This window comes from Salmo trutta, chromosome 13 (genome assembly GCF_901001165.1).
Source record: "Salmo trutta chromosome 13, fSalTru1.1, whole genome shotgun sequence".
Lineage (NCBI taxonomy): Eukaryota > Metazoa > Chordata > Actinopteri > Salmoniformes > Salmonidae > Salmo > Salmo trutta.
In genome coordinates, this window is record NC_042969.1 from 22364797 (window position 1) to 22501421 (window position 136625).

Here is a 136625-nt window from a genome sequence, read left to right on the forward strand (position 1 = left end):
ACCAACCTACCTCCTCATGTCATTCATCAGCTGAAATGCCTTTCTCATATGGGTGTGGTTGAAGGTGTGCATCCCCACATCCATGGCATCTTCCTCGGGGTCACAGGTCGGCTGCTGGTCATTAGATTCTCGACTGGTCAAGGATAATAAACTGGGCATTAATATGCCTACCCAAGATAACTCAAGATCATTAACCTCAGTCACAATAACCCCAGCCCTTTGATTTGTACAAAAATGGTATTAACAAAATCCCACTGTCATTCCAAAGACAATGCTAGAGATAAGTTAGTGTTGCTCAAAATAACTGAACAACATGCATTTTAAATTACAATAAAGTATTGTAATGTATGTTTCAACAGTAGCTATAGTTGTTAGCTGGCTAACACAGTAATTTAGCAGCTGATGTTCGTAGCTAGTAATTTGGCAGCTCTTTCGCTAGCTAGTAACGTTACTTGGTTACTAGAACCACGTTACAATGTTCCACTCTTATTAACGAACGTACTAACAAAGTACGTTAACATACAGTTGTCTTGGGCTACCTTTTGCTCACGCTGTTCGCTTAGATCGCTAATACTAGAACTACATTGACAAACCAACGAGGCAGTGCAGTACAGTAACGTTAGTTAGCTAAGCTAGCAAGTCATCCAGCTATCATAGAAAATGACAAATCTTTCTAAATTATGATAGCAAGTAATCCGACAACAGCTGTACTGAATTCATCGGAAGCGTCCACTTACCCCGAGGTTATACAATCCATGATATCAGATGTGCGGCATAAGTACAGGGGCTGGCTACGGGCCCATGCACAAAATGTATCGTCCAAACTAAGTCCAACACAGCACTAGCATGAAATTGCTTATAATCGGAAATGTACTCATTCATTAGCTGACAAATAAACCTAGCTAATAATAAGCAAGCATCTTCCCATGGTTACTGCTTCTTTCCTTTTTACCTTAAACTATTACAACATGTATTTTCTGAGAACTGATTAAGGAAGGGCAGAGAATGTTTTTCCCAGTCACCACTGCTGCTTCACCCGGACCCATTTCAATCCGCAAGCTTTGTTCCACGGAGAGACTACATCTTGGATCCACTTGCACCCGCGTTGCTAGGTTACGGAGTGTCGGGGTGAGGAAAAGAAGATTCCACCCAAGAGACTTGGTTGGGACAGTGGGTTACAAAGTAGCCATTCATGAGGTAACTTTATAGCTAATAATATCAATATTCATCATATCAACTTTCGAATATTGATATACAGTGCATTCTGAAAGTATTCAGACCCCTTGACTTTTTCCACATTTTGTTACCTACAGCCTTATTCTAAAATGGATCAAGTTTTTTCCCCCTCATCAATCTACATACAATACATGACAAAGCAAAAGCAGGTTTTTAGAAATGTTTGCACATTTATTAAAAATAAAAACCGGAAATATCACATTTACCTAAGAATTCAGACCCCTTACTCAGTACTCTGTTGAAGCACCTTGGCAGAGATTACAGCCTCAAGGCTTCTTGGGTGTGAAGCTACAAGCTTGGCACACCTGTATTTGGGGAGTTCCTCCCATTATTCTCTGCAGATCCTCTCAAGCTCTGTCAGGTTGGATGGGGAGCGTCGCTGCACAGCTATTTTTAGGACTCTTCAGAGATGTTCGACCGGGTTCAAGTCCGGGCTCTGGCTGGGCCACTCAAGGACATTCAGAGACTTGTCCCGAAGTCACTCCTGCATTGTCTTGGCTGTGTGCTTAGGGTCATTGCCCTGTTGGAAGATTAACCTTTGCCCCAGTTTGAGGTCCTGAGCGCTTTGGAGCAGGTTTTCATCAAGGATCTCTCTGTACTTTGCTTCGTTCATCTTTCCCTCGATCCGGACAAGTCTCCCAGTCCCTGCCGCTGAAAAACATCCCCACAGCATGATGCTGCCACCACCATACTTCACTGTAGAGATGGTGTCAGGTTTCCTCCAGACGTGACACGGCATTCAGGCCAAAGAGTTCGATCTTGGTTTCATCAGACCAGAGAATCTTGTTTCTCATGGTCTGAGAGTCCTTTAGGTGCCTTTTGGCAAACTCCAAGTGGGCTGTCGTGTGCCTTTTACTGAGGAGTGGCTTCCGTTTGGCCACTCTACCATGAAGGCCTGATTGGTTGAGTGCTGCAGAAATGGTTGTCCTTCTGGAAGGTTCTCCCATCTACACAGAGGAACTCTGGAGCTCTGTCAGAGTGACCATCGGGTTCTTGGTCACCTCTCTGACCAAGGCCCTTCTCCCCGACTGCTCAGCTTGGCCGGGCGGCCAGCTCTAGGTAGAGTCTTGGTGGTTCCAAACTTCTTCCATTTAAGAATTATGGAGGCCACTGTGTTCTTGGGGACCTTCAATGCTGCAGACATTTTTTGGTACCCTTCCCCAGATTTGTGCCTCGGCACAATACTGTCTCCGAGCTCTACGGACAATTAATTCGACCTCATGGTTTGGTTTTTGCTCTGACTGCGAGACATTATATAGACAGGTGTGTGCCTTTCCAAATCATGTCCAATTAATATAATTTACCACAGGTGGACTCCCAAGTTGTAGAAACATCTCAATGATGATCAATGGAAACAGGATGTACCTGAGCTCAATTTTGAGTCTCATAGCAAAGGGTCTGAATACTTTTATAAATAAGATTAGTTTTTTGTTTTTTATACATTTGCAAAAATGTCTCAAAACCTGTTCTCGCTTTGTCATTTTGGAGTATTGTATGTAGATTTATGTGGATTTATTTTATCAATTTTAGAATAAGGCTGTAACGTAACAAAATGTGGAAAAAGTCAAGGGGTCTGAATACTTGTATAAACTAAACAACTTGACTTTATTTGAGTGAACTATTGTGAATAACCTAACTATCTCACTCACTCAGCAAAATAGCATAGAAGCTATAGGGCTAGCCTGAGGGTCAGCAAACTTGAAATGTGATTATGTGTTTCACTTTGTTTACAAGACATGGTTCAAGGTGGCTTACAGAATAAAACAGCATGCATCTAAAATGACATAAAAAAGGAGCTTAGAACACTGACAATAAGCACCACTTAACATTTTAGAAGAATTATCAATGTATAAGTTTTAAAAATATTGATATTTATTGAATTGACTAATAACCATTACATTACAGTACAAGCAGTGCAATTGATTCCACATACTGGAATACAAAACAAGGATACACATCTGAATGATTCAGTGAACATTTCAACCTTCCCAACAGATGGATATTAGGTCCTTCAAAAAACCTGCATCTTTCACAGGCATCTTTTTTCATCCTGTGATGACAGGGCCACAAGAGCTGGATCAGCACAGTCTTGGGTCACACCTGTCAAAATACATTGGAATTTGATAACCATTAAAACAATTATAAAACCCATGTAGAACCCAGTTAGCTATCCATTGGCACTTTAACCAAAATAGTAATTAACCCTTTATGAGCAAAGAAATGCTGCCCTCCTTAGGCTAAAGACAAAAAACATAAGGAAGTTCCTTTGACTTAAATGAAGCACTGTGAATCAACGAAAATGTGTAGGCCATATCAAAGTACATGTATGTAAACAAAATGCATCTGTAATAAGAAAATTTGTAAACTCACCTTAGTCGTCCCGATGCAATAGTTTTCCTCCTTATAGGAACTTGTCCTCATCTTGGTCCAATCAATCCCTGGCGATCCTCATTAACCAGCAGGACATAGGAAGAATGTGTCATAATCTATCCATTTTGACAACTCTGTGGAAAGTAAGAGAACATTTTTGAAATTGTCATCCAGACGGATAAAAAATATGTTTCCCAGTGAAGTGGAATAGGCCCAGGACTATTTCAATGATGCATGTATTGTAACAAACCCGATATCCTATGGAAGCATATCCTATGGACTTTCAGCTGGAATTCTAGAGCTCGGAATACCCTGGAGATTCCCATGACATAGAAGACACAGCTAAGGTATCCAGCCTATTTGTTCTCCAAGGGCCCGATTCCAACCCAAGTTAAGCGTGCCTAAATGGAACATAATTCCCTTTTTATACACTTCTCTCTATGCGTATTCTGACCTTGAATTTAAGCATGAGAATAGTATTCTATTCACCTGCTATTTGTTTGGGGTGGAGATCTAATAAATGAAGGTGTGGCGGAGGTGTCAACAGATACACTGTATTCTGACCTTTATTCTACCACCTTTACGTGTGAGGAAACCATGAATAAGGTCTAGCAAACCTACAGGTTTCAATTGGAAAAAGCATCCACTTAATTTTTTTATTAGAAATAACATTGACAGTAATTTACAACTTAAGAGGTAGGTAAATGAGTAATCCGTTTGGATAAGGGAATTGTAAATATAAATGACACTCGGTTTAGATGTATTTTACCTTATAGTCGCTGGAGACAAATGTAAAACCAGTCATATGGCAGCAAACTGAAGCATATTAACTTTCCTTCTGTAAAGTTTATAAAATGATGTGCCATTATGCAGAATTTAAATTGTACGGCCTTTTGACTTGCAGGAATGGCCACTTAAATATAGGCTACCCCAACTTTCTCAGTTTCCTACTTCTATCATGTTAAATATTAGTCACTATTAGTATCGATTGTCAGTAGGCCTAATAACACATTCAACTGCCAATTTACTGTTAGTTCCCTTCAGTTGGTATAACCTACATTATCATTCCATTTAATGACGTTGTTTCGTTTACCTTCATTTGCTTCCTCTGTAAACGCCGTCATGACCATGTGGTTGTTGCTGAGGATCATTAGTAACAGTTGATTATATACACTACATGACCAAAAGCAAGTGGACACCTGCTCATTGAACATCTCATTCTAAAATCATGGGCATAAATATGGAGTTGGTCCCCCCCTTTGCTGGCTTTCCACTTGATGTTGGAACATTGCTGCGGAGACTTGCTTCCATTCAGCCACAAGAACATTAGTGAGGTCGGACACTGATGTAGGGCGATTTGGACTGACTCGCAGTCGGCGTTCCAATTCATCCCAAAGGTGTTCGATGGGGTTGAGGTCAGGGCTCTGTGCAAGCCAGTCAAGTTCTTCCACACCAATCTTGACAAACATTTCTGTATGGACCTCACTTTGTGCACGGTGGAATTGTCATGAAGGAAAGGGCATTCCCCAAACTGTTGCCCCAAAGTTGGAAGCACAGAATCGACGAGAATGTCATTATATGCTTTAGCGTTAAGATTTCACTTCACTGGAACTAAGGGGCCTAGTTCGAACCATGAAAAACAGCCCCAGACCATTATTCCTCCTCCACCAAACTTTACAGTTGACCCTATGCATTCGGGCAGGTAACGTTCTCCTGGCATCCGCCAAACCCAGATTCGTCCGTCGGACTGCTAGATGGTGAAGCGTGATTCATCACTCCAGAGAACACGTTTCCACTGCTCCAGAGTCCAATGGCGGCGAGCTTTACACAACTCCAGACAACGCTTGGCATTGTGCATGGTGATCTTACTCTTGTGTGCAGCTGCTCGGCCATGGAAAACCATTTCATGAAGCTCCCAACGAACAGTTATTGTGCTGATGTTGCTTCTAGAAGCAGTTTGGAACTCGGTAGTGAGTGTTGCAACAGAAGACAGAGTATTTTTATGCGTGACGCGGTTCAGCACTCAGCGGTCCTATTCTGTGAGCTTGTGCGGCCTACCACTTCGCGGCTGAGCCGTTGTTGCTCCTAGACGTTTCCACTTCACAATAACAGCACTTACAGATGACCGGGGCAGCTATAGCAGGGCAGAAATTTGACAAACTGACTTGTTGGAAAGGTGGCATCCTATGACGCTGCCACGTTGAAAGTCACTGAGCTCTACAGTAAGGCCATTCTATTGCCAATATTTGTCTATGGCTGTGTGCTCAATTTTATACACCTGCAAGCAACGGGTGTGGTTGAAATAGCCGAAACCACTAATTTGAAGGGGTGTCCACATACTTTTGTGTGTATACATACAGTTGAAGTCGGAAGTTTACATACACTTTGGTTGGAGTCATTAAAACTCGTTTTTCAACCCCTACACAAATGTCTTGTTAACAAACTATAGTTTTGGCAAGTCGGTTAGGACATCTACAAGTCGGTTAGGACATCTACATCTACTACAAAGATCGTACTTTTTGGAGAGATGTCCTCTGGTCTGATTAAACAAAAATAGAACCGTTTAGCCATAATGACCATCGTTATGTTTGGAGGAAAAAGGGGGAGGCTTGCAAGCCGAAGAACCCCATCCCAACCGTGCAGCACAGGGGCGGCAGCATCATGTTGTGGGGGTGCTTTGCTGCAGGAGGGTCTGGTGCACTTCACAAAATAGATGGCATCATGAGGGAGGAAAATTATGTGGATATATTGAAGCAACATCTCATGAGATCAGTCAGCGAGTTAAAGCTTGGTCACAAATGGGTCTTCCAAATTATACAATGAACCCAAGCATACTTCCAAAGTTGTGGCAAAATGGCTTAAGGACAACAAAGTAATGGTATTGGAGTGGCCATCACAAAGCCCTGACCTCAATCCTATAGAAAATGTGTGGGCAGAACTGAAAAAGAGTGTGCGAGCAAGGAGGCCTACAAACCTGACTCAGTTACACCAGCTCTATCAGGAGAAATGGGCCAAAATTCACCCAACTTATTGTGGGAAGCTTGTGGATGGCTACCTGAAACATTTGATCAAAGTTAAACAATTTAAAGGCAATGCTACCAAATACTAATTGAGTGTATGTAAACTTCTGACCCACTGGGAATGTGATGAAAGAAATAAACGCTGAAATAAATAATTCTCTCTACTATTATTCTGACATTTCACATTCTTAAAATAATGTGGTGATCCTAACTGACCTAAGACAGGGAATTTTTACTATGATTAAATGTCAGGAATTGTGAAAAACTGAGTTTAAATGTATGTAAACTTCCAACTTCAACTGTATATATAACATGTAGGCTATTTAAATCGTTATGGAGCAGAGCGCAGACCAAGCCATAACCGTTTCAACCCAACAAATGGCGGAACACTTGGCTGTATCACAGTTCAATGGTTAGTGCAGGCAATCGATAAGGGTATAACCTACTATTGTACACTATTCTCCCTATTATAATGTGCTTGAATTAAATGTATTAGGAACCACACCTGCAAAGCCTGTTGCACACCTTCATAAGGTAAGTCTGAATACCAGCTACTGAGAAGTGCGTAGGAAAGTCGTGTGTAAGAAAGGCGTCATTTCCTAAGTCGGAATCAGGCCCGTAGAGCTTTGGCGCAGAGCTCTAGCATTAATTTCATGGAGGAATAAAGACATTCTGAATGTAATACATATATGTTCAAAGACAGAAATATAGTCTATTCATTACTCTACCAAATCTGATTGATTGAATATATTTTTGGGGGCCTAAGAGCTACTTGAATATCAAAACATGAGTGGCTAGCAAATCTAATTAGTATGACGAATACATTCATCAAAATCTAGGAATGAATTTTAAGGTGCTTAAAGAACAAACCCTGATAACATTTTCTGTACCACAGCAGGTTACTTACTGTTGTTTCATACCCTAAGTTTTACCTGATTTAATTCAAAGTACTTAAGGTCTAATTCATTTCTATATAGTAGGGTTTATTAAATGGATATATTACACACAGTTTACTGAAAAACAATAATAAGTTTAACTCTGTTCACCAAAAATACACAAGACAGAAGCATAAAGATATATCCTTGTTACTGAAGTCTTTGTGGTTCTACTGTAAAATAGAAAAACTGGAAAGCTTAGGTAACATCTGTTTACAGAATTTGAAGTAGTTGAAGTGAGAATATGTTAATGGTTAACAACTATAACATAGTGATCATAGTAATGTTACAATTATTTTATATTCAAACTAAATGGGAATCACAAATCAAACACTACAACAAATAGCCTATATTTCAGTAACAGCAGTGAACCTTGAATACTTAAAAAGCGTGACCTAGTCCTTATAGTCCAAAATAAATACTGTGTGGAGATTTCCCTTTGAAACCAAATGGTATTGGGCAGATATGTCATATACTTTGGTATAGTGCAGGGGCAAGTAAGAAATGTATGGGTAAAATAACTTAAGTTACCTTTAAAGAAAAGGACGCCATCAAATTCACTGCAATTGACTACATGGCTAAGTCAAACAAGGGGTCCCAAATTAATAACACTCCAACTTAAATACAAATATTTTAAAACAAAATGTAATTTAGTTACAACACATTAAAGCAAATATAACAGATCTACGATAACAAGCAGAGACGTATTAACTTAATTTTAACAGCATCTTGGCAAAATACAGTGGTCCACTGCTCAAAATAAAAGAATCCAAAGGAGTAGTCGTATTACTTGTGGTGGATGGACAATGGCCATTTAGAGCTAAGTTATTTGAGAACTTTGGAGTGATGACATCTGCCTCCTAGAGCTCAGTAGTTGCTATGGGGTGAAGACATCTGCCTTCTAGAGAGAGATCTGTAGCTGCTATGGAGGTGAAGACAGCTGTCTCCTAGAGAAATGTTGTTGCTATGAAGGTGGAGACATCTGCAGTTGCTATGAAGGTGGAGACATCTGCCCCCAAGATAATCTGTAGTTAGTTGCTAGATGGCCCTAACGTTGCCTATTTGGGTCAGCCTTGAATAGAGAATACTGTAGTAACTTTCCTGTCTGAACCACTTGGGTTCAGTGTTCAGTCACTCTCGTACCATTATAGAATGCTTGGTGGGAACTATGTTATGAAGGTGTAATAATTTTTGCTAAGGGAACGAGGCTGCTTTGAGTAAGATTTGCTGGGGCTCTAGTATGCGCCATCGTACCCCCCCCTGCCGTAACCACCACCACCTCGGGTGTAAGGTGCGCTGCTTCTGCCCGAGTAATTACCTTTCATGGGGCCATAATTAGACGACTGCTCGCTATAGCCACCTCCAAAATCACTGTAGCCGTTCCCACCATAGCCACCCATTTGGTCACCATAGCTTCCCCCGTAGCCTCCACTGTACCCCACGCCGTATCCACCGTCACTGCCTCCATAACCTCCTCCATAGCCACCACCGTATCCATTTTGAAACCTTCCTCCCCTCCCGCCACGGGTGCCAGCAGCCTGCATTTCTTGCTTGGTGAGGGCTTTTTTCACCTCTACTTTATGGCCATTTATATGGTGGAACTTCAGTACCACCGCTTTGTCGGCAGAATCATAATCTTCGAAATAAACAAAACCAAACCCCCTCTTCTTACCAGTTTGATTATCGCTAATAACCTCGGCCTTCTCGATAGTACCGAACTGAGAGAAGTACTCGCTCAGATGTTCATCCTCTATGTCTTCTTTCAGACCCCCGATAAATATTTTCTTAACCTTGGCCAGAGCCTCAGGTTTTCCCGCATCTTCACGTGCCACTGCTCTTTTCAGTTCAACATTGTTGCCATCCAGGGCATGAGGCCGCGCGGACATTGCAGCGTCTGCCTCATCAGCAGTAGCATAGGTAACAAAACCAAAACAGCGAGAGCGCTGTAGTTGCTGGTTCTGAACAACTACGCAGTCGGTCAGCTGGCCATACTGTTCAAAGTGTTTACGAAGACCGCCGTCAGTGGTGTGAACATTTAGTCCACCAATAAAGAGCTTGCAGAGTTGATTTTCCATCTCGCTTTGATGCAATTTATCTGGTTATATATCAACGCATAGACTTGATAGTGCTTCTCTTGGTGTCTAAAATGGCGGATGCAGACAAATGGTTGGCGTCGACGTAATGCTTACACGTCTACGAGCCTCCTAGGGGCGAGCTATAGTAAATTGTAGTTCTATTGGAGTTATTATAGCAAAAAAGTTAGCCATTTTGCAGCTATCCATAATCATAAGGACCTAATGATTGGGCACATTGGAATAAAATTTGAACAGGACAAACTAGAATACAATCGTATGGCCTAGTTTACGTTTGGCAAGGTATGCAGCAAGAAAAAAAAGGTGTTGATAGGTTTTATAAACCGGGTGGTTCAAGCCCTGACTGGCTGACAGCCATGGTATATCAGACAACGCAGAGTGCCTGGATACAGCCCTTTGTCACGGTATATTGGCCATATACCACACCCCTTCATGCCTTATTAAGTACATCCAATGTACATGAGAAAAATAACAATCCTCACTGCGATCCAAACAAATGTGTCAGACAACCAAAAATTCCACATTGATTCAGACAGACTTAGTATTAGAAAAGTCACCCTTTGGTAGTGTAAGGGTCTTGCCTCCAATCATGTTTGTCACGCCTCCAAGGAAGACTGGTTGTAGACAACATAACATAGGAAATTCTGGAAGGTCTGAAAAATTACCAAAAAAATGTAATGCATGAATGTAGGCCAGTTTCACCTATTCCTGAACAGGAAAGTGACCAGTTATGGTGTTTCATTCTGTAGGGTGTGCAACTGCTTCATGATATAACCGATCCTGAATAACCCTTTTGAAACAAAATGCCATATGGTTAAATTGACAACATTAAAAACTTTATTACAGGCAAAGGAGTGAGACTCAAGAGTCAACTAATTCAGGATTTTAGTAACATTCCACAACTGCATTGATTTACAAGGTATTGAACAGCACATATTGGACGGAGAAAAGCATTAGGAGGTAACCATTAAAAACAATAACCATAGTTCTTTAAATTCCTCAACACTGTCACGAAATTTTATGATCTTAAACCACTCAAGCATTCATGAAGACTGCTTTCAACTCCATTAATACCCCTGAGTTTCATGTTGCAAAGCAATTTGACTTGTTATTAACCTTGCTGGTACTAAGGACAGAGCACAGGTGTCAAACTCATTCCACAGAAGGCCGAGTTTCTTCGCTCCTCCCTTGTACTTGATGAATTAAGGTCACTAATTAGTAAAGGAACGCCCCACACTGAAGCCTAGGGCTTAATTGAAAGAAAAAAAGCTGCAAACACTAGGCCCTCCATGGAACGAGTTTGACACCCCTGACATACAGTATCATAGGAAAGTCTTGAAGCAGGGACGTTAACTACAATTTAATACAAAAAAAAAAGTTTAAAGAATCACGAAACTACATCGACAAGTCAGAAAGTTGAACTGGTAACAAAGTCCATAATGTCTTTAGTAACGCCGCCTAGGGACAATGGTGTAGTCCAGATGGAGGGAGTAGGATAGGGGTTAAATCAGGGTGGGTGAGGGGCGCGAGTCCTTTTAAATTGGAGCAACAAAGAAATAGGGCACTCTGGCCCGTGTGTGTAAATTCAGTTCATTGAATCAGAAATTATGAACATTTCAAATTAGGGTTGAGAGGTCAACGGTGTCTAATAACCACCATACCCACCCCTGCCATAGCCACCGGCACCTCCACGGGAGTACGGTGCAGCGCTCCTGCCTGAATAGCTACCCCCCTTCATTGCACCATAACCGGAAGACTGCTGACCATAATCTCCGCCAAAGTCATTGTAACCGTTCCCACCATAACTGCCCCCCATTTGATCGCCATAACCGCCTCCGTATCCCCCTTGGTTACCGTAACCACCTCCGTTGCCGTATCCTCCACCGTAGCCGCCATCGTTTCCTCCATAGCCACCGCCATAGCTGCCGTAGCCGCCACCTCTTCCGCCGTCGTAGCCATTTTGAGACCCCCTCATTCCTCTCCCACCCCGGCCACCACGACCACCGGCTGACTGCATCTCTTGTTTGGTGAGGGCCTTCTTCACCTCCACTTTGTGTCCATTGATGGTGTGGAACTTCAGCACTACCGCTTTGTCGGCAGAGTCATTATCTTCGAAGTAGACAAAGCCGAATCCCCTTTTTTTGAAAGTCTCTTTGTCGCTGATGACTTCGGCCTTCTCAATTGCACCGAACTGAGAGAAATAATCATTCAGATGTTCGTCTTCAATGTCGTCTTTCAGCCCACCAATAAATATTTTCTTTACTTTGGCGAGTGCCTCTGGCCTACCAGCATCTTCCCGTGCAACCGCCCTTTTTAACTCCACGTTGGTACCATCGACGACATGTGGCCTGGCGGCCATGGCTGCGTCGGCCTCCTCCGCACTTGAGTAGGTTACAAAGCCGAAACAGCGGGACCTTTGTAGCTGCTGGTTCTGGACCACTACGCAGTCGGTTAACTGGCCGTACTGCTCGAAATGTTGACGAAGGCCATCGTCTGTAGTCTCGACGTTTAAGCCACCGACAAACAGTTTGCAAAGTTGGTTCGTCATGATTACTAGCAGAGTTGTTTTACAGCAAATAAAATGTAACCTGACAAAATCGCATCGCTTTAAAAGAAGCTACCGGCGACGCAATGACGTCTGGCGTAGGTTTGGAAATACGTCAACAGTTCTGATTGGTTGTTCCACTCAAATCCCACCTCATTTTATTCAAATTGCCGTTCTCATAATTTGTAAATTCATCCTTCTCGTTTCATACAATCTCCTCTTCATATGTAATGATCTGAATATCCATTATCTACTTAGCTTTCACTAATCCAGGTCTTTATTCACATCAGTACTCTGGTCATTCCAGTGTCCATTCATGTCAATTATGTTCTAGCACATCATGACACTGCTGTGCGCATTCAAAGCAGTATTGATGCCAATGATTTTTGGTTGATGCTCATTTGTGGACCTTTCATTCCGAACTACATCTGTTACTCCTTTGTTCCCCCTAACCATTAAAAAAAAGACTGGCATTGAACATTCAAGTGTAAAAAAAAAAATAGGCAACTTGAATACATTAATTCAGCAGACACCCTTAGCTACAGTAAGCAGTAAGTAATAGCATACATTTTTTATACTGGTCCACTGTAGGAATTGAACCCAAAACCCTGCCTGTTGGAAGCACCATGCTCTACCAACTGAGCCACACGGGATTGTGTGTGAAGATGTGAATACATTACAGGACGTGCCTATTATCCGGGCAGTGCTCAGCAGGCCACAATGCTGTTGAATTTGCATATAGATATTTATCTTTTGCTAAAAATGTACTGTATGGTGTCCATCTTTCCTATTCATTCAGGATTGAGGCATAACACCACAGATGCTATGCAGTATGGACCCATTTCAACATTAATTGGCTTTTGAGATCTGAAAACATCTGCCAAATTTAATTTGAATTATCAGTAATAGTAATAGTAAATGTGCATCAATGACTGCATGAAGACAGGCAGCCCAATTCAGATCATTCACTTTGACCTGCATCTTTGGAGCTCAGAGGTTAAAATTCACTGTACCTGGCACATGTGACTATTAAACTAAGCTCTGACTGCTCAAAATAGCAAATTAGTGGACTAATAGAATTGGGCTGCATGTCCAAAGTTCAGTAAATGTAACTTCAACATTCAAAGAGTTATGGAGTGCAAGCCGAAGGCAAAAACTACCATGCAACAATATTCCCCTTCAAACCCATTCCATGTGTCCCAATAAAACAATGTAAGTCTTTAAAAAAATAGCTTTATTTCAATTGCAGCAAATTAAAAGCATAGCACACCAAGGCCATCATTGGTGTCTATTTTTCCATAGTATGCAATGATCTAACATTTATGACCAACTTCCCTACAATGGGTAAGAACAGAATAAGTAGTCAATTACATCACCCTCCTAGATTGCCAGTGGGTTTATTCTAGTCAATCATTGCAACCTGGTAAATACAATACAGATTTTAATGCACACATTAGGCAGAATGTCCAGGGGTTCCAAATCACCCATGGCAGTAGGACAGCCTTAACTGCAATCCCCCAGTCCTGAAGGAAACCAAGGCTTGCCAGATTGGTGTCCTGGCAGTCAGGTCACCATGGCTACCTGGAGGAGAGAGGAAAAGGGTAAAGAATGAGACAGTGCATATAAATATATCAAGCCAAGTCAGGAGGTAACACCATGTGCCATTCCATATATTTGCATTAATGTAGGAAGTGCACTTAGTCTCCTCAGACCATTATTTTAGATTATTTAGGACCAAGTAAGTACAGTAAAATCCCCTCTTAAAAGATGCATAAGGCCAAAGACCAACTACTGATAAATGCAAAAAACGATCAATAAATTAATCCTAATCAGTACAGTTGAGTACCATTTCAAATCCATATCTTTAATACTTGACCAACACATAGTGAAGACAGTTTGATTTACATACCTAGTTTGCTGATGTGATCCTAAAGAGATATTTCAGAGTCCTATGACAATCGACCCCAGGTATAGAACAGGGTCCCTGTATAAAGTCAAACTGCTACTGCTATGTTGACGTACTTGGATAACAGTATGAACACCTAAATGTAGGAATCAAAGATAAATATGAGAGCCCTCAGGTCCACAAGTTAAAAGCCAGTTAACTTTATGGAACATTGCCAACCAACAAAGCCTCCATGCATTGGTCATGGGCAAACTTAACTGCAATCCATTCTTCACCCCCTTAGCTGGGAAGAGCAATGGAAGAAATGCCATGAAGCTAATATTAAATATATTAAAATAAGTCACATAATATAACCAATCAGAAGTAGACTTAGAGGGATAGTTCGGGATTTTGACGAGGCCCATTACTTCCCCAGGAAGATGCACTTGTAGATACCATTTATATGCACCTGTGTGCAGTTTGAAGGAAGTATTGACGCTCGAAAGTACTAACTTCCTTCATACTGGACGCTGATGATTACAAAATGGTATACATTGATTTGACTTTGGGGAAGTATATAAAGCTATGTCAAAATCCCGAACTATTCATTTAAGACATCCTGGTAAAATGAGTAAAATAACTAAGTTTGTTTAACTTTTTATTTAAAATGAACATACATATGCATACCAATGCTTAACAATTGTAGTTTGATCTTCAGACAGATTATACAATATACATGAGATATTGCTGAAGTAAATGAAAGGAACATTAAGCTGATAGCGGACGCTATGTGTGTTGGGAAATTACTGTGACGTACTTCGTTGATTTACAAAACATTGTCAAGAATGAAACGTTTAAACTGGATCCGTCCCACCACCTAAGCGTCACCTAAAACTTATAGGCTAGTAGTGGATAGAATACAAATTTATATCAGAGTCATAGCTAATAAATACAACTCCATAGCACATGCGTCCCATTACCCAAACATTGAAAAAAAGATTAGATCCCAGGGAAATTCGGAACTAATTGCTTAAAATGTAGATAAGAGAAAATATAGTATCAAACAAAACAATCCTTGACTAAACTCAAAAACGAAAGTACGCAAAACTAAAAAAAAAAAAAAAAAAGCAAGCCAACTAACGACAGCTACACGCCCTCAACTTGGAACAAATGATAAATGGGTTTTGCAATCGAACTTTTCCTACAGCAAGAGCTGGTCGTGCTAATCAGGTTCTGGGTCGGAAGTCATCTTCCTACCTGTTTGGTTTTTGAGGTCTTCTTAATGATTAGGTTTCACAGTGTCGGCATTTTGCCAGTACTTTATGGCAGATGCCCGATGACAGAATTTTTTTTAGTTCGGTTTGAGGTCGTCCGATCCGACGGTTGAGGGTGTAAAAGACATTTCTTTGCAAATAGTCTGTCGTAGCCACGGGTTTAGTAGCCGCCATAAGCCCCTCTGTTGTAGCCACCCGCACCGCCTCTGGGGGCGTATGGAGCGGGGCTCCTACCGGCGTAGTTGTTGCCGCCTTTCATGGGCCCATACCCGGAGGACTGCTGGCTGTACCCACTGCCAAAGTCACTGTAGCCATTGCCGCCACCATAACCCCCCATCTGGTCGCCGTAGCCACCTCCGTAGCTTGCGCCTCCATAACCACCGCCATAGCCTCCACTTCCGTAGCCGCCGCCATAACCGCCGCTATTGCCTCCGTAGCCCCCACCGAAACCGCCCCCGTAGCTGTCGTAACCACCTCTGCCGCCGCCGAAGCCATTTTGTCCTCCTCTCATGCCTCTCCCCCCTCTTCCACCCCTGCCGCCACCACCAGCTTGCATCTCCTGCTTTGTGAGGGCTTTCTTCACTTCCACCTTGTGCCCATTGATGGTGTGGAACTTTACAACCACTGCCTTGTCGGCCGAATCGTTATCGGTGAAGTGAACAAAGCCGAACCCCCTTTTCTTTCCGGTTTCCTTCTCCGCGATAACTTCGGCCTTCTCGATCTCGCCGAACTGGGAAAAATAATCATTCAGATGTTCATCTTCGATGTCGTCTTTCAGTCCACCGATGAATATTTTCTTGACCTTGGCGAGTGCCTCGGGTTTTCCGGCATCTTCACGAGCGACCGCTCTTTTCAACTCCACGTTGGTGCCATCAACGACATGTGGCCTAGCCGCCATTGCTGCATCGGCCTCCTCCCCGCTCGAGTAGGTAACAAAGCCGAAGCAGCGGGACCTCTGTAGTTGCTTATTCACAACCACAACGCAGTCGGTCAGTTGACCATACTGCTCAAAATGCTTGCGGAGCCCGTCATCGTCGGTATCTACGTTCAATCCACCGACAAAAAGTTTGCAAAGTTGATTTGCGGCGTCCATTTCTTGACAGAAAATACTGCGTAGCTAGCTCGACAGAAAACCTGTATCAGCAAAGCTTGGAGGTGGGGAAATGGCGTCCAGGCCGTATTTATAACAAAGTTATAGTGACGTCAGACTACAGCAACATCACCGTTACGCCCCTGACATTGGGGTTGTTCAGTAGGGTAAGGTTGAAGCAAAACGCTGCGCAGATTTTCGGATCTGTAGATCACCTCAACTTCCAAAGTACTCCTTTCAATGTAATTCATATACAGGGTGGATTAGCGAATTTACGCAGCCCGTAGTCACCCGTTGATCGCCGTGAATAAACTGATAATCTTTTGTTCTTTTGAGGGTTGGAAAGTCATTTTGGAAATAACATTTATTTTAATTGTATAATTAGTATCTTATTTATATCTGTAGAACTTGACTGTTGTGATATTTTTTATTTTATTTAACCTTTATTTAACTAGGCAAGTCAGTTAAGAACAAATTCTTATTTACAATGACAAGGCTCCTGTGGGGACAGGGGCCTAGGATTAAAATAAATAAATACAATATTAATATAGGACAAAACACACATCACAACAAGAGAGACAACACAACACTACATAAAAAGAGACCTAAGACAACAACATAGCAAGGCAGCAACACATGACAACACAGCATGGTAGCAACCCAACATGGTACAAACATTATTGGGCACAGTCAACAGAAAGGCCAAAGAAGGTAGAGACAACAATACATCACACAAAGCAGTGAATTTCGACCACCCATTCACAACTTTAAGCAAATTCCCCTCCTTGTATAACCCTACTATAACCCTATGTACAAATGACCTGACTAACAGGTACCGGTACCCCCTGTATATAGCCTCGTTATTGTTATTTTATTGTGTTACTTTTTTATTAGTATTTTATCTTTTACTTTAGTTTATTTAGTAAATATTTTGTTAGCTCTATTTCTTGAACTGCATTGTTGGTTAAGGGCTTGTAAGTTAGCATTTCACGGTAAGGTCTAAACCTGTTGAATTCAGCCCATGTGACAAATAAAAATTACTTTTGTCTTCTTTTTTATCCCTTCAAATTGCTTATATAAATTGCAGTGTAAAATTATACCCCAAGCCAGCTTCCAACCAGCTATTGTATAGTGAAAGACTAGAGTGCCTTGATGTCTGCTTCAGACTTAACATTTGAGAGAGAAAAAAACAATAACAGACATTTAAGCTTAATATTTTTCCTATGAAGTTAGTGAAAAACATTAGCCTTTAACTTTGACATAATCTAAACTGCATTTGGGAAAAATGAAGAAAAAAAGTAAAAGGCAACAAACTATTTATTTTCAAGGTGCACTATGGAGCTAGTGCATAAAACAAAAGTCATAATTCAATAGCATATAACCTTTACATAATCTAAAATTGAAATGATGCTGTTCCTGATGTAAATAGTTAGACTGATTGGATGTATTTGCACAACAACAGAGGTAGCGTCTGTGGTCAGCTCCTCAGACAATGGCATGGTATGCCGCTGCTCATTTGTGTTTGAATGGGGAGGCCCCTATTCTCTGGAGATGCGAAATCGAGGCTTTTGGTGCCACCAGTGTTCAAACTATTCTTTTCACTGATGAGCAGCCTTCATCATGTGCATCGTCTTCCTCAGGTTGATTTAAGTACTCTGTCTCTCTGAATATTCCTGTTTTATGAGCTGATGGGTTAGAGACTGTTCAGTGCTCTATATATTATACACAGTGCACAATCTGGAACTATGTGATGTTAAATATTGCTATATATATTTTTTTAATTTAACCTTTATTTAACTAGGCAAGTCAGTTAAGAACAAAATCTTATTTACAATGATGGCCTACTGGGGAACAGTGGATTAACTGCCCTGTTCAGGAGTACCTTGTCAGCTCAGGGATTCAATCCAGCACCCTTTCGGTTACTGGTCCAATGCTCTAACCACTAGGCTACCTGCCGATATTCAGTTTATTCAGCAATATCTCCTTGTCAAACAATTATTTTAAGACTACATGAGTTAGATCCAGGCTAAATGGTAAGATATACCTATTTCTTTCAGTTTATGGTTAGAATATAAAAAGCAAGCAGAATATCAAAGAGTAGTAATACTTCCCTCTAGTGGAACACATTTGGCAACTCTGCAACACTAAGGGGTAGTACAAATGAGATAATAGTATATCCGATCTGCTAAACCTACTAAATAAGTATAATAGTAAGCCTTCATGATGAGATTATTAAATTATTTTGGAGTAATTACATGTAGCTAAAACCAGTTGACCAAGTGGCACAGGGTTAACATCGGTTTTGTTGTTATATGAGGTTTGTGTGCTACTTTGATTTAATTTTTGTGTTTTAGTGTTTGGTCTTGTAGTCACTATAGTCTGAGTTTTAGTGGATTGCAATAGTTTGGAAGATTGGACATGGTTTCAGTGTGAGGTGAGAGACTGCATATTCCGTTTAATTTCCACCACAACAGGGGATGAATCACTGGACATGTTTCACAAAGATTATGTCACACCCAGAGATGCATGTGAAAGTGTCTGGTGATCAAACCATCTCAAGCACCAAATCAATAGGCATAGCCTACATTGTTTACCATGTCTGTTTGGCTCAATGACTTTATCCAAATGCCTAGAATAAAACAATATGTTAGAAAGACAATGTAAGTATTGTAATAGTGTTCATATTAAATAAAACATGTTTTTTTTAAACCAAGAAAATGGCATTGACACACCTGGGAGAATAACATCTGATTATGGGATAATATAATCATAGCAATAAACATGGTGGACTGTATTATATGTTCATAACATTTTCAAACACACGTTGTGCATTATTGACATAAAGTATTCATCCTTGTAAAAAGGCAGAGCAACAGACGTATCATTATCTGTCGCGATATTTGGCTTGTAGCTGGCGCTGGATCAGAATTCAAATCGTGTTTCGTAAATGGTGGAAAACCTAATAATATTTGAGGTGTGGTGGTTCGGTGCCCTTTTTTACTGCATGTGGCAACGTATGCTAACAAGCTAGGTTGCAAGCTAAACAGCTTGACAGTTATCCTCTTCAAATATGATCACTTACAACTTTTCGGAGGGTAACTGTCTTTGTGCAATCAACAGTTAGCTTGCAACTTTGCAAGCTAGCTAGCTGACCTCGTACCCAGGCTCGATTGCTAGAGAGACAGCTGGCTGGTGGACGAGATTACAAGTTTAGCTAACGGAGCTAGTGAACTCGAATATCAGGAGGGGGAAAAAGCTTCATATCGTGTTACTAGCTAGTTAGGAGGCCTAGCCTTTCAGATAAACAAAATTAGATCAAATATGTGTATCAGTTGTATGCTGCATTGTTCACTAGAAAGCATATGTATACAATCGTTTTATCCAGTTTCGTGCCTACTAAAAAGGACCCAGTTACTGAGTCCAAGTTATAGAGCAGTTACTACTAGCTACAACCTTTATCCATTGTTCTCTCAACATGGTTTAGCTCCAGGTTTGTCTTTAGTCCATCATTAGACAAATATCTATTTGGCATCCTTGTTTGTTCTGTTCATTTAAATCAGATATTGTAATCACAGAATAGCCCACATGCTTTACATAATTGAACAACTATTCCACCTAACACCATATGAGCCATTGCTGTACTTAATGGGTGTCCCACACCTACCTTAATAAGTGTTCCTGTTAAGTTTCTCTCTTTTTGCTTCTCTTCAATTGTGAAAGATGTCTATTTCAGGAGATGATTTTGATCCAGCGACTACAACACAAGTTGAAAGAAGCAGAAGGTGCGCTGCAGAAAGCAACCCAATATGGCCTTCAGCTGCTGGATGGGCAGCTGGATCTGCAGAACAAGTTGGATGAACAGAGGATAGAGATTACCAACACTGGAGGTGATCATTCACACTGGGCAATTACTGACATCATTAAAGGCAGCTGTCTTGACAGTTGATGAATAGGCTTTGACAGAAGCAGTATAACTCATTACAAAATAAGACAACTGCTTTCCATAAAAACGACTAATATGAATGGTGTAATCATCCTGATATTGCATGACAGGAATCTTGTTACTACTGATATTACATGAATGTTAAACAGGGTTTGGATGAGAACACAGATAGAGTGGGTTGATGTTAGAGGAACGACTATAGTCTCCTGTGTGTCGGTTCTCAGGCCCTGAAGGAAGAAAAATACTCTGCTGAAAAGCCGTGTGCTGGACAGCCTGCGCTCCGACTATAACTTGGTCAACAGCCAGCGGAGGCTACAGTGGGAGAAACAGGAATCCCTGCTGGAGAGGAACCATGCTATGGGGCTCAATGAGTGCAAGAACAAGGTTGGGCTGCCAGTGATGTGGATTGGGTTACCTGTACACTCTGTACACCATTTGCGAGGAAGAATGAATGGAAAGTTACTTTGTTGTGGAATTCTGCACACTGAAATCATCTCTGCTAAGGACATCACAAGTTGTCTTTGAGTCAATTCGTTTTCCTTGACAATACGTAGTGAATGAATGTGATGTGTGTGTTTGGCCGTAGGTGGAGAAAATGAAAGCTGAATTTGATGAGGCGCAGCTCATTGAGAAGCAACTGAAGCATAAACTGTAGCTCCAGACAGAGACCCTGAGGAACAAGATGGAGGAGCTGCATTTGGTCACAGAGCGGACTCATGAAACCATGTCCTCAGAGTTGATGGAGTTGCAGGAGGAGAGGATGGAACAGGAGGATGCTAAGGTGAACAAAATATTTAATATTACACTCTCTGTAAAGAACCATAAAGACTCAGGATAACTAGAAAAATAATTTGTTCATCCATAGCTGATTAAAATCTTGGTAAACAATGATTACATGTGATACAGTATAGGTAGCCATTTTCTTTTTGTCCACTCAGGCCACCTTGGAGCAGGCACTTCAGGAGGCCCAGTACAAAGACCAGCTCTGGAGCTGACCAACACAAATCTTCAATGTTAACTGGAGTGAATCACTGAGAAGGAAGAGCATGAGAGAGAAGCTGCCTCCTGCTTTAACGCCTTGGAGTAAAATAACAATCTTTTAGCAGTTTAGGATAAGGTATATTATGCATGCGTTACACTAGATTCATACAGTGAGGGAAAAAAGTATTTGATCCCCTGCTGATTTTGTACGTTTGCCCACTGACAAAGAAATGATCAGTCTATAATTTTAATGGTAGGTTTATTTGAACAGTAAGAGACAGAATAACAACTAAAAAATCCAGAAAAACGCATGTCAAAAATGTTATAAATTGATTTGCATTTTAATGAGGGAAATAAGTATTTGACCCCCTCTCAATCAGAAAGATTTCTGACTCCCAGGTGTCATTTATACAGGTAACGAGCTGAGATTAGGAGCACACTCTTAAAGGGAGTGCTCCTAATCTCAGTTTGTTACCTATATAAAAGACACCTGTCCACAGAAGCAATCAATCAATCAGATTCCAAACTCTCCACCATGGCCAAGACCAAAGAGCTCTCCAAGGATGTCAGGGACAAGATTGTAGACCTACACAAGGCTGGAATGGGCTACAAGACCATCGCCAAGCAGCTTGGTGAGAAGGTGACAACAGTTGGTGCGATTATTCGCAAATGGAAGAAACACAAAAAAACTGTCAATATCCCTCGGCCTGGGGCTCCATGCAAGATCTCACCTCGTGGAGTTGCAATGATCATGAGAACGGTGAGGAATCAGCACAGAACTACACGGGAGGATCTTGTCAATGATCTCAAGGCAGCTGGGACCATAGTCACCAAGAAAACAATTGGTAACACACTACGCCGTGAAGGACTGAAATCCTGCAGCGCCCGCAAGGTCCCCCTGCTCAAGTAAGCACATATACATGCCCGTCTGAAGTTTGCCAATGAACATCTGAATGATTCAGAGGACAACTGGGTGAAAGTGTTGTGGTCAGATGAGACCAAAATGGAGCTCTTTGGCATCAACTCAACTCGCCGTGTTTGGAGGAGGAATGCTGCCTATGACCCCAAGAACACCATCCCCACTGTCAAACATGGAGGTGGAAACATGCTTTGGGGGTGTTTTTCTGCTAAGGGGACACGACAACTTCACCGCATCAAAGGGACAATGGACGGGGCCATGTACCGTCAAATCCTGGGTGAGAACCTCCTTCCCTCAGCCAGGGCATTAAAAATGGGTCGTGGATGGGTATTCCAGCATGACAATGACCCAAAACACACGGCCAAGGCAACAAAGGAGTGGCTCAAGAAGAAGCACATTAAGGTCCTGGAGTGGCCAAGCCAGTCTCCAGACCTTAATCCCATAGAAAATCTGTGGAGGGAGCTGAAGGTTCGAGTTGCCAAACGTCAGCCTCGAAACCTTAATGACTTGGAGAAGATCTGCAAAGAGGAGTGGGACAAAATCCCTCCTGAGATGTGTGCAAACCTGGTGGCCAACTACAAGAACCGTCTGACCTCTGATTGCCACCAAGTACTAAGTCATGTTTTGCAGAGGGGTCAAATACTTATTTCCCTCATTAAAATGCAAATCATTTTATAACATTTTTGACATGCGTTTTTCTGGATTCTGTTGTTGTTATTCTGTCTCTCACTGTTTAAATAAACCTACCATTAAAATTATAGACTGATCATTTCTTTGTCAGTGGGAAAACGTACAAAATCAGCAGGGGATCAAATACTTTTTTCCCTCACTGTAGTCATTCATGCTAATGACACTATTGTTCCTATTTGCCTGCTTTAGAAAGCCCTGGAGGCCAACGAGATCTCCAGTGTCACGGGTGTCATATAGAGGAGACCAAGGCGCAGAATGTTGAGTGCTCATCGTTATATTTTAATGAAAACAAACACTAGACAAAATAAACAAAATGACAGCCAACAGTTCCGTCAGGTTATATAAACTAAACAGAAAGCAACTACCCACGGAAACCAAGGGAAAAAAGGCTGCCTAAGTATGGCTTCCAATCAGAGACAATGATAGACAGCTGCCTCTGATTGGAAACCATACCTGGCCAAAACATAGAAATACCAACATAGAATGCCCACACCCTGACCTACCTAAACAGAGAAAAAACAGCTCTCTTAGGTCAGAGCGTGACATCCAGATTCAACTGGATCAGGTGTTGCAACAGGCACAAGATCCAAACAGCAAGGGAAAGTCTTTATTTGGAGAGGTAGGTTTCTCTTTAGCTTGAGGACAAGCGAGCAGCGATTAAAAGACAGTTGATCAGTATGAAAGTACCGATCCCTTCAGAAGCAGCATGTGATCTCAGAACAACATCTTCATCGTATGAAGGTACAATACAAAACACGTTCCCTTATGTTTCCAGTCAATCACTCCTAGTGACAATGTGAAACTGAACCAGAGGTGCATTTGGAATTCATCTGCTTTTTCCTCTTGTTTTTTCCCTCCAGGTTCAGATAGCCACAATGATGCAGCTGCAAGGCTCCAGGGCAGACCCTGCTCACTTGGAGCGCCTACAGTCCATGCTCTCAGAGAAGAACAGTGAGATACAAGCCCTCAAGATCAAACTACGTCGCCCGGAGAAAGTAGAGGTGATGTCCTCTTGTTTGTGGTCACTTCGATTCAAATCTATAACACTACAACATGCGATAGGACGACAGATTCACAGTATGAAGTGATTGTGTAGTTATGTCAATTGTTGGTTACTTTGTCTATGCAGATGACATTGAAGGCACAGCCCTCTTCAGCCCCAGTGGGGACGGGACTTACTACACTGACCTGAAAATCCAACTTTTGAACTCTGTGTGAGTTATCTCTGGTTTTAGTGTACAGTTAGTATTTACATGCTGAGTGGATGAAGGCCTTCAGTTTAACCCATAAACGGTCTGCATTTAAAGTTCAGTATACAAATTAGAGCTGTCATACCTGCGTCAGCGTTTGATTGTTGTGATGTTTGTGTGTGTAGGAAGGAAACAGAGCGACTGGGGGATGAGTTGTTAATGCAAAGAATTAAGTCACTCTGAGAGTTAAAGAGCACTGGAGCTGGAGAGAAAGCTTTTCAGTGTAGTGAGGGTCCTCAAATAGAGCCAGAGTGACAACATCAAGCTGCAAGTCAAAGTGGAAGAGTTTAGGTAGAAATATGAGCCCAATGGTAAATTTGCCTATATAGTGACATTCACTTGAACACAGGTGCAGTGATTACTTACATATTTCAAACATTTAGACAATAGGTAAGAGGTATTAACTCAATGATGTTGTGTTTTTAGTGGGGAATAAATGTCTTATTCAGAAGCGCAAGTGCGAGAAACTCCCTGTAGACATGCCTAGTGACCTCCCAGAGGTGAAGAAAGAGGAGCCCATGGTCCTGGAGATGGAGCTCCCCAAGCACATGAAAGAGGAAACGGAACCCTTGTGTAAAGGAGAGGCCCACCTTTACCCCTCTGCAGCCCCCCCAACAGCCCCAAGCCTAACCCTGCCTTGCCTGGAGACAGCAAGTGTGTCCACATCTGTGAGGAGCCCCCAACCACTATCCCCAACCCCCCTATGTCAGTGTCCCTATGGTGCTGCAGACCCCTGTCTCTCCTCCTCCGCTGTGTCAACTTTGGTTTCTTGGTGTTCTTCTTGGGTTTTGTTCGGGCTCTCGCCACTCGTCCACCACTGCCGACCCTTCCCCTGTCTTTCGGGAGGGCTGTCACATGAAAGAGTCTTCACTGATTTGCCTTTGACTTCCAGTAGGGGCAATTTTGCTGCCACCTGACCTAAAAATTAAGATACCTTTTTATAAGTATTATACTTTCCGGGACATTTTCCCGACAAAGCTGACCGCCTGGATTAAGGCTAGAATTGCTATTAGAACCGTTGTAACTTACTGTATACAGTGTACCATGAGTCAGTGTGTAACTTGTTCTTCCGTTGCATGTACTGTATTAGATGCATGTCATTTAAGTACTAATAATGGTTTACAGCCTGCTGCCTTTGGGAACAGTTTAAATTACGTTTATCATTGTTTTAGCATTTTTTTTGTTCTTATTAACACATTTTGTCAAGTGGTTTTGGAATTAGCCTGTTTACCTTCAATCTAATGGGGTGTAATGTATGGCGTACCACGTAGGTCTAGAAAATGTGTTTGTAAATGAATTGTTTTCTATTTTTTTACTATAAATGAAGACCACAGGGTTGTAAACCTCATCTGTATGGCTTTGCATTTGACAGCGTCTTTAAACAAACGGAATGGTTTGCAATTGCCTTTAGGTCTCTTTTAGCTGACTGTAAAATCAAGACTAGGGAGATGGAGAAGGAAGGCACTTAAATATTTTGGCTTGCTCATTCACTCTGAATGGCACACATACACAATCCATGTCTCAAAGCTTAAACATCCTTCTTTAACCTGTCTCCTCCCCTTCATCTACACTGATTGCAGTGGATTTAACAAGTGACATCAATAAGGGATCATAGCTTTCACCTGGTCAGTCTGTCATGGAAAGAGCAGGTGTTCCTAATGTTTTGTACACTCAGTGTGTATTTTAACAGTTTGTAAATGTATTAATACAATTACGACAATATATGGATTTCAGTCTGATTTAATCTCATTTAAGTGTTAAAATGAAATTTTTGGTGAGATGCTTTTTAACCCCCTATCTGATATCAAAGCACAGTCAATCAGCATTTTTTTGTATTTATTGTTAAATTAGTCTATGGGCAGTATTGGGAAGTGCTCTATCATCACTTAGTACTTAAATTATAATTAACACAATTTCACACACAACAAGGAGACCCATTGAGAAAGTTTTTTGTTGTTGTATAGTCATCATACAGTATATTAACCCAGGATTAAATTATATTGCACAAAAATATAAACGCAACATGTAAAGTGGTGGTATGGTGTTTCATGGGTTAAAATAAAATATCCCAGTAATGTTCCATGCACACAAAAAGCTTATTTCTCTCAAATGTTGTGCACAAATTTGTTTACATCACTGTTAGTGAGCATTTCTCCTTTGCCAAAATAATCCATCCACTTTACAGGTGAGGCATGTCAAGAAGCTGATTAAACAGCATGATCATTACACAGGTGCACCTTGTGCTAGGGACAATAAAAGGCCACTCTAAAATCTGAAGTTTTGTCACACAACACAATGCCACAGATGTCTCAAGTTTTGAGGGAGTGTACAATTGGCATGCTGACTGCAGGAATGTCCACCAGAGCTGTTGCCAGAGAAGAGAATTGAATGTTAATTTCTTTACCATAAGCCGCCGACATACGTCGTTTTAGAGAATTTGTCAGTAAGTCCACCGGCTTCACAACTGCAGACCACGTGTAACCAAGCAAGCCCTGGACCGCCAGTATAGATCAGGGTTAACCCGCTATAACCGACACACGCAAGAGTATTAGTCTCTTCTCCTGCTTATCTCTGTCTTCTGAGAAGAAAACACTATAGTTACTTTTTCATATGTTGTAAGATTCATATACATGTTTACAGTACCATAACTGTTCTGACAAACTGGTGTGAGATTTTCTATGTAGGCCTACAGTTACAATGATCTGCTGCCACATTATGGAATATTCGATTTCTTGAAGAACCTCTAGAGGCTGTATATCAATTTGATCAGGGGCTTGTGGGGAACTATTTAATGCCATCAAATCTTTGCCACCCCGAGATGGGCCAGTTTTTGGTATGGCACATGGGCTATATGTACAGTTGTCAGTTCATGTAATAATATGAAATAAAACTTCCAAAAAGACTGATGAAATGTAATGTAATTGCGTCACAAAGATCATACAGGGATCTCCATTAGCCAATCCGATCGCATAGATTTGAAAACGAGTGACACTCTTTTAAATACGATTGGCTCCCGGTCGTGATGACAAACACCGTGGGAGTGGTCTAATTTCTGACAAGTATCAACGTTACACGTCCATGCTTAAATCTGAAATGGTGCGGTCGGGTGAATAGATAGTGCAATGCGTCGTAGTTCACATTAATTGTATTTGTTACCCTATAGTGTTATGATATCGATATATTAGTTGTGTTAGCTATACTACAGCCAGTATGTTGACCGGATGCCTGAGAAAAGGAAGTAAATCTACCAGGCTGAAGATGGCACTCATGCTCTTAGTATTGAGTTGTCAATTCGTCCATGTTCTCAGCGAAAAAGTGAGTAGTTAATGATATACTCGTTATACTACTGTATAAATATATTGTTAAACAGTTTGTGTGTAGCCTACCGGAGTTTGATGAGAGTCTGTAGCCTACATGAGTCTGATACAATCCCCTGGCCCTATAGTCTTCCTCTGCTCTGACTGTTGTGGAGAGCACTGAGACCAGCCTGGATGATGAGGATGCGCACCACATGGAGGAAGAGAGCGATCCTGAGGATTCTAATGTGTTCCGTCCCACGGATCAGTGGCAGTCTCTCAAACCAGGTGTCTCATGAAGTACACACAGTAGTAATACATGTATTTTATTAGGATCCCCCTGAGCGACTGTTAAAGCAGCAGCTACTCTTCCTGGGGTCCAGACAACATAAAACATGACATAATACAGAACATTTAATAGACAAGTACAGCACAAGGACAGAACTATATACATTTAAAATAAGAATACACACATTCATATATTTATGCCTTAGCATTCCATGCACCATGTACTCAGTATAGCAGAAATACTGCAGCCATTTATTTTCCCATATATTGCAATCCTTTACTCTACTGTTACAATTGCTTTGTCTAAACAGGTCCTGATATCCTAATCTCACAGCACTGTAAACACCAGAGAGAATCTCACAACATCAGGAACCATCCGTGTCCTTGGTTCTTCCGTTTGGTGTCAATAATAATATGAATAATCATGTCATTCATAGATGCCACTGAATGCAAGTGCAACACACAGAAACAAGAAACGGCATGGAGTATTAATGTGTATGGCAGAATCAAAAGTATTCACTGTACAATATTGTTATCACTCAGGCCAGGCAGTCCCAAGGGGCTCTCACGTAAGGCTCAACCTCCAGACAAGGCAGAGGGAGGTCAAACTTGGGGAACATCAGATTCTCAAAAACCAGATCGATGGACAAAGGTAAGGATCCTGTTGAAATGTTTCTGTCAGTTTGAAACACTGTAGAACATTTTTGCCATGTAGCTATTGTACAGTAGAAGGCCATACTATCTTTGCTTGAGATTACATCAGACTCACCACAGGTGTTTTCTCTGAGTCAGACAGGGGAAGGAGAACACACCAGGCCCATCCTTCAATGCTGAGGAGCTGAAGAACGCTCTGAAAAATATAAAAGAAGGAGTGGATCCTGAAACTAGTGACAAAGAAGAGAAGGTATGGCCTGATTTGATATGTCTTTAGTCTCTTTTCACGGTGGAGACACGCGGCTGTGAAATGAGATGGGATCACAGAGGCATTCGTCTATCTTTGATTTCCTTCTCGGTTGGCAAACTATTACTTATGGTTCGTGTGTTTCCCTGTGTGTTTAGGAGGCTCTCAGAGCCCAGTTCCGTCCCATGGAGGAGCTGAAAAGGGACATGGCCAAACTGGACATGCTGATGGAGTCAGACTTCCAGGTTATTAGCAGACTGATGTCCCAATTCAACAGCTCAAACACCACTGTGGAGGAGAAGATAAAAGCTTTACATGACCTAGAGTACCTTGTTCATCAGGTGAGCAACGAGATACTAATGAGGTGGGAGGCAACGAGATACAGTGGCTTCGGAAAGTATTCAGGCCCCTTTACTTTTTCCACATTTGTTACATTACCACCTTATTCTAAAATGAATTGAATGGTCCCCCCCCCAAAAAATCTACACACAATACCCTATAATGACAAAGGTTCAAGTTTTTGAAATTTTAGCAAATTTATTTAAAAAAAAACTGAACTACAACATTTACATAAGTATTCAGACCCTTTACTCAGAACTTTGTTGAAGCACCTTTGGCAGCGATTACAGCCTCGAGTCTTCTTGGGTATGACGCTACAAGCTTGGCACACCTATATTTGGGGAGTTTCTCCCATTCCTCTCTGCAGAGCCTCTCGAGCTCTGTCAGGTTGGATGGGAAGCTTCGCTGCACAGCTATTTTCAGGTCTCTCCAGAGATGTTTTATCCGGTTCAAGTCCGGGCTCTGACTGGGCCACTCAAGAACATTCAGAAACTTGCTTAGGGTCATTGTCCTATTGTTTGGTGAACCTTCACCCTAGTCTGAGGTCCTGAGCGCTCTGGAGCAGGTTTTCATCAAGGATCTCTATGTACTCTGCTCCGTTCATCTTTCTTCAATCCTGACTAGTCTCCCAGTCCCTGCCACTGAAAACATCCCTACAGCATGATGCTGCCACCACCATGCTTCACCGTAGAGACGATGGCAGGTTTCTTCCAGACGTGATGCTTGGCATTCAGGCCAAAGAGTTACATCTTGATTTCATCAGACCAGAGAATCTTCTTTCTCTTGGACAGAGTCCTTTAGATGCCTTTTGGCAAACTCCAAGCGGGCTGTCACTGAGGAGTGGTTCTGTCTGGCCACTCTACCATAAAGGCCTGATTGGCAGAGTGCTGCAGAGATGTTTGTCCTTCTGGAAGGTTCCCCAATCTTCACAGAGGAGCTCTGTCAGAGTGATCATTGGGTTCTTGGTCACCTCCCTGACCAAGGCCCTTCTCTCCCAATTGCTAAGTTTGTCAGCTCTAGAAAGTCAGCTCTAGAAAGCGTCTTGGTGGTTCCAAACTGTTTCCATTTAAGAATGACGGAGGCCACTGTGTTGTTGGGGACCTTCAATGGTGCAGAAATGTTTTGGTAACCTTCACCAGATCTGTGCTTCAACACAATCCTGTCTCGGCGCTCTACAGACAATTCCTTCGACCTCATGGCTTGGTTTATGCCCTGACGTACACTGTCAACTGTGAGACCTTATCTAGACAGGTATGTTCTTTTCCAAATAATGTCGGTTTAATTGAATTTACCACAGGTGGACTCCAATGAAGTTGTAGAAACCTCTCAAGGATGATCAATGGAAACAGGATGCACCTGAGCTCAATTTTAACTCTCATAGCAATGGGTCTGAATACTTTAAATAAGGTATTTCAGTTTTTTATTTTTAATACCTTTTTGAAAATGTCGTAACCTGTTTTCATATTGTCATTATGGAGTGTTGTGTGTAGCTTGAGGAAAACAAATTTAATTCATTTTTGGAATAAGGCTATAATGTAACAAAGTGGAAAAAGGGAAGGGGACTGAATATACTAATGGTTTGGGAGTATAAATTGTTGAGACAATAAAAGAGATGCAACACTGATTTTTACATCTATTTTTTTGTTTTAATTTGATTGTAGAAATAACATTATAATTAGTTTCCTTGTTATCTGTGTTGTCAGGTGGACAATGCCCAGAACTTGGCATCTAGGGGAGGGTTGAAGCTTGTGGTTGATGCTTTGAACAGCACAGACTATCGCCTTCAGGAGAGTGCTGCTTTTGTCTTGGGGTCAGCTCTGTCAAGGTATAGCAGTCTCTAACCCATACCAACACTCTAATTGTAAATCCCAGCCAAAAGACAGCATGTTTGTGTGTGTGTGTGTGTGTGTCAGTAACATTATCATTGATTATATTCTTTCTAGTAACCCAGTGGTGCAGGTGGGGGCAGTTGAAAGTGGTACCCTGCAGAAGCTGTTAATGTTACTTGCCACTCCACGACCCATGTCTGTTAAAAAGAAGGCAAGTCTTGTTCTCACATGATCAAATCCATTCGTTAGTACTCTGATTGTAAATGTAGCATCGTTAATTATCCACTAGGAGACTCTCTTTCCATTTTAAAACTGTAAGGTTTCCTCACATCTGTCTACAGTCAAGTTTTACAATCAGCACAATATTTTGCATTGTTCTCTTCCTGGCATGTTACTGATGCTAATGTTCGTCTGTATACAGGCGTTGTTTGCTGTGGCCTCTTTACTACGTCACTTCCCCTTTGCCCAAAGCCACTTCCTGAAGCTGGGTGGGCTGCAGGTGTTGGGGGATCTTTTCCGAGCTTCCGACGGCGGGGCTCTCCGTGTGAGGATTGTAACCATACTCTATGACATGATCAATGAGAAGGTGAGTGGTGCTCTTATGAAAATCTTGCCTATAAATGCGAGGCTAGTCATGTGAAATCAAATGATGTGAATGGCACATTCTCTATTCTAGGAGCTGATCTCTCAGACTGGACTTGACCCCATTCCAGATGCTTCTCATAACGAGCGTTTGCAGCAGTACGCACAGGTCTCCCTCATGCCACTGTTGGCAGAGCAGGGCTGGTGCAGACTGGTGCCTGAACTGTTGGCCTCACCAGAGCATGACTGGAAGGAGAAGGCACTGAGAACTATCCTGGCCATGATGCCTCACTGCCAGACTCAGTATCGGCAGGACTACACTCTGTCTTCCTCCCTCCGCACACTACAGGAGCAGTACCAGGAACTGGTGCTCTCAGAGCAGGTCCTCGGAGATGAGGATGGGTACTTTGGGGAGATCCTGGCTCTGTTGGAGACAGTGCTGCTGAAACTGAAGTGAGCATAGGGCTGGGTGGAAAAACCCCATCAAAGGACAATAAAAACAAGTCTGCAGTTCTGTAATGTAACGTTTTTATTTTGAGACTGTGTAATATGATCACACATCTGCAAATCAGAAGGTTGCCTTTTTCAGTTGCTGCCTCAGAGGACTTAGCCTCTTACAACATTTTTTTTCTTTCTACATCTGTGATGCCTCATGCTTTGGCTTGTCTCAAAATAACGCTCTCCAGTCCTCCCTGAGGAATACATTTAGCTGGGCTAAATTACATTATTTTCCCTTATATGACATGTTTCTTATTCACAGTGTGCTCTATCGATCTTCTTGTTGGATTGCCCACTAATGTGAGACTGGTGCGCCTGTGGGTGGCGGGTAGAGCATTGGGATAGTAACCGAAAGGTTGCTAGTTCGAGTCCCCGAGCCGACTAGGTGAAAAAGCTGTCGATCTGCCCTTGAGCAAGGCACTTAAGCCACATTTCTACAGGGTTGGCTGATCCCAGGCCGTGACCCCACTCTCTGCAGGTGTCTCAGGGGGAGTGGGATATGCAACAAAAACATTTCCATTTCACACCACACACTTTTACAAGTTACATACTTGTAAATGTGTGAAACAGGACAAATATAAGCACCCCCTTTTTAACCTGCTGCTAACAGTAATGAAATCAGAACTAAATTGAACAAAAATATAAACTCAACGATTTTACTGTGTTACAGTTCATAAAAGGAAATTAGTCCATTTAAATAAATAAGGCCCTAATCTATGGATTTCACATGACTCTGCAGGGGAGTAGCCTTGAGAGGGCATAGGCCCACCCATTTGGGAGCCAGGCCCAGCCAATCGGAATGAGTTTTTCAACACAAAAGGGATTTATTACAGACAGAAATACTTTCTGTTTCATCAGCTGTCCGAGTGGCTGGTCTCAGACGATCCCGCAGGTGAAGAAGATGGATGTGGAGATCCTGGTTACACGTGGTCTGCGGTTGTGTGGCTGGTTGGATATTCTGCCAAATTCTCTAAAATGAAGTTGGAGATGGCTTATGGTAGAGAAATTAACAATAAATTCTCTGGCAACAGCTCTGGTGGACATTCCTGCAGTCAGCATGCCAACTGCACGCTCCCTCAACTTGAGACATTTGTGGCATTGTGTTGTGTGACAACTGCAGATTTTAGAGTGCCCTTTTATTGTCCCCAGCGCAAGGTGCACTGATCATGCTGTTTAGTCAGCTTCTTGACATGCCTCACCTGTAAAGTGGATGGATAATCTTGGCAAAGGAGAAATGCTCACTAACAGTGATGTAAACAAATGTGTGTGCAAAATTGGAGAGAAATACGCTTTGTGTGTGTATGGAACATTTCTGGGATCTTTTAATTCAGCTCATGAAACATAAACACAACATGTAAAGTGGTGGTCCCATATTTTTGTTCAATATACTTCTATAATATTCTATTAGCTTTCATAAGAGAAGAGACTACATTTTCATGCTTCATAATTTTATTAGTCTGCAGATTTCAAAAGCTGGTGTCCAGTGATGATACTCCTTTCTCTGGATCATTCCGGCAGGACAGGTGTCCAGAGAGACTTCTTGTTATGCCTCACACACTCCTCCGTGCTTGACCAGGATATGCTTGTGTTTAAGCCTGTGAAAAAGAGGTGTTCTGTTAACAACTTAAAATGTAAGGTTCAAATAAGGTACCTTCAATTCAAAAGGGCATGATTGAATGTAAAATGCTGAACATAAACCTCAGGGATTGTTGAGTATAATATTGAGTCTACTCTCAAATACACACTTTATTCTAATAATTTGAGTTGTCTTTTATTTTAAACTTTTGGGGGGGGGCAGATCAGTTTTATATTGCAGATTGTAGCTTCCATCAATGTACTTGTATCATTTCCAATCCCCCATACACATATATACACACAGTTGAAGTCAGAAGTTTACAAACACCTTAGCCAAATACATTTAAACTCAGTTTTTCACAATTCCCGACTTTTAATCCTAGTAAAAATTCCCTGTTTTAGGTCAGTTAGGATCACCACTTTATTTTAAGAATGTGAAATGTCAGAATAATAGTCGAGAGAATGATTTATTTCAGCTTTTATTTCTTTCATCACATTCCCAGTCGGTCAGAAGTTTACATACACTCAATTAGTATTTGGTATTATTGCCTTCAAATTGTTTAACTCGGGTCAAACATTTTGTGTAGCCTTCCACAAGCTTCCCACAATAAGTTGGGGGAATTTTGGCCCATTCCTCCTGACAGAGCTGGTGTAACTGAGTCAGGTTTATAGGCCTCCTTGCTCGCACATGCTTTTTCAGTTCTGCCCTCAAATTTTCTGTAGGATTGAGGTCAGAGCTTTGTGATGGCCACTCCAATACCTTGACTTTGTTGTCCTTAAGCCATTTTGCCACAACTTTGGGAATATGCTTGGGGTCATTGTCCATTTGGAAGACCCAATTTCAACCAAGCTTTAACTTCATGACTGATGTTTCTTCAATATAATAATTTTCCATCCTCATGATGCCACCTATTTTGTGAAGTGAACCAATCCCTCCTGCAGCAAAGCACCCCCACAACATGATGCTGCCACCCCCGTTCTTCACGGTTGGGATGGTGTTCTTCGGCTTGCAAGACTCCCCTTTTTCCTCCAAACATAAGAATGGTCATTATGGCCAAACAGTTCTATTTTTGTTTCATCAAACCAGAGGACATTTCTCCAAAAAAGTATGATCTTTGTCCCCATTTGCAGTTGCAAACCATAGTCTGGCTTTTTTGGGGCGGTTTTGGAGCAGTGGCTTCTTCCTTGCTGAGTGGCCTTTCAGGTTATGTCGATATAGGACTCGTTTTACTGTTGATATAGATACTTTTGTACCCGTTTCCTCCAGCATCTTCACAAGGTCCTTTGCTGTTGTTCTGGGATTGATTTGCACTTTTTGCACCAAAGTGCGTTCATCTCTAGGAGACAGAATGCATCTCCTTCCTGAGCGGTATGACAGCTGCGTGGTCCCATGGTGTTTATACTTGCGTACTATCGTTTGTACAGATGAACGTGGTACCTTCAGGCATTTGAAAATTGCTCCCAAGAATGAACCAGACTTGTGGAGGTCTACATGGTTTTCTGAGGTCTTGGCTGATTTCTTTTGATTTTCCCATGATGTCAAGCAAAGAGGCACTGACTTTGAAGGTAGGCCTTGAAATACATCCACAGGTACACCTCCAATTGACTCAAGTGATGCCAATTAGCCTAACAGAAGCTTCTAAAGCCATGAATTTTCCAAGCTGTTTAAAGGAACAGTCAACTTAGTGTATGTAAACTTCTGACCCACTGGAATTGTGATACAGTGAATTATAAGTGAAATAATCTGTCTGTAAACAATTGTTGGGAAAATTACTTGTGTAATGCACAAAGTTGTTGTCCTAACCGACTTGCCAAAACTATAGTTTGTTAACAAGAAATTTGTGTAGTGGTTGAAAAACGAGTTTTAATGACTCCAACCTAAGTGTATGTAAACTTCCAACTTCAACTGAATATTATTATTTTCCACCACTCCTCCCCTAATTGGAGTAAACTTATGAACAACACTTAGGCTTCTACTCCAGCTTAAACATACTATATACATTTTACGGACATAATCTATTTTACAATAGTTATCTTTTGGTTTGTTTTTACTCCTACCCTTCCGCTACCCTCAACCCCTCCCATCTATTTTTGAAGAACATCCAGTTTGATTTCTATTTGAAATGTCTTAACTAATAATGTCTAAGTTATTTGTTTACTGTTTATTTAAGTGTGGTTGATATGAATAAATGTATCAGGTATAAAGCATGATCTGCCTTTAACTGAATAAAAAAAAAAATCTTTAACAAATCCTGCAAAATTTCTAGCCACAGTCAATAGGTAAGATTTGTGCTTCAGTGGCACGTCCTTTTCCTGATGATGCAACTGTTTCTAGAACATGGTCACGTAAAGTTACCTCACCGAAACTGGGGTAAGGTTTGGAGGTCCGTATCATTCATTCTAGGTGCATCTAGCACCTGCTTCATTATCTTATTTTCTCAGACTGCTGGGGAATTATTTTCTTATTGACATATTGCCTAACCTTTCTGTTAGGGTCTGGCATCACTTTGCCAGTGTTTCCTAGTGATTGAAATGGCCTAAAAGACAGCATCAATCATCCATATTATATAGGGAATAATTCACGGCAGTTAAATAACCTCACCCTTGTGCTTTATACTTACATTACAGCACATAGTAGGATAGGTATAAAAGGAATAATACTATATTTACACAAGGTAAATAACCCATGTGTTTTATACTTACTTGTTCTCACGACACAGCACGCACTCGGTGGTGTATGTGTTGCCATCGCTCCCACACACAGGATCAAACTCTCTGGAGCACATGCCGTCTTCATACACCTCACACTGAGGCTGTTTTAGGCAGGGGAAGAGCAGTCCTTACTATTATAGTTATTTTGACATGCACATCCTCATAAAAAGTATTGTAATGGCCTTGTTTCCATAGAATAACTATTTCCTAATGTATCTCACCTCTCTGGGCTGTGGGGGTCTTTCTTCATCCATGGCAAAAACTGGACAAAACAGGAAAAGAAAAGGGTATTCAATTTTTCCTTGATGTGATTCACAATATTCAGTGAGGGGGAAAAGGTTGGTGGAATGTTGCTCAACAACTGTCTGAAAAGTATGCCTTCTTTTATTATTGGTCTTTGAAACAAGATCACATTCCACTTCTTTAAATACCTTATTGTTTTCCAGATGAGCTCTTGACTAGAGAGAATATCACCTTGACAAATTACTGTCCCTTGTTGAACTTACTCACTGTGTCATCTTTAGCTCTATGATGACACAGCCAGTGAGATACATACCAGTAACCCCAATGTCAAGGTATCTATCTTGGAAATTACTTTTATCTTGGTATTAATGGCATGGGGTCTGAGACTGTTGTCCATATTCTCTCACCGGTGTCCTGTGACACTGGGGGACATGCATATAATTAGGAATTACAATAATTATTCATATGAATTTAATAGTATCATGGCTCCCCACACGATGAGCTCTCCCAGAGTCAGCTTCATAGAAGTGCCTGTGTAGACAAAATTATATCACCTGACATTCTTTTCTTGGTGCAACTCTGACTTTCCATTTGTGTGGGCTCTTACAACTGGGTATTCTATCCTAAACGTAGATAACCTAAGCTGTCACCACTTCCTTATAGGCTACTCTTCATTCTTAAATTCAGCCGAAAGCGTGTAACCAATTCATCTAGCATCCCTCACAATGAAGAGTTGTCTGATTATTCCCAAAACCTCATTGATCTAAGTACAGAATAAGGTGAAATTTTCAATGTTAAAAATATCAAGCAATATTTTTTACATGCATGTCAAAACAGCTCGTAAGTGCTTTTGGTTATGGCAATAGTACTCACCAGAGAGAGAGAGGAGCACGATAGCACAGAGCAGTATTGTCAGCTTCATAGTCTCTGTGACAGTATGGCTTGGAGTTGTGAGTCTGCAAGTTTGTGTTTCCCTTGCCATCTAGCCTGCCTTTTTATATAGTGCTTTTGGGACTTGACCTGTCAGTTAAATACCACTCCTCCCACCTTTCCATCTCTCCTCCCAGCTGGTTTGTTTGTTATTGCCACTGAGTTTTTGTCACATAGCAGTGTGTTGGCCAGCAGGGGCCAATGGTGATGTGTTCCTGTCACGTCCTGACCAGTAAAAGGGGTTATTTGTTATTGTAGTTTGGTCAGGACGTGGCAGGGGGTGTTTTTTTTGTGTGTTTCGGGGTTTTTGGTTTATGTTCTATGTTTTCTATTTCTATGTGGGTTTTCTAGTTTTTCTATATCTATGTTAGTTTTGGGAACGACCTCCAATTTTTTTTCAGAGTAGTATGAAGCTAGGCTACTAATTTCTAAGACATCTTTACAGCAGGTCATATGCGGCAAGCTCTGTCTGAGTTTAATCTTTTTCCTCCATTTTCAAATGGCTTTGAGGGCAGGTGTTAAACATGGTTAAAACTATCATTTTGATTTCATGGATGGTCAGTCCTTGCATCCATAGCTCTGTCTATGAATTTGACATTGGTACCATTCTCTAGGCCCATCCCTCTGCTTTTTACTAAAACAGAGGCAGGTGACCACTTTGTTATTGTTTCAATTAATGGTAGACTCAGCGATATGACGTAGACGCAGAAAGTAAACAGCATAGTGGATCAGTTTACGCATCAACTAAGAGCGTTGAAGCGTGAGGCTCAACTTCTTCCGTTTTGTTTGCAATACATGTATCTCTGCCATTTTTAAAGTCACGCAACCCTCTGTCCTTGGCTTGAACTAAATACGTTTTTTGACACACCTATGTTAGAATTTCGAGATCACAACATTAGTGTTATAAGCAGTTTTAGGAGGACATGTAATTACTTTCAGAACCAACAAAAAGTTACTTTTTCAAATCATACAGATACAGGTAAGATGTTCTGATTTCTATATAGTATCAGAAAGAGCAGATTCTGAGCAGATTCTGAGGTTTCCAACACCTTTGCCAAATAACTCTCAAAATTGAAGATATGAACTCTATTTCAAAATATCACTTTTTCCCAAGAATAACCACTGGTCCTTTACGCTTAACACAGTGAGCATGCAGCAATAGATCATCTACAGCAGTGGTTCCCAAACATTTATAGTCCCGTACCCCTTCAAACATTCAACTTCCAGCTGCATACCCCATCTAGCACTAGGGTCAGTGCACTCTCAGATGTTGTTTTTTGCCATCAATGTAAGCCTTCCACACACACACTATACAATACATTTATTAAACATAAGAATGAGTGTGAGTCACAACCTGGCTCGTGGGAAGTGACAAATGCTCTTATAGGACCAGGGCACAAATAATAATAATATAATAATAATAAATAATTCTGCTCTTTATTTAACCATCTTACATATAAAAGCTTATTTGTTCATCAAAAATGGTGAATAACTCACCACAGGTTAATGAGAAGGGTGTGCTTGAAAGAATGCACATAACTCTGCAACGCTGGCTTGTATTGGAGAGAGTCTCAGTCTTAAATCATTTTCCACACACAGTCTGTGCCTGCATTTACTTTTCATACTAGTGAGGGCCGAGAATCCACTCTCACATAGGTACGTGGTTGCAAAGGGCATCAGTGTCTTAACATCGCGATTTGCCAAGGCAGGATACTCTGAGCGCAGCCCTATCCAGAAATCTGGCAGTGGCTTTTGATTAAATTAAATTTTCACAGAACAGCTTGTTGCAATTTCGATGAGGCTGTCTTGTTCAGATATCGGTAAGTGGACTGGAGGCACGGCATGAAAGGGATAACGAATCCAGTTGTTTGTGTCATCTGTTTCGAGAAAGTACCTGTGTAATTGCGCACCCAACTTACTCAGGTGCTTCGCTAAATCACATTTGATATTGTCTGTAAGCTTGAGTTCATTTGCACACAAAAAAAAACATACAATGATGGAAAGACCTGTGTGTTGTCCTTGTTAGTGCAGTCAGAGAAGAGCTCCAACTTCTGAATCATAGCCTCAGTTTTGTCCAGCACATTGAATATAGTTGCAGAGAGTCCCTGTAATACTAAATTAAAATCATTCAGGCGAGAAAAAACATCTCCCAGATATGCCAGTATGGGGGGAGAAACTCATCATCATGCAAGCGAAGCAGTGAAAATGACGGTCAATAAAGAAAACTTGAAGCTCGTCTCTCAATTTAAAAAAAACCGTGTCAATACTTTGCCCCTTGATAACCAGCGCACTTCTGTATGTTGTAAAAGTGTTACATGGTCGCTGCCCATATCATTGCATAGTGCAGAAAATACACGAGAGTTCAGGGGCCTTGCTTTAACAAAGTTAACCATTTTTACTGTAGTGTCCAAAACATCTTTCAAGCTGTCAGGCATTCCCTTGGCAGCAAGAGTCTCTCGGTGCATCCTGCAGTGTACCCAAGTGGTGTCGCGTGTACATGCAGTTGCTCCCGTTACCTCTCCACTCTGTCTCCCTGTCATGGCTGTTGCGCCATCAGTACAGATACCAACATGAGCAGCAGCTACGTTTGGCTACATACGGACCGTTAGTGGAATTCCCACAAGAGAGTAACGGTTAATGTGATTGGATGTTAATTATTTGACTAGGCTACCTGTATTTGACATTGTGTTGTTATTTTGCCGAACACTAGATGGTTAAATGTTATTTTTGGCAGTGAAACGAGGTTACTCAGGCAAGAAAAAACTCACCCAAATGTATAGCCCCGTTGGAAAATATAAATGGACTGTTTGAAAATGTGAAGGAAAAACAATGTACAAAAAAATAAAACACTTTAGATTTTTTTTTAATGTGAATCACATTTTTATTTGGTGTACCCCCGCTGGCATTGCGCGTACCCCGTACCCCAGTTTGGGAATATCTGTTCTACAGTAACATAAACAAATTCAAATGCTATTGTGTTCTTTGAAAAAAATATGTATTCTAATGTTACCCAAGAAGTTCATAAAATCAACCAAATTATTATTTTTCCGATGGCATATAAACGTCCCTTTTTCAGGACCCTGTCTTTCAAAGATAATTCGTAAAAATCTAAATAACTTCACAGATCTTCATTGTAAAGGGTTTAAACACTGTTTCCCATGCTTGTTCAATGAACCATAAACAATTAATGAACATGCACCTGTGGAACGGTCATTAGGACACTAACAGCTTACAGACGGTATGTAATTAAGGTCACAGTTATGAAAACTTAGGACACTAAAGAGGCCTTTCTACTGACTCTGAAAAACACCAAAAGAAAGATGCCCATGGTCCCTGCTCATCTGCGTGAACGTGCCTTAGGCATGCTGCAAGGAGGCATGAGGACTGCAGATGTGGCCAGGGCAATAAATTGCAATGTCCGTACTGTGAGACACCTAAGACAGAGCTACAGGGAGACAGAAAGGACAGCTGATCGTCCTCGCAGTGGCAGACCATGTGTAACAACACCTGCAAGGGATTGGTACATCCGAACATCACACCTGCGGGACACGTACAAGATGGCAACAACAACTGCCCGAGTTACACCAGGAACGCCCAATCCCTCCATCAGAGCTCAGACTGTCCGCAATAGGCTGAGAGAGGCTGGACCGAGGGCTTGTAGACCTGTTGTAAGGCAGATCCTCACCAGACATCACCGGCAACAACGTCGCCTATGGGCACAAACCCAACGTTGCTGGACCAGACAGGACTTGCAAAAAGTGCTCTTCACTGACGACTCGCAGTTTTGTCTCACCAGGGGTGATGGTCGGATTTGTGTTTATTGTCGAAGGAATGAGTGTTACACCGAGGCCTGTACTCTAAAGCAGGATTGATTTGGAGGTGGAGAGTCCGTCATGGTCTGGGGCAGTGTGTCACAGCGTCATCGGACTGAGCTTGTTGACATTGCAGGCAATCTCCCTGCTGTGCATTACAGGGAAGACATCCTCCTCCCTCATGTGGTACCCTTCCTGCAGGCTCATCCTGACATGACCCTCCAGCATGACAATGCCACCAGCCATACTTCTCGTTCTGTGCGTGATTTCCTGCAAGACAGGAATGTCAGTGTTCTGCCGTGGCCAGCAAAGAGCTCGGATCTCAATCCCATTGAGCACGTCTGGGACCTGTTGGATCTGAAGTTAAGGGCTAGGGCCATTCCCCCCAGAAATGTCCGGGAACTTGCAGGTGCCTTGGTGGAAGAGTGGGGTAACATCTCACAGCAAGAACTGGCAAATATGGTGCAGTCCATGAGGAGGAGATGCACTGCCGTACTTAATGCAGCTGGTGGCCACACCAGATACTGACTGTTACTTTTGATTTTGACCCCCCCCTTTTGTTCAGGGGCACATTATTCCATTTCTGTTAGTCACATGTCTGTGGAACTTGTTCAGTTTATGTCTCACTTGTTGAATCTTGTTATGTTCATACAAATATTTACACATGTTAAGTTTGCTGAAAATAAACTCAGTTGACAGTGAGATAACTTTTTTTGTTGCTGAGTTTATTTAGTGTATTTATTGGACTGTTAGAATGTTGCAGTCAAAATGGCTGCCTATTGATATAGTAAGGGGGGTAGCAAGACCATGGCTACAGTCCAAATTCAAAGTTGACAGCCCTCGGCCCAAAACCCTCAGCCCTTGAATGATGTTTTACAACATTACATCTGACTCCGAGTGTACCTTAAATGTGTGTGATCGGAGAAACAAAGGCCTTGGTGGAAATCTTGAAATTGAGCTTAAAAACATCCAACCTAAAGCTATGAATGTACCTAGTAAGGTAACATAGCTAGCTAGCACTCCTGTCAGGTAGCTAGCTAGCTACATTTACCCATAGCTAGCTAGCTAGTTTTATAGTTTGGTCATTTTTACCAATAAATTTGAAGCTAGGTTTTATAGGTTCCTCACTACCAGACTAAGCCAATTTGCCAATGCTAAAATCAATGTCATCTATATATTTTTTTTTATTAAGCCTTGTGTAGTTTTTCATTCTGTATACTCCCCTTGTCCTAATGGTAAAAAATGACCCGCCTTCACTAAACCCCTAAAATAAAGCAGCTTAATTGAATTTTAAACCCCAAATCTATTTTGCATGAAGAAACAACCTGTCATTCATCACAAACGTTGTGAATATCTGGGTTTTCCCTCTTCACAATGCAGGAAGACTGCATTTAATCAGTGGACACCACTCGTTTTTATTACAATACACCTGTTATAATTGTTTTCTTTACTAAGTAGAGGTTTATTATTATTATTATTATTGCTAAAGCTACTGCAGAGGTGTAAACATCATTCTTTTAGCAAGAGATAGCACTTGTATAGCCTGAGAAAGTAGCAGAAATGTGCAGAAAGTAGTTTTGAATGTATTTTATTGAAGGGAAACAATAACAGTCTTGAACTTTTTTGGCAACATAGTGATATATTCTTATATACTGTACAATGAGGAATTCAACTACAAAATACTAGTTTTCTCCCATTTTTTGACCCACCCACAAGGTGTATAAACAACAACAATAAATATGAATAAAATAAGATAATAGATACAAAACTAAAACGTGAAGAACATAAATCAATCAACTCTAATTAGCACATGTAGGACAGTATGCAAGTGTGTGTGCATGGCTTTGCAGATGTATTTCTCACATGTGCAGCACATAGTATTTGTTTTACAGTCCTTCTTTGGGGGGAAGAATTGGCTTCTGCTCCTCTTGCCTGCCCCAGCTGCAGCCTCAGGTGGATCAGGACAAGATTCAGCCCCCTGAACAGCTTTCACATAGCGCTGCAGAGGCTGCTGTGCGGGGAGGCGCTCCCTTCTTTGAATGTGTGGAGTTACAAGTGCCTTTCCCAGCTGCTCCAGGAATACACTCGTCTTGTTCCGCTTATCAGGCATCCAGGTTGGGTTGATCTTGCTCCATATCACTAAGGCATTATATGAGGACACATCAATGATGTTGTGGAAGATGACCAGGGGCCAGCGGGCAGTCATCCTCCTGCTGCTGTAAGTTCCAATCACCTTGTCCAGGTTGTCTATGCCTCCTTTGTTGTGGTTGTAGTCCAGGATGATGGCTGGCTTCCTGTCCTCGCGATCACTGATCTCAGCCGTTTTGTGCAGTGTGCTCAGGAGGACCACATTCTTGTTCCTCAATGGGAGTTAAAAAACTAGAGTGGTGGTGGGGGTGAAGGCAAACTTTGATGAGAAGGCCTCTCTCCCAAGCTCAGGCTTGTTCTTTCTAACTTTGCCAACCATGGTGATCTTCCTCTTCAGGAGCTGCTGGCTGAGTTCAATCAGTAGCACACATAATCTCAATTTCTCATTGTTTGTGTGTGTGTGTGTGTGTGTGTGTGTGTGTGTGTGTGTGTGTGTGTGTGTGTGTGTGTGTGTGTGTGTGTGTGTGTGTGTGTCTTTGTGGTTTTTGTGGTGTGTAAATCGTTTTATAACTGCCGGGTCAAATATTACCCTAAGACAATCTTTGTACCCTGGTGGTGTACAGCTTTCATGAAATATGAACAAAGGAGATGTTTCACATTTTCTAATGTTGGGGTCACTAGGAAAAGTCATCAAATTTCAAGTTGACAAAATATCATTTAGGGGGGTTTCTCTGCTGTTAAACATAGTGGCGGGTCATATTTTACCCTTAAGACAACACAAGGGTTAAGATAGTTTCATAATTTTGTCTGACATGCCGAAAATGCAGCCGTCATATACTTCAGCCACCGGAGTATGAGTACAGTTTGCATTGAATTGTGGGTCATATCAACCCCACAAGTGATCATGGTTCTTCACTCGCTACCTCAAGCTGAATCGAGAGCCGAGGGGGTAACGTTAGTGAAATGGACCTCCACTTAAGATGGCAATCAAACTGCATCTGGCTAGCGCAAGGGCTGAGGGGTTAAAAATAACATGTTTGCACTGCAGCCCCTGTCTCATTCCCCTGCTCAGACATTGCATGCATCAACCAATGGTTGTGTGCCACGTTATCGACTGTGTCTTCTTGTTATGCTATGCTTGACCAGGACATGCTTACAGTTGAGCCTGTGAAAAATAAGATGGAATGTGGCACCTTCAATTCAAAAGAGCATGATTGAATGTAAAATGCTTAACAGAAACCTCAAGGATTAATGAGCGTAATACTGAGTCTACACTCTTTCTCTTAAAATACAAGATTGATCTAATGATTTTATGTTTTTTAACTAATGATGATGTCTATAAGTTATTTGTTTACTGTTTATTTAAGCATGGTTGATCAGAATAAATGTATCGGTTAAAGGACCGCTCATGATGTGTCTCTATCCCAAAATATGTTTTCATTTTTTAAATCACCCTACCGAATTTCTAGCCACAGTCAATACATAAGATAGATATGTGTGTCAGTGGCACATTTGTGCATCAGCGGTCCCTTTGGTGATAGGGAAAATGTTTCTAGAACATGGTCACGTAAAGTTACCTCACCGAAACTGGGGTAAGGTTTGGAGGTCCGTATCATTCATTCTAGGTGCATCTAGCACCTGCTTCATCATCTTATTTTCTCAGACTTCTGGGGAATTTTTTTCTTATTGACATATTGCCTAACCTTTCTGTGTGGTCTGGCATCACTTTGCCAGTGTTTGCTAGTGATTGAAATAGCCTAAAAGACAGCATCAATCATCTATATTATATAGGGAATAATTCTCTGCGAAGCTTTATTTACTGCAGGTAAAGAACCTCACCCTTGTGCTTTATACTTACATTACAGCACATAGTAGGATAGGTATAAAAGGAATAATACTCTCTCAGAAACCCTATTTACACAAGGTAAATAACCCATGTGTTTTATACTTACTTGTTCTCTCTGGAGCACATTCCCCACATACACCTCACACTGAGCTCATTTTAGGGAGGGGAAGAGCAGTCATTACTACTCTCATAATTATGACTTATATACTGTATCTCATAATAATGTCTTACTATCTCATTATTATGACTTACATATCTGTATGAGCTATATTCAAGACTATCCTATCAACGTGATCTGAAGAACTGTAATATCCTATGTTTCTCAGAGTTGTGGCTGATCAAGAACATGGTAAATATACATCTAGCTGTTTTTTCTTTTAGTTGGTAAAGCTCAAGGGAGGGTGCGTGTGTATTTGTATTTATTATGGATTGCCAAAGCAGCAGCTACTCGTCCTGTGGTCCAGCAAAATTAAGGCAGCTTATACAATTTTAAAAACATTACAATACATTCACAGATTTCACAACACACTATGTGCCCTCAGGCCCCTACTCCACCACTACAACATACTGTATCTACAGTCGTGGCCAAAAGTTTTGAGAATGACACAAATATTAATTTTCACAAAGTTTGCTGCTTCAGTGTCTTTAGATATTTTTGTCAGGTGTTACTATGGAATACTGAAGTATAATTACAAGCATTTCATAAGTGTCAAAGGCTTTTATTGACAATTACATTAAGTTGATGCAAAGAGTCAATATTTGCAGTGTTGACCCTTCTTTTTCAAGACCTCTGCAATCCGCCCTGGCATGCTGTCAATTAACTTCTGGGCCACATCCTGACTGATGGCAGCCCATTCTTGCATAATCAATGCTTGGAGTTTGTCAGAAGTTGTGGGGTTTTGCTTGTCCACCTGCCTCTTGAGGTTTGACCACAAGTTCTGAATGAGATTAAGGTCTGGGGAATTTCCTGGCCATGGACCCAAAATATCGATGTTTTGTTCCCCGAGCCACATAGTTATCACTTTTGCCTTATGGCAAGGTGCTCCATCATGCTGGAAAAGGCATTGTTCATCACTAAACTGTTCCTGGATGGTTGGGAGAAGTTGCTCTCAGAGGATGTGTTGGTACCATTCTTTATTCATGGCTGTGTTTTTAGGCAAAATTGTGAGTGAGCCCACTCCCTTGGCTGAGAAGCAACCCCACACATGAATGGTCTCAGGACGCTTTACTGTTGGCATGACACAGGACTGATTGTAGCGCTCACCTTGTCTTCTCCGGGCAAGCTTTTTTCCGGATGCCCCAAACAATCGGAACGGGGATTCATCAGAGAAAATGACTTTAACCCAGTCCTCAGCAGTGAAATCCCTGTACCTTTTGCAGAATATCAGTCTGTCCCTGATGTTTTTCCTCGAGAGAAGTGGCTTCTTTGCTGCCCTTCTTGACACCAGGCCATCCTCCAAAAGTCTTCACCTCACTGTGTGTGCAGATGCACTCACACCTGCCTGCTGCAATTCCTGAGCAAGCTCTGTACTGGTGGTGCCCCGATCCCGCAGCTGAATCAACTTTAGGAAACGGTCCTGGCGCTTGCTGGACTTTCTTGGGCGCCCTGAAGCCTTCTTCACAACAATTAAACCACTCTCCTTGAAGTTCTCTATGATCCGATAAATGGTTGATTTAGGTGCAATCTTACTGGCAGCAATATCCTTGCCTGTGAAGCCATTTTTGTGCAAAGCAATGATGACGGCACATGTTTCCTTGCAGGTAACCATGGTTGACAGAGGAAGAACAATGATTTCTAGCACCACCCTCCTTTTGAAGCTTCCAGTCTGTTATTCGAACTCAATCAGCATGACAGAGTGACCTCCGGCCTTGTCCTCGTCAACACTCACACCTGTGTTAACGATAGCATCACTGACATGATGTCAGCTGGTCCTTTTGTGGCAGGGCTGAAATGCAGTGGAAATCTTTTTGGGGATTCAGTTCATTTGCATGGCAAAGAGGGACTTTGAAATGAATTGCAATTCATCTGATCACTCTTCATAACATTCTGGAGTATATGCAAATTGCCATCATACAAACTGAGGCAGCAGAGTTTGTGAAAATTAGTATTTGTGTCATTCTCCAAACTTTTGGCCACGACTGTACAGTACTAAATCCATCTTCAGATGGGGCCACAGTGTCTCCTGACCCCTCCTGTCTCAGCCTCCAGTATTTATGCTGCAGTAGTTTATGTGTCGGGGGGCTAGGGTCAGTCTGTTATATCTGGAGTATTTCTCCTGTCTTAGCCGGTGTCCTGTGTGAATTTAAGTATGCTCTCTCTAATTCTCTCTCTCTTTCTCTCTTTCTTTCTTTCTCTCTCTCTGAGGACCTGAGCCCTAGGACCATGCCTCAGGACTACCTGGCATGATGACTCCTTGCTGTCCCCAGTCCACCTGGCCGTGCTGCTGCTCCAGTTTCAACTGTTCTGCCTACGGCTATGGAACCCTGACCTGTTACCGGTCCCAGACCTGCTGACCTTGAGTAAAGCCAGAGTGTCTATTTATGTAGATGACTCAACCTCATACACGTCAGCTACTACAGCGACTGAAATTACTGCAACCCTCAACAAAGAGCTGCAGTTAGTTTCAGAGTGGGTGGCAACTTAAAGCATTGTATTTGGAACAAAACACTCACTAAACCCTAAACCTCAACTAAATCTTGTAATAAATAATGTGGAAATTGAGCAAGTTGAGATGACTAAACTGCTTGAAGTAACCCTGGATTGTAAACTGTCATGGTCAAAACATGTTGATACAACAGTAGCTAAGATGGGGAGAAGTCTGTCCATAATAAAGCCCTGTTAATAATAATAATAACAACACTATTAACAAGGCCTACAGGCCCTAGTTTTGTCGCACCTGGATTACTGTTCAGTTGTGTGGTCAGATACCACGAAGAGGAACTCAGGAAAATTGCAATTGGCTCAGAACAGGGCAGTGCGGCTTACCCTTAAATGTACATGGAGAGCTAACATTAATGATTTGCATGTCAGTCTCTCATGGCTCAAAGTGGAGGAGAGATTGACTTCATCACTACTTGTTTTTGTAAGAGTTGTTGACAAGCTGAATGCGCCAAGCTGTCTGTTTAAACTACTTGCACACAGACACCCATACATACCCCACAAGACATGCCACCAGAGGTCTCTTCACAATCACCAAGTCCAGAACAGACTATGGGAGGCGCACAGTGCTAGATAAAGGCATGACTACATGGAACTCTATTCCACAACCAAGTAGCTGATGCAAGCAGTAGAATCAGATTTCAAAAACAGATAAATAAAATACACCTTATGGAACAGCAAGGACTGTGAAGAGACACACACAGGTACAGATACACGCATACTCACACATACATTTTGTGTTGTAGATATGTGGTGGTGTGACAGTGTTATATGATGTACTGTTTATTCTTTTGTTTTATGTGTAATATAAGTGTCTTAATGTGTTTGGACCGCAGGAAGAGTAGCTGCTGCCTTGGCAGGAACTAATGGGGATCTCTATAAAATACAAATACAGGGCTTGCAAACTATCACAGACTACAAAGGGAAACTCAGCCGGTGAGCTGTCCAGGAATGCGAGTCTACCAGACAAGCTAAATACCTTCTATGCTGCTATGAGGCTAGCAACACTGAACCATGCATGAGAGCACCAGCTGTTCCGGACGACTGTGTGATCACTCTCTCCGTAGCCGATGTGAGTAAGACCTGTAAACAGGTTAACATTCACAAGGCCACAAAGCCAAACTGATTACCAGGATGCGTACTCAGAGCATGCAATGACCAACTGCCAAGTGTCTTCACTGACATTTTCATCCTCTCCCTGACCCAGTCTGTAGTACCTACATGTTTTAAGCAGACCACCATAGTCCCTGTGCCTAAGAACATCAAGGTAACCTGTTTAAATAACTACTGCCTCGTAGCACTCACATCTGTAGCCATGAAATGCTTTGAAAGGCTGGTCATGGCTCACATCAACTCCATAATCTCAGACACCCTGGACCCACTCCAATTTGCATACCGCCCTAACAGATCCACAGATGACGCAATCTCTATTGCACTCCAAGACTTCCAGACTCATATTAAACATCTCCAATCCAAAATCAAATCTAGAATCGGCTTTCCATTTCGCAAAAAAAACTCCTTCACTCACGCCGCCAAACTTACCCTAGTAAAACTGACTATCCTGCCGATCCTCGACTTCGGCAATGTCATCTACAAAATAGCTTCCAATACTCTACTCAGCAAACTGGATGCAGTCTATCACAGTGCCATCCGTTTTGTTACCAAATCACCTTATACCACCCATCACTGCGACCTGTATGCTCTCGTCGGCTGGCCCTCGCTACATATTCGTCGCCAGACCCACTGGCTCCAGGTCATCTATAAGTCTATGCTAGGTAAAGCTCCGCCTTATCTCAGTTCACTGGTCACGATAACAACACTCACCCGTAGCACACGTTCCAGCAGGTATATCTCACTGATCATCCCCAAAGCCAACACCTCATTTGGCCGCCTTTCCTTCCAGTTCTCTGCTGCCAGTGACTGGAACAAATTGCAAAAATCGCTGAAGCTGGAGACTTTTATTTCCCTCACCAACTTTAAACATCAGCTATCTGAGCAGCTAACCGATCGCTGCAGCTGTACAAAGTCCATCTGTAAATAGCCCACCCAATCTACCTACCTCATCCCCATACTGTTTTTATTTACTTTTCTGCTCTTTTGCACACCAGCATCTCTACTTGCACATCATCATCTGCTCATTTATCACTCCAGTGTTAATCTGCTAAATTGTAATTCTTCGCTACTATGGCCTATTTATTGCCTACCTCCTCACGCCATGTTTATTCCATGTGTAACTCTGTGTTGTTGTCTGTGTCACACTGCTTTGCTTTATCTTGGCCAGGTCGCAGTTGTAAATGAAAACTTGTTCTCAACTAGCCTACCCGGTTAAATAAAGGTGAAATAAAAATAAATAAAAAAACAAAGGAGCTGATCGTAGACTACAGAATGGCTGAGCACGGCCCCATCCACATTGACAGGGCTGTAGTGGAGCATGTCAAACACTTTAAGTTCCTCTGTGTCCATATCACTACGGAATTATCAAGGTCCACACACACCAACACAGTCATGAAGAGGACACGACAACGCCTCTTTGTCCTCAGGAGGCTGAAAAGATTTGGCATGAGCCCTCAGATCCTCAGAAAGTTTTACAGCTGCACCACTGAGAGCATCTTGACTGGCTGCATCACTGCTTGGTATGGGAACAGCTTGGCATCCGACAAGCTTGGCAAGCTCCCTGCCAACCAGGATCTCTATACCAGGCGGTGTCAGAGAAAGGGCCTAAGAATTGTCAAAGTCTCCAGCCACCCAAGTAGGGCTGGGCACTGTGGCCTAAAAATCATATCTAAATTATGGCGATTCACAATATATATCTAGATTTTTTAAATATGTATCTCTAAACAAGCTTTGTTGCCCAATTGAAGGTCAATACACTGCATTTCAAACAGTCAGGAATAATCTAATGAATTCAGGGCTTATAAAATTATACCTAGGCTAAACATAAGCCTTCAACCATAAAACCCACTAATAATTTAATTATTTTATCAAACTAGTTTAACCTGATTTGTTTGCAATAATCATTGATCTGGCTTTCAAGTCTGTCCATGAAAATGCAGTTTTTGTTACAAATCTAACCAGAACCATGCACAATGCACATCCACTAATAATGACCAACTTCTGGTAGCAGGCATTATAGAAAATGAACACAGGTCTCTCAAGCACAAGTTCACTGCTAGTGAGTAGCCAGCTAGTCTTTATATTTAAAGTCTAGCCAAAGTGGATCTATTTGCTTGCTAACAAGGTAGAACAGTTGAACTGTTATGAATACACCTTCCTGTCCATCTCCAACTGTTTGAACAACAGCCTGTTCACTTTGTTGAAATGTTGAAATCAAGTGGCCTGCCTGGATAGGAAGATGATTATTTCTCAGAATGAGAAAGAGTTGGCAATTACTTATGCAAATAGATATGTGTCACAGGGGTCGTTGAAAGGTGACCAAGGCGCAGCGTGTAAAGTGCTCATATTTCTTTTATTAATGATAACACTTCAACAAAATACCAAAAACAACAGACAAAACGGTAAACAACTACCCACAAAACCCAAAGGAAAAACAGGCTATCTAAGTATGGTTCCTAATCAGAGACAACGATAGACAGCTGCCTCTGGTTAGGAACCATACTCGGCCCAACACAAAGAAGTACAAAACATAGAAACTGAACATAGAAATACAAAAACAGACAAACACCCCCTGTCACGCCCTGACCTACTCTACCATAGAAAATAACTTACTATGGTCAGGACGTGACAGTACCCCCCCCAAAGGTGCGGACTCCGACCGCACCTACAAAAATCAACAAAACCCCCCCAAACAACAAACCCCCCCCAAAAAAAGAACACAAAGGGAGGGTAGGGTGGGTGACTAATGTCTATGGCGGCGGCTCTGGTTCCGGGCGTAGTACCCCCACCGCCCGCTGATCCCCCCGCTTCTGTGTGTCCGGAGGAACCAGACGATGGATCATCAACCACGGACCGCCAACCGCCGCTGAAGACTCTGGACTAAAGGCCGCCGCTGAAGACTCTGGCCTGCAGACCGCCGCTGAAGGCTCCGGACTGGAGAGCGTCGCTGTAGGTTCCGGACTGGGGACCTTCGCTGCAGGCTCCGTGCCATGGATCATCACTACTGGTTCCACGCCATGGATCATCACTAGAGGCTTTGTGCCATGGATCATCACTGGAGGCTCCGGGCCATGGATTATCACTGGAGGCTTCATGTCATGGATCATCCCTACAGGCTCCAGGCCATGGATCATCACTGGAGGCTTCGTGCCATGGATTATCACTACAGGCTCCGGGCCATGGATCATCACTGGAGGCTTCGTGCCATGGATTGTCACTGGAGGCTTCGGACCATTGATCATCACTGGAGGCTTCCTACGGGGAGCTGGAACCGGTCTCACCGGACTGGGGAGACGCACTGAGGACCAAGTACTCAAAGCAGGCACCGGCCTTACTGGGCTATTGAGGCGAACTGGAGGGAGAGTGTGGGAAGCAGGCACAGGACTTCCTGGATTCTGGAGGAGCACTGGAGGGAGAGCGCGAGGAGCAGGCACTGGACGTACTGGATTATGGGGGCATACCGGAGAGAGGGTGCGAGAGGCAGGCACATGCTCACCACAATAAGCACGGGGAGTTGGCTCAGGGCTTACCCCTGGGCCTGCCAAACTACCCGTGTGCCCCCCCCCAAAAAAAAAAAATTGGGGGCTGCCTCTCGTTCTTCCCCGGTAGGCTCCGATATCTGTCAATGACTTGCCCCCAAGTCCAGTTTCTCCTCTCCATCCATTCCATGTGTGACCAGGTGTCCATCTCTGCCTGGGCACGCCACTTGATCCAGTCATGGTGGGTAGTTCTGTAACAGGGGTCGTTGAAAGGGGACCAAGGCGCAGCGTGTAAAGTGCTCATATTTCTTTTATTAATGATAACACTGACCTACTCTACCATAGAAAATAGAAAATAACAACGTACTATGGTCAGGACGTGACAATATGTTTATGATCATTGGATTAAATAGATTTTTTGTCTCACCCATCTACACACAATACCCCATAATACCAGGAGTGTAAATACTTAATTAAATTAGATATTTCTCTATTTAATTTTGAAAAAAATTCAAAAAATGTCTGAAAACATGTTTCAACATCTAAACAAAGTGAAGAGGCTCTTGTTCAAACAATGTTATAGCCTAAATTCAAAATTGATTAAATAGATGTTTTGTCTCACCCATCACCACACAATACCCCATAATACCAGGAGTGTAAATACTTAATTAAATTAGATATTTGTCTATATCATTTTGAAAAAAAATCTAAAAATGTCTAAGAACATGTTTTCAGACATTTTTGGATTTCTTTTCAAAATTAAATAGAGAAATATCTAATTTAATTAAATATTTACACTCCTAAGTGAATACATAAACACTGGCACCCTCATAGATATCATCCTAACCAACGTGCCCTCTAAATACACCTCTGCTGTTTTCAACCAAGATCTCAGCGATCACTGCCTCATTGCCTGCACCCGTAATGGGTCAGCGGTCAAACGACCTCCACTCATCACTGTCAAACGCTCCCTGAAACATTTCAACGAGCAAGCCTTTCTAATCGACCTGGCCCTGGTATCCTGGAAGGATATTGACCTCATCCCGTCAGTAGAGGATGCCTGGTTATTTTTAAAAAATGCCTTCCTCTCCATCTTAAATAAGCATGCCCCTTTCAAGAAATGTAGAACCAGGAACAGATATAGCCCTTGGTTCTCCCCAGACCTGACTGCCCTTAACCAACACAAAAATATCCTGTGGCGTTCTGCATTAGCATCGAACTGCCCCCGCGATATGCAACTTTTTAGGGAAGTTAGAAACCAATACACACAGGCAGTTAGAAACGCCAAGGCTAGCTTTTTCAAACAGAAATTTGCTTCGTGCAACTCCAACTCTAAAAAGTTCTGGGACATTGTAAAGTCCATGGAGAATAAGAACACCTCCTCCCAACTGCCCACTGCACTGAGGATAGGAAACTTTGTCACCACCGATAAGCCCACTATAATTGAGAATTCCAATAAGCATTTTTCTACGGCTGGCCATGCTTTCCACCTAACTACCCCTACTGCATTCAACAGCACTGCACCCCCCACAGCTACTCGCCCAAGCCTCCCCCATTTCTCCTTCTCCCAAATCCATTCAGCTGATGTTCTGAAAGAGCTGCAAAATCTGGACCCCTACAAATCAGCTGGGCTTGACAATCTGGACCCTTTCTTTCTAAAATTATCTGCCGAAATTATTGCAACCCCTATTACTAGCCTGTTCAACCTCTCTTTCGTGTCGTCTGAGATTCCCATAGATTGGAAAGCAGCTGCTGTCATCCCCCTCTTCAAAGGAGGTGACACTCTTGACCCAAATTGCTACAGACCTATATCCATCCTACCCTGCCTTTCTAAGGTCTTCGAAAGCCAAGTCAACAAACAGATTACTGACCATTTCGAATCCCACCGCACCCTCTCCGCTATGCAATCTGGTTTCAGAGCTGTTCATGGGTGCACCTCAGCCACGCTCAAGGTCCTAAACGACATCGTAACCGCCATCGATAAGAAACAATACTGTGCTGCCGTATTCATTGACCTGGCCAAAGCTTTTGACTCTGTTAATCACCACATCCTCATCGGCAGACTCAGTAGCCTTGGTTTCTCAAACGATTGCGTCGCCTGGTTCACCAACTACTTCTCTGACAGAGTTCAGTGTGTCAAATCGGAGGGCCTACTGTCTGGACCTCTGGCAGTCTCTATGGGGGTACCACAGGGTTCAATTCTTGGGCCAACTCTTTTCTCTGTATACATAAATGATGTCGCTCTTGCTGCTGGTGAATCTCTGATCCACCTCTACGCAGACGACACCATTCTGTATACTTCTGGCCCTTCTTTGGACACTGTGTTAACAACCCTCCAGACGAGCTTCAATGCCATTCAACTCTCCTTCCGTGGTCTCCAACTGCTCCTAAACACAAGTAAAACTAAATGCATGCTCTTCAACCGATCGCTGCCTGCACCTGCCCGCCTGTCCAGCATCACTTCTCTGGACGGTTCTAACTTAGAATTTGTGGACAACTACAAATACCTAGGTGTCTGGTTAGACTGTAAACTCTCCTTCCAGACTCACATCAATCATCTCCAATCCAAAGTGAAATCTAGAATTGGCTTCCTATTTCGCAACAAAGCATCCTTCACTCATGCTGCCAAACATACCCTCGTAAAACTGACCATCCTACCAATCCTCGACTTCGGCGACGTCATTTACAAAATAGCCTCCAATACCCTACTCAACAAGCTGGATGCAGTCTATCACAGTGCCATCCGTTTTGTCACCAAAGCCCCATATACTACCCACCACTGCGACCTGTACGCTCTCGTTGGCTGGCCTTCGCTTCATAATCGTCGCCAAACACATTGGCTCCAGGTCATCTACAAGACCCTGCTAGGTAAAGTCCCCCCTTATCTCCGCTCACTGGTCACCATAGCAGCACCCACCTGTAGCACGCGCTCCAGCAGGTATATCTCTCTGGTCACCCCTAAAGCCAACTCCTCCTTTGGTCGTCTCTCCTTCCAGTTCTCAGCTGCCAATGACTGGAACGAACTACAAAAATCTCTAAAACTGGAAACACTTATCTCCCTCACTAGCTTTAAGCACCAGCTGTCAGAGCAGCTCACAGATCTCTGCACCTGTACATAGCCCATCTTTAATTTAGCCCAAACTACTACCTCTTCCCCTACTGTATTTATTTATTTTATTTATTTTGCTCCTTTGCACCATATTATTTATATTTTAACTTTTAACTTTCTTCAAACTACAAATCTACCATTCCAGTGTTTTTCTTGCCATACTTTATTTACTTTGCCACCATGGCATTTTTTTGCCTTTACCTCCCTTATCTCACATCATTTGCTCACATTGTATATAGTCTTATTTTTTCTACTGCATCATTGATTGTATGTTGTTTTACTCCATGTGTAACTCTGTGTTTTTTTTGTATGTTGTCGAACTGCTTTGCTTTATCTTGGCCAGGTCGCAATTGTAAATGAGAACTTGTACTCAACTTGGCTACCTGGTTAAATAAAGGTGAAATAAATAAATAAAATAAAAAACATGTGAGAATCACCTTTGGCAGCGATTACAGCTGTGAGTCTTTCTGGGTAAATCTTTGCACACCAGGATTGTACAATATTTGCACATTATTATTTATTTTTTATTCTTCAAGCTTTGTCAAGTTGGTTGTTGATCACAGCCATTTCCAAGTCTTGCTATAGATTTTCAAGACAATTTATGTCAAAACTGTAACTTGGCCACTCAGGAACATTCAATGTTGTCTTGATACTGTAAGCCACTCCAGTGTACATTTGGCCTTGTGCTTTGGGTTATTGTCCTGCTGAAAGGTGACTTTGTCCCCCAGTGTCTGTTGAAAAGCAGACTCAACCAGGTTTTCCTCTAGGATTTTGCCTGTGCTTTGCTCTATTCCATTTCCTATCCAAGCCAATGACAAGCATACCCATAACATGATGCAGCCACCACCATGCTTGAAAATATGAAGAGTGGTACTCAGTGATGTGTTGTCTTGGATTTTCCCCAAACATGATGCTTTGTATTCAGTTTTACTTTAATGCCTTGTTGCAAACAGGATGCATTTCTTTGAATATTTTTATTCTATACAGGCTTCCTTCTTTTCACTCTGTCAATTAAGTTAGTTTTGTGGAGTAACTACAATGTTGTTGATGCATCCTCAGTTTTCTCCTATTACAGCCATTAAACTCTATAACTGTTTTAAAGTCACCATTGGCCTCATGGTGAAATCCCTGTGCGATTTTCTTCGTCTCCGGCGACTGAGTTAGGAAGGACACCTGTATCTTTGTACTGACTGTGTGTATTGCTACACCATCCAAAGTGTAATTAATAACTTCACCATGCTCAAATGGATATTCAATGACTGCTTTTTTATTTTTACCCATCAATCAATCAATCAACAACATTTATTAATAAAGCCCTTCTTACATCAGCTGATGTCACAAAGTGCTGTAGAGAAACCCAGCCTAAAACCCCAAACAGCAAGCAATGCAGGTGTAGAAGCACGGTGGCTAGGAGAAACTCCCTAGAAAGGCCAAAACCTAGGAAGAAACCTAGACAGGAACCAGGCTATGAGGGGTGCTCCAATCAATAGGTGCTCTTCTTTGCAAGGCATTGGAAAACCTCTCTGGTCTTTGTGGTTAAATCTATGTTTGAAATAACTGCTTGACTGAGGGGCCTTACAGATAATTATATGTGTGGGGTACAGAGATGAGGTAGTCATAAAAAAATGGTGTTAAACTATTATTGCACACAGAGTCCATGCAACTTATTATGTGACTTGTTAAGCACATTTTTAATCCTAAACGTATTTAGGCATGCCATAACAAAGGGGTTTAATACTTATTGACTCAAAACATTTCAGCTTTTCATTTTTATCAATTTGTAAAAAAAAAAGTCAAACATAATTCCATTTTGACATTATGGGGTATTGTGTGTAGGCCAGTGACATAATCTCAATTGAATCAATTTGAAATTCAGGCTGTAACACAACAAAATGTGAAAAAAGTAAAGTGGTGTGAATAGGACCTACTTTCTGAAGGCATTGTACATATCTACAGTACCTCAACTACTTCGTACCCCTGCACATCGACTTGGCACTGGTACCCCGTGTATATAGCCAAGTTATTGTTACTCATTGTGTATTTATTCTTCGTGTTATTATTTGTCTATTTTTCTATTATTTCTCTTTTTTTCTCTCTGCATGGTAGGGAAAGGCCCATAAGTAAGCATTTCACTGTTAGTCTACACCTGTTGTTTATGAAGCATGTGACACATTTGATTTGATTGATTTTACTTACTATCACATAACTATAATGACTTAGTATCGCACTGTTACGACTTACTATCTCATAATAATGACTTACGATCTTATAATTATAACTTACTATCTCATTATTATCACTAGCTCATATGACTTACTATCTCATAATAATGACTTACAATCTCAAAATTATGACTTACTATCTCATAATTGTGATTTACTATTGCATAACTCCTAGTCAGATTTGTTTTGGGGGGGGGGACAGCTTCCATAGGTTTCACTTCTTTAAATACCTTATTGTTTTCTAGATGTGCTCTTGACGAGAAATAATATTACCAACACAAATGACTGTTCCTTGTTTAACTTCCTCAATGGCACCAGAATGCTATAACTTATGTGATTAGCTGATATGTAAAATACCTATCCAGGCGTTGTAAGATATGGCATGCGTCAGCAATGTCTGAGCAGGAGAATACAACCTAATAAGTGTTAAGAGGGAGGATAATGTCAAACAGGCTAGGATTTGTTTCACTAAAAAGATCTGAGTCAGTGAGGCAATAGATGGCATCAGTGAACCGTTGAAACACTGGTGACACTTATTACAATGACGCTGTCAATATAGTAGCCTATGTAGAAACAACTGTCACCAAAATTAAACCGAGATCCGTTAAAAATGGGTTATTTAATGCCAAGTCCCAACGCCAAGTCCCAACGCATAGGCTTTGGCTCTATGATCCATGGCATAACATTCGCTTAGATTTGAAATGTGTCCCGAACATTAGATGAAAAGGTAGAGTGCGGCTTTTGATCTGAAAACATCAGTGGAAAGTACTTGATATCTTGCACACTAATTACAATGCATACATTGAACGTTGTAATATGCTAAACTGTTTCTTTATTTTCCTCACGCGCACTTACTAGGCAAGGCTCTCTTTCGTAAGCGCAAATTCAAAACGTCACAAGGCGTCCTCTGCGCTCGCGCCCCCCAGTGTTCCTCGCGCCCGCCTGCGCCTTGTTCTGAAGCTAAGCTAGCTAGGTAATCACCTCGAGACGGACTGTGGATTCTTGTGGAGTAGTGACAAGAAAATGGCGGAGTGAGTGGGTTGCGCTTTGAAGGAAAGCAGCGACCCTAGGTTTCCGTAAAATTGAATACGAACAAAGGAGAATCACATAAAAGCTGTAACTTTCATCGACAATTTGACAAACAAGAACAATATTGCCCCTCTCGCGGAGGTGGTACAAACAGATTATCGAACGGGGTTTCGCAGTACCACTGGTGTCATTTCGATAGCTCGACGCTAGCGGGCTAGCGACGAGGCACTCTGGGCGACGGACAAACACTGCACATTAGAAGTGTTTTCAGAATAATTGTTTGGCCTTTTTCGTGATATGTGTTGGGTTTATTTTGTATGGTTTTTTTTTACTAGCTAGTTAGTGAATAACGCATGAAAATAAACAAAGTCTGTCCTAGTTCGCTAACATCATTGTTTCAAGTACATAGCCCACGACCAACCAGGATTGTATGTTAACGATATGTTCTGATAACGAGCTGGCCGAGTAGGGGAACCGACGGAGCAGTCCCAGAGAATACTATTTTAAACTGATTGGGGTTGCTCGTGATTTTGAGGATATGGCAAGCAGCAGCGGCTCAAAAGCCGAATTCATTGTCGGGGGAAAATACAAACTTGTCAGAAAAATTGGATCTGGATCATTTGGTGACATATACCTGGCGATCAACATCACAAATGGAGAGGTAATAAACATTAAACTAGTGCGTAACTAATTGTTCGCTGTGTTAACCAACAGTCAAGCCGACTCCGAGATTGAATAGAAGATTGCTTAGTTAGCCTTCCTAACGTTAGCTAGCTAAGTTAGCTGAAATGTTGGCCAACGATGCTCAATGAATACCCAGCTAACATTAGCCTAGCTAGCTAACTGTCATCTAAGATACTTGTAGATATTGGCCACACTAAAACATGTAACGAACTACATAACGTTCGTTTCTTAGAAATAACACGGTTGTTGTACCTAGTTAGTAAATAACGATTGAATTGATGCATCTTAAACTAAAGCACCTAGTTAACGTTAATAACTAAACGTTGCCTTGCTAACGTGGCTAGTCTAAAGTATGTTACTAACTAGGTGGACTACTACGTTTGCTAACTTACTGATCATTTTGTTTTACAGGAGGTAGCTGTAAAATTGGAATCTCAGAAAGCCAGACACCCACAGTTGTTATATGAAAGCAAGCTGTACAAAATATTACAAGGAGGAGTTGGAATCCCACACATAAGGTAATATACATTTTCATTATTTTGGACAGTTTAATATCGGAGATGTATGTGGAGAGAAGTCATAGCTAATTGTACAATATTTGTACAGTTACATTTCTCATGCAAACATGTCTAGTTTACTTCCATATGCCAGCTGTAGTTGGTAAGTAAAGCTAGTTAGCGGCATTAGTTAGCTTTAATCGCCATGGCTTCATGATTTTCCTTGGTCTTTGCTTATGAAAACGTTCCACATACATTGACTTTTAACGTTAATATTATTCGAATGACCAATCCTTCATGAGCCATGTAGATTTTCACCAAATGTGTTCACTGATATTGTTTCAACATGCAAAAAAAATCACCAGGCCACGAAAAAAAAATCTGTGTGCTGGAAATGGCCGCTCCTCTTTTATTGTTTGTTCCAACATGTCTTCCTTCCCTGTTAGAAAATGGCGGCTCAGTACTAGCGAAAACAACTAGCTATCTGGGCCTATTGCTTTTGTCTCAAGGTGACTTCAACGCTAAAGTAGGACCATATAGACCATATCTCTCTCTCGTTAAACACCTAAAATTAGTTTATTTTAGATTACATGGGTTATAGGGCAATATGTAGAGTAGAACTTGGGTAATGGTTTAGTTCACTGACACATTGGTGAAATTAATAATCCAGGCAGGCTGTAAACTGGCTGTACACGTTTAAAACAACTGAGTTAAGGTCATAATTACCCAGTTGACTTATAATTTATCGATATTATCAGTGATACACAATTGTTTAATGCTGTTGTGACAAAATACACCACTTTGCAGCTTGCATTTGACTTGGAAATGGGACATAATGATACTAAAGCCATCAAAGATGATAGAATCAACTTTAATGTCCTCAATGTGACATTTCTTGGACACAGTACTGCTGTTTACAAAATAGACATTGTACATTACACATTCAGCATAATACATGCATTAAACCTTACCCAACATACACATGGTGCACTTCTCAAATAGCCACATACATAATACATATTGCACATTTCCCCTATATTCAATAGAGTACTGAATGTAGGGAAATGTGCAATATGTATGTGGCTATATAAGATTGTGTGGAGGCGAAAGAAACGCACACCTGTTTAGGCGAGGTGCTGGCTAGGGTGGAACACTTGAAAAAGGAAAGGAGAGCCGCACACTAGGAGCTCAGATGCAATAATGCCCCTTCATCCTGGAACATGCTTCAAAATATATTGAAGTTGGGAGATGTAGTGCCCTTGTCGATCAGAGTCTAAAAACAGGCAACACAGTTTGTGATAGCTGCAGTTGTTTCTAATCTTCAATTGTATCTGTAACTTGTGACACTTTGTCTTATGAGTGTATTTTGTATTTTTCTGTAATTTATGTACAGGCTGCTATTTCCCTGGTTTGCTTTCTTGCCAGGTCGCCCTCATAAGATGTTTTTAACCTCAATGAGTTTTACTTGGTTAAGTAAAGGTAAAACATTTTTTTATAATTTAATTACCAACATTTCAACAGACAAGCTTGTCTTCATCAGGGTATAATGACAAACACTGCGGGTCACTATCCCAAACCATCTCAATTTGGTTGAGGTCGGGGGATTGTGGAGGCCAGATCATCTGATGCAGCACTCCATCACTCTCCTTGGTTGCCCTTACACAGCCTGTCGGTGTGTTGGGACATTGTCCTGTTGAAAAACAAATGATAGTCCCACTAAGTCCAAACCAGATGGGATGGTGTATCACTGCAGAATGCTGTGGTAGCCATGCTGGTTAAGTGTGCCTTGAATTTTAAATAAATCAGTGTCACCAGCAAAGCACCCCCACACCATAACACCTCCTCCAAGTTTTACGGTGGGAAATAAACGTGGAGATCATCCATTCACCCACAGCTTGTCTCACAAAGATACGGCGGTTGGAACCAAAAATCTCCAATTTGGACTCTAGACCAAAGGACAATTTTCCTCCAGTCTAATGTCCATTGCTTGTGTTTCTTGGCCCAAGCAAGTCTCTTATTATTGGTGTCCTTTAGTAGTGGTTTCTTTGCAGCAATTTGACCATGAAGGCTTGATTCACACAGTCTCCTCTGAACAGTTGATGTTTTTGTTACTTGTACTTTATTTGGTCTACAATTTCTGAGGCTGGTAACTCGAACTCTGGGTCTTCCATTCCTGTGGTGGTCCTCATGAGAGCCAGTTTCATCATAGCGCTTGATGGTTTTTGTGACTGCACTTGAAGAAGGTTTCAAAGTTCTCAATTTTATGTATTGACTGACCATGTCTTAAAGTAATGGACTGTCATTTCTCTGCTTATTTGAGCTGTTCTTGCCATAATATGGACTTGGTATTTTACCAAATAGGGCTATCTTCTGTATACCCCACTACCTTGTCACCACACAACTGATTGGCTTAAACATATTAAGAAGGAAAGATATTCCACAAATTAACTTTTAACAAGGCACACCTGTTAATTGAAATTTATTACAGGTGACTATCCCATGAAGCTGGTTGAGAGAATGCCAAGAGTGTGCAAAGCTGTCATCAAGGCAAATGGGTGGCTATTTGAAGAATCTGACATATATTTGGATTTGTTTAACACTTTTTGGTTACATGTCTTCATTATTATGCTACAATGTAGAAAATAGTAAAAATAAAGGAACCCTTGAATGAGTAGGTGTTCTAAAACCTTTGACCGGTAGTGTAAATAGAACATATGAAAAGCATGAATGGATAACATACAATATATGAGATTGTGAACATAGCTAGAATCGGGTTAAAATGTTGTAGCTATTTGTTTCAGGGGAGTGCACAGTCAATGCTGGTTAGGCCTAATTGTGAATAGTTCATGCCCCGATTTATGCTGGGCTATTGCCAAGGATGAGGGTCAGGGTGATTTTTGAATGTTTTTACGAAAAATGTATTTAACTAGCCAAGTCAGTTAAGAACAAATTCTTATTTAGAATGATGGCCAAACCCGGATGACGCTGGGCCAGTTGTGCGCTGCCCTATGGGACTTCCAAACACAGCCGGATGTGATACAGCCTGGGTTCGAACCAGGGACTGTAGTGACGCCTGTTGCACTGAGATGAAGTGTCTTAGACCGTTACTTGTACTCTGTGAAGCACTTGGGTGCCCTTGGTCATTAGGCTCTGGTATTAGAATGATTTAATAGAAAGATAGGTGGCCCCTCCATGACCCTTCTGGATCACTTTTTCCCCACCTTCTAATGAGGCCTATTTACGGTGCCTTTGGAAAGTATTCAGACCCCTTGACTTTTTCCACATTTTGTTACATTACAGCCTTATTCTAAAATGGGATTAATAAATATTCTCAGCAATCTACACACAATACCCCATAATGACAAAGCAAAAACAGTATTTTAGACATTTTTGCAAATGTATTAATAATAAACATACATTTATTTACAAGTATTCAGACCCTTTGCTATGAGTCGACATTGAGCACAGGTGCGTCCAGTTTCCATTGATCATCCTTGAGATGTTTTTACTACTTGATTGGATTCCACTTGTGGTAAATTCAATTGATTGGACATAATTTGGGAAGGCACACGCCTGTCTATTTAAGGTCCCACAGTTGACAGCAAAACCCAAGCCATGAGGTTGAAGGAATTGTCTATAGAGCTCCTGGACAGGATTGTGTCGGCACAGATCTGGGGAAGGGTTCCAAAAAATGTCTGCATTATTGAAGGTCCCCAAGAACAGTGGCCTCCATCATTCTTAAATGGAAGAAGTTTGGAACCACCAAGACTCTGCCTAGAGCTGTCCTATGGTGAAGCGTGGTGGCGGCAACATGCTATGGGTATTTTTTTTTTTTCAGCGGCATGGGCTGGGAGTAGTCATGATCGAGGCAAAGATGAACAGAGAAATGTATAGGGAGATCCTTGATGAAATCCTGCTCCAGAGCACTCAGGACCTCCAACTTGGGGTGATGGCTCTTCTTCCAAGAGGACAACGACCCTAAGCACACAGCCAAGACAAAGCAGGCTTTGGGACAAGTCTCGGAATGTCCTTGAGTGGCCTAATGTGCAGCAACGCTCTCCATCCAACCTGACAGCTTGAGAAGATCTGCGGAGAGGAATGGGAGTAACTCCCCAAATACATGTGTGCCAAGCTTGTAGCGTCATACCCAAGAAGACTCAATGCTGTAATTGCTACCAAAATTGCTTCAACAAAGTACTGAGTAAAAAGGGTCTGAATAGTAATGTGATTTACGTATTTACATTTATTTTTTTATTTATTTTTTTACAAACGTGCAAAAAGTTCTAAACCTGTTTTTGCTTTGTCATAGGGTATTGTGTGTAGCTTGAGTTGGGGAATATTAAATACATTTTTGAATAAGACTAACGTAACACAATGTGGGAAAAAGTCAAAGGGGTCTACATACTTTCCGAATGCACTGTATACATTGTTGAATAATATGCACTACCCAACTAGAACAATTTAGACTAGAAATGTCGGGGTTGCCACACTATTTTATCTGCTGTTCTGTACTCTCATAGCCAGTTGTTTGTTTTCAGGACATCATCAGCATGTGGCTGGTGCACCTGTCTAGGGACCTTTCTGTTATGCAACCCACCTGACATTTTCTTTCCACAACGAGAGTTGGAAGGTTCAATCTGGAAAGTTCGCCAATGCTTTTCCCCCTCTCCTATTTTCATCACATTTGAATTAGACCTACGTATACCCATTTCAGACAGAATGTGATGTTACATGTAAACAATACAAGGCTATGTTTATGACCCCCTTTCAAACAGCCCCTAGTTTAGCTTATTTGCAGGTATACATACCCCTTTTATACATATTGTGGGTAACTAGTGTAACCGATGTGAAATGGCTAGTTAGTTAGCGGTGGTGCGCGCTAATAGCGTTTCAATCAGTGACGTCACTCGCTCTGAGACTTGAAGTAGGGTTTCCCCTTGCGTTGCAAGGGCCGCGGCTTTTGTGGCGCGATGGGTAACGATGCTTCGGTGGGTGTCAGTTGTTGATGTGTGCAAGGGTCCCTGGTTCGAGCCCGGGTTGGGGCGAAGAGAGGGACGGAACCTACACTGTTACACTAGCAAAGTGGGCGTGTTGGTTAACCATGCGGCTGTTTGCATTTAAAATTAGGGATGTGTTAAACAATTTCTAATTAGGGAGGTGTTAAACACAATTTATGAATTGACCTGCTAAAAAGCAGAGAACCATTCACACAGACCAGTACTTGTATTTTGGTTACAGGGTCTGTGAAATTGCAGGAATCATGACTAGGTCTTTAGGTGGCTTTTATTTTTCCATGATTTTATTTTACCCCTTTCATATGTTTGAAAAAGCTGGTATAAAAATGCAGGCATGGTATATTAGTGGTATTTTGGTCTGTGTATGAAAGGGATATTAGACTAGAGCCAGTGGTTACAATCTTAAGTGCAAACATTCTGGAAAAATGGCACCACGTAATTGACTGAAGGGTTGTAGGGTCAAGTTATTGAGATGAAAGTAATTCCATTATTACCTGCGTCGGGAGCTTGTGCAAACATTTTAAAAATGTTTTGTAATTTAGCAGATGCTCTTATCCAGATCGACTTACAGGAGCAATTAGGTTTAAGTGCCTTGCTCAAGGACACAATGCTCTTAACCACTAGGCTGCCTGCCGCCCCAGGTAGCCCAACTTTCTCTTTAGTAAAGAAGACCATCAACAGATGAAGTCCACTTGAAACGTAGCCAACTGCTGGCTGTGTGTTGGTATATTCAAACTAAGTTGATGCTTGTTGACCAAGGCATGGTGGCTTACTGGTAACCTAATCTCTGGAGCTGCAGTCTGTTACTTAGCTACGTACCGTGTACAGATAAGACTCATTTTGTGTTGGGTAACTCTAGTCATGGATATGCCCAGCCATTGGCTGTTGGTCGGTAAGGTGAGGGTTGGTGATTTCTAACTTGCACAACTGAAAGCTGGTACCTCCAGCAGGTACTGGGTGTTACCCAGGCAGGTGACTTCTTCTCTTGGGCACCTCAAAGGGCTAAAGGCCATTTCAGAATTATTGGTACATGAGTGTGATTTGTACATTAATGTGCAGGCTTTGAGGCTCAGTGGGTAGTGTCAGGAGCTGTATAGTGCTTTTGAACTGAGTTGTTTTAGAATGTTTGTTTGGGAAGGTTACTGTAGGAACTAGCTGAGAGAGTGAAAGAACTCATGGAACTTTGTCAAAGCCAGAAGAATCTGCTGAACAAGCCTCCCCACAATCAACCAATAGGAAGCCATATGCAAATAACTTAGGTTCATTTTAAGTCGGCGGTCCCTTGTTTCCGACATGACGTGAACGCGGCAAAATCAACAAAGGGAAGTCGTGTGCTTATGCATTTGCTCTTCGGTCCAATGATATTATGAAACTGCTCTTTTTAAAATTCCACTTTAAAAATGCTAGGCCTATCGGTTAATGACTTGTTTCTTTCCTTAATTTAGTTTCCTTTGTAGTTACATTTTGGATTGTCTCTAAAGCAGCCTGGGTTTACACTGATATATTATGCCCATATTTCTCCTGTTTTTTTTTTTTATATCAGCTTATTTTAGAACTATGGAACTAATTAAGAAAAGTGCAAGGGTGCCAGTATATTTGGCCGCATCTGTACATTGTCTGTACAATTATATTTCTATGGTGCGTTTGAGTAAAGAATTGAGTTAACCCTGGCAGATCCCGGGTAATCTTTGTATTCACAAGCTATTTTTTTGACTGTCAACCCTCTATTTGACGTTCTCAAATGTAGAAGGATACTACCTTCAAGATGTCACGCCACTTGCTTAATCAGCATATTATTATATATATATATTTTGCATTCTAAAGATTGGCAGGTTTAAATTGTTCTGCATCTGAATTGGCTATAGGAGTGTCGACCGAGAGGAGTCTGTTCAATTTTTCCATATATAGACACACCCTGTTTGAATAAAATCAACTGTATGTTGGCTACTGAGCTTGTCAGATGCTTTAAGCTCTGTGATTTAATAATGAAGACAGAAATCAATGTAGCCTAAACAGAAGGGAAAAAAATCTCTTCAAGGAACTAGAAACATTGTATCAACTTTTAACTTAGTCCAGCCAGAAGCTAGTGCTAGCAAACTTACATTGTATAAAATATTCTGGGACCTCAGTTTCCTGTGCCAGTGAGCTCCAGACAGACACACAGCTGTCAGCTATTTGCGCAAGGCATAAGAAGTAATCAGGTTGGTCTATTTTATGACGTTTCTCCCGGATCAAAGCATGACATGCCCCCCTCTTTCATGCTGAGTGGTTATGTAAAAGGAGAGAGCTGGAAAGATTTTTCAAATAGGCTATGTTGAGGAACTATGGTGTCTCGTGTGCTATACAATTTTTTTTATATATATATTTGCCACTGCTCGACTAAAAATCTCGGCCGACCATCAGCCTGTCGACCAAACAATCGAGAGCTTTGCATAGACCTACCAAATTCTAGCACCATACTTTTTGGCTGCCAAATGCTGGCTGTTGCGCTTGTACTTGGGAGTGTGTGTCCTGGGGGTGTGTAAGCTTGTAGAAATGCAGAGTTTGGAACTGTTTACTTTATTCAAAGTGCATTTTCTTTGCTGCCACCATGGACGGTCTTGTGAAAGTGTTATTGACTAACCACACCCGTAGCTAATTCCGCAAACAAGATCTGTCAGAGTAGCAAAATGGCAGTGTGGACTCTTGCAGTACATCATTCCCACACAATACCTCTTTGTTTAGTGGAATCTTGGACAAGATGGTTGCCTGGCGACTGCTGGCCTGGCAGTGTACTGGAGAAGTGTTGGGAGTCTCTTTGACCTCGAATGGCAGAGCTGTGAGGATTAGACCGACTCTAACTCTGGGCTCTCTAACCCTGTTCCTAGAGAGCAACCCTCATGTAGGTTTTTGCTCCAACCCAAGTTGTAACTAACCTGATTTGACTTATCAACCAGTTAATTATTAGAATCAGGTGCGCTAGATTGGGGTTGGAATGAACCTACAGGATGGTAGCTCTCCAGGAACGGGGTTGAAGAGCCCTGCTTTAACTATTGTCAGGCCAGCCTAAAAAAAAAAAGGAAGCATCTCTGTTAATGAGATGAGGCCTCCCTTTATAACTCACTGGAGTCCTAGGGTTTGGGATGGTGTTATGACCGCCATGCAAACAGGTTTTGGCCTAAAGACTAAAGTTCAACCTCCACATACATTTTTGCCTCTGGTATTGAAATATAAGCTTTGACCACACAGAACTGTTGCATTACTGGTTATTTTACATAGGCCTAATAAATTACTATGCAATTGCTATGTAAAGTTTTAATTAAGAAAACACTGTCATAACATTTTATGGTTATTATGAATATTGATGCATGGCTGGTGCTGTCTTGCAGGTGGTATGGCCAAGAAAAGGACTACAATGTCCTAGTGATGGACCTGCTGGGACCTAGTCTGGAAGACCTCTTCAACTTCTGCTCGCGCAGGTTCACAATGAAAACTGTACTAATGCTCGCAGACCAGGTAACTCCATTTAATCAATGCTCTTTATCTTCCACTTTGGCCCTTTGCTTAACTTTGTCTAGTTACAAAAAAAACACTTCTGTATTTGCCAAAGGGAGAATATTACTTGTACATTTCTCATTCTTATGAAACATTTGAAAATGGGCTTAGAAAACCAGTCTATTTTGAAGTTCTGCGTTAGCTGATTGACAGGCGTTTTCCCCACAGATGATCAGCAGAATCGAGTATGTGCACACAAAGAACTTCATTCACAGAGATATCAAGCCAGACAACTTTTTAATGGGTATTGGCCGTCACTGTAACAAGGTAAGCTTTCAGCAGTTTCCCCCTCCTGAGATGCAGTAAGTAGAGTGAATCTCTGACCTAGTTTCACTTTTATTTTATACACCATTGTGTGAAGTGATACAAGTAGCCCGTATTGTTAATAGAACTATCTTGTTTTGGTGGCGTCATGTATTTTTTTGTGGAAATATTGACTAGCTAATCCTCAGTGAGGTAAATGTGATTTTAAAAAATATATATATATTTGAATAGGCTTCATGTCCTGGTAATGGACATTTTCAAGGCTAATTATTTGTGGTTGGTTTAGCCCACTTGGTATGTGGATGGAATTGTTTTGTTAGTCACATTTAGGTACTTTTACAATCAGGTAATACAGGCCCTCTTAGACAGCATCATAGGTGTGGATCTGTTTGAGATCTTAGACAGGACTACAAAAAGGTTTCTGCATGATGTGTAATCCCATTCATTCTTTCCCCTTTGCAGAAAATAATGTTAAGGCGTTTTTGTGATTCTTTTTTTCATATACAAACTGTATCTCAAGTTGCCTGATTTGTATTTTGTTTTTAAATAACTCACTATTTTGAGCCCTTGCAGACAGGCAACATTTGGCAAAGTTAAAGCATGATGTGTGTTTTAACACGGACCTATCCACACCAGCTGTGGCTGTTAGTGTTACGTGATATAAACTCATCAGACTAGTCTAATCAAAATGAAACGGTACCTTTTGGGTATTCAAGCATTGAAGCCTGTATTACCATTTTTGACAGTGCTGTCTGGAATAAGTGTTTACCATTGTGTGTCTGTGTGAATGCCAGCCTAAAGCGTTTTTTTTTTTTTTCATACACACATTTTTCACTTTGTTGATTTACTGAAATTGAACGACATTATAAAGGGTGCGCATACAATCCTTTTGGATTGCAAGTTCTGACACTGAACTCAATGGATGGGAAGACTGGCATAGCAGTAGCTTTTGCGACTCCCCACTCTATCCTCATGTTTAAATCAACTGCCTTTCTCTTCACCTGAACTCACTTTGCATTCTGCTTCCTATCTGCTGTTTTACAATGGTGCTTATATACCACTAAGCTTGTGCCCAATAGGGTGGTCGCCTTTAATTCAGGAAGTGTGTTTCTGAAATACTCTTCATTTGGACATGGCTCATTGGTGAAAATAAATCTCTGCCAAAGAGCAATTGTTAAACCTTAACCTTAATCCCCCCCTCTTAATAGATTGCATGTGAACACTGCACCAACACTAGCTTCTTCTTCTATGGTTTGGAGAGTGATACTCCGCTTGTTTTGTTGCTTTGTCCAGGGCTGCTCTATAGAAATCCTTTAATCAAGAGCCACTATCACAAAGGCTGTCCTGTCACGCGTTTCTCGCAGCTGTACTAAATCTACTCTATGTATTGATGGCTCCATGCAGATTAGTTCATGCTTCTTTCTTGTACTGCACGCTTTTCCTCTGTTTGGCGCTGTAGAGCTGCTAATTGCCAGATTGGGCTTTTCCAAAGTCTGCCAAAGTATTCTACCCTCTTCCTTACTGAAGGTGTCTACCGTTTCAAAGCCGTTTCAGGATAATACAATAAAAAATTGGGGGACCCATTGCTTCCTGTGAGATCTCAAGGAGCTGGTGGGTTGGGTGGCTGCATTTTTCAAAGCTTTTTCACGCCTTATTGCTAAATGAGTACCCATGTTAGGGAATGGCCTTGATTATTTGAATTCTCTTTTAACTGTAGTTGTGCCAGTCAGTCAACTGCATATTGTGTTCTGCACTCAGGCAGACTGTTGGTCCAAATTTGTAGGATGATTATGGTACAAAGCAATTATACTGTGGCCACTGCTAGCGTTAAATGCTGCAATATCAAAATGCCACTGCAAAGTCAAAAAACACAAAACAGGCTTGGAAATACTAGGTTTTTTTACATGAAAGAATAACATCGGAATTGGGCTGTTATATTGTCTTCGATTCTGCCTCTATGACTGAAATTGGTATTGCAGTGTGGACTGCATATCCTGCAGGACATCTCCCTCCCGCCCCCATCTGCCTAGCCTAAATACTGGCTTGCATCTAAGCCCAGGCTAACTCCTAGGAAGTCCTACCACTGTCAGACTCCTCTGATTTTAGCTCATGCTTTGCTGGTGGATGAAGGATGGCCTTGGGCTTTCTCTTCTCCTTCTCCTCCCTCGCCTCCCGTTCTTTTTCTGAGCCTTGGTGTTGCCTGTCTGCGTTGGCCTTGTGGGATTGTCAGCAATCCTGTTTGATGCACTGCACCCTCTATTGTTTGTTCAGTGTTTGGAATCTCCAGTGGGGAAGAGGAAAAGAAGCTTGGCTGTTAGTTCTTCTCAGGACCCATCTTTCTCAGGATTAAACCAGGTCTGAAACTACAACCGCCTCTTAATACTCCCCCAAATTCTGTTTGCTTTTTTCTTTTGGAGTTAATTTTACCCATTTAGGAGTAGTACTTTTTTATTTCATTAATTTGGTGAACACCATATTGGCATTAAACCAGACACACATGCTAAACAGATCTAGAGATGAACACCTACTCCAGATTGCAGGGATCTGTGTTTAGGTGGATGAAGGACGTATGGTGACTAGTAGTGGAAGATGCTTTTTGATTTTTTTTGAGGAGGACATGCTCCTCATTTGAAGTCGTCACGGCACCCGGCGCCCTCTAGGCTAATTTTACATTTTGGTTTCTTTTCCATTTCCTTGGCGCTGTTTCTTTGATTGAGATTTACATTTCTCTTGGTTTCACAAATTATTCTCTTTTGGGGTCTCAGGATATGTCAACACAGGAAAATGTAAGTCACTAACCCTTTTGAGTAGTGTGTGTATAATTCAAGTGACCGTGTTGGCCAAAATGAGCCAACATTGAGTTGAGGGTAATTTTCTTAAATTCCAACAGATTTTTTGTCGGCTCAGCAGTACTGTAGCTACTTGGTTTACATGACCTGCATTAGCATTACAGTGGGTGTTCTGCCTTGTTCAGGGGCAGCACGACAGATTTTTACCTTGTCAGCTTTGAGATTTGATCCAGCAACCTTTCGGTTACTGGCCCAACGCACAAACCACTAGGCTACCTGCTGACCCATGATGAGCCGGGAAAAAAAGTCACGTTTGGAAAATGTAGGACCTGAAAAGCCAGATTGGGGACCAGCAAGGAAGACGGGTGTGGTTAGCTTATGCTTGCTCGCAGATTAGCAGACCTAGAGTTCAACATTTTTCAGTTCCTGTTTTTCAAAGGGGAAGAGAACTAGACTCCTTGAAGGTTAATTACTAGTATGGCTTTGCAACCAGAACCCTCAGTCTGAAAATCTTCTGATGGAACATACTTTGACTTTTAAAAGTATCTAGGTTTGTGCTGCTTTTTCACAGTTTGGTTGGTTAGGGTGGGCCTGTGAAGTCGGTCTGGTTGCTTTTGAGACGGTTGTGAATGTTCAGGTAATGGTATGTTGTTGAAGATTGAACTAAGAACCAAAATTCTAAGAAATGGAGTGACTCGGCATGTTAGAGTTGAAACCAACATGTAGCCTATTTTGAAAGTCATTGGCTTGTCAGATACAGTTCTGATGTTGAAGTATCTTTTACAAGGTAACTGACCCCCGATTCACAATGACCTCGAATATTAGCAGATGGAGAAGAAAATGGGATGCCTTTCATCAGAACAAGTATTTTTTTGTGAAATTGTCCTCCACACATTGGATTGATTGTATTTGGACCACATTCTCAAATAGGTTACATTTCTACTGATGGTTCAAATGATGGAACTAAGTTTCAACAATCCTTCGACTGTACGCGTTGCTCATGCAAGTGCTGTAATGTAATGGTTGACTTATTTTCACATTTTAAACAACTCATACTTACCATTTATGTAGTTCCTAAGGATCTAGACCTAGGTGAAGTCGGTGAACGTTCAAATGTCTTACCAGATAGCAGCTTACTTCAACTTTTCCTTGATTTTCTATTTCAGCTCTGCAGGTTTAATGGAAGCTCCTCCAGCCCCAGCTTTTGTTCTGTGAACGCTGGAAAATGCTATTTAGGCTGGCCACTGGCCTTGCTACTTTGTGTATTTATAGACTCTGAAGTGTTTCATTCTGGCTGCAATGTTGTTGCTATTGAACACCAGCTGAAGGTATATCAAGGTAGAGGACAAAGGTGCAAGTTAATGAATACTGCGGAAAAGGGAGTGTTACTTAGTTTATGGCAATTGGACGGTTGTGTGTGAAACTGCCTTTCCTCCCGACCTGACTTTTCAGATCGAAGCGTCACAATAGAATGTTCCGATAGGCGTAGACGGGAGGAAATAAGGTTTGAATACCCAGCTGAGCCAAGCAAGCAAGAATAGGCACGGCTGAGCAGATCCGCCAGTCGGTCACTGCTGCCTCAGTGAAAAACTTCTGTTGGGTGAGGCACTCTCTCAGGGACTGCAACCTGCAGTTGTGTGTGGGCAGTAGAGTGGAGAAGTATGGCAGGCAGTCAACAAATGAGATCATTCCGATCTGAGACGACTGTGATGGCCGGGGCTTTCAACAACCATAGAGAGCTGTTAGCAGGCAGGGAGCTATTAGTGAATGAAAACCTTCGTGAGTTTGCTGCAGAGATTCCATCTGACTCTGACCCCTGGGTGTTCCCTGATCCTGCCAGCACAGTTTTCATAGATAATAAGCAGGGGCCTTGAGGATGGCTGCCTCTAGTAAAATGGTACACGGAGCAGAGCAGGAAATTGGAAGAATAGACCCATGATCTCGCACAGTGGCAGCCTCCATTTTGTCAATCGTTCCCTGTGAATCAGGATATTTCTAAAATTTATTTTTTCTTTTCCCCCATCCTTTCAGTTGTTCCTCATCGACTTTGGTCTGGCCAAAAAATACCGGGACAACAGGACACGACAGCACATACCCTACCGAGAAGACAAGAATCTCACCGGCACAGCACGCTATGCCAGCATCAACGCGCACCTGGGCATCGAGCAGAGGTAAGAGATCACCACCCAGTAACTACAGTCATCTGGAATCTATTTCAGCCTTCACTGGATATTCTCTTCTCACTCCTTATCATTTGCACGCTTTCAGCCGGAGTGATAGGATTCCTAGGGCTTAATATAGAGGTTAATTTGTATTTTCAGCACTTTATTGGGATAATTTGAGTGGCATGAAGGAGCTTTTGATGTTCAGACTGTGTTCCTGCTGGGGCTGCAAGCTGGCTCTCTAAGGACTTGCCCTCATGATGACCAAGCTGTACTCATTGGCCGTGCTAGAATCTAGCCTCCACCAACAGCTTGGCTGACCCAGAATCCTAGTTTTGACAAACAGGGCTGTGTGATTTAGCCAGTCATGCTTCCCTTATATACCAAAACTCTGCATTGAGCTGTACAGTAGGCATGGAAGTCCAAGACGAGATGTTTTTATTTTATTTGTATTGCATATTACAGCAACGTAAGCGTGCAGTAATTTTCTTAAAACCTTTGATACGTTGTGAGCATTGACTTTCGTAATAAGATAGAATTCAACATTGCTAGAAATGCTTTCGTTCCCGTCTAAACAGGCTTTTTTATGAATGCTGGTTTTCATGTCATTTGAAGCATTCAGTTGGGATATAAAAAAACACTGTGGCTTCTCTACTGAGCCGTGCTCCAAAAACAAAATGTGAAGTAGTGGAAAAGGATTGCCTTCTGTTGAAACACCGTAACAGGATAGACATCCCACCCTCTAATTCAAGTGAATTATTCAACGACAGTGCCTACTTGCACTTTACCAGTTAAATGCTATGTCACTGGTCTGAAAGTTAGTGTACAGCTTAGCCATTACAATTACAAATGGCCTTGAGATTAATGTAAAATGTGTTGCTCTTGAACCAACCGTGATGTTACCTTTTTACGTGCTGAATGCCAAATGTCTCTGCTTGTTTGTTTCCAGTCGCAGAGATGACATGGAGTCGCTAGGCTACGTCCTGATGTACTTCAACAGAACCAGCCTGCCCTGGCAGGGTCTAAAGGTAGGCCAGGCAGGTACTCTAGGGCTCCCAGTCCACTATATAAGTGGTTCATATTTCACCAACATTGAAACCAACTTGCTTGCTCGCGTCGCCACAGCTTTTCCTCCATGATTCTGCTACTAGACTTTTCCCCCCAATAAAATAAACTGATTGTCAGCTGTCTCCATAACTTGATTTCAGATTATTTAAAATGTATGACTTATTCACATTTGAATGTTTTATTTTATAGTTGTATTCTCTGACAACTTCAGGAATTTTATTGTTTAACATGACATAATATTCCTTGTACAATGCAGGATGTTAGCTAGTCTAGTAGATAACCCCTAACATTCCATTGAAGTTGTAGTGTTGAGGTCAGCTACTTCCCAAAGGTTTAGCTAGATACCTTTTTTAAAATTAATTAATCCTGCAGAGATGTTGGGTGCCTTGAGTGTACTCAGTTTTATGCTTTTGTAAAGTCACCAAGACTTGCATATGCAGCATAATGCGCCTTTCCCTTTTCTGAAGCTACAAGGGTTAAATAGGGAACACGAGAGATCTGTGCTGTGTTAATGTAATTACATGGAACAGCAGCCCACAGTGATAGATACTCAAGTCCTCAGCAAGGTGTTAGGTACATACCTACAGAACCAAGCCATTCTTCATGTACATACAGCCCCAGTTGCCCGGCCTATCAAGATGGACTAGGCCACAAAACACTATTTATGTACACATATTTGTATTACTGAGAAAAATACGAAACTTCCTCAAATGTCCCAATATTTTCCTGAATATTTCCCTTAGGTGGCTCTTTCACAGTGCTATAAGTCACATCAGGCCAAACTAATACATTACATTCTGTTGGACCACTGACCTCACCGGCAGTGACAAACTGTGTGTGATGAGAAATTGCAAAGGGTAGTGTTAAACTGTGGTGCACAACATTTTCATTTCTCGCCCACATGTTCCACAGGCTGCCACAAAGAAACAGAAGTACGAGAAGATTAGCGAGAAGAAGATGTCCACTCCAGTCGAGGTGTTGTGTAAGGTGAGTGAAACCATAGAAGAATCAACCTGGCACGCCCAAATAGGACTGAGTTGGTCCTATTTTTATTTGGGGTCTCCTGGTCAGAAAGGTAGATGCTTACTATGGAAGTCCTTGAGTAGCCACATCAGCCAGTGAAGTACGAGTCTGTTTGAAGCAGTTCTAAAGGCTGTCTCGTAGCGTACGAGAGTAGAGATGTTGGCTGGTGTCGCTAATCTAATCCAGTCTTTAAATAGTGGCTGTTATGCATCCATCACCTTGGGCCTGAAAGCATGATGGCCATTGCTCATTAAAAGACTTAAGTAGCTGAGAGAGTGTGCTGCTAAACCTGACGCCTTGCATTAGGCTGTGGACTAACTTGTGCGACACGCTCGCTCTTTTCTTTCGGTAACTTGCCTTACCAGAACACATCTCGGAGTAGTTTATTAGGCACTGACTGTCATGGTAAATAATGTATACATGACCGTAAGCCAGACAGTTGGGCATGGATCGGTAGATAACCTTCCAACTTTCCTGCGGTTGTTTCCAGGGTTTCCCAGCAGAGTTCGCCATGTACCTGAACTACTGTCGTGGGCTGCGATTCGAGGAGGCGCCTGACTACATGTACCTGCGTCAGCTGTTCCGCATTCTCTTCAGGTGCTTGTCATTTCTCAACCTCTAACATGAACTTCTTTGTCCCCAAGGGAGCTGAAACGTGCATGCACCAAATCACATGTTTCTCTCACTGTCAAGACCCACGAGGCAGAAAAAATGAATTGGGTGCATTGCATGTAAAGCGTATGGAGTCCTTAAGGTGTACTAGACGTTAATAATGAAGTGTTCTTTATGAAACAACAGTGAAAAGAGCAACCTCTATAGGCCTGTGTTTTTCATGTAGTCTCTTTCTGCTTTTATTTATGTTTAGTCTAAAAACAAGTTGTCTTTTTGGCAGCAGTAAAGAGTTGATGAATATAGGTGAGCTCAGTGTGACTGCATGTCTGAAAGTGTCTGTTTGTCCAGGACTTTGAACCACCAGTACGACTACACGTTTGACTGGACGATGCTGAAGCAGAAAGCAGCCCAGCAGGCTGCGTCCTCAGGGGGACAGGGGCAACCGGCACAAACTCCCTCAGGCAAGCAAACTGACAAACCCAAGAGTAACATGAAAGGTTAGTAGCAAAAAGCCAAGCGACGTTTCAAGTGCAAAAATGGAGACGCCAATTGCTTTCATTTTCGTTCCCCCTTCAAAGTGCTTGAAAAAAATAAATAAAGTGGATTTGGAACATTCTCTCCCAGCGGATTAATGAGACCACAAACAACACAACCGTGTTAGTTCGAGGAGGCCCCTGAAAGATAAAGAGAAATTCAATTGGTCTGTCTTGCAGATGCAAAGACGTCCTTGGGAAATTTGACTACTAACTTTGTACCCCAATGTCTTTTATTCTTCTCTGGGACAAAGGGTTGTGGCTTTATTATCTTCTGTGGATGCTAAAATTGATTTCCCTCTTGAATTAACCACTTCTCTAAATGATGTACGATTGACTCTTGATTTCTCGCAATCATTGTTCCTGGATCTAACACTTGTTAATCTTTATTGTAATGCTCTCAGATACAGTGGGAGTGAGATTCTAACCACACACTGCACACACATGTATGATACCATTGTTCATGGTAATAAATGGCTGCCTGTTCATGTGAATTTTAGTGCTCATGTGATGTGACTCTTGAATGACCTCTTTTAATTCCAGTCTCTCCCCTCCCTCTCGTAGAGGGTATCCCGGGTGCCCAGGGTTGATGGCAGAGGAGTCAACCCAATTTTTCAAAAAACCTGAAGCAGTTTTCATCAGGTGATGACTAGGATTTCCACAGGGATTAGGCAAAAGCCCATTTAGGTGTGTAATTTCTGGCATGAAATTGCAGAGCAGCCTTCCACTTGACCTGTATTGGTAGTAAAAGGAACGCTTACACCAAGTCGATGCCCCACCCCCTTTTACTTAAAACCACCATAGTGGTGTTTTATTTGTCCCCCGTCCCAAATTAAACAGTGACTGCGCCTAACATGCAACTTATCGTTTTCAAAATGGCGTATGTGGCATCGATATGAGTCAAACATTGATTATAGTGTGAAAATTCACTACAAAGTGTAAATAGGATAATTTTGGTCTTAGTCTTGTTCAAAATTTAAATTTGAGAGATGATAGGAAAGAATTGTATGTTACATAATGAAGGGTACCTTAACATTTTCCGTGTGTTGGGTTTATTTTAATCCTACCCACAGCTGCCAGCACCCAAGTAATCATCAATTCAGAGCGCAGCTGCACACAACCCGATCATAATGCACATGGTTAATTTAATGACATTCGATATCCTGATGGGGTTAGTTAAGGACCATCAGTAAATTACACAATGTTAATGGGATAATATTTTTAAAAGTTGATAGCTCCAAATTTCAATGACTTAAAAACCTTAAACCAACTAAATTGCAGAAATTCGTATACAATTATTGAACGCATTTAATGAGAACTAAAAGATGTGCAACATAAAAATATTGTCCCATTTTGCATTGTGTAATTTGACTGTCCATAACTATCCCCAGAGATGGGTTATCCAAAGTTTAACCAAATTTGCCATGGTCGCACACCAACAGGCTGAATCTAATTGGCTAAATAAATTGTCTAACTCTTCCCACCTGCGAACACCCACATGAAACCAACTCAAGGTTGAATTCAGTTATGGCGGCTAGCATTTCTTAATGAACCAAATCTAAAATGAGGCCAAATCAGGAAGTGCAGTTGCCATTTAAACCATGGCTGTCACATTGGCCCAGAACTCACTGCTCCACACACATCATATGTTTGTTCACACAGTGCATGGAGGACTCAAATGAAGCCCTCCCTCCCATGTGTATTAGTCCATATGTGCCTGGTTCCAACATCTTAGGCAGGGCTGAATTAAATTCTCAATACTCAATCGTATTAAGTATTTATTAGACCAAAATGTTTTGGGTTTGAATGCAGGTTGATTGGGGAGAAAGAATGCCCATGTAAATGGGTGACGTGACCTGGATGGCACCCCTGAGAGGGCCGTATCGGTCCTGCTCTTCCCCAGCACGCCAGCCTCTCTGACTTAGCACATTACATTTTCTGCTCTACCATTTTGTTTGTGTGACGTATTGTTGGTTAAACCGTGTTTCGAACAGGGCTTCCTGTGGCTTATATTTACTGCGGGTTAGAGTTTTTTGTTGCATTAGATGTTTTCTCTTGATGACGTCAGGCAAATCATTTTTGGCCCCTCTGTTGGCCCGACTTATGACAGTGCTGTGTCTTCACTGCCGAGAAGAGCTTTGAAATCCATTAAATATGAATAGGAAATCAAAGCACGAGGACTCTATGCCCCTCTCCCCCTCTCTTTCAAGGCACATCCCACATGATGGTACTGAACAAGTGCTGTGAGGGGCTAGTTATAAATATGATTTTGCTGATGACGTGGTATTGGTCTAATCCATTGTGTACACGGTGTCTGTTTTAGTATGTGGACTCCATGCACACAGTAGCCTGCAGCACAGTTGGGCTCTGCTTATGTGCTTTTCATTCAGGGGTGGAGAGATTCATGTTTTTCCTCTGGAACTGATCAAAAAATGACCTTTGTAAATGGACCCCCAGCTTTTTTTTCCCCCTCATGTTTTTGTTTTTGAAGATGTATAGAAAAGGACATGTTATTTCCTGGTCTGGTGGTTAGTGTTCTCTCCTGCTAGCTGTCCATTTAAGATAACACTGCCAGTGAAGGTGCTGAGTACCCACAGCCAGAAATTTAAATAGCCGTGCTCTGGCTTATTGAAGCTTGAAAGAACTTGCTGGTTTCTTGGATACCAGTTTGACTTGGCTACACTTAGCCTTGTAACAATGGAAACGTTGTTAATGTGAGTTTGCATTTCAGCCCTCCTGTTTTGCCGAATGGCCTTGTATTATATGATATTTGTTTAGAGCAAGCCACGTTGACATAATCAGGCAAACATAAGTAGCCAACGCTCAAAGCAAACTCCGTTAACCTAGCCATACTCTCAAAACATTTTGATGATTGCTTGGTCTTTAGTGTCTAAGGCCTAAATATCATTGTCATGTTGCTGTGAGGTCTCCTAAAGGCTATTTGCTATATTAGAAGAGGCCTGATCTGTTAATGGTTTGCATATGGAGAATTGAGCTGCCCTTTCACCCCTGTGAGTGAGACTTGTCTGTTGCATCAGCTGGCCTCTCCAGACACTTAAAACGTCAGGAACATCCATCACATCCGTGTTAGGTTATGAATTGAACCAACGATTCACATTGATCGAAAGCTGCAGACCATTTCATGTGTAATTAAGACCCATTACTTTTGCGTGGTGGATTAATCCTCTGACTCTCTGTAGAAACCCTCCCATGTCATCCCTGCAGCAAAACTACCTTTCCTTTGAGTCAAACCACATTGGAGGGTACAGCTGTAGCGGAAGGTGACTCGTGAGAGCTTGTGTCAAAAATGCTTCTCAAATCACTCCGATCTGATGAGATCATGTCCCGACTTGCGCTGCACTCATTTAAACCCACTGGATGAGGCTTGGCAAGCGTCATCAATGGGTGAAGGCTTGCTTGAGGAAGACAAGATTGTAGGATCCCATAAGAAAGATGAAGGAATCCTCACATCTTTTTAGGATTGTTGTGCCCATGTTTCTGTCCTGTGGATTGGCGCCTCTCTAAAGGCCAACTGCTGCATGTGCTGCATGTCATTGGTTAATGGCTGTCTGTAAAGGTTACCTTCCACTGCAGACAAGTATGAAGTGTGGATCACATAAGCAGGCCACATCCCTATTTGTCTTTCAAAGTTGTTTTTGTTTGATCTCTGTGTAACGTTGCCCTTTCAAATAGGTTTATTGATAAGCAGCATTGTTTCCTTCATGACCGTTCCACTAGTGTCTTTCTGTCTATACCCACTCCCCGGTACACTACACAGCTGCTGTTGTCTCCTGTGCTAGTTATGAACATCTATACCCACTCCCCGGTACACTACACAGCTGCTGTTGTCTCCTGTGCTAGTTATGAACATCTATACCCACTCCCCGGTACACTACACAGCTGCTGTTGTCTCCTGTGCTAGTTATGAACATCTATACCCACTCCCCGGTACACTACACAGCTGCTGTTGTCTCCTGTGCTAGTTATGAACATCTATACCCACTCCCCGGTACACTACACAGCTGCTGTTGTCTCCTGTGCTAGTTATGAACATCTATACCCACTCCCCGGTACACTACACAGCTGCTGTTGTCTCCTGTGCTAGTTATGAACATCTATACCCACTCCCCGGTACACTACACAGCTGCTGTTGTCTCCTGTGCTAGTTATGAACATCTATACCCACTCCCCGGTACACTACACAGCTGCTGTTGTCTCCTGTGCTAGTTATGAACATCTATACCCACTCCCCGGTACACTACACAGCTGCTGTTGTCTCCTGTGCTAGTTATGAACATCTATACCCACTCCCCGGTACACTACACAGCTGCTGTTGTCTCCTGTGCTAGTTATGAACATCTATACCCACTCCCCGGTACACTACACAGCTGCTGTTGTCTCCTGTGCTAGTTATGAACATCTATACCCACTCCCCGGTACACTACACAGCTGCTGTTGTCTCCTGTGCTAGTTATGAACATCTATACCCACTCCCCGGTACACTACACAGCTGCTGTTGTCTCCTGTGCTAGTTGTGAACCTCTTAAGCTGAAATGGTGGTTCATGTTTTCATTACAGGAGGCTCAGAGTAAAGGCTCCATAAATGTTTGATTCCCCCATCTCAGGCACTCTGCAGCAGCCGGTCCCAGCTTTGCTGCAGAGCGGGACTGGTGACTGGGCACTTTTTATGTTACAGGGATGGAAAACTGCAGTGACTTACTTGGCCTTGTTTATAGCAGTCGCTCAACCCTGTTTGATAACCTGTTCTACTTGATGTGTGACCTATGGCCTCTCTCTGTCTCTTCGTTTGTCTTGCAGGTTTCTGAGCAGTAAGACAATGAAAGGAAGCAGAGCAGAGTGGCCGTAGCAGGATTTGCCTTCCAATCACACCCCGGCATCCAGGATCAAATTCACCAGAACCTGCCAGGCATTGTGGGCAACCCTTTTTTCCTGTTAAAGAACTTTCCTTCCATATACTATATATGTAATCACTCTATATAGATAACATGCTCTGCATATATCTATATATTGGTATGTATATACTATATCCACACAGAAAGCAGGCTTGGTATGGAATTTTCCGAAGCTGTAGCCTTCTCTATTGTCCTGTCCCTGAAGATTTTTTGTGTTTCTTCAAAACGGAAAACTAAGAAATGGTTGGCTCACTGCGGATGTTTGTGCACCTGCCAATACTTTCCCCTTGATACTTTCTCCCTCTGAGAGCTGCTGTTTGGGTGCCTCCCTCACCTCATGGCTGCCTGTCAGAGCAGCTTTGCCCCCATTCCCTCTGTCACCGAGCGTGGCATGATGACCCAGACACGCGTCAGTCAGATTGAACATTTGAAACAACCATTTTCTCTTCCTTATTCAACTTTTTTTCCCTCATTCTCAAGCAAAATGAAAGATGTAATCTGAAACTGTTTCCTTTGTTATGAATGAATCCTGGGTATTTACTAAGCAAACATTGGATTTAATTTGTTTTCATCAAAAAGGTAATTAAGATTCTGCCTGCAGATATGTGCTAGAAGAGCTTCTAATGTGAAGATGAAAACACTAGGTTTCTCTTTAGAACGCTGCATTAATATTGTACTTCTGAAGTCTCAAACAACGAATAAAAAATATGAACTCCACAAAAGTATATTCATTATAAATTAGGCACCACTTGACTAAAGCTGTTTGTAAATTGCTTAGAAAAAATGATGCATCAATGAATTTCTTTTGAAAATGTGTTTGTTTCATGTAATTGCTATTATGGATGGCCTCAATGTTCCATTTTTGAGACAGACAAACGTGCTCACTCCACCCGCCCTTCCTGTTATAATTTATATATATTTTATATATATCAGAACTTACTTTTTTTTCCAGTTTTATAGAGTTGTCTTTCCCTGTATTGAATTGATCATTTTGGGGAAAGGGTGTTTTTGTTACTTCTTTCTAAGGGGAAGCAGATCCTGTTGTAAAATACTCTGGGACTTTCTCTCTGCAACTACATATTGCTGCTGCTTAGAGTAGCAACCGTTTTCTCATTTTCATTTTTTTTTATTGCGAAGAAAGTGTTGGTGGGTTACTTTTTTATATACTTTGAGTCTTGTAAGGCAAGAACCATTTGGATTTCAGTCAGCCTGTAGTCACAACAGATGCACACCAGGGGCTGTTTGTCCCCCCCCCCCCCCCCCCCCCCCACATTATTCCCCCTGGCCCAGCATTAGCTATTTTACAGCTGGATGTTCTATAAAAGTGTAATTTATTCCCTTTTAGCATGTCAGAATAAATTCCAATGACTTGTCAGCACCACTGTCCCAGTCTGTAATTTGAAGAACACACGGACTTCTGCCTTATGCCTGGATGATGATGGCTGTTGAAGAAGAAAAAAAAAAAGAAGCATTTTTTGCTTTCCATTTGCTTGTCTTTACACAGTTACCTGTTGAGTACCACACAACCTTAGTATTGTAAGCATTGGGAAACTGGAGACATCGGCAGGATTGGGGATAGATAAGGAAAGACTTTTGTTCAAAGATATCAGACTCAGATTGCTCTAGACAAAGGGACACATTTGTGGAAATGGTCTAAAAAGGTATTGCTGTAATCTAGAAAAAGCAGTTCCTGGTAAATGATGTTGGGTTGGTGGGTAGTTGTAGGTGCTTGTGGTGGTGTTTTGAAAAAAAAATCTTCCAGGATTTATATCTGTAAATATTAAAATGGCTTCAAATGGCTGTCGTGGAAAATCGTTTAATTATCTACACCTCATCAATTCTAAAACTGGCCAAAGTAAAGAAGAATCTGGCCTAGCAGTAAGTCTTCTGTATGAGACTCATGCCTCATTATACACTTGTTGAACAATGGCAGTAAGTGTCAAGGGTTGGTGGGACAACTGAGAAGGAATGTGAGAACTACACAATAGGTTTAGGAGCAAAGTGCAATGCATCAGAAGGTATTTCCCTCCCCCTCACAGCATGGAAATGGGAGTATTTCAAGTAAAAATGGACATCTGTGAAAGACTAAACCTCCCCCTAACAACATTGTTGGGGTGTTTGCATTGTTCTGTAGAATCTGTCAGTGTAGTCATAGTGCATTGCCACTTCCAAAGCTGGTAGGATATGTAGCAAAAGTGAAATGCTCTAAGATGCTGTATCCCTCAATAGCACACTGGCAATATCTCCCCCAGTGTGTTTTCTGATTTTGTGTAAATGGTTTTGTGTAAATACCTAACTGCCTTTGGCAAGTCTGAGAGTCCCAGAAAGGGCCTTGTGTGGCCAGGGGTTTGTCAACCATGACACACTCGACACCAGACTGCTTAGAGAAATGCTGCTAGGCCTGGATGGAGTGGGGGATGGGAGGGTTTTTAAACCAAGAGAGAAAGAGGTCTGTGAGACGTCATTCTCCAGGCTAGGAAGACAAACAGCACAAGGGTTGCGGCAGGGTGAATGAGGCCTGTTTGTCATTTTATTCATTGTGAGGTCAACACATGCGGAAAGCAGCTGTTTGCAGAGAGAGAGGCCCCAGACAGCCTGACAAAAGAGGCTAAAGGGATGACCCTGTCTGGAGAGAGTACAAAAATAAGGCTAGTATGTGAGCTAGGTAAATTAAAAGAGTAGGTCAAACTTGAATCTCACAATTTGTCATCGTTGACGTTTTAAAGGTAAGATATCATCCGCCATTTCAAACTGTTCAATTCAACCATTATTGACCCACAGCAGCACCCCAGTGTCTTGGAAAGGATAGTATTTTGAAAAACGGGGAGTATTCATAAGAAATCTGTTTTTTGTTGCTAATTAACCAATCCCATTCAGGATCAAGATTAATTCACCATCTCAGTAATAGAGGATTTATATAACTACCCCAGTGCCGCCTCTTCATAAAAGGCTCCAAAGCAGAGGAATGGCCTCGACGTGATATAGGCAGATCGAGTGGTTGGGAGGTATCACATGCTGATCTGGCTCCCCCCTTTCCCTCTCCCTGATAGGGTTTTGTCTAGATGGGATACAGTGTATGTTAAAATTGTATTTTTGTAGCAGACTAGGAGAATTGGGTTAAGGTTCTCTAAAATAAAATCTGTATCCCTTCTAGACATGACTGCCTGCTAGAGCTGCTACTGCGGTGTAATGTAATACCTATACCATACTAACTAAACTCAAACTCTCTCTCTCTGGCATTGTCCTCCATTATACCTTTGCTCCCTCTAAAAACCAGGCAAGCACTACCCACAAAACAAAGGATTTCAGCTGCATGTGGGCAGATAGAAGGGATACAGCTTTTAAGAACAGGTTAGGTTAGAAGAATTAGGTTAAGGTTAGGAAAAGAGTTACGGTTAGCTAAAATGCAAAAAACTACTGTTGAAATCAATTTGACGGAAGAGTGGGATAAGTTGAGTCCTTTTTTACATTCAGATCACTCCGTCAAGTGAAATATAATATTATTTCTAACAAAACAGTTGAAGTCGTAAGTTTACATACACCTTAGCCAACTACATTTAAACTCAGTTTTCACAATTCCTGACATTTAATCCTAGTAAAACTTCCCTGTCTTAGGTCAGTTAAGATCACCACTTTATTTTAAGAAAGTGAAATGTCAGAATGATAGTAGAGAGTGATTTATTTCAGCTTTAATTTCTTTCATCACATTCCCAGTCGGTCAGAAGTTTACATACACTCAATTAGTATTTGGTAGCATTGGGTCAAACATTTCAGATAGCCTTCCACAAGCTTCCCACAATAAGTTAGGTGAATTTTGGCCCATTCCTCCTGACAGAGCTGGTGTAACTGAGTCAGGTTTGTAGGCCTCCTTGTTCGCACACGCTTTTTCAGTTCCGCACACAAATTTTCTGTAGAATTGAGGTCAGGGCTTTGTGATGGCAATTCCAATACCTTGACTTTGTTGTCCTTAAGCCATTTTGTCACAACTTTTGAAGTATGCTTGGGGTCATTATCCATTTGGAAGACCCATTTGCAACCAAGCTTTAACTTCCTGACTGATGTCTTGAGATGTTTCTTCAATATATCCACATCATTTTCCATACTCATGATGCCATCTATTTTGTGAAGTGCACCAGTCCCTCCTGCAGCAAAGCACCCCCACAACATGATGCTGCCACCCCCGTGCTTCACGGTTGGGATGGTGTTCTTCGGATTGCAAGCCTGCCCCTTTTTCCTCCAAACATAATGATGGTCATTATGGCCAAACAGTTCTATTTTTGTTTCATCAGACCAGAAGACTTTTCTCCAAAAAGTATGATCTTTGTCCCCATGTGCAGTTGCAAACCATAGTCTGGCTTTTTTATGGCGGTTTTGGAGCAGTGGCTTCTTCCTTGCTGAGCAGCCTTTCAGGTTATGTCGATATAGGACTCGTTTTACTGTGGATATAGATACTTTTGTACCTGTTTCCTCCAGCATCTTCACAAGGTCCTTTGCTATTGTTCTGGGATTGATTTGCACTTTTCACACCAAAGTACGTTCATCTCTAGGAGACAGAACGCATCTCCTTCCTGAGCGGTATGACGGCTGCGTGGTCCCATGGTGTTTATACTTGCATACTATTGTTTGTACAGATGAATGTGGTACCTTCAGGTGTTTGGAAATTGCTACCAAGGATGAACCAGACTTGTGGAGGTCTACAATTTTTTTTCTGAGGTCTTGGCTGATTTCTTTCGATTTTCCCATGATGTCAAGCAAAGTTTGAAGGTAGGCCTTGAAATACATCCACAGGTACACCTTCAATTGACTCTCAAATGATGTCAATTAGCCTATCAGAAGCTTCTAAAGCCATGACATCATTTTCTGGAATTTTCCAAGCTGTTTAAAGGCACAGTCAACTTAGCGTATGTAAACTTCTGACCCACTGGAATTGTGATACAGTGAATTATAAGTGAAATAATCTGTCTGTAAACAATTGTTGGAAAAATTACTTGTGTCATCCACAAAGTAGATGTCCTAACCGACTTGCCAAAACTATAGTTTGTTAACAAGAAATTTGTGGAGTGGTTGAAAAATGAGTTTTAATGACTCCAATCTAAGTGTATGTAAACTTCCGACTTCAACTGTATCTACACATATTTCAGGATGATGTGTATCCCTGGAAATAATCATAATGGTGTTAATGATGAGGGAGGACGCACATTTTTTTTATGAGCATGGCCTTATTTCTATTACAGCATATTGGATGACTGTCATTCAATATTCCGTTCACCCAGCTCAATGTAACATCGATAGGTACTCAAATGTTACTATACCCATCATGAGGTTGCTACAACCTAACCTATGAATGAAAGTTTACAACGTAGGTGCACAGGTCGAGAAAATGTTTAATAATCAAGGTGACAGACATTGACACATTCAATACCGCCTTGCACAATATTGCCTGCATCCAGCTGATCTAGGGTGTAATCATTAGTCCAACAGTTAGTCCAAACGATAGTTTCTATGGGACAAATTCAGGTATGTTTATCCCAGTTTCGTTCCGTTAAAGAAACATTTTTCAACAGAATTGACGGAATGAATACACCCGTGATCACACGCACACACAGTTCACTTCATAGCAACCAGATCGTTGCATAATTCCTTCTCGCATCTATGCTTTCTCCTCCTCTCACCTCTTCCCTTCGCTTGTGGACTTCAGTGCAAATCAGCTGTCAGTGACCAGGCGAAAAAAACTTTCCAAGCCAAACCTTCATATCATAACTGCTACATACAGCCTACGTCATTGTCAGCATATTAGCTAATGCCAAGTCAACAACATCTACTAGAACTAACACATTAGTAAACCCGCTACAATCATGCAGTACAATTAGCAAGCAGTTTAGCAGTGATACCGGCAGGTATAATAAATAAATTAATAAAACCAAAAGCTTACCTTGACTTGGAAGAGTTCCAGTGTTGGATAGCCATAGACAGCTAGGTAACATAGCATCTATCTATTTGAGCTGGGTGTTTGAATAGGCTAAACTAGCTAGCTGCATTCGCCAGCTAAGTGAAAGTGTTTTTTTTTTTAAATTGCTATCTCTCTCACTTCTCCTTCATTTTTGAATAAATTAATTTGTTCAAAACTGTACAACTGTTGTTTTTCTATCTCTTTGAGTCAACTACTCACCACATTTTATGCACTGCAGTGCTAGCTAGCTGTAGTTTAAACTTTCAGTACTAGATTCATTCTCTGATCCTTTGATTGGGTGGACAACATGTCAGTTCATGCTGTAAGAGCTCTGATAGGTTGTAGGACGTCCTCCGGAAGTTGCCATAGTTACTGTGTAAGTCTATGGAAGGGGGTGAGAACCACTAGCCTCCTAGGTTTTGTATTGAAGTCAATGTACCCAGAGGAGGACAGAAATTAGCTGTCCTCCGGCTACACCATGGTGCTACCCTACAGAGTGCCGTGGAGGCTACTGTAGACCTTCATTACAAAACAGTGTTTTAATCAATTATTTGGTGACATGAATATATTTAGAATAGTTTTATCTAAAAATTATAACTTTTTTACTGTTTCACAATTTTTTATATTTTGAAATTCACTGAGGAGGATGGTCCTCCCCTTCCTCCTCTGATGAGCCACCGCTGAGTGTTAATGCTTACTTACAGGCCCCTCACAACAATGCAGAGGAAAAAAATGAGAAATAATAGAAAAATAATAACACAAGGAATAAATCTGGCTTATGGCTTGTGGGTAGAAGCTTTTCAGGGTCCTGTTGGTTCCAGACTTGGTACATCGGTAGCATGCGTGCGGTAGCATAGAGAACAGTCTATGACTTGGGTGGCTGGAGTCTTTGACAGTTTTTAGAGCTTTCCTTGGTCAATTGATTAATTTTGTGTATGGTTTCTTAGAAACAAGGGTGGCTCAACTTATCCCTTTGGCTCAACTTATTCCCTATTGACATGACCTGGTTGCTATTGTACAGTAGACTGAGCCTAGGCTGCTGGTGTGGTGTGGGGGAAGGGCTGAAGGATTGTTAAAAGCTCTGCTGCTCAGCTCTCTCTTGCCAGATTAAAATTGAGTAGCAGCACCACCACACATCTAATTTCACAGACATTTTAATTGAAGATAACTATGTTGTTATCCTAATCCTAGTCATTTATTTGTCTGTGTAATGTTGTTTAGCCACACCGTGCACATCATCAGCTTCTGCAAATACATGAACAGTGAAGACATAATATGGAACAGATCCCCAAGGATTTGTGTCTGCAGTGCATATTTCAGAACATGATTTCAGCATTCTACATGGGAGGGGGATTTCTTTAGGACAAAATGTAACCTTTTGACAAGGCTAACATTCTTTTCACGCCACTTCCATACCGAAGTGACATTTTAGTAGCAGGCTAGGAAAACACAACAGGTTAGGATAATTAACGTAGAAGGTTAGGCGATTGAGGTTAAGGTTGGGAAAGGGTTAGGATTAGCGAAAATGCTCTCCTAACCTTCCACGAAAATCACTTTGTATCGAAGTGGCGTGGAAAGAGTGTGTCCCGTTTTATCAAGGCTGCATTGTATCTCAGCTGCTGATTGGACGTTCGATATTCACCCGCTATTGCAGGTTGTACAATTGATGTGCGGAATGATGAATATGTCATAAATGACTGTGTTGTTCTTGACGTCTAAATGCGGCTACATTTATAGCAGCAGGGCGTAACGTTTGTGTTCACTGTGAAACAGAAACGTTATCATCTGCGATGTGAACCTTGTACTATGCCCCACAATATGACATATGTAGCGTCCATGTGAAACTGCGCGACAGCATTGTGTATGAACACAATTATTACATTTCTATCTGTCGTATCCCTTCGTCAGCTGGTAGGCAGAACATTGCAATTTTTGTTGCGTTACATATTTTTTTCACAGGGCTTCAGAATGGTCTATTTGTGAACACGAATAAACATTCCCCTCCCATAACACCACCCCCCACCATATGCAGATGTTTTTGCTGAGTCAGTCAGCCAACCTGATCAATATATTTTTTTGAAAACTCCCTTTTTATAGTCTCTCAATTATGTTGTTTACTGTTGATGGTACAATGGGCTACTGTTATTTTCCAATGCATAAAGTAACCTCAGAAATGCTTGCCTCACCTCACCTCGTTTTCCAGTGTATAGCCATCTTTGACTTTTACTTCAGTACATTCCCAAAGAAAATAATGTACTTTTTACTCCATACATTTTCCCTATCATACTCCCTATCATACTCGTTACAGTTTGAATGCTTAGCAGGACAGGAAAATGGTCCAATTCCCTGGTCATCGCTACTGCCTCTGATCTGGAAGACACTAAACACATGATTCGTTTGTAAATGATATCTGCGCTTTGGAGTGTGCCCCTGGCTTTCCGTAAATTAAACAAAACAAGAAAACCGTGCCTTCTGGTTTGCTTAATATAAGGAATTTGTACTTTTTATATTTAAGTACATTTGAGCAATTACATTTACTTTTGATATTTAAATATATTTAAAACCAAATAGTTTTAGACTTTTACTCAAGTAGGATTTTACTGGGTGACTTTCATTTTTACTGGAGACATTTTCTATTACAGTGTCTTTACTTTTACTAAAGTATGACAATTGGGTACTTTTTTCATCACTGTGTATAGCCTACCAATAGCTATTTATTTCAGGCGGTGTAGTTTATCTCCTTAAGTAATGTGAAAGGATTGGGTCATTGAAATACCCCCATGCACAGTAACACAACAATGTTGCTTTCTTTATGTCCCACATATTAGGTAAACCTTTCATGCTACATAACCAAATCCTGTCTTTATCTCAAACCAGCTCATTTGTGTGCTGGTATGAAGCAGCACATCACCTCAGATTGTTTTTCACCAAGTTGTTTGGTACAGGATGGCTTTCTGTGACCTGTATTTTCCTTTTCACTTCTTTGTAGGTTTCCTGTGTGGGTGTCTTTCTAATCCTTGTAGTACCCAGGTAGTGTATCATCTTACATGTGGTCTAAAGTGGGTCATATACATGTAGGAATACATAGACTCTATGCTACCACTTTCATTATAAAATATGAGGTCGTCCATGCGGGTAGAGAGACCCCACCCCACCCACTTCCTGTATATTTCTGCCCTGAAACCTAGTAGGGATAAAGATGGATAATGGGAGGAGAAAGCTGGCACAGTAGCTGGAAAGGCTTTTTATCAATGAGGGAGGCTATAAAAAGATGAGCTGCCCCTAGGGGAAGCCCACTCTCTCTGCTACAGTTGTGTATGAATGCAGCCCTGACTGAAGCATTCAACACATCATCAGAGAGGACAACGTTATGTTTTACTAAATCTATGTCTTTTCTAGCTTCTTTAGAACATAATCTCTGGGTCTTGCTCAGTCTTGCTGGTACTGCTTTATGTATATGTACAGTGCAGAAGGAAATATTCAGACCCCTTGACTTTTTCCACATTTTATTACGTTACAGCCTTATTCTGAAATATATATTTTTCTCCATCAATTTACACACAATACCCCATAATGACAAAGCAAAAACAGGTTTTTAGACATTTTTGCAAATGTATATAAAAAAAAGAAATATCACATTTACATAAGTGTTCAGACCCCTTACTCTGTACTTTGTTGAAGCACCTTTGGCAGCGATTACAGCCTTGAGTCTTCTTGGGTATGACGCTACAAGCTTGGCACACCTGTATTTGTGGAGTTTCTCCCATTCTTCTCTGCAGATCCTTTCAAACTCTGTCAGGTTGGATGGGGAGCGTCACACAGCTATTTTCAGGCCTCTCCAGAGATGTTTGATCGGGTTCAAGTCCGGGCTCTGGCTGGGCCACTCAAGAACATTCAGAGACCTGTCCCGAAGCCACTCCTGCATTGTCTTGCCTGTGTGCTTAGGGTCCTTGTCCTGTTGGAATGTAAACTCTCGCCCCAGTTTGAGGTCCTGAGCGCTCTGGAGCAGGTTTTCATCAAGGATCTCTCTGTACTTTTCTCCGTTCATCTTTCCCTCAAACCTGACAAGTCTCCCAGTCCCTGCCTCTGAAAAACATCCCCACAGCATGATGCTGCCACCACCATGCTTCACCGTAGGAATGGTGTCAGGTTTCCTCCAGACGTGATGCTTGGCATCCAGGCCAAAGAGTTCAATCTTGGTTTTATCAGACCAGAGAATCTTGTTTCTCATGGTCCGAGAGACCTTTAGGTACCTTTTGGCAAACTCCAAGCGGGCTGTCATGTGCCTTTTACTGAGGAGTGGCTTCCGTCTGGCCACTCTAACATAAATGCCTGATTGGTGGAGTGCTGCAGAGATGGTTGTCCTTCTGAAAGGTTCTCCCATCTCCACAGAGGAACTCTGGAGCTCTGTCAGATTGACCATCGGGTTCTTGGCCACCTCTCTGACCAAAATTGTCCCCTTACTAAATTATCCATGGATGGAGATTTGAACTTGTGGTTTTACTTAATTCTCTGTACTGGCCGATGATTATAACGGTGATTCAGATCCAACCATTATTTTCATACATTGTTGTGCCCCTGGCCTGAGAGGATGGAAGTTCAATATGTAGCTAGACGTAGAAGGCTAATGTTAACTAGCTAACGTTTCCCATGAATGGAAGGTAGGCTTGCAAGCATTTTAGCCAGTTAGCCCTGGACAACAAAAAATAATAGCGTGTGCTGTATGAGTGAAAGACTGTTTTGTGAACGTGAAAGAGAAGATGATGGCGTTTCTGTACAAGTAGGGTGAGTCAACATGTTTTTCTACTTGCATGAATGTGCACACACACACACACACACACACACACACACACACACACACACACACACACACACACACACACACACACACACACACACACACACACACACACACACACACACACACACACACACACACACACACACACATCATATTTAGTTTACATTGATTGGACTAAATAGTTTTTGTTATGTTTCAGTTGTCACTGTATTAGACTAAGCAGAGGAGATTTGATGATGTTGAAGTTGAAATGGTGCTGGAATAGTGGAGCTATTGTTTTCTTTGCGACTTGTGGTAACTCTCCGTGGTTCTAAATCAATAGTTGTTTAGTGGTCCGAAAATGTTGGAAACATGAACTTGCTTGACCATGCTGTAGGTCATGTAACTGTCTGTTACTGTACATGCAATATGCTTTGTGGACTTTACTGGACAGAGGTTTTTGTGATAAAACAAAGGTGTGTGTGGGGGGGGGGCTTGGCTTCCCCAGTGATTTGACCCACGCACCGCTACTGATAGGAAGTCCCACCCAGTTGACTACTTGTAATTAATAGTAAAAATCCTCAATGGCCCTTCCCATGCTAAAACTGGCTTTTGGGCACTAGATTCCTCTATCTCTACGGGAATAGCCAATACCCATCCTGCACCTGGCCCAACAAGTCTGACTGCATGAAGAGCACTGGGATTCTCCCTTTCACACTAGCAGAGAGTGACCTGTCAACGTGGTAAGGTGCTGGTCAAACGCTATGGTTTGACTTTGGCGCAGCCGTGTCAGTCGCCCTTCCCTTATCCACTCTCCAGTCTAGATGTAAAAAGTTAGACTCAGCTTGTTCTGCCTCTGATTCCAAGGCCTTGACAGCAGCTGGTGACTCAGCGAGGGGGTTGAACTGGGCTGAACCCAATTCAAGGTGTGTTGCAGTCAGCTTTATCAGCAGGTAAGGGAGTGTGGGTGTGTTCAGGTGCCTCTGCGCTAAGTGTACCCCTCCCATTGAGTCATCAATGGGAGGGAGCAGATAGGAGGAGCAGATAAACCAGACCAACTTAATCAGATAGCATGAAACATCTAGGCCTTATCTACAAGGTTATATGTTTGTTGTATTTGAATTCTCATTCATTGGTGGGACACATGCTATGCTACCTTTCATAGGTTACTTTAGAAACCTTTTGTGTACCATGGATAACATTTAGAGCCTAGTGAGTTAGCTGAGCTGTGACATAGAATGGTTGACATGGAATCTGGGAAATGCTAATACCCTAGTCCAAAGAGAGGCAAAGTTCAGACAGAAAGAATGCCACTAAGAGTAAAGTGTTAACTACTTCCTTATGTATCTGTTAATGGTTTAAATATTGTCATTTGATGCTGATAATAATTGTTTAATTCATATTGCTAATATCTTTGTCTATCTTGAATGCAGCAGTTCATCTCCACAGCAAATATAAGTCCTCTCTGATACGGCCACCCACAGTCTTACAAAGAGCCATCGAAGTCAACAGATTCAAAGTATGAATATGTTTTTTACTGCTGTGAATTACACTACCTTCTCTGTGTCTCCACTGTTTCTCACAGTAGGGGCCTCAACATCAACATTTCAAATCAACACAGTAGTGGATTCCAGTTGGCAAGTAGAGCCAAACATGACCAAGAGCTTACAGCCTATAGGCAGCCCAGAAGTGCCTTGTGTGTCTGTGTGTGTGCACTCCCCTCCCCCACCCTCATTTGAGGAATGGGCTTCCACAGTTGGTTGGAAGAGGTCCCTGAGGAGTCTCCTGTTGATTGGATGAGGTCCCTGAGGAGTCTCCAGATGGTTGGATGAGGTCCCTGAGGAGTCTCCAGATGGTTGGAAGAGGTCCCTGAGGAGTCTCCAGATGGTTGGAAGAGGTCCCTGAGGAGTCTCCAGATGGTTAGAAGAGGTCCCCGAGGAGTCTCCTGTTGATTGGATGAGGTCCCAGAGGTGTCTCCAGATAACCTTGAAGGGAGTGAGTTTTAAAGGGCCACCCTCTCTCTGTCTCTCTTTGCCTGCCTTCCTACTGATACGCCGTGCCTGTTACATTCCCCCTCTCTCTGCCGTGAAGACCCTCTTACAACTGACTGCAGGCAGGCGACAGCAGAGCTAGGGAACATTTACCAAGGGTGTGCTCGTCTTCTTATACCAGGCTGGAGAAAGCTCAGATTTATGCAGCCCACACAATGTTCTAAGTCTAGTAGACGGTCAATGGAGGAACAGATGGTATTGTGTAGCGAAGCTATTATGAATGTGACTCTCTACCCGCCTACTTTGACGCGAGTCACCGCGCATGTTCTTCCTGAATGCCTGAAGGGGTAAGGTTGTAAAGCACCTGTTTCTGGAGCCTAAAAGAACGCTACATTCCCAGAGATTTTCTAAATCTCTTCATAAGTGATTTCATGTCAAAGCACTTTCTTCTCCCTTTTCCCAGCACCCAAATAAAGGTTTTTATTGTTTCACATATTATATTAACATTGGACAGTCCCCTGCCTGTAGTCATATGAGCTTTGTCCAAGTTACCCATTTTAATAAATTGATACATACAAAAGTGATTTAGGTTTTCCTACCAAAGGAGATATATTTGTCTAAAACTAACACATTCTTTCAACTAGTCTTGTAATGGACACAGAACATCACGTTTGGGGTACACGCTCCCTGTTATCTTGACGGTGGCTGTAGAATAGTGCCCACAAACACTCATACACATTTCCTCTATGTCTAAATGCTACTCCGTGTGAACTGAAATATGTTAAGACTCAAATATTTTTGGTCTGCCATAATGGCAATCTGATGTAGCACATATAGGATGATGGCCTACCCCTAGTACATGTAAGGAAGTGGCTCAACTCTGACCCCTTGTGGTGAAGATTTTGACAAGAAATGTGTATTGTTGATATCTACACGTAGAGGGCACTGTTTTCATATTTGGCAGTTTGTCCAGAATTAGATTTGGGTCATTCCAGCAAGTTTACATGATGATCAAAATTGCAGTGTTGCAATAAAGTTGAAGACTTTCTTTCTGGAAATGTTAACTTTTATTGAGTTTTAACATTTGCACAGTGGCAACATTACACAAAAAAATAAGAAAAAAGTGGAGTTATAAATAGCTATTATATAACATGATATGCCTTTATTAAGATCCTCTGACAGTGAAATGCATGTAAAATGGTGTAGCGTAATTTACAGAGTATGCATCCAGAATGGCCTTGCATCAAGATATACTGTACAGTATGCAGTAGCTAGTTCCATCTGTTTATTTATCGTTCTTCCTCAGTCATATCATTTTCACATGACATTATGTTGTGTCCATATCATTTTCACATGACATTACGCTGTGTCCATATCATTTTCACATGACATTACGTTGTGTCCATATCATTTTCACATGACATTACGCTGTGTCCATATCATTTTCACATGACATTACGTTGTGTCCATATCATTTTCACATGACATTACGCTGTGTCCATATCATTTTCACATGACATTACGCTGTGTCCATATCATTTTCACATGACATTACGTTGTGTCCATATCATTTTCAACCACATGCCTGTGGAACATATTACAAGCAGATTGTATTACTATCCCAGATCCATGTAGTAAAGCCACACCCCCAAGAACAGTATTTCCAGGAATCCCCGTTGTTGATTGCCCAAGGGATTCCTGGGAAAACTGGACCCCGGGGGCGAGGAAAAGCCCAGGGTAATGCTGTAAATGCACTCAGGAGGAGGAGATAAATCATAGCATGGAAAACACACCAGGAACTACAGTCTTTAATGTTCCATTAACATGTTAACATCATGGGTGGAGCGATGATTTGGTATCTCAGATATGTGTCCAGACCTGCGAGAGACGCAGAGAGACACAGAGAGAGAGAGAGAGAGACTGGGAGGGGCAGAACCAGTCACGGGGGGCCCTCCCTCCCTGTCTAATATCCTGAACACAGATCGCCACAATAACAACTTCCATGCATGATCTCCATGATTATAAGGCATAGAGATAGACAGAGCTATCCCTCTGTCCCAGACTGCCCCCCCCCCCCCCCCCCCGCTGTAGCAGCACCCTCCTTCCCGAGCTACAGTGCTTCATCTCAGACTCCCAATTGACCAGAGATGCAGCACTGCACCTGGGGCCTGAGGACCAAGCAATAGAGCTACACAGTAAAATATCAATGCCAATGTTCTGGCACACCCACCCATCTAATCATACCTTACCTGTCTTCTCTTCACATCACTAAAGAAAAGGGTTGTTTTGACTAGCAAAGTGGACGGTGTTAGAACCTCTCTGGTTTGTTTCTTGTCTAAGACCCCAGCTCAGACTGACCTGTAGGGAAAAAAGAGCAATGGAAGGATTCTTAAGGGCATTCACCAAACAACATGAAGCACACATTCTGAACTCAATTGTGAAAGTTGTCTTGTCTGTACAGTCCTTTTCTAATTGGAAAATGTAAGAGAGGTGGTACCATAAAGAGTGAGGCTGGAAGAGTGTTGGGGAATGTGGGGGCTGTAAACGTTATTGTTGGGGAACAGGAAATGACTTTGACCCCTGCCTGCCTTCCTGCCTGCATATTTAAATGCTGCTCCATTCCGTCCCTGTTCCCTTTGCTCCCTGCTCCCACTAGCATTCCTCCCTGTAGCTTTCTCAAATCCCCCCCCCCCATTGCACACAACAGCCCACCCCCCTGTGTGCAAGTTGCTAGCCCATCCCACCCTACCCCTATCTATATCCTGGTCCCTCACTGCTAGGGATTGGTGTACTGGGGATGTTTTGGGACCTTCCAGGAGCTTCAGCCATGTTGGATTGTGGCCACAGAGAGTTCTGATCAGCAGCATGTTGTTAAGAGATGTTGCCGTAATGACTGTAAAGGTGTGGTGCCATCTCCTGTTCCAGCACGTTCTTCTCACAGCAACTGCAGAGGGGCTAGAGTGCCAGCAGCATCACCCAAACTAAACTGCAGGACACCCAGCCGAACCCCAACCAGGAGCTCCCTCTCTCTCTCTGTTCTAACCACACTTCCTCTACTCTTCATGCTACATCCGGGATTCCTCCCTCAGCCATACCACTCTGGAATCTCTTGCTCGATCACTGCTACTGTATAGGTACTTCTCATCCCGTTAGCCTTGCTCCCACTCCTTTCTCAATTAAAGTCTGCATGCACCATTTCTCAGTAGATTCTTATTGCTATTTATTTAGAATGTAGACTGGTGTAATCATATATGTTAGATAAGATAACCAGTTAAATATTTTAACATTATAATAACGATTTAACCGACTGTAGATGTGTGTTGTGCTTATGCTAGTTGGTGTAGGGCAGAATGTGTGTCAATGGGTGTCATGGTTACCAGCTCCCTGGGCCTTTGGGAATCACTAAGGTCAGGACACCACAGTGCCCTGCCTCCCAACATCAGACCTCAGCCACCATGAAGAGGAGAAACAGGGGGAGGAGGGAGGAGGAAACTCCCATGGAGCTCAGAGACTTTATCTGATTTTAGTTACAGTAACTTATTTAGTGATTATGCTTGGTTGTAAAAATACAACTCTGAGTCAACAACACCCATAATCGAATTAGAGTAAAGAACACACTATCAGCTTATTCTATCGTGGGGGGAAGTGATGTTGTGGGACGCTGGGGATGGGAAGGTTTCAAACTAATTTTCTTGGATCTGATAAACAGCCTTCCCCTCAGTGACTTTCAGCCAACTTAGACAGACGTACTGACTGTGCCCTTGAGGGATGGGAGTTGACCCGGGATGAGGGATGGGAGTTGACCCGGGATAAGGGATGGGAGTTGACCCGGGATGAAGAATGGGAGTTGACCCAGGGTGAGGGATGGGAGTTGACCCGGGATAAGGGATGGGAGTTGACCCGGGATAAGGGATGGGAGTTGACCCGGGATGAGGAATGGGAGTTGACCCAGGGTGAGGAATGGGAGTTGACCCGGGATAAGGAATGGGAGTTGACCCGGGATGAGGAATGGGAGTTGACCCGGGGTGAGGAATGGGAGTTGACCCGGGATGAGGAATGGGAGTTGACCCGGGATGAGGGATGGGAGTTGACCCGGGATGCGGGATGGGAGTTGACCCGGGATAAGGAATGGGAGTTGACCCAGGGTGACCCAGGGTGAGGGATGGGAGTTGACCCGGGATGAGGGATGGGAGTTGACCCAGGGTGAGGGATGGGAGTTGACCCAGGGTGACCCAGGGTGAGGGATGGGAGTTGACCCGGGATGAGGAATGGGATTTGACCCGGGATGAGGAATGGGAGTTGACCCGGGATGAGGAATGGGAGTTGACCCGGGATGAGGAATGGGAGTTGACCCGGGATGAGAATGGGAGTTGACCCGGGATGGGGGATGGGAGTTGACCCAGGGTGAGGGATGGGAGTTGACCCAGGGTGAGGGATGGGAGTTGACCCAGGGTGAGGGATGGGAGTTGACCCGGGATGGGGGATGGGAGTTGACCCGGGATGGGGGATGGGAGTTGACCCGGGATGAGGGATGGGAGTTGACCCGGGATGAGGGATGAGAGTTGACCCGGGATAAGGAATGGGAGTTGACCCAGGGTGACCCAGGGTGAGGGATGGGAGTTGACCCGGGATGGGGGATGGGAGTTGACCCAGGGTGAGGGATGGGAGTTGACCCAGGGTGACCCAGGGTGAGGGATGGGAGTTGACCCGGGATGAGGAATGGGATTTGACCCGGGATGAGGAATGGGAGTTGACCCGGGATGAGGAATGGGAGTTGACCCGGGATGAGGAATGGGAGTTGACCCGGGATGAAGGATGGGAGTTGACCCAGGGTGAGGGATGGGAGTTGACCCAGGGTGAGGGATGGGAGTTGACCCGGGATGGGGGATGGGAGTTGACCCGGGATGGGGGATGGGAGTTGACCCAGGGTGAGGGATGGGAGTTGACCCAGGGTGAGGGATGGGAGTTGACCCAGGGTGAGGGATGGGAGTTGACCCAGGGTGAGGGATGGGAGTTGACCCAGGGTGAGGAATGGGAGTTGACCCAGGGTGAGAGATGGGAGTTGACCCAGGGTGAGAGATGGGAGTTGTGATACTCACAGTGACACACCAGACTCTACATGAAAGCATTGTTATTAACATTTCTAAGAAGTGACATCAGCTGTCTATCACAGCTATGATTTCTGACCTCTGAGAAAGATTAGGTTGATGTAGCTGTGGCAGACCGCATGTGATACTCACCTATGGGATACAGTGTATGTCCTGCTCTTTAGTTCAGTATGTCCCGGCAGACCTCTGCTGTTTACCCCACATTGAAATAGAATAGAATAGAATAGATATAGAAGAGAACAGTTCAACACTAGTTCCAGCAGACAGACAGCAGACTCACAAGACTTCACACAGACACACACAGGAACTGGACATAACAGTATTGGCTCATGGATAGCGGTGTCTAATTTTGTGGCTAAGGCATGGCCTGTAGAGATACTGACTAGCTTAGTGACGATGACCTACACAGAGCCATGCTCTATGTTGTTCTCACAGACTAGAGTCCAAACTAAGTGTCCAAAAGCTACTATGATGAGTTTTTTTTAGGAGTACAATAAATCTCCTGTAATCTAACTGAAGGAGTTTTCAGTTTAGTCCAAAGAGGGAAAGCAAAACCAAAAAGAGGTGAAGAAAATAAAGAAGAAACAAGGGGAGAATTCCAGAGCATTTTGGAGCTCTCCCAAGACGAAAGAGCTCTAGGTTGTCTCGACCCCTCTTCTGGAGCCTCCCTCTGCCCTTATAAGGAATTCTGAGCCGGAAAATGTAGCTGTACTTTCGATAAGCATTCACTCTTTCAGGCTCTTGCAGGGAGGCAGATAGTTTGGCTCTGCTCTCAACGTGCATGCCCCTCCTCCACCTCTCCCTCTTGCTCCCTGGCTGTCTTGTTGGCTGGCTGCATACATTCCCTTTTCTAGTCACAGAATGCTGCTGACTGACATAAAAGGGAAAAGGGCGCGAAGGTGAAGGAGAAGTCAGAAAAACTCAAGAGCAGTCACAAAGAAGGGCTGCCGTGTTGTCTAAATAACGTGCTGGCAGTCTACCAGAGACTAAAGTGAGGTGTTGTCTAAATAACGTGCTGGCAGTCTACCAGAGACTAAAGTGAGGTGTTGTCTAAATAACGTGCTGGCAGTCTACCAGAGACTAAAGTGAGGTGTTGTCTAAATAACGTGCTGGGAGTCTACCAGAGACTAAAGTGAGGTGTTGTCTAAATAACGTGCTGGGAGTCTACCAGAGACTAAAGTGAGGTGTTGTCTAAATAACGTGCTGGCAGTCTACCAGAGACTAAAGTGAGGTGTTGTCTAAATAACGTGCTGGGAGTCTACCAGAGACTAAAGTGAGGTGTTGCAGCAGCCAGGGTAATTTGTAAACATTTCTAAAAACATTATTCCACTTTGGCATTAAGGGGTATTGTGTGTAGGCCAGGGACACAAAATCTCAATTTAATCCATTTTAAATTCAGGCTGCATATAACACAACAACATGTGTAAAAAGTCAAGGGGTGCGTGTGAATACTTTCTGAATGCACTGTATATACAGGTCTCATCCAGGACCCCGGATGTCTTACCCAAACTGATATCTACAGGCTGAGAAAACATTATTAACAAACACAACACTCTCCCATGCTCTGTGTCTAATGATACTGATATACCACAGACACTGTTAATGACCAACACAAAACAAACATCACATTCTGTATTCATTTCCTGTTTCCCATGCTCCTTGTTAAAAACATTTTACTATTATACTGTAAACCCAAAGCTATTTCTAACTCAAATACTTCTAGTAAGTTGAACTCAAAGTCACTATTACTTAAATGTTTATGTGATACTGACTCAAAACTAAATGAGAAGTCACACCAACTAAATAAAAAACAAAGTTATGATAACGAATGACATTTTTCCCTGTATACTCTACTGCAGGTAGATTCTTTGGAAAGAATATATACTGTATATCTGTGTTTTTGCATGTACATTGAGTGATTTATTTATCTTTGGGTAGCATAAGATCAATCACATACATTTTTAAACTAATCCAATCATTTAGTTAGAATTGTTGAAACTGTTATTGAAATGGTTATTCCAGTTTAAATGGTTTAGGTAGTCTCCTCCCACGGTTCCTGACCCTGGCAGACATTATGAATGCAGGTTGCTGGTGAATACAAATTTAAACTGTTGGATATCCTAACTCTGAAAGGATTCCAATAGGAATTACACATCACTTTGCAAGCCAGAATAATGTGACTTGCAGGTAGGGTTGCAAAAATCTGTTACATTTCCCAGGTTTTCCAGAAATCGCGGTAGTAAGATTCCTGGAAATCCTTCAACTAGGATTTTTTGAAAATCTGGGAATTTTGGGAAAGTTACTGGAATTTTGCAACCCTACTTGCAGACCTGATGTGGTCCGCAAACCATGAGATTCTAACCACTGTATTTGAGTAAAGCTAGGCCTCAAAGTAAGACTTTATGAGATATGTAATGTATTGTCATAAAGAGTTTAATTATAATGATAGCATTTGCCTATGGACTCACTTGGTGAAAGCCACAGGACTGAAAATTAACAAATTCAAACTCTGTCACTAACAAATACAGCCATGGGTAGTAACTCCACAATTCACTCAAAAAGGCAAGGCCCACTGGGAAATTTTATTGGAGGTGTGGCTTAATGGGGGCGTTAATAAAGAATTTCAAGCTGATACACTGGACCCCTGGCCTACAGGGTCTCAGTGACTATCGGTTTAAGTAATGACTACATTTTTTTGACATTTTTGCTAATTTATAAAAAATGTAAAACAGAAATACCTTATTTACATACGTATTCAGACTCTTTGCTATGACACTCAATATTGAGCTCAGGTGCATCCTGTTTCCATTGATCATCCTTGAGATGTTTCTACAACTTGATTACCACCTGTGGTAAATTGATTGGACATGATTTGGAAAGGCAAACACCTGTCTCTATAAGGTCCCAGAGTTGACAGTGCATGTCAGATCAAAAACCAAGCCATGAGGTCAAAGGAATGGTCCGTAGAAGGGTACCAAAAATATCTGCAGCATTGAAGGTTCCCAAGAACACAATGGCTTCCATCATTCTTAAATGGAAGAAGTTTGTAACCACCAAGACTCTTCCTAGAGCTGGCCGCCAGGCCAAACTGAGCAATCGGAGGAGAAGGGCCTTGGTCAGGGAGGTGACCAAGAACCCGATGGTCACTCTGACCGAGCTCCATAGTTCCTCTGGGGAGAACCTTTTAACATCTTGACCATGTTCTGTTATAATATCCACCCGGCACAGCCAGAAGAGGACTGGCCACCCCTCATAGCCTGGTTCCTCTCTAGGTTTCTTCCTAGGTTTTTGGCCTTTCTCAGGAGTTTTTCCTAGGGAGTTTTTCCCAGCCACCGTGCTTCTTTCACATGCATTGCTTGCTGTTTGGGGTTTTAGGCTGGGTTTCTGTACAGCACTTTGAGATTTCAGCTGATGTACGAAGGGCTATATAAATAAATTTGATTTGATTTGATTTGAACCTTTCAGAAGGACAACCATCTCTGCAGCACTCCACCAATCAGGCCTTTATGGAAGTGGCCAAATGGAAGCCATTCTTCAGAAAAAGGCACGACAGCCCGCTTGGAGTTTGCCAAAAGGCACCTCAAGGACTCTCAGACCATGAGGAACAAGATTCTCTGGTCTGATGAAACCAAGATTGAACTCTTTGGCCTTAATACCAAGTGTCATGTCTGGAGGTAACCGGGCAACATCCCTACGGTGAAGCATAGTGGTGGCAGCATCATGCTGTGGGCATGTTTTTCAGCGGCAGGGACTGGGAGACTAGTCAGGATCGAGGGAAAGAAGAACGGAGCAAAGTAGAGAGAGATCCTTGATGAAAACCCGCTCCAGAGCGCTCAGGACTGGGGCGAAATATAATCTTTCAACAGGACAACTACCCTAAGCACACAGCCAGTACAACTCAGGAGTGACTTTAGAACAGGTCTCTGAATGTCCTTGAGTGGCCCAGCCAGAGCCCGGACTTGAACCTAATCGAACATCTCTGGAGAGACCTGAAAATAGCTGTGCAGCAACGCTCCCCATCCAACCTGACAGTTTGAGAGGATCTGCAGAGAAGAATGGGAGGAACTCCCCAAATACAGGTGTGCCAAGCTTGTAGCTTCACACCCAAGAAGACTTGAGGCTGTAATCACTGCCAAAGGTGCTTCATCAAAGTACTGAGTAAAGGGTCTGAATACTTATGTACTTACAAAAACAGTTTTTGCCTTGTCATTATGGAGTATTGTGTGTAGACTGATGAGGGGAAAAAATGATATAATCAATTTTAGAATAAGGCTGTAATGTAACTAAATGTGGAAAAAGTCAAGGGGTCTGAATACTTTCCGAATGCACTGTATTTTTCAACTGTGTTGTGATGTTTCACAAAAGTTCTGAACCTTTTTTATTCTCAGTTTCTACAGATTTTTAATTAAATATGCATTTCTTTGCTAAAAGTATTGTTATATTATTGATCGACTGGCTATGAGTAAAAGGAAACTTACAGTTACATTTGAGTAATGATAAATCATAGTTTAAGTAAGGTGGACTGCTAAACTCAAACATTTCAAGTACTTATTAAATTACTTTGACTTAAAAAGATGTCATGTTCACGTCACCATATTGATTTAATTGTACTAGTGGTTTATATGTATAGAGAAATCAAAATAATGAAATCAGTTTCCTCATTTTTTGAGTAGCTAGAACTTATCCGGTTTTACCTAGTGTAGTTGTACCTAGTGTAGTTGTTATGACATCAATGTTCTCTAGCCATATACAACAGCAATGATGCACATTATTTTGAGTATTAAATGGTGTCTGTACTACTATGCATGTACAGGCAAGGATATAGCTTTGCCTACAGTTTGCTATACACATTATGAACAATTTCCTAATATTGACTTTCACCCCCCCCCCCCCCTCCTCAGAACAGCCTCAATTCGTCGAGGCATGGACTCTACAAGGTGTCGAAAGCGTTCCACAGGGATGCTGGCCGATGTTGACTTCAATGCGTCCCACAATTATATTAAGTTGGCAGGATGTCCTTTGGGTGGTGGATCACACACGGGAAACTGTTGACCACACTCCAACGGGTGCGCCAGGCACCTACTACCATATCGCGTTTAAAGGCACTTAAATCTTTTGTCTTGCCCATTCACCCCCTGAATGGCACGCATACACAATGTCTCAATTGTCTGAAGGCCTAAAAATCCTTCTTTAACCCGTCTCCTCCCCTTCATCTACCACTGACGTGGATTTAACAAGTTACATCAATAAGGGATCATAGCTTTCACCTGGTCAGTCTGTCATGGAAAGATCAAGTGTATATGGCATATGCTAGATGTTATGAATGTAATGTTCTGTATATCATTGGTTTAAATACCTGGCTATTTTAACGTATAACTGAAGACCTTTCCAGCCTAAACATCTGTCAAAATGATTTGTAAACCTTTTCACTTCAACTATTCTCCGATGTCAAGAAACTATCACTTGAAAGTGACAAGGTGAAAAATACATTGCCAGGACTTGCTTACTTTGGTGTGTGTGTATGTGAGTGAGTGTGTGCAAGTGTCTCTGTAACTGTGAAGTGCCTAAGCCTGTGCCAAAGTGCTCACCTCCACAGACATACAGACAGACGTGCAGGCAGACACTGTGTTTACACAGACCCATGGCCTGATAATGGACGCCCAAACATTGCCTTTTAAGGTCTCCTCACATTTCTCCCCATCTCCTTAAATCATCTAGGCAGGAAGCGTGAGGAGGGTGGGGGGTGGGGGGGGGGGGCCTCCCCCTCTCTCTCTGCTGCCTGCTCTCTGTGTCTACCACAGAGGATGAATCAGATGTTGATGAAGCTCAGCCCTCTCTAGTACCTCTGAGCTCTCTCTCTCTCTCAGAATTCAGAGGCAAAGAACAAAGAAACAAATGAATGTCACAGTAGAGGCTAATTGAATAGTCATGGTAAACATTCACGTGGGCCTTACTTGGTAACACATGCGTATACATTGAGACATTATGGTCAGAGTAGTATTTGACAGAAACTTATGGAAGCAACTTTGTCCATCCCTGTCTAACTCAACCATCCAGAGGATAAATTATTACTGTGATCGATTGTGCTAATGCCTAAGCGACAGTCAAATAAGCTGTGAAATCAAAGGCTGTCAATGCGTCTCTTACATAATAAACATTTTACTTGAAGCATATTTCTACTTTTGGGTGCCCGTCTTGTTTGGACTTGAAAGTACATGCCCCATCTTCACCACGGTAAGTCAGTGTGCTGTGTTTCTCATCCTATCCCAGATCCAGGACAGCAGAGGTCCCTGGAACCCCCCCACCCCCACCCATGCCTGATCCCACAACGCCTTCCATAAACACAGGATTCCCAGCACTTTGGGAGTTTGGGTTGGGTGAATTTCTCAAGACGGAGAGAGAATTTCTGAGAAAGGATGAAGCTCTTATCCCAATGGGCCAAGGAAGGTTGTGTGTGTGTGCCCATTGGCTTGTGTGTAGGTTAGATAGTGAATTGTACATTATTTTTAGAGTAGCCAGAAAATAAAACAAATATGAAGAACTATAATTTACTTAAAAACACTACAGATGAATAATACACTATCTTGGGCTCCCGAGTGGTGCAGCGGTCTAAGGCACTGTATCTCAGTGCTAGAGGCGTCACTACAGACCCTGGTTCAAATCCAGGCTGTATCACAACCGGCCGTGATTGGGATTCCCATAGGGCGGCGCACAATTGGCCCAGTGTCGTCCGGGTTAGGGTTTGGCCGGGGTAGGCCGTCATTGTAAATAAGAATTTGTTCTAAACTGACTTGCCTAGTTAATTTATTTTTATTTAAAAATAATATAACGATAATGGACTTAAAAACACTACAGACGAATAATAAACATACTGATTTACGACTGCCTTTCTTACACAGGCGGTGAAGTTCCTTCTTACGCTCATACGGCTCATGGATAAATAGAATTCAGCAATAATTGGGCAATTTCTTCAGCCAGGTGTCAAAGGTTGTGAATGTGCATCAAACATGCACACAATGAAATAAGAGAAGGAATTAGCAACATGTCAGAGGCAAAGAACAGTGGGCATGAAATTGACTAGATAAATCAGACATTTCAAAAAGACACAATCTAGCATCTTTTTTGAGGAGTCATATAAGCCCAGCAGGAAAAGCATTTTACAACCCAGAGAGGAAGTTATAAAACAACTGAAGCATTCCCAGAATGCTGAGAGAGAGAGAGAGAGAGATGGAATCTGGAATGTGAGGCTGTAGCTACAGAAAAATAGCTTGAGCTGCTATAGCATCCAAAGGATGGTGAGACAAAGTATGGAGCTAACCTGACCCACCCATATAGACAGTATAGAAAAGAACCAAACAACCTCTGTGGTATTGTGTGTGTGTGTGTTCCTGAGAGTGAGAGGGAGGGAGAGTATACAGTATGTAGGTGTGTGTATGATCAGGCCAGGGCTTTCTGTCTGTCCTCCTTTGAGCATCTGAAAAGAGGTCTTGGTCAGTCTCTGAGGACTTAACCCCCTGTTTCCCCTCCCACCCCGGTGTACATGTGAGAGGGACCCTGGGAACGGGGGTCCCCTGGGAGGAGGAGAGTGAAACAGAGGACAGGCCAGAGAGCCAGGGCCATTACGGGGTCATGTGAAAAGGCTCTGTGGTTTGATGGCTTCCAGACGGTTTCCTCTCCCTCCCTCCCCTCATTTTAATCAATCAATCAATCAATCAATCAATCAATCAATCAATCTATCTATCTATCTATCTATCTATCTATCTATCTATCTATCTATCTATCTATCTATCTATCTATCTATCTATCTATCTATCTATCTATCTATCTATCTATCTATCTATCTATCTATCTATCTATCTATCTATCTATCCATACACTGATATGACATTCTGCATTAACACACAGATATGGTGGAAAATACCATTGTTTTTCCAAAGACAATTCTACCAGAAATGACTGATTGTATAAATAAGTTAAGGGGGGTGGAGTTGTGTTCACATTTCCCTTTTCATACCCTGATGAAAGATAACTTCATGTCAGAAGACGCTACAGCGTTGCATTTATTTGTGTACACATTTTGCAGACTGTCACAATGTTAATGAATATCATCCTTGTTTATAGAACCGTCTGCTTATGACACCGAAGCAGTGTATGGATGCATCTGTCGTTCTGTTGTGTAGCTGCCTAATATCAACCACCTAACCGACACGATGAAGTGCTGCATTAATCAGGATCACACCACTGATTTACAGGAAACAGCTAAACACCAGGCCTGTATCAAAGTTAAAGGAGCAAAAGAGGAAAACAACAGATACATCTTGAACTAAATTTAGACAGTTAATAGAATTGCTAAGCATGTTGAGGTAATATAAAGCAGAAGACACATTCTTTTTAGTTTCCATGATGATTAGATTCAGGCTGTATTGCTAGCCACTTGTTGTGAAGGAACAGAGTAATAGAACAGTCCCACCAGTAGAAAGTGTCTGCCATTGTTCACTCCATTATGTGTCAGGTGATAGTACTTTATTAGATTTATTTATTAGATTCATTTATTAGATTAATCAGCCCTCAACCTTGACCTCTTTCACTTTCCTTCATGTAAACACACACATATTGAAATAGCAGAGGTGAAAAGTGACCACATTGTTTCCATGACCGAAGTAAAAGGACAACAGAGACTGTAAATGCTGCTTGTCTAGCCTGACAGGATTACAACTTCAGTTATACCTCCACCCTGACAGGATTACAACTTCAGTTATACCTCCACCCTGACAGGATTACAACTTCAGTTATACCTCCACCCTGACATGATTACAACTTCAGTTATACCTCCACCCTGACAGGATTACAACTTCAGTTATACCTCCACCCTGACAGGATTACAACTTCAGTTATACCTCCACCCTGACAGGATTACAACTTCAGTTATACCTCCACCCTGACAGGATTACAACTTCAGTTATACCTCCACCCTGACAGGATTACAACTTCAGTTATACCTCCACCCTGACAATGATTTCAACTTCAGTTATACCTCCACCCTGACAGGATTACAACTTCAGTTATACCTCCACCCTGACAGGATTACAACTTCAGTTATACCTCCACCCTGACAATGATTACAACTTCAGTTATACCTCCACCCTGACAGGATTACAACTTCAGTTATACCTCCACCCTGACAGGATTACAACTTCAGTTATACCTCCACCCTGACAGGATTACAACTTCAGTTATACCTCCACCCTGACAGGATTACAACTTCAGTTATACCTCCACCCTGACAGGATTACAACTTCAGTTATACCTCCACCCTGACAGGATTACAACTTCAGTTATACCTCCACCCTGACAGGATTACAACTTCAGTTATACCTCCACCCTGACAGGATTACAACTTCAGTTATACCTCCACCCTGACAGGATTACAACTTCAGTTATACCTCCACCCTGACAGGATTACAACTTCAGTTATACCTCCACCCTGACAGGATTACAACTTCAGTTATACCTCCACCCTGACATGATTACAACTTCAGTTATACCTCCACCCTGACAGGATTACAACTTCAGTTATACCTCCACCCTGACAGGATTACAACTTCAGTTATACCTCCACCCTGACAGGATTACAACTTCAGTTATACCTCCACCCTGACAGGATTACAACTTCAGTTATACCTCCACCCTGACAGGATTACAACTTCAGTTATACCTCCACCCTGACAGGATTACAACTTCAGTTATACCTCCACCCTGACAATGATTACAACTTCAGTTATACCTCCACCCTGACAGGATTACAACTTCAGTTATACCTCCACCCTGACAGGATTACAACTTCAGTTATACCTCCACCCTGACAGGATTACAACTTCAGTTATACCTCCACCCTGACAATGATTGTTATATAAAACCACAAGAATATAGAAATGAGATCATTGCTAGTGGTGCTCGTCTGGCCCCACCACATTCAGATGAGTTGTTGTGTCACCTAACACAAGGTAAAGTATTCACTGAAGAAGCCTAATGCCCTCCCGCCTGCACTAACTCAATAAACCAGCAGCCTTAAGGTTGAAACCAACCAGTACCAAGAGTTACACTGGAGTGGCACTGATTCTGTGTCCCAGTGAGAGCCATCATCTCATCTCCTGGCTGTTCATCAGCTCAGTGCCAGTTTAGCCTGCTGTCTGTCATCATGACACAACAGACATGTCACCGTGGTGCTGCCACAGACGCGCCTGGCAGACAAAAACACCCTGACCCCAGGTCATCCAGCCCTCAGCCTCCAGCACAGACAGGAGAAGATGACAGGTGACAAAGAACTCGTATCAGTCACCTTCAACCTTGTACTCTGTTGATCGCCTGCCCGTCCGCCACATCAAGACTTCTACCTATGAGCATCTATCAGGGTATCACTTGACCATACAATATGTCACAGTCCACAGTTGACTGGTATATTTTCCACTTTGGGGGAGTGAACCCTGTCTCTAAAGATGTACACTCCCCTAAGTATGTAATTGGACAGTGAAGCTAAAATATGTACATTTGGCTCTATACTCCACCATTTTGGATTTGAGATCAAATGTTTTATATGAGGTGACAGTACAGAATGTCACATTTTATTTGAGTTTTTTTTCATACAGTATGTGTTTTAGAAATGAAAGAACTTTATGTATGTAGTCCCCCATTTGAATATGTTATTTTTCTTAAGTATTTGGAGAAATTCAGTTATACGAATGAATTGTGAATAATGCTGGGTGAGAAAGTTATAGAGGAACAAAGATCATACCCCCCAAAATGCTAACCTCTCCTGTTATTGGTAATGGTGACAGGTTAGCATGTCTTGGGGGTATGATATAAAATGCTAACCTCTCCTGTTATTGGTAATGGTGACAGGTTAGCATGCTTTGAGGGGCATGATCTTTGTGTGTGTTCAGAAACATATTCTATTCTTATTTAAAATAAAAGTTACTCCAAAATGACAATACCTTATTTACCATTAATTTATATTAAGCACAACATAACCCGAAATACATCTAAAACAAACTGCAAATGCATCCAACAAGTTTGTAGAGTCACAAGCTTGATGTAGTCATTGTGTGCTAGGAATATGGGACCAAATACTAAACGTTTGACTACTTTACACTATAAATTCATTTAACCAAAGACACCTTCAAATGGGGGGACTAGATACATAAAGTGCTTTCATTTCTAAACGATATAATAGATATGTATGAAAATACGCTCAAATAAAAAGTGACATTCTGTACTTTCTCCTCATACAAAACAATTAATCTCCAATCCAGAATGCTGGAGTATAGAGCCAAATTAAAGGATTTAGCTTCACTCTACAAATAAATACTATACGTAGGGGAGTGTATGTAAGGCTGTGTAGCAGAGGCAGACTTACCTTTGTGCTGCTGTCTTTTTGCCTGTGGCCCTGGTCCTCGGTGGCTCCTGTGTTGCTGTCTGTCCTAGACTTGGCCCGGTGGCTGACACTGAGTGGTGAGGCCTGGGTGGGGGTGGGAGGTGTTGGGGGGCTTCCCAACACTGCTACCATGGCCGATGTGTGAGCCCAACTGGTTGAAGGGGGTTCCCGGTGCAAGGCTTGGGGAGCACAGACTTTTCATTGACCTTATATGAGGCGAGGGGCAGGCACCAATGAGGGAAAGCCCCCAGAGCTCTGTGATTTGCTAGCGTGAGGGCCCCGTGACCTCAGCCTATGACCTGCAATGTCTGAGAAGGAGATCTACTGGGGAGGGAGGGGGCAGGGTGGGGGGGGCTGGGCCTGTCTCCCTTGCAAAGGAAGCCGCATTTGACAATTTTCATATTTCTTCTAAATTTGGAGTTTTCTGCCTGTGCTGTAGGCTTGGCCGCCCACTCCAGAGTTCCATGTGGAAACCATTAAGGAGGAGAGAGGGATCCTTGCCATTCCTGCCTGCTCTAGCCTGGTCGGGTCTGGGAACATGAGTACAGCGCTCAGACACAGCTATTTGGAATAATTATCTTCCTCTCAAAAAGGCTGACTGCCCCATATGGGAAAGCATTCGCTGAATGTAAGCTGGGAATCAAATACTGAAAGGTCAGGGAAAAAAGAGGAGGGAATATCAGAGAACAGAGAGAAAATAAGTTTGTTTGCTTTTAGAAAGGAGGGAGAATAATGGGGATGGAGGTAGTGAACTTTTTATAGCTAACCATCAGGGTGACTATAGAGAGAGCTCACTAGAGCATGGAAGTGTTCGATGAAGACATTTCATGAGAGCCAACCACATGCCCTGAAAAACACAGCTAGGTCTGGCTTATGTTAAATGATGGTGGGAAGGAGTCAGAGCACTATGGGAGGGAGAGCAACAGGAAGTGTGACGGGCCAACAGATCAGCTCATCAAGGTAATTGGCTACATATCCTGTGGCCGAGAGAGAGAAACATGCCAAAGCAGCTGGTGCCGATCCAACATGAGAAGACTGGCAATCATCTTCCAACTGATGTCACAGTTTGCAGGAGAGACCGTGGTGAGGAGCAAGTTAGGGAACTGTGGGTGACGTTAGCCCTCAGCCCCAGACGTTAGCCCTCAGCCCCAGACGTTAGCCCTCAGCCCCAGACGTTAGCCCTCAGCCCCAGACGTTAGCCCTCAGCCCCAGACGTTAGCCCTCAGCCCCAGACGTTAGCCCTCAGCCCCAGACGTTAGCCCTCAGCCCCAGACGTTAGCCCTCAGCCCCAGACGTTAGCCCTCAGCCCCAGACGTTAGCCCTCAGCCCCAGACGCTAGCCCTCAGCCCCAGACGTTAGCCCTCCGCCCCAGACGTTAGCCCTCAGCCCCAGACGTTAACCCTCAGCCCCAGACGTTAGCCCTCAGCCCCAGACGATAGCCCTCAGCCCCAGACGTTAGCCCTCCGCCCCAGACGTTAGCCCTCAGCCCCAGACGTTAGCCCTCAGCCCCAGACGTTAGCCCTCAGCCCCAGACGTTAGCCCTCAGCCCCAGACGTTAGCCCTCAGCCCCAGACGTTAGCCCTCAGCCCCAGACGTTAGCCCTCCGCCCCAGACGTTAGCCCTCCGCCCCAGACGTTAGCCCTCCGCCCCAGACGTTAGCCCTCAGCCCCAGACGTTAGCCCTCAGCCCCAGACGTTAGCCCTCAGCCCCAGACGTTAGCCCTCCGCCCCAGACGTTAGCCCTCCGCCCCAGACGTTAGCCCTCAGCCCCAGACGTTAGCCCTCAGCCCCAGACGTGCACTTAATCCTACATGTCAGGAACATTTAGATACACTGCCTCCAGAAAGTATTCACACCCGTCGACTTTTTTCACATTTTGTATTTAAAATGGATTCAATTGAGATTTGTTTGTCAATGGCCTACACACAATATCCCATAATGTCAAAGTGACATTTTTTTAAATGTTTACAAATCAATTAAAAATGAAAAGCTGAAATGTCTTGAGTCAATAAGTATTCAACCCCTTCGTTATGGTAAGCCTATATAAGTTCAGGAGTAAAAATCAGCTGAACAAGTCACAATAAGTTACATGGACTATCTCATCTTTGAATGACTACCTCATCTCTGTACCTCACACATACAATTATTCCTCAGGTCCCTCAGCCGAGCAGTGAATTTGAAATACAGATTCAACCACGAAGACCAGGTTGGTTTTCCAATGCCTCTAAAAGAAGGGCACCTATTGGTAGATGGGTTAAAATAAAAAAGCAGACATTGAATATCCCTTTGAGCAAGTTATTAATCACACTTTGGATGGTGTATCAATACAAAGATACAGCCGTCCTTCCTAACTCAGTTGCAAGAGAGGAAGGAAACCGCTCAGGGATTTCACCATGAGGCCAATGGTGACTTTAAAATAGTTATAGAGTTTAATGGCTGTAATAGGAGAAAACTGAGGATGCATCAACAACATTGTAGTTACTCCACAAAACTAACTTAATTGACAGAGTGAAAAGAAGAAAGCCTGTACAGAATGAAAATATTCCTGAAAATGCATCATGTTTGCAACAAGGCACTAAAGTAATACTGCAAAAAATGTGGCAAAGCAATTAACTTTTTGTCCTGAATACAAAGTCTTATGTTTGGGGCAAATCCAATACAACACACTACTGAGTAACATTCTCCATATTTTCAAGCATGTTGGTGGCTGCATCAAATGAAAGGGTTGCTTATAATCGTTAAGGACTGGGGAGTTTTTCAGGATAAAAAAAAACGGAATGAGCTAAGCACAGGCAAAATCCTAGAGGAAAACCTGGTTCAGTCTGCTTTCTACCAGACACTGGGAGATTAATGTACCTATCAGGAGGACAATAACCGAAAACACAAGGCCAAATCTACACTGAAGTTGCTAACCAAGACAGTGAATGTTCCTGAGTGGCCGAATTACAGTTTTGACTTAAATCTACTTGAAAATCTATGGCAAGACCTGAACATGGTTGTCTAGCAATGATCACCAACACTTAAGTAAATTAGATATTTCTGTATTTCATCTTCAATGAATTAGCAAACATTTCTAAAAACATGTTTTCACTTTGTCATTATTGGGTATCATTTTTTTAATCCATTTTCATTTATTTTCTCCACACAACAACATGTGGAATAAGTCAAGGGGTATGAATACTTTGAAGGCAATGTATGTCTTTAACACCATCATATATTGTGGTGATCAAAAGCCGAGTCAGCTAAGAAGATTCATCAGTGTATTCATTTACTAAAGATGCCCTCCAGGATCTTAAGCACAACATGTTCGTAACATGAAGTATGAATTAGATTCACTTTTGGCTCGTGAGCACCACTTTCAAAACTACTGGCTGAAATTATACAAAAGATTGAGAGTGCATCTTTAAGAAAGAAAAAAACGGGACACAAAGCCATGACCTTGTGGCTCATACCCTGCCAGATGAAGTTTCCTCCTGTACGCCTACAGCTGTGGGGATCCAACACACAGAATTGACTGGGATCTCCTGGGGGTGGGGGGAGCGCCCTGCCATGTCTGTGAAATGTCACTCATTCTGGGTCAGCCACCCCCCACCCCTTGACCCGTACCCCTCATCCTCCAGACTCTCGAAGCCTAGATGCTGCTGTTGCTTCCTGAGCTACTGCCTGGCTGGAAAAGACTACATTCAGACAGAGGGGACGGCACAGAAGTGGAAAAAAGTGAATAGAGTCAAACAAATGAGGGAATGTTGGTTTGCACCATGCCTGGGCGGGGCAGAACCTTCATTAGGGTTGTGCAGAAAGCTAGGGTCACCCCCAGCCCTGTTCCCTCCCTCCCGGAGAGGCCTTAAAAAGGCAATGTTAGGAGAAGCTCCTCTGTTTACATCTGGAGAAACGAGGGCTATTAAAGACGGCAGCCAACCAGTGCCTCATGGCTTGGCAGCTCCCAACCCTAATAGCCCAGCCGATAGGGCCCTTTTTTCTTCTTGTAAATTACAGGCTTCATGTGTGTACACTTTTTCCCTCATATGGAGGGGACCCATGACTTATGGGCTTCCCCCTAAATAGTTGTATATATTGTGTCTTGCTGTATAGCGTAGTGATTTTACCCAAGAATAGACATGACTTTTATGTTAAAATATATTTTATGCATCCGTCTTCCTCCAGAGCTCCAAATGTGTGTTCCTGTGTTCTTTTTTTGTTCTTTCTCTGAACTCAGCGAAGTTCCAGGAATTGATGGATATGTTAAGAGAACATTGTTGAAATAGAGACCCACCATGGAAAAGGAATTGTTATAGAAACCAAAAGGGGTGATACATTATCAACTTTACTCAGACTGTGGCTTCACATTAGACAGCTTGTTTAGATTGGCTGAGAAATGATTATATGGCAGCATAAATATACAGAGATAAATATGAGCAGCAGTGTATACAAACATTCACCTTTATCAAAAAGGTTGTCCATCCACCACCTCTAAACTCAGATTTGTGGTGAGTTGCCAGTTTCTATCTCTCAAACTGCTATTTCGCAGCACTCAGTTATGTGTCTAGATTGGAGTCTGACCATGGAATCTGATCTTTCTAGGATAGGGTGCAGAGGCACAAGACGAGACACAACAAATACTATGCTTCTCAGTTCTCTTTCATTTGAACTCCATGGAGAGATATTTGGTATCAGTGAGATTCTAGGTCATTAATAGGGCCTTTTCTATTAGTCTAGGTCTAGTGTTGTTAATGACTTGAATGCCTTCAGCATTATGTAATACCCCTGGGTCTATGTAATACCCCTGGGTCTAGAGTTGTTTTGCCACATGCAACACAAATACATAAAACACACACACAAACCAATGGGAATTCCCACCAAGTCCCACATTCACTGTCTCAATGGATGTCACCAACCAAGCCTATCTAGAAGCAATAACAGTCTGTTGTTATTGTAGGGACTGAGCCATTTCAACAGAGAACTGAACTTAAAACACAAAAATGTGGGCAATGGGAGAAAGAAACTTAAATGCATAAGACACATTTGAGTTGAATGCTTTCAGTTGTATCCCCTTTCCTTTCCCTTACTATTATATAGCACACTATAGGTTGACAAGAGGCAGATGTGTCTCTGCCCTCAAAGACATACACTATATATACAAATGTATGTGGACACCCTTTCAAATTAGTGGGTTTGGCTATTTTAGCCATAACCGTTGCTGACAGGTATATAAAATCGAGCACACAGCCATGCAATCACCGTAGACAAACACTGGCAGTAGAATGGCCTCACTGAAGAGCTCAGTGACTTAACGTGGATCGTCATAGGATGCTCTTTCCAACAAGTCAGTTTGTCAAATTTCTGCCCTGCTAGAGCTGCCCCGGTCAACTGTAAGTGATGTTATTGTGAAGTGGAAACGTCTAGGAGCAACAACGGCTCAGCCACGTAGTGGTAGGCCACATAAGCTCACAGAATGGGACTGCCGAGTGCTGAAGCCCGTAGATTGTAAAAATTGTTTGCCCTCAGTTGCAACACTCACTACCAAGTTCCAAACTGCCTCTGGAAGCAATGTCAACATAATAACTGTTAGTCAGGAGCTTCATGAAATGGGTTTCAGTGGCAGAGCAGCCACACACAAGCTTAAGATCACCATGCAAAATGCAAAGCGTCAGTTGGACTGGTGTAAAGCTCACCACCATTGGAGTTTGGAGCAGCGGAAACGGATTCGCTGGAGTGATGAATCATGCTTCACCATCTGGCAATCCGGCAGGGAAATCTGAGTTTGGCAGATGCCAGGAGAAGTCTACCTGCCCGAATGTATAGTACCAACTATAAAGTTTGGTGGAGGAGGAATAATGGTCTGGGGCTGTTTTTCATGGTTCATGCTAGGCCCCTTAGTTCCAGCGAAGGGAAACATTTTTGTGTGGAAGAACATCACTGGCCTGCATAGAGCCTTGACCTCAACCCCACCGAACACCTTTGGGATGAATTGGAATGCTGACTGCGAGCCAGGCCTAACATCAGTGCTCGACCTCACTAATGCCTGCCTGCCTGGGGGACCTGGGGGACCTGCTGACCTGCCTGCCTGGGGGACCTGCCTGCCTGCCTGGGGGACCTGCCTGCCACCCTGGCTGCTTGCCTGGGGGACCTGCCTCCCTCCCTGCCACCCTGGCTGCCTGCCTGGGGGACCTGCCTCCCTCCCTCCCTGCTTGCCTCTCTCCCTCCCTCCTGCCTCCCTGCCTCTCTACCTCCCTGCCTGCCAGTCTGACTCCCTGCCTGCCTGACCGGGAGAGGGATGACAGAAACCATACAGCCCGGCAGCAGGATATACTGTAGCAGGAGGAGAGGAGCACAGATCCTATTTGGCTGACAGTCAGGACTCTGGATGTATGAGGGAGACAAATAGAGGGATAGGAAGGTAAATGGATGGGGGTGAAAGGTGGAGTCGTGAACTTAGCAGCCATTTATGGAACCGAACGGATCCTTCAATTTAGGAGTCTTCAGTCTTCCCACTGCTGCTAGGACAAATAGATGACAGGGCTATATAAGGAAGTGGCTTTCAGAATCAGTACTGGCTGCCCTCATTCGTTAGCTCTCTTACCAGCCTAGCACTTCAGCGGCCTGCTGTATTACCCAACCACCAGTGTGTTCCAAAAATAAGAAAAAGAGAGAAGATAATTTCATTACAGTTAGCTTGATTTTCTTGCAGCAAGTCAGACCAATTACAGCTAAACAATCTGGGGAGAGAAGATTGTTAGTTAGTAAAAACAAACAGGGAGCACAAAACAGTTTGCGACATAATTAGCTGGACTGGGATTCAGAAGGGAAACTACGGGGTTTCAGCTATAAAACGACGGTCACAGAGGCTGGAATGAACACAGCACCGTTACTGGTTTGAGTCACCACACTGAATCCCCCCTCTTTCAACAATCTACATCACACAGATATTGAGCCTGTTAGACATTCAAATGAAATATAGCCGTGCCTGGCTCCGACATAGCTTGCCTGTTTTGGTCATATTGATTGAAAAGACTGAAAAGATCTAGCGTCCTACACTCCGCTCCATCTATAGATGTCTGCAAAGTACCAACTATAGGAAATTATGTTTATACGTCATGAACACAGTTAGGAGCCATTTCACAACTGTGGTCAATTATAAAACACAGATTTGTTCTGGTGGAAATGAAGATATGGATGTTGGGGCTGAGCACACTAACATAGATAACAATAACAGCCTATGGTTGAGAAGGCGGTTGGAGAAAGGGTCTTGCCAGATGTTTTGCGTCCCAAATGGTACCCTATTCCCTACATAGTGCACTACTTATGGGGAATAGGGTGCCATTTGGGACGTAAATATTCAATACATGTGTGTGGGGAATGTAGTTTTCCACAGACACAGGCAGCTTTGGAAACATCAACAGGAAAGAATCAGGCTGTGAGGCTTGGTAATTAGGAGGGTGGGCGTAGGCACCAGATCCTGCTCAGGGACATATTTTCCTTTTAATCAAAGTGGAAGAGGCGAAGCGAGAGGGATAACTGGGCCCCAAAATCTCTCTTCTCCAGCAGGTGGCGTTTTTTAGTCTTTCTCGCTCATCAAGCGTGGAGTTTTTGTATGTACATCAATGAGTGTCAAATTTGGTTAAGAAAAAATGTTAGTGCTTATGTTGTACATGTGGCTTATTTGATCGTATAGAAGTTTCGTAATGCTTAGGTTGTGTACTGATATGACGATTTTGAGCAATTATGACAAAAAACACTTTCTCGGACTTGTGCCTGATCGTCACTAGTTACCACAGCCACAAATTTAAGAAGATAAATTTCTACAATTTATCTTCTTAAAATGTGATTTTAAACCTAACCCTACCTTTAGCCACACTGCTAACCTTAAGGCTAATCCTAACCTTAAAGTAAAACCAAAAAGCACATTTTAGTTTATGAATTTCTCTGAACTGACTTTGTGGCTGTGGTAACTAGTGGAAACCGTTGTGCCCGTTGTTCACACGGGTATCTGCCCCCTCATTGGCTAGAATTGTCCCACCTGATCTTGCATCCTCCCATCTACCTTCCATTTTGAAGACTTTTATTTCCATTGTTAGAGTGGCCACTTGAGTATCTGGTCAATATAATGGATAATCTGTGCTTTAATTCATCTGTAGGGTTACCCCACCTCTCCTCTAATATGCAGCCTTGGCACAATTCAATAGTTGGGTGTTCGAGGTGTTCTGTTAAACATTTTGCTGTACCAGACTTAATGCACAACATTACCTAACACATCAATATACATCAGTACTTAGTTATTACATATTAAGTGGCATATTATTTTGGTGTTAAACATTCTTAAACCTTTTTCTGGAGGTTGAAAGATAAACTAATTATAGCTCTTACTGGGATTAGCCAAACTGTCACACAGACATACTGCAGGTCCAACATGCTATCGCCACAAATATTCTCATTTTCCTGCTTAGACTAAGTAGAAGGGGACATTACACACCTATTATGTGTCAGAATGTATAAACAGTGTGACAATGACTTACTCCAGACCAGACACACAACCTATATTACAGTACTTGTCTTGTGAGTCCACTTAAACTCCAGCAAGGAAATGGATTCTCCACAGACGCAGGGCAGCATTACATAGTACACTGGCTAATTGAAAAGCTGGCAGTCTCCTCTCCTTGTCTCCAGGTCTTTTAGGGGTTCTACTAAGCTAATATATGGATCATTATTTTATTTGTTTAATTTATTAGTCAAGTCAGTTAAGAACAAAGTCTTATTTACAATGACGGCCTACCAAAAGGCATCCTGCGGGGACGGGGGGCTGGGATAAAAAATACCAATAAATTAAATCAAAATATAGGACAAAAGAAAATTCACAACGAGAGACAACACTACATAAAGAGAGACCCAAGACAACATAGCATGGCAGCAACACATGACACAACACAGTATGGTAGCAGCACAAAACAGGGTACAAACATTGGGCACAGACAACAGCACAAAGGGCAAGAAGGTAGAGACAACAATACATCACGCAAAGCAGCCACAACTGTCATTCAGAGTATCCATAATTGAGTCTTTGAATTTTTGTGTCTTTTGAATTTTAGGACCCCTGTAAGTATAAAAAAAGAAGAATAATATTGAATTTGGCCTTGACTGCTATAGCCCAAATAAACACCTTGAATAACACATTCATAAATAGCAAAACAAAGTAAAAAAATGTATCATAAGAAATAAGGTTTTGAAGTATCTGTCCGATATCTAGGAGATATAGTCTGCCCTGGAGGTTGATGTGTGCATCTATGGTTCTGTTGTCTGTCCGTATCAGTGCATGTTGTCCTCAGTACTGGGAGGAAGTGCCGGAGTCCAAGGTGAGATCCAGTACATTGACGTGAGCCGTTGTCCATGGTGCTGCCCATACACCCTGGACCCCTGAATGCTTCAAGACTGCTCCCCATCCCTGTAGGGAGGCGTCTGTGATCAAAGTCACCCGGTTGCGAACTGCACCTAGGAGAACTCCACTGGGAATTTAAGTGCTAGGCGCCACCATTGTACTGCCTTCCAGCAACTCATTTAAATGTCCAGCTTTTTGTGTTGGTCCCTTCTGGGACATAGATTGTGTCTGTTGTACCAGCGCTGTATTAACCATGTGGAGCAAGCCCAACGGAACAACATGGACTGCAGCAGCTAGGAGGCCTAGGAGCCGCTGACTCTCTAACATTTCAAACTGAGAAAACGGGTGATGGCGCTAAAAGACAATTTGTCAAAGATACCACTCTTTCTGGAGAGTGTCGATCATGCACTTTGTGAAAGTGCGAGGGGCGAGCGAAAGGCTTAAGGGTAGAACAGGAAACTGAAAACCATGTTTTGACGGCAAATCAGGTATTTTCTGTATGATGGGGATATATAAGTATGCCACAGTGATGAACCAATCACCTGGTAGTACTGACTGAAGGATGGCTTTGATTGGCAGCATTTTGAAGAGCTGAAAGATTCAGGCATATTAGGTTCAGGATCGGACGGAGGCCTCTGCCCCTTTTTTGGCACAATAAAATAGATTGATTAGAACCCGCAGTTTTGTTGCGCTGGTTCTACCTCTTTGACTGCATGCTTTTCCAGGAACAAGGAGATTTCTGAGCAGAGTGTTTGCTTTTGTTTTAAAGACACCCATGAAGCGTGGGGGTTGCTGACAAAAACTGTAGTGCGTAGCCTTGCGTTGGAGTGCATAAAACACCCATTTGTTGGCCCTTGACTTTTTCCAGCTAGAAAGGTGGTGCCAGAGGAAACGGTGTTGAGTCTTGGTCCAGGCTCTGCGTGCTATGGTGCAGTGGGGATGCGGCCTGCATATGGTGTCGCCTCTGCCTCTTGGGCGATGCTGCGCTCCACCTCTTCGGTATGGCGAGAGGGTCTGTTTCTCCACAGCAGGTGCAGTGTGAGTCTGGGCCTGGTTTCTTGGCATCCCAGTTGGGGCCCTGCGAAGGGAGTAATGGTTTGCTGCTGAAGCATTCCAGGCTTTGGAATGAGGCGCCGAACCTCCATCTGTGCTTCCCTGTCCTCCTTAAGACACTTGGAGGTAAGGCACTGCTGGGCCAAATGTCTGGCCTGGTGATATGGGTACACCTAGGAGTGGAACCTTCTTTGTCAGGGAGCTTGAACTGCGGTAATCATAGGTGGCACCGTGCAACAAAGTATTGCCAAACATGTGATCATTGCCCTGAAAGCATTGGATGAGTAGGTCTGGAACTGTATTCAGTTTGTTCATGGTCTCAGCATCCTAGTTTGCAGAGAGGCGGTCCTGCAGCTCCTTCTTATAGAAAGCCGGTATCGCTGCTGAATTGCTAAGCTGAAGCAGTGCCGTCCTGTCATGTGTCCTGCGTAGGAAGCGATCAGATGCCCTGCATCGTTTGTCAGGCAGCTCTTGGTCTGAACTGTGACGGAGAGAAGCAGGTAAATGATTTGTCCATACGGGAGAAATGGACAAAATCGTTCTCATCTCCACCAGGAACAGTAGCTAAGCGAGTGTGTATGTTTGGCATGGCAGGGGTTTGGTCATTTGGCGTGCTCCAAGTGCATTTGAGCTCACAAAGTATTTGGACAACAGGATGGATGTCTCAGTCTTTGAAGACCTGAATTAATCAATACTTGGATGTGGACGCCATGGCAGTAGGTGCATGCTCCACATTGAGGTTTCTGTTTACCCTCAAAGATTTCAGACATGGATATTTTCTGGTCAACCGTCACGAGCTGTGGTGCATAGCATTATCATCATCAGATTGCAAAGAACTAGCGAGCTAACACAAGGATGGACATGCCCGACAAAAAGCAATCAAGTTAGCTAGTTGAAGAATTGTATAAAAGTGATCTGATAGACAGTATGTCATGCTACACAGCCTTTTTTAGTGACAGGTCACATGGGTACAGTAAGGGTGTGGCGTGACTGTAAATAGCTTCGCTATTAAGCATATCAATCACATCGCGTGAAGGGGAAGAGTTCCCATAGCTCGTTTGGCAACCCGCTACAAAAACTAAAGAGAACACCATCGTGTTTGAGTCTCACCTTTCCATAGAGTGGTGATATTAGTTTTTTGGTCAAACCGTTCAGACGCTAAAGATGTTTGTGAGAAGAGTGATTTTCGGGATGTCTCCTGGTCTGTAAACAGCCGAAGATGAGGAAGGCTGACAATCAGATGGATTTTGATGGGGACTTCATTATTTTAATTAGAATGATGCACAGGTGCTTTCTAGAGCCTATGTTCTATACAGTGCACTACTCTTGACCAGGGTCTATAGGGCTCTATTAAAAAGTAGAGCACTATATAGGGAATAGGGTGACATTTGGGACACACATTTACAGTATAAAGACTCTATAGAGCTCATTGTGAACTGGTCAGTCTCAATAAAGAGAGGATTCACATTTAAATCACTAACAGACAACGCATGACACACAGTGGTGTTCCACTTGATTCAGGTCTCCCTTTTATTATGTGAAATAGTTGTTTTTATATAAACATATAAGAAGATCCATTAAATACAGCGTATCTGTACATTTGTTTTTGTACAGGCTTTTTTTCTGCAGTGATTAGCGTATATAGATTAAATTACTATCTTGGCTTTAGAGGAGGGTGGAGGGAGTCACCCAGGCTGGCTTGGCTTTAGAAGAGGAGGGTGGAGGGAGTCACCCAGGCTGGCTTGGCTTTAGAAGAGGAGGGTGGAGGGTGTCACCCAGGCTGGCTTGGCTTTAGAAGAGGAGGGTGTCACCCAGGCTGGCTTGGCTTTGGAAGAGGAGGGTGGAGGGAGTCACCCAGGCTGGCTTGGCTTTAGAAGAGGAGGGTGGAGGGAGTCACCCAGACTAGAGAAACAGTAGAGCAGTCATCCCACTTTAATGGCTCTTCCTCAGACTCTTAAAGTGGCCTTCAAAATAGATTTCTTCAACTAACTTCAGTTCAGGAACACAGGGTTCGTTCACAGTTAACAGATTCAGCGTAGTCAAGACAAAATGCGTGTTTGTTGGCATACACCACCTGACTTCCTGTCCAACAACCTGTTGAAACTCAAACATCCAAAAGGAAGGAGACACTAGGGAGCAAAGTAGTGTCTTTTTCACCTCCAGAGAGCTAGAAAAGAAGCTCCAGATCATATGGTACATTCCTGTCCTGTTCTTCTCCTACCTCCTGTGTTACAGTGCAGTGCACATACATTAACAAAACTTAGTTGTGCTTCCCAAAGAAGTATTATTATTCCACATAAAACACAATGTGGAGCAAATGTGTTGAAGGAAGGTCCTCTTGCTTGGACACAGTCCGCATGCCTGCAGTCATCTAGAGATGAATGAGACATGCTTTTAAGACCCTAACTAGCCATGCCCCTTAATCAAAGCAGCCAGCGCCCTTCTTAGTCTCTTGAAATTAGGGTTCAATTAGAGGCAGGGAGAATTCTGAAATGCATGAAAGACTAAATTAACAATTTATTTTTTCCCCTTTTTCTTCTTCAGGATAATTTTTTGTGGAAATTATTTGGTAACACATTTCTTTGGATTCCGCCGCGGACCTCTCTCGTTTTACCAAGTCGTGAGGTAAATAGAACTGAGCAACACAGACCATAACTCATAATGCACACCAAACCAACCAACCTTCCCAAATGACAGACCTCAGGAACAGAGATGAAGAAAAGGATTAAAAACAGGAAATACTAATAAAAACAAAGCAGAAATAAGAAAAAAAAACTAATTTGATAAAACTAACCAAAAGCTAAATGTTCTTTATAAACAAATCTAAGGGCACTTGTAGCGTCTAGCTTGAGGATGCTTCTCTAAAGCTGGTTTCTGTCAGCACCAGAGGTAGGAGGTGAGAACACCAAACTCTCAAACACTGATATTCTCCCACGGCAGTAGAAATCTCTCCAAAACACAAACTGGGATTTCAAAACCTCCGAAAAATAACATCCCAGTGAGAACAGAATACTAAGCCCCGCACTTTCAAATTCTCCACCAAGCTAATGCACGCCGATGTGAGGTCAACATAGTGTATCTATGAGTATGAATGGTAGCAACAGAGCAGAGCTCTAACTCCTCGAAGTTCAAGTAGCTGTCATTCCCCCAATGAGAGAAACAATCCCTAAACCATGGCTAAGAAGAGAACAAAGACACTGAGCAGCCTCTCTCTCCCTTCATGTAAGGTCAGCAAATACAAAAACAAGGCCACTCGAGACAGACACCCCAGTGCCAACTCCCTGGAGTGCCATAGGAAAGGCAGTCAAAGCACTAGTTCTCACTCAACACTGGGTGGGTGCAGAAGTCACAGCAGGAGCCTGGCAGGCAGGCACAAGGGGCGTTGTGTCTGCACTTCAGAGCCCCTCCCGCCGTCTCTCTCCCAGGACAGAAAGCACTAGATGTGGTCATCGTCCACAGGTTCACCCTGTACGTCACAGCAGTGGATGAAGACCACGACCACGCGCTGGAAGACGCCGTGCTGCGTCTGGCGCCACTCAGAGATCTCCTCGCCAATGGTCTCCATGCAGATGTCAGCTGAGAGCTGGCCCTTCCTCCGCGGGGCGTAGATGGTAGCTGCAGGAGAGACACAGGAGAAGAGGGTTGACAATCACAGACTCAAATGGTGCTACAATTTTTAGAGGAGTTATTCTAACTACATAAATGGCTCAAGACACAAAGACCACTGTACTACTCATAACAGAACTGTAAATGATCTATAAATAGACGACCTGTTTGCCAAAGAGAGTGGCCGCCGGACAAAGAGAGTGGCTGCACCTTATGATTGACTGGCACAGACTCAGTGCTACCTATCAGGTAGGTACCAGACCGATCACAGAAGGCCCTGAAAAGATCTAAAACATTCATGTGAATGGCTCAACAGACAAAGAGCCAGATCACTCGGCTCATATAACACAACTACCAATGATTTTAGAAATAGGACAGCAGTTTGGCCTGGTGGAGCTGTGGACATAGTGACGGTCACTCACTGCTCTCATCATCCTCAAAGTCGTAGCGTGCGTAACTGTTGGGGTCAGCTGTACGTAGGGTACGGAGCCAGGGGAAGTCTGTGATCATGTAGTAGGGGACTTCATCTACCACTCCTACAGACAGAGAGAGAGAGTAGATACATCAGAACAGGGCAGAGCAGCAGCTGCCATCAAAACACTAAGGAACAAGTGAAGGAACTATTGAGAAAAATTGATTAAATAATGTAGGAATAGCATCATGAAAACCTGGAGGGGGACAATAAATGGAGCATGGAAAAACACTAAATCCCACTATGTAGCATAGTGACCCTAGGGGATGACGTAGCATAGTGACCCTAGGGGAGGACGTAGCATAGTGACCCTGGGGGAGGACGTAGCATAGTGACCCTGGGGGAGGACGTAGCATTAGGGGAGGACGTAGCATAGCGACCCTAGGGGAGGAAATAGCATTAGGGGAGGACGTAGCATAGCGACCCTAGGGGAGGACGTAGCATAGCGACCTTAGGGGAGGACGTAGCATAGCGACCCTAGGGGAGGACGTAGCATAGCGACCCTAGGGGAGGACGTAGCTTTGCTGTGAAGAGACCCAATCTCAGTCTCAGAGTGCTGAACGAGACTTCCTCCATCTCACCCTCCAAGGTGTAGATGTCTCGGCCCCAGGGGTAGTTGGGATACTTCTCCACATCCTCTTCCGTCCGCGTGGCTTCGGGGAAGAACTCATACTTAATGAGCTCCCTGTTGATTAAATGAAAGTGGTTGTTTAAGTCGGGTTTTTAGATAGAGGAAGGAAGGAACTGGACACTGGTTCTTGACCACCATGTCAACAGTACAGTACAATATGGCTGATTGAGGTCAGAAGGGACTCAACAGCACCACCCGCTGGCCGTAGTTATAATGACATCAGGGCCATGATAAAGAAAGCGATGTACTGTAAGAAACAGAAGGGCAGCAACACACCAAATATCAGGGGTTGGAACCCATTCGGAGAACAGAAAACTGTGAAAGAACAACATTTTTTTAGAGGAACAGAACCAGATGAAAAAACGAAAGTGATCTATACTGTTCCGGAACAGAACCATTATTTTAAAAGCATGGGAACCAGTTAATAACATTATTTTATGTTCTGGGCATTTCTTTCCGGTCCCATAAAAAAACAAAGTGGCTAGGTAAAGCACTCATGGTTTATTCCAGTGTCTGCCTGCCTGCCAGCTGAAAATCTTTGCCAGTTTGTGTGTGTAGGCTACCTGCCCCTCCCCTAAAGCCTGCATAGTCTACTGTAGCTAGTGACGTTACAAATCTTATTGGTCACATGAACTTATTTAGCAGATGTTATTGCGGGTGTAGCAAAATGCTTGTGTTCCTAGCTCCAACGGTACAGTAATATCTAACACTACACAACAATACATACAAATCTAAAATGATGGAATTAAAAAATATATAAATATTAGGACAAGCAATGTCGGAGTGGCATTGACTAAAATACAGTAGAATAGAATACAGTATATATATATACACTGCTCAAAAAAATAAAGGGAACACTTAAACACATCCTAGATCTGAATGAAATAAATAATCTTATTAAATACTTTTTTCTTTACATAGTTGAATGGGCTGACAACAAAATCACACAAAAATAATCAATGGAAATCCAATTTATCAACCCATGGAGGTCTGGATTTGGAGTCACACTCAAAATTAAAGTGGAAAACCACACTACAGGCTGATCCAACGTTGATGTAATGTCCTTCAAACAAGTCAAAATGAGGCTCAGTAGTGTGTGTGGCCTCCACGTGCCTGTATGACCTCCCTACAACGCCTGGGCATGCTCTTGATGAGGTGGTGGATGGTCTCCTGAGGGATCTCCTCCCAGACCTGGACTAAAGCATCCGACAACTCCTGGACAGTCTGTTCTGCAACGTTGGGTTGGTGGATGGAGCGAGACATGATGTCCCAGATGTGCTCAATTGGATTCAGGTCTGGGGAACGGGCGGGCCAGTCCATAGCATCAATGCCTTCCTCTTGCAGGAACTGCTGACACACTCCAGCCACATGACGTCTAGCATTGTCTTGCATTAGGAGGAACCCAGGGCCAACCGCAACAGCATATGGTCTCACAAGGGGTCTGAGGATCTCATCTCGGTACCTAATGGCAGTCAGGCTACCTCTGGCGAGCACATGGAGGGCTGTGCGGCCCCCCAAAGAAATGCCACCCCACACCATGACTGACCCACCGCCAAACCGGTCATGCTGGAGGATGTTGCAGGCAGCAGAATGTTCTCCACGGCGTCTCCAGACTCTGTCACGTCTGTCACATGTGCTCAGTGTGAACCTGCTTTCATCTGTGAAGAGCACAGGGAGCCAGTGGCGAATTTGCAAATCTTGGTGATCTCTGGCAAATGCCAAACGTCCTGCACGGTGTTGGGCTGTAAGCACAACCCCCACCTGTGGACGTCGGGCCCTCATACCACCCTCATCGAGTCTGTTTCTGACCGTTTGAGCAGACACATGCACATTTGTGGCCTGCTGGATGTCATTTTGCAGGGCTCTGGCAGTGCTTCTCCTGCTCCTCCTTGCACAAAGGCAGAGGTAGCGGTCCTGCTGCTGGGTTGTTGCCCTCCTACGGCCTCCTCCACATCTCCTGATGTACTGGCCTGTCTCCTGGTAGCGCCTCCATGCTCTGGACACTACGCTGACAGACACAGCAAACCTTCTTGCCACAGCTCGCATTGATGTGCCATCCTGGATGAGCTGCACTACCTGAGCCACTTGTGTGGGTTGAAACTCCCTCTCATGATATCACTAGAGTGGAAGCACTGCCAGCATTCAAAAGTGACCAAAACATCCGCCAGGAAGCATAGGAACTGAGAAGTGGTCTGTGGTCCCCACCTGCAGAACCACTCCTTTATTGGGGGTGTCTTGCTAATTGCCTATAATTTCCACCGGTTGTCTATTCCATTTGCACAACAGCATGTGAAATGTATTGTCAATCAGTGTTGCTTCCTAAGTGGACAGTTTGATTTCACAGAAGTGTGATTGACTTGGAGTTACATTGTGTTGTTTAAGTGTTCCCTTGATTTTTTTGAGCAGACCTGTCCAGACCTGCTTGTTCCTTGTCAGGCTGAGGGTTGGCAGGCTGACTGGGACCAGGAGGTCCTTCCCCCTCGGCAGGCCAGACCTGGCCCACCACCTCAGCCTCAATGTTCTCCTCCAGCACCATCACATTCACCTCTGGAAGCTCTGCAGCAGAGGACCAGTAGTATTAAGGCCATTCACAGTTTCAGCAAGTAGATTATGGGATACACTTGAAGGGGTTTCTTTAGAGATAAATCCAATCATGCCCGAACTGTGCGAGGTATTAGGGAGTTGTAGTTTCCAACAGACATAGTTAATTATCATGTTTTCTGCTCTAAACTACAATGACCATAATCCATTGTGCGGCTACTTGTCCAGTCTGTGTTTTTAACGCCTGCTACGCTAGAGACAGAAGAATGCACGATCAAGAGGGGATACCTGGAGAGCAGTTGCTTTGCGAGGTCTCTCTACCTGAAAATACATGATCCAAGTGATTGATAGTTGGTATTCAGCAGTCATAAATGTATGTCTTGTTTACATTGAAGAACTAATAAAATAGTGATTTTGTCAGACAGCAGCTCTATAGAGATGATAACTTGGAATGAAATAATAAAGTAATCAAATAAAACTAATGTAATATACATAACTGAAATATTTTATTAAAGTGGAAAACCAGCAGTAGAAACAATAAAAGTGATTCCCCACCCGTTTTGGTAAACAGCTGAGGGATAGAAAAATGTAACCTCTCAGTCATAGAGCTATGGATGCAAGGTCTGACCATCCATGGTATCAAAATGATAGTTTTAACCATGTTTTGAGGCTATATACTGTAGTGTTTGTTTACATTTACTTTGTTTACAAACATTGGAGTAAAACAAGCTTATTTCGGGTTCTGATGAGGTACGACTGTTGAACTAAGCTCATGAGGCATTTATAAATGATATACTTCAAGAATCAATGTGTACATATCATTCATTTATAAGTCAAAAAATGAAAGTAGCAACTACTGATTGCCTCTTTAAAGTGAAGTGATGTGAATAACTGTTGGTTTATTGGTGATAAGCAGTCATGGGCAGTCACTACCATCACAGGACTTTAATTCATTGTTTTATTCTGTGTTGTTCCAGCATTCAACCCACATAATGCATAGTGCATTTAATGTTTTTAAAAAAGATAAACCTAAATCGTGATATATATTTTTGATCAAATCCAAACTGACCTCATAAAGCACTAATTGCTCAGCACTAGTAACTATACAGTATAACATCTTAGACCTTGACTGACTCACACTGCAATTGGAACTCATCAACGTATCCGAGGTGCAAAGTCTCAAACTGGGGGAACTCCAGTTCAGCCATCTTCAGTGCAGAGAACACCCCATCTTTGGTTAGGGAAAGCTGGATTCGAACCTCACGCAATCTAGAGGAAAACCCAAAGCACTCGCTAAATCTCCCCATTCATCATGTTTATCTATTGAATGATCTTAAACAGTGAGTTGTTACCTGCGTGCAGCAGTAATGATGAGGTAGCCCAGGTCAACTTCAAATGCATTCTTACAGGCACCAAATACAATAGTATGCAAATTGCGAAATCCCCCTGGGGCACAATAGGTAGGAGTAAATGCAGAGGGTGATTGAAACACACAAACTGTACTGAATTGAATATCATTAAGATGGTCCCTCAGCTTACCTGACTTCCAGCTGTCCTCCACCACGTGCTGGATGAGCCCCCAGGAAGGGTACTCTGACCAACTCCAGCTGCTCCAGGTTGCGGGCAGAGGCCAGGCCTGTCACCAGGGGAACGTACTTCAGGGAGTTGGTGGGGCCTGCGCAGTTCCTCATCACAAAGGTCCGTAGGCTGACACACAGGAAGTCTTTGAAGGGCTGGGGCTTGGTCAGGCGAACCCACTTTAGGTAGAGGTGTCTCAGCATGGACACACAAGGGATCTCTGGCACATTCACCCCTGGGACATAAGAGGAGTACAATAACTTAGTACATTGTGGTGAGTGTCTTTAGCCTGGTAAATACAGTTGTCCATTGAGCACAACAGAGGAGTTAGCTAAAGCCCACACAGCTCTGTTACCAGGCTAGGGTATCATGGCCTAAACAGACAGGTAGCTATACTCCTTGATACACTCACCGACGAGATGCAGGGTTTGTATTTTGGCTGCGATGGGGATAGTGAGCTTGTTTTCGGGGGGAATGGGGAACGCCCCGTTGCGGTTGCGGAACTTCCCCAGGATGTGGACCTGAGGGATGTAGTGCCAGATCACCTCCACCAGCTCCAGATGAGACGTCTCCACTCCCTGCAGACAGACAAAGACATCTTAGCGTACACGGACAGACAAAGACATCTTAGCGTACACAACATCTCTACTAGGCATACAGTATCAAAGAGCTGGTATAACTCAAAATGTATCACATCACTATAAAAGATCTTTATGCAAAACTATCACCTCAACATGAATGTTGCTTTCTGAATTGAACATAACAGTCACAGGCCTTAACCCAAATGGCACCCTATTCCCTATATATAGTGCACTGCTTTCAACCAGAGCCCTTTGGACCCTTGTCAAAAGTAGTGCAGTACACATGAGCCCCAGACTCACCAGCAGATTGGGACAGGCCTGAAGAGCCTCCAGTACTCCTGGGATGCTGAAAGCATGGTATCCCGGACCCTGCGGCGCTCCAGGTAGCGGGGGTGCAGCCCATACAGCTGCTCCAGGTCTGGCATCTTCTTCAGCAGCATGAGGAAACTGGGGTCCGTGAATCCTGCTCCATTAAACCAGGCCAGAACAGTTACAGAGGGTTAACTACAGAGTGCAGTCTGTATAGGTTCCCTATCACAGAGTACGTACATATTACCTGCAATCTTAACTGCTTTAATCTTTCATTTGTGTTTGACAGCCCAAAAAATTGACCATTCAAAAAAATAACTATTAACTATTCTGCATAGGATCAATATCATAATCAATCCCCTGTAGCTTCACTCAAAGCATACCATGTACCTCTCTGCCTACCTGAGGGAATGTACTCCCACCAGCGGCTGGCACACAGGTCCACCACCTTCACCCCCAGCAGGTACTGTGTTAACGCCTCTCGGAGCTTCCGAGACAGGCACTCCATACACATGACGTCCTGCATAGGTAGATACCTGCATGGACGAGGAAAGTCCTTGAAATGAAATTGGTCCCTAACGCAGGTAAAACTAAGTATATGTTATTTTCCAAAAAGCTTTTTAAGCTTAATTCAACAGTTTCTGATGATTTATGAATGGTGCCTACATTGATCATGTGCCCGCTTAAAAACATCTGGGTATCTTTCAGAAAGCATATTGATGAGTTAGTTAAGTCAATCATTAAAATGGAATTCCTTTAGGGGAATAGGGCATGCCTTCCACAGGGGGTTGGTGGCACTTTAATTGGGGAGGACGGGCTCGTGGTAATGACTGAAGTGGAATAGTATCAAACACAAACACAAGGTTTCATGCCATTCCATTCACTCTGTTCCAGCCATTATTATGAGCTGTCCTCCCTCAGCAGCCTCCCCTGATGCATTTCATTAAACAGAACAAAAATGATTCAGTCAACATTCATACCGGTTATAGACTATGGGGATATCGTCTATATGAATGAAGCTGCCACTGTATTGAAGCCATTGGACACAGTTTATCATAGTTTATCATCACACTACGTTTATTTACGGGCGACAGGTTCAGTACACATCACTGCATTCTGTATCAGAAAATCGTCTGGCCCTCTCTGAAGTTTCATAGATCGATGCATTGCACTATTTTTCTTTCTAAAGCCCTCTTACACAAACTTCCGCCATACCTTACTTCATTGTTAACCTACAGACGTAGAAGAAACCAGACCCGGTCTCAGGGACGGCTAACTCTGGAGATCCCTTCCATCTCCACTGAGTTAGGTAAATCTGATTTTTTTAATTACTTGTGGAATAATCTTCAAAACTCTTAAATGTGATATTTTGGTGCCTCTAGGGCAATTCAGGCAGCTGAATGACCTTCTTACTGAGGTGTTTGTTTTCGATCTCTGTTTTGTTTTTCGTGGTGCATTGTAGTGTTTTGTAGTGAATTTTGACTTCAATACCAGGTTTAGTATCACGATACTCGATACCATCACAATACCACGTAAAAAAAAATGCATATTAGCCAAAGTCACAGAATGGCACTTGATCCAGGGAGATAAACTCAGCTACTGCTAAGTTCAATATCATTACATTATAAAAAAATTGTCAAAATTTTTCAGAGACAACCATGTATGCATTAATTAATAAATTATACAATTAATGTTTTGTTAACCAATTTAACTACATAACGGTAATAATTGAATGGTAATCTATTGATAAACTGGGTAAATCAAGATGTAGCCTAGGCATATTCACAAGACAGGTGAATGCATATTCAATAGGAGAGTATGCATGCATTGAGTTATTAAGCTTGTTTTGGCTGATTTCAGATGTCAATCTGTTACCCTTCCATTTGGGACTTATTTTATTGTACTGATCAACATAATTTTCATAGAAGTAGCTTATTTTATTTTTTATCGTTTGCTGTCTCTAACCAGTAATGAGGTCATTTGAGGCAAGAGAGGGGCGGTCCGTCAGAACCCCACACACACAGTTCGCTGAGGCAATAGATAATCTCTCACCTCTCTCCCAAAGGTTATGTGAATGAATACAGTTTTGGTGGCAATCGCCTTAGAAATCAGCATATTTTGCATTATGGTTTGCATATTATCACAAACTAAGTATTAGGGTAGTGAAATGATGTTCGCTTCAGCTGTAAACTAGCAAGGAAAGATAGCTTCCAAAGCTGGAAGATACCGGAATCTTCTTTTAATGTAACGTGTTCTAGCCTGTATGGACATAGCAAACAGTAAATAACAGTTTCAACATTTCTATAAACCATGTTGCATTATTCAAGTGTGTTAACTCCTGTGCAGCAGTATGAGTGGGGAGCTAATATGATGCTGCCCAGACTCCCAGTGCAGGCTAAGTGGAGCAGGCACGGTGTGCTCACACAAAGGGGTACATCGGCTGCGCTGATAGACTTGATCCGTGACACACATTTGACAAGTATCGAAAGTTTCCCACCGTTTTCATGATCTAGCATAAAAAAAGGACTTAAGTTTCAGTATACCGTGCAACACTAATGTATTGATATGTATCTTTTTGTAATTACAGGGATCCTATGAAACAGAGACCTTGGTCTCAGTATGACTGTCAAAATAAAGATTAAATAGAAAATACATTTTAAAAAGGGAAGAAATATTCACAGCTACTCTATCATCTCAGAACAATGAGACAGATATTTCACCGGATGTATATACGTGAGGCATCCGGCTACCGGTTCCACTCACTACCAAATATGGTGATGAGAAGAAGCCCAATTGATGGCAGTGGGAGAAGATGGAGCGAGACAGATTTTGGCTGACATTCTGCAAATTTTCTCACGATTAAACATTTAATCTCCATACAGTTCAGTTTCCAAAACTAGAAACTGTAACAGAGTGGAATGTGTTTTGTAAACTTTAGCCTTTGCCAAAATGTAAAAAAATGTCATTGCTTAGCGGTGCAAGGGCGAATTGAGTTATTGCACACATGCGCTTCAGAGTAGGCGTTCCCTAATGGAAATATGCAAATAAATGCTAAAATGCACCAATAGAATCTCCCTAGCTCATGCTTGGCTCTGCCCACCTCCTTGCTTATTCTGCCCACTATGATTAATTTGCTCCCATTGAAAACGACAGGCTCTGGTCTAGCTAGGATTAGCTATAAAAAAAAAATTGCTATCACGGTCATTGTGGTGAAATTGAAACTTGTAACATCTGTGGTCTTCCTGCATGGGGGTGGTGGATGGGTTCTCCCTGTGGCATACATCTACATTATTTTAAACATGCAGTGGCGACCACGATGTATCAGCGGTGCTGCACCGCTACTAAATGCATATAGGGTAAACACTGTATAGGGAGCCATGTCAATTGAATTCTGCTCTTTGACTTTCACTGACCGGAATATGTGGCAGAGGACCTCATGGGAGAGCTCATTGATGTAGTCCTTGGGCTCATCCAGTCTGTACGGGTTGGCAACTCGAGACTTGCGCCTCGGGCCCCATCATGTCCAGGGCAGTGAAATATTCCCCCAGAGAAAGCAACACACTCACTCGGACCCTGTTATTCAGGCATGCACACACACACTAACGGATTACCATTCTGCAAAAAAAAGAAAAACAACATAACAAAGGTTTTTCACTCTGTGATAAAGAGGGAGCACTTTGTGGACCAAAAGTGAGAGAGACTCAATTCACCAAGCATTTCTTGAACAAAAAAATGTTGACAGACTTTAGGGACCAGTGCTTGACAAGCGGTTTGTCAAGAATTGACTTCTAGCAACCAACATGGTCATATGTCAAACGCTAACTACAAAGCTAGCCTACATGCAATAAGCTTTTCACTTAGCTAGCTAACGTTACTCTACATGCTACCTATTGAGGACTCATTATTGTAACGTTATATTCAGATAGTAGTCACTGCAGAAATACAACTAGCCCATCAGTAGCTGAACGGCTGCTGAACATACCAATTAACGCAACAATAGCTAGCTAGCCAATGCTAACCTAGCAAACTACAGTACTGTGCTCATTAAAGTTCCTGCATAAACTGGAAGCAAAAAAAAGCCACCAGCGCGCCCTATTTAATGACACGGCATTTTAAAATAAAAATCTATATCTATAAGCAAACTAAAGTGAGACAATGGACATGAATAACACAAAGTAATTAACGTCGAAAGCAGCAGCGGGCCACCACAAAAAAACTTAACAATGACTAGCTATTACTAAGTTAGCTTTGTAGCATTCACATTTCAGGCTAGTGGCAATTCATGAAGAGTGGGGTGAGGTACATTCAATTCTTTCTAAATTCAATACAGGTTAGCTCGTCTGCTGGCTTGCAAGCTAATTGACTCTTGAAGCTTCTAATCGCTCACTATAGATGCACTCAGACAGCTGGCTAGAAAGTCAGCAACATCCCCACCTGACACCCGTGGAAGTAACTTAAAGCCGTGTGTGGCAGTGGCAAGGTCTGAAACACAGTTTTAGTTATCCGGTGGTTCTATCTGAACCAACCCTTGTCTAAGGGCTTGGACCGGGCCCCTCTGTCTCCAAGAGATCCGATAAACATAGAATATGAAAGATGAATTCGGACCTCGATTTCTGAGTTCAAAGATGGTCTCCTATATTGACAAGATAGTCAAGTGACAACTCTAACAGCGGAAATACATGTCCTCAAAGATGGAAGGCAGATTTCTTATTTCTTCTTCAATAGCTGATCGCTTCCAACTCATAGGAATCACCACCCAGTTGACTACTTTAAAATGGTGGAAGCCCTCAATGGCAATGTCCATGCTAAAACAGGTTATATACATGTTCAGTCCTCTATCTATCTCTATGACAGGCACAACTCAGATATAAAGTCATATTTTTCAAAGTTGTCGAAATGCCACGTGACGCACTTATATCATTGCATTCGTAAACACTTAACTATTAGGAAACTTCTATTAGATCAAATAAGCCTCGCATAGAAAATTAGCAATTACATGTTTTGTTATTAACCAAATTTGACACTCTCGTTGACCTCCATACAAACAATTCCTAACTTTGTGGGATTTAATTTTTTGGGGCGGAGTAAAACCTCTCGCTTCGCCTCTCCCTCTCTGGCTCAGATCATGGCTCATGCTCAGAAACGTACTTCCGCCAAACGCACGCTCCGCCCTTATTATCTCCATGCTGGCATAAAATCGTAGTCCACAGACGCCGAGACGCGATAGTTGCGTTCGTAACCAAGTGGAGGTGGGAATTTTCCGTTTGTAAAGACGTAAATACCAGTTGGACGCATTCAAGTGTTTTGAACTCGTTGAAACGCTAATTGGCTAATGGCCAACAAGCTTTGT

At 42.6% G+C, this 136625-nt stretch overlaps 8 protein-coding genes and 1 pseudogene across 19 annotated transcripts in view; 3 read left to right on the top strand and 6 right to left on the bottom strand.

Annotated features, from left to right (window-relative positions):
- LOC115205444 (kelch-like protein 3) overlaps positions 1-1289 on the bottom strand; it is a 19204-nt gene extending 17915 nt beyond the window's left edge. For all 4 annotated transcript variants that reach the window (XM_029771426.1, XM_029771427.1, XM_029771425.1 and 1 more), the window contains exons 1-2: positions 738-1289; positions 11-133 (exon numbers count right to left, since the gene is read on the bottom strand). In XM_029771426.1, coding sequence (XP_029627286.1) covers positions 11-133; positions 738-757 — 143 coding nt within the window. In that variant the 5' untranslated portion in view covers positions 758-1289. The remainder of the gene's footprint in view (positions 1-10; positions 134-737) is intronic.
- A 6299-nt stretch (positions 1290-7588) lies between these two features.
- On the bottom strand, positions 7589-9999 carry LOC115205447 (heterogeneous nuclear ribonucleoprotein A0). The gene has a single exon (XM_029771431.1). It carries the CDS (start codon positions 9634-9636, stop codon positions 8797-8799), a length of 840 nt encoding a protein of 279 aa, XP_029627291.1. The 5' UTR covers positions 9637-9999; the 3' UTR covers positions 7589-8796.
- Positions 10000-10468: 469 nt separating this feature from the next.
- Positions 10469-12279, bottom strand: LOC115205446 (heterogeneous nuclear ribonucleoprotein A0). Its single transcript, XM_029771430.1, has one exon. The coding sequence runs from the start codon at positions 12200-12202 to the stop codon at positions 11300-11302; it is 903 nt and encodes a 300-aa protein (XP_029627290.1). The 5' UTR covers positions 12203-12279; the 3' UTR covers positions 10469-11299.
- A 1137-nt stretch (positions 12280-13416) lies between these two features.
- On the bottom strand, positions 13417-16521 carry LOC115205445 (heterogeneous nuclear ribonucleoprotein A0). Its single transcript, XM_029771429.1, has 2 exons — positions 15342-16521; positions 13417-13780 (listed from the first exon to the last, which is right to left on the bottom strand). The coding sequence occupies exon 1, from the start codon at positions 16449-16451 to the stop codon at positions 15519-15521; it is 933 nt and encodes a 310-aa protein (XP_029627289.1). The 5' UTR covers positions 16452-16521; the 3' UTR covers positions 13417-13780; positions 15342-15518.
- A 3663-nt stretch (positions 16522-20184) lies between these two features.
- Positions 20185-25579, top strand: LOC115205031 (protein Spindly-like; annotated as a pseudogene).
- A 1704-nt stretch (positions 25580-27283) lies between these two features.
- On the top strand, positions 27284-32203 carry LOC115205448 (nucleotide exchange factor SIL1). The gene is made up of 9 exons (XM_029771432.1): positions 27284-27546; positions 27677-27815; positions 28359-28467; positions 28608-28719; positions 28875-29057; positions 30759-30880; positions 30999-31095; positions 31306-31470; positions 31561-32203. Exons 1-9 carry the CDS (start codon positions 27442-27444, stop codon positions 31921-31923), a joined length of 1395 nt encoding a protein of 464 aa, XP_029627292.1. The 5' UTR covers positions 27284-27441; the 3' UTR covers positions 31924-32203.
- A 1192-nt stretch (positions 32204-33395) lies between these two features.
- On the bottom strand, positions 33396-37478 carry LOC115205449 (serine protease inhibitor Kazal-type 1). Its single transcript, XM_029771433.1, has 4 exons — positions 37368-37478; positions 36473-36513; positions 36243-36352; positions 33396-33559 (listed from the first exon to the last, which is right to left on the bottom strand). The coding sequence occupies exons 1-4, from the start codon at positions 37474-37476 to the stop codon at positions 33508-33510; spliced, it is 312 nt and encodes a 103-aa protein (XP_029627293.1). The 5' UTR covers positions 37477-37478; the 3' UTR covers positions 33396-33507.
- A 21217-nt stretch (positions 37479-58695) lies between these two features.
- On the top strand, positions 58696-83675 carry LOC115205450 (casein kinase I). 9 transcript variants are annotated; one of them, XR_003880612.1, is made up of 11 exons: positions 58696-59442; positions 59877-59983; positions 68346-68472; positions 68680-68778; positions 71047-71130; positions 73596-73735; positions 74676-74763; positions 75707-75781; positions 76308-76414; positions 76778-77604; positions 81781-83675. XR_003880612.1 is itself a non-coding variant. In XM_029771436.1 (11 exons), the coding sequence occupies exons 1-11, from the start codon at positions 59320-59322 to the stop codon at positions 81786-81788; spliced, it is 1071 nt and encodes a 356-aa protein (XP_029627296.1). In that variant the 5' UTR covers positions 58696-59319; the 3' UTR covers positions 81789-83675. The 9 variants fall into 9 exon arrangements, 6 of the variants coding, with proteins under 6 accessions (XP_029627296.1, XP_029627294.1, XP_029627295.1 ...); XM_029771436.1 differs by having other exon boundaries at positions 76778-76890; XM_029771434.1 differs by having other exon boundaries at positions 58697-59442; positions 76778-76926.
- A 39383-nt stretch (positions 83676-123058) lies between these two features.
- LOC115205032 (F-box only protein 38-like) lies at positions 123059-134792 on the bottom strand (the record flags this gene model as incomplete). The annotated part of the gene is given in 13 exon segments (XM_029770592.1): positions 123059-125172; positions 125586-125699; positions 128685-128822; positions 129096-129128; positions 129946-130076; positions 130160-130253; positions 130347-130387; positions 130389-130620; positions 130798-130963; positions 131267-131331; positions 131334-131429; positions 131678-131811; positions 134689-134792. Coding segments are annotated over 13 exon segments (1527 nt in total), but the record flags the coding sequence as incomplete, so codon positions are not given.
- Positions 134793-136625: the final 1833 nt, after the last annotated feature.

Coding starts and splice junctions, on each gene's coding strand:
- LOC115205448 (XM_029771432.1), top strand. CDS start 27,442: ATGTTGACCGGATGCCTGAGAAAAGGAAGTAAATCTACCAGGCTGAAG. Junction 28,720..28,874: donor CTAGTGACAAAGAAGAGAAG/GTATGGCCTGAT, acceptor CTGTGTGTTTAG/GAGGCTCTCAGAGCCCAGTT. Junction 29,058..30,758: donor TAGAGTACCTTGTTCATCAG/GTGAGCAACGAG, acceptor CTGTGTTGTCAG/GTGGACAATGCCCAGAACTT.
- LOC115205447 (XM_029771431.1), bottom strand. CDS start 9,636: ATGGAAAATCAACTCTGCAAGCTCTTTATTGGTGGACTAAATGTTCAC.
- LOC115205450 (XM_029771434.1), top strand. CDS start 59,320: ATGGCAAGCAGCAGCGGCTCAAAAGCCGAATTCATTGTCGGGGGAAAA. Junction 73,736..74,675: donor CACCTGGGCATCGAGCAGAG/GTAAGAGATCAC, acceptor GTTTGTTTCCAG/TCGCAGAGATGACATGGAGT. Junction 74,764..75,706: donor AGGGTCTAAAGGTAGGCCAG/GCAGGTACTCTA, acceptor CATGTTCCACAG/GCTGCCACAAAGAAACAGAA.
- LOC115205446 (XM_029771430.1), bottom strand. CDS start 12,202: ATGACGAACCAACTTTGCAAACTGTTTGTCGGTGGCTTAAACGTCGAG.
- LOC115205449 (XM_029771433.1), bottom strand. CDS start 37,476: ATGGCAAGGGAAACACAAACTTGCAGACTCACAACTCCAAGCCATACT. Junction 36,514..37,367: donor CGTGCTCCTCTCTCTCTCTG/GTGAGTACTATT, acceptor TGTTTTGTCCAG/TTTTTGCCATGGATGAAGAA. Junction 33,560..36,242: donor GTGCTGTGTCGTGAGAACAA/GTAAGTATAAAA, acceptor TCTTTTTCACAG/GCTTAAACACAAGCATATCC.
- LOC115205445 (XM_029771429.1), bottom strand. CDS start 16,451: ATGGACGCCGCAAATCAACTTTGCAAACTTTTTGTCGGTGGATTGAAC.